The sequence below is a fragment of the Gadus morhua genome, chromosome 11, assembly GCF_902167405.1.
Source record: "Gadus morhua chromosome 11, gadMor3.0, whole genome shotgun sequence".
In the NCBI taxonomy this organism is placed as follows: Eukaryota; Metazoa; Chordata; class Actinopteri; order Gadiformes; family Gadidae; genus Gadus; species Gadus morhua.
Window position 1 is genome coordinate 3,053,424 of NC_044058.1, and position 144,179 is coordinate 3,197,602.

The 144,179-nt window shown below is 42.5% G+C and overlaps 1 protein-coding gene across 1 annotated transcript; it reads left to right on the plus strand.

Annotated features, from left to right (window-relative positions):
* The first annotated feature begins 50,971 nt into the window (after positions 1-50,971).
* On the plus strand, positions 50,972-120,045 carry ankrd28b (ankyrin repeat domain 28b). Its single transcript, XM_030370066.1, has 28 exons — positions 50,972-51,356; positions 65,872-65,955; positions 68,258-68,336; positions 68,823-68,893; positions 68,970-69,170; positions 70,235-70,322; positions 77,000-77,142; positions 99,832-100,044; positions 106,376-106,454; positions 106,577-106,691; positions 107,295-107,377; positions 107,652-107,715; positions 111,501-111,569; positions 113,350-113,490; positions 113,632-113,743; positions 113,831-113,857; positions 115,596-115,670; positions 115,756-115,957; positions 116,051-116,138; positions 116,216-116,333; positions 116,502-116,721; positions 117,073-117,160; positions 117,269-117,352; positions 117,455-117,600; positions 117,727-117,809; positions 117,912-117,994; positions 118,131-118,222; positions 118,690-120,045. Exons 1-28 carry the CDS (start codon positions 51,330-51,332, stop codon positions 118,974-118,976), a joined length of 3,162 nt encoding a protein of 1,053 aa, XP_030225926.1. The 5' UTR covers positions 50,972-51,329; the 3' UTR covers positions 118,977-120,045.
* Positions 120,046-144,179: the final 24,134 nt, after the last annotated feature.

Here is a 144,179-nt window from a genome sequence, read left to right on the forward strand (position 1 = left end):
GTTTAGTTTGACGGCATATATTAATCAAAAGTTGTTTCTTTAAACAGTAAAAAAATAAAATAACCATATACTTTATAAATCACATAAATCACATAAACGACATAACCTTGGGCCCAAGTAGGAAATAAAAGAGAATAAAAGAAAATGTAACCCGGGATTGTAATTGTCTCGTGTGTGGTAATTGTTCCGTGATGGATTCTCGCACGATATGCAGAATAGTAGTGGCCGTGCAGATCCTACCACTCAGTCAATAACTCACAACCGGTCCAAAGAATTTCAAATTTTCCTCTCAGTGGATCCTGGTTCAATGGTAGCTCACCATCTTTGGACGGGATCGGTCAGTGTGGAATCAATCAAACGTCAAAAGGAAAAAACCTGACCAAAGGTTAAATAACTTGCTGCGGGCCCTCCCGCAGCATCAAAACGGCGCCCGCATGGCGGCGCGAGACAACGAAAGTATTTTCACAAGAGAACTGCGTCGCTCTGACGGTTCTCTGACGGTATCTGCGTTCGGTTATCTGACTGAAGGAATAGCACAGTGGCTTGTTCTGGCTCGGAGCATAAACACATGCGTTCCTCTCCTTCTCATCTCCCTAAGCAACTCACCGTACTCTCACGCGACCAACTCCTCTCGCAAACAGTTCACACTTCAAAATAAAAGTAACTTATATTGAACTTCAATCGAAAACCAACGTAACGTAACCTCATACACTTGAAGCTAAATAGTTAGATCAATACACAATTTTAACCAAGTATATGCCTTCAAAAGCCCTCCAATAAATGCTTTAGTAGCCCTTATATTGACAGGGTTACACACTTCTCTATGAGGTTCCTATCATCGTATTAGCCTCTTTGCCTGTTACCTGAGCGTTTCACACTTTATCTACCCAGAGCTCTCACTGCAGAAGGTGTCCAACCAGTTGTTGAACACATTCCTACAAACACACAGTTTATGTACAGTAAATACTGTACATAAACATGAATGCACACTAACACCTGAACCAAATGCAAGCACACACACACACACACACACACACACACACACACACACACACACACACACACACACACACACACACACACACACACACACACACCATTCAAATACAACATATCGGAAAATATTGCAATATTAAAACTTAGAAATACATTCAGCATATTTCCTTGCATTCATAAATAATACAATTTCCAACAGGTAGCTTGGGGACTTCCCCCTGGTTACTGAGCACTGATGGTTGGGCAAACCACTGCATAAACACAACAAATCACACAATCAACTGCAAGATGACAAGATAACCAAGGCACTTGAGAATCAGAGTTGTATCTCACTTACTACTGAACTAAAAAATCAAATGACTAATTTATAACACAATCCGTCAAATATATTTGATTGATGGGCTTACTTTGTTATCCGGGCAGGTATATTGTAATTAGGGGTGGGAATTGATACGTTTTTATCAATATCAATGCCATTGTTGATTCTGCCCATCGATCCAATTCCTTATCAATTCTCTTACCGATTCCTGAGTAGTTCATTGAGTGGCAAAAAAAGAGTTCTACAGTCTTCTGCACCAAAAGTAACCATTTTATTTCCTAAATACTAACACAAGAACAAGAAACAAGAAAATATAGTCTAAATAAGTTAGACTGACAATAAATAAGTAATAAAAAAAATACTTTTATATACATATTTTAGATGTAATAACTGTAAGCTTAACTAAGCTTAAACCAAACGTCATTAAATTAAAGTTAAACACTTTTCTAGGAAGGGTTATAAAAAGTAAACAAAATAGTGAACATACGTACATCCCCTTTAATTAAATAGGCATGAAATGCATGCCTTCATAACATCTTTTAGATAAATTTTATTTACTGAGCGTCAACAATTCTTATGCAAGAATATAAGCATATCTGCCTTTTCTGGGAGTGAAAGGGGTAACTTGAGCCGATGTCGAGGGGCCAGCTGCCTGAGAGCGATCATCTAAAATGCATGAAATTTGTATAGGTCGGCATTATTAATAAAAACTAGAACTGCAAGCAGTTATGCAGGGGTCCAAGAACTGTGCATTTCGCCGGCACAACGCGAAGCATGTGTTCAAAACGCTACCGTGAACCTGTGGATATAAAGGTTTTGACTGTGGGAGGTTCGGTGTGGGAGTTATATCCCCAAACGCGTTTTCAGAACATTTCTTTGGCCAGTTAGGAGATGAACAATTCCCTCGTTTATGGCGGCCCCTAATGGCGAAATTTTGTCGAAGATATGCAAGATATCCAAATTTTTTATCGAACGACATTAAAGCTATACTGTACGATGTGAGAGAGCTAGCATGATTTGAAATTAGCTTCTCTTCGGAGTTCCGTTGAACTCCTCCCCCACCCTTCAGGACTCCCTGCCCCCACCCTTCGACACAGAGCCGTGCACGAGCGCTGCTGCTGCTTACGGCTTACTTCAACGGCAACCATTGCGTCACCTTTCAGGCCATTCAACTCCCTCAGCTGTCGCCATCGCTGAAAAGCTAATCCAATATTTATTCTCGTTTTTCCTCGAGCAGTCTCCAACTTCTTTTTTGTTGCTGCCTTTTCAGTTTCTGTCTTTCTTTTTCTTGCCTTTTTAAAAGGATGAACCGGGGCAAGTAACGGTGGCAGTGGTAACTTCTGTTTTTTTTCTTCCATCGTGTTGACGTTGTAGGCTCACTAGGTCTAGTCCACCGTCATGAACTACTATGACAACAACACTTTCTTTGCCCTCCGTGAACGCGCTCAGTTCGGCTCAGTCTCGTACACAGAGGGGAGAGAACGCGCAGGCTTGGATTGGTTCTTTAGATTCGGGTACAATGTCTCCGATTGGTAAGCATTTTAACAGGTTTATAGCCGATACAGATTTCGTTTTTTTTCGCTTCTTTTTCATTGCCCATAAGTTATTTATTGCTGTCAGGATGTAAAAACCAATTTCAACAACATATTAAAAAGTGCATATCACTGGAAATCGTACAGTATGCCTTTAAGGTTAGCACCAACATGCGTGTTAAATTTGGACTCGATCCGATGTGTAATTCTGGGTTTTTGGTGATTTTTGATTTATTAGCTAACGTAGCTAATAAACAAATATTCAAAACGCTACTGTTCCGTCGTCGAAGGTCGGATCAAAAAAAGTGTTCGATAATTTCTTTGCGTGTGCGTCTGAAGATGTCGTGTGCAAAGAATGGTGTCGATTGGTCAAGAAATGTGGGAGGAGTAGGGAAAAAGCAGTTTAGCGGTTTTCGCGAAATGGGCGTGGCCTATGCCAAAAGATGCATTAGACTACAGTGAATCTGTGTGTCTAACGTTTTGGACTGTGGGAGGTTCGGTGTGGGAGTTATAGCCCCAAACACGTATTCCTTGGTATAGCGCCACCTAGGGACCGGCGTGTCTGGATTTTGTTATCTGAGTAGCGGTGCCGGACCTGGATCTAGTCATGCAATTGGCGTGTGCGCACCATTTACGGTTTGGGCTGTGGTCCCACTTTCACGGGGGGTAGTATAACTAGAACTGCAAGCAGTTATGCAGGGGTCCAAGAAATGTGCATTTCGCCGGCACAACGCGAAGCATGTGTTAAAAACGCTACCGTGAACCTGTGGATACAAAGGATTTGACTGTGGGAGGAGTAGCGAGAAGTCATTGTAGCGTTTCTCGCGATTGGTTTGCTTTACCAGAGCCCGGTTGGCCAGTATGTTTCCAGAAAACGCCTTGGATGGACCTGGAATTGCACCCCCGAATGGCGTAATTTTTCAAAGAGAACTTTCCTAGCGGCGAAATATTCCGAATTTTGTAGTGAACGCCATTTAGGGTAACGCCGACATGTGTGTACAATTTGAACTCGATCCGATGTCTAATTTTTGATTTTTTTGAACCAAATGCAAGCACACACACACACACACACACACACACACACACACACACACACACACACACACACACACACACACACACACACACACACACACACACACACACACACACACACACCATTCAAATACAACATATCGGAAAATATTGCAATATTAAAACTTAGAAATACATTCAGCATATTTCCTTGCATTCATAAATAATACAATTTCCAACAGGTAGCTTGGGGACTTCCCCCTGGTTACTGAGCACTGATGGTTGGGCAAACCACTGCATAAACACAACAAATCACACAATCAACTGCAAGATGACAAGATAACCAAGGCACTTGAGAATCAGAGTTGTATCTCACTTACTACTGAACTAAAAAATCAAATGACTAATTTATAACACAATCCGTCAAATATATTTGATTGATGGGCTTACTTTGTTATCCGGGCAGGTATATTGTAATTAGGGGTGGGAATTGATACGTTTTTATCAATATCAATGCCATTGTTGATTCTGCCCATCGATCCAATTCCTTATCAATTCTCTTACCGATTCCTGAGTAGTTCATTGAGTGGCAAAAAAAGAGTTCTACAGTCTTCTGCACCAAAAGTAACCATTTTATTTCCTAAATACTAACACAAGAACAAGAAACAAGAAAATATAGTCTAAATAAGTTAGACTGACAATAAATAAGTAATAAAAAAAATACTTTTATATACATATTTTAGATGTAATAACTGTAAGCTTAACTAAGCTTAAACCAAACGTCATTAAATTAAAGTTAAACACTTTTCTAGGAAGGGTTATAAAAAGTAAACAAAATAGTGAACATACGTACATCCCCTTTAATTAAATAGGCATGAAATGCATGCCTTCATAACATCTTTTAGATAAATTTTATTTACTGAGCGTCAACAATTCTTATGCAAGAATATAAGCATATCTGCCTTTTCTGGGAGTGAAAGGGGTAACTTGAGCCGATGTCGAGGGGCCAGCTGCCTGAGAGCGATCATCTAAAATGCATGAAATTTGTATAGGTCGGCATTATTAATAAAAACTAGAACTGCAAGCAGTTATGCAGGGGTCCAAGAACTGTGCATTTCGCCGGCACAACGCGAAGCATGTGTTCAAAACGCTACCGTGAACCTGTGGATATAAAGGTTTTGACTGTGGGAGGTTCGGTGTGGGAGTTATATCCCCAAACGCGTTTTCAGAACATTTCTTTGGCCAGTTAGGAGATGAACAATTCCCTCGTTTATGGCGGCCCCTAATGGCGAAATTTTGTCGAAGATATGCAAGATATCCAAATTTTTTATCGAACGACATTAAAGCTATACTGTACGATGTGAGAGAGCTAGCATGATTTGAAATTAGCTTCTCTTCGGAGTTCCGTTGAACTCCTCCCCCACCCTTCAGGACTCCCTGCCCCCACCCTTCGACACAGAGCCGTGCACGAGCGCTGCTGCTGCTTACGGCTTACTTCAACGGCAACCATTGCGTCACCTTTCAGGCCATTCAACTCCCTCAGCTGTCGCCATCGCTGAAAAGCTAATCCAATATTTATTCTCGTTTTTCCTCGAGCAGTCTCCAACTTCTTTTTTGTTGCTGCCTTTTCAGTTTCTGTCTTTCTTTTTCTTGCCTTTTTAAAAGGATGAACCGGGGCAAGTAACGGTGGCAGTGGTAACTTCTGTTTTTTTTCTTCCATCGTGTTGACGTTGTAGGCTCACTAGGTCTAGTCCACCGTCATGAACTACTATGACAACAACACTTTCTTTGCCCTCCGTGAACGCGCTCAGTTCGGCTCAGTCTCGTACACAGAGGGGAGAGAACGCGCAGGCTTGGATTGGTTCTTTAGATTCGGGTACAATGTCTCCGATTGGTAAGCATTTTAACAGGTTTATAGCCGATACAGATTTCGTTTTTTTTCGCTTCTTTTTCATTGCCCATAAGTTATTTATTGCTGTCAGGATGTAAAAACCAATTTCAACAACATATTAAAAAGTGCATATCACTGGAAATCGTACAGTATGCCTTTAAGGTTAGCACCAACATGCGTGTTAAATTTGGACTCGATCCGATGTGTAATTCTGGGTTTTTGGTGATTTTTGATTTATTAGCTAACGTAGCTAATAAACAAATATTCAAAACGCTACTGTTCCGTCGTCGAAGGTCGGATCAAAAAAAGTGTTCGATAATTTCTTTGCGTGTGCGTCTGAAGATGTCGTGTGCAAAGAATGGTGTCGATTGGTCAAGAAATGTGGGAGGAGTAGGGAAAAAGCAGTTTAGCGGTTTTCGCGAAATGGGCGTGGCCTATGCCAAAAGATGCATTAGACTACAGTGAATCTGTGTGTCTAACGTTTTGGACTGTGGGAGGTTCGGTGTGGGAGTTATAGCCCCAAACACGTATTCCTTGGTATAGCGCCACCTAGGGACCGGCGTGTCTGGATTTTGTTATCTGAGTAGCGGTGCCGGACCTGGATCTAGTCATGCAATTGGCGTGTGCGCACCATTTACGGTTTGGGCTGTGGTCCCACTTTCACGGGGGGTAGTATAACTAGAACTGCAAGCAGTTATGCAGGGGTCCAAGAAATGTGCATTTCGCCGGCACAACGCGAAGCATGTGTTAAAAACGCTACCGTGAACCTGTGGATACAAAGGATTTGACTGTGGGAGGAGTAGCGAGAAGTCATTGTAGCGTTTCTCGCGATTGGTTTGCTTTACCAGAGCCCGGTTGGCCAGTATGTTTCCAGAAAACGCCTTGGATGGACCTGGAATTGCACCCCCGAATGGCGTAATTTTTCAAAGAGAACTTTCCTAGCGGCGAAATATTCCGAATTTTGTAGTGAACGCCATTTAGGGTAACGCCGACATGTGTGTACAATTTGAACTCGATCCGATGTCTAATTTTTGATTTTTTTGGATTTTTTATTTTCCACGTCTAATTTAGCTAATAAACCAATATTCAAAACGCTACCGTTTCGTCGTCGAAGGTCGGATCAAAAAAGTGTATACAATTCCTTTGGGTGTGCGTCTGAAGATGTCGTGTGCAAAGTTTGGTGTCGATTGGTCAAGAAAGTTTTTGCGGTTTTCGCGATTTAGCGAAAAATATTCATAGACGCAAATGGGCGTGGCCTAGGCCAAAAGATGCAGCAGACTCCAGTGCATCTGTGTGTACAAGTTTTTGGACTCTGGAAGGTTCGGTGTGGGAGTTATAGCCCCAAACGCGTATTCCTTGGTATAGCGCCACCCAGGGACCGGCGTGTCTGGATTTGGTTATCTGAGTAGCGGTGCCGGACCTGGATCTAGTCATGTAATTGCCGGACCTGGATCTAGTCATGTAATTGGCGCGTGTGCACCATTTACGGTTTGGGCTGTGGTACCACTTCTAAGGCGTACGAAATAATAATAATCCTTACAAAAACAATAGGGATCCAACCTGTTGGCTTGGACCCCTAATAATAGGAAGAAAAATCCTTACAAAAACAATAGGGATCCAACCTGTTGGCTTGGACCCCTAATAAATATAGCTGCGAGCAGCAATGTGGGTGTCAAGCATAATCGGACTCGGTAGGCTAATTCTGCCGGATGGACGCAATCGGCCAGGGGGCTACATGACGACCGCCTCGGAAATCGGCAATACCGACAGCCGGTGGGATGAGTAAATGGGAAAAGGACCCCACCTAGAGGTAAGGGCGCAATACAGTCTGCCTGACAGAACAAATGTCACAAATACATAGGGGTATTCGGAACAATATCTCTAAAAGAGACACAATGTAAACAAGCATCCGTTCTGGAGGTGGTTCGTGAAGCATCTAATCCAGAGGGAATTGCAGTTTATATAGTAGGTGGGCGGAATGGTACATTTAGTCATTGTTGCATTATACATTAAGTACCGCTTGACGCCACACGAGTGCAGTGTCTGCCCATTAATGAGCGCCACACGAGTGCAGTGTCTACCCATTAATGAGCAACGTCAAGTTTGATTGGCTGTCACGGCCAAACGGTTTTGAATTTGAGAAAGCTGTTTAATACATTTGTTCAGCTTGGTTGGAAGATCATATATGCAAAGTTTCATGAAGATTGGACATAATTTGTGGCCTGTGGGAATTTACAACTAATTTTGACAACTTTCAACATGGCGGCCAAGTTCTGATGTTACAATGAGAAATAATTTATAAGCTATATAAGGAGGTCTGGCAGTATCCTCAGACATTAGAAATAAGTTTGAAATGTACTCATGTGAAGAGAGAGGAGTTAAAACACGTCTTTATTAATTATAGCGCCCCCTAGAGGTCAATGGTCACCAAATTCATTAAGCGTCCCCATGATGATGTTATTGGTCTATGTTTCAAGTTTGGTTATGATTTGTCAAAGGGATGCTGAGAAATTGCCGTGTTTCCGGTTTGGCGGCTTCGCGGTCGAATATCATTGGCTGTCGCGGATATTTCTGCGAGAAATTATATACTAGCTATACGGGGAGGTCTGATAGTATCACTAGACATTGAAAATAAGTTTTAAATGTACTCATGTGAAGAGAGAGGAGTCAAAACACATCGACATTAATAACAGCGCCCCCTAGAGGTCAAATCTCACCAAATTTATTCAGTGTCACCTTTCTGGGGTCATGGGTCTATGTACCAAGGTTGGTTATGATATGTCAAAGGGCTGCTGAGATATAGGCTTACATCCGGTTTGGCGGCTATGCCGCCAAATTTGATTTGCTGTAGCGGGCAAACGGTTTTGAATCAATCGATCAATTCGATGTTTTGTATCAAGCATGGCCAGAAGATCATGTGTGCCAAGTTTCGAGATGATTGGACAAGATTTGTGATAGAAGTAGCATTTTGAGGGTTTTTGACATAAACCAAGATGGCGGACATATACGTCATGGCGCAATGACGTCATAGGGTGTGTTGAACTGGGCTTGGTTCAAGGAATCCAATGATACCTGGTTTGTGAATATTGGTCGAATAGGTCGAAAGTTATGAACATGAATGCATGTCCAACTTTGACCTGTTGGTGGCGCTAGGGCTGTTGGGCTAGCGACCTGAGATTGGCTTAATGGGCTAATGGGGCTGTCCTGAACCATTGTGCCAAATTTTACAACTTTTCGCCAAGCGGTTCTATGGGCTGCCATTGACTCCAATGGCAGCATAATAATAATAATAATAATAAGAAGAATTCGTACGAAAACAATAGGTTGTCTCGCAACATAGTTGCTTGACACCCAATAATATGCCAAGTTTCATGAAGATTGGACATAATATGTGGCCTGTGGAAATTTACAACTGATTTTGACAACTTTCAACATGGCGGCCAAGTTCTGATGTTGCAATGAGAAATAATTTTAAAGCTATATAAGGAGGTCTGGCAGTATCCTCAGACATTAAAAATAAGTTTGAAATGTACTCATGTGAAGAGAGAGGAGTTAAAACACGTCTTCATTAATTATAGCGCCCCCTAGAGGTCAATGGTCACCAAATTCATTAAGTGTCCCCAAGATGATGTTATGGGTCTATGTAACAAGTTTGGTTATGATATGTCAAAGGGATGCTGAGATATTGGCGTGCTTCCGGTTTGGCGGATTCGCGGTCGAATATCATTGGCTGTCGCGGATATTTCTGCAAGAAATAATATACTAGCTATACAGGGAGGTCTAATAGTATCACTAGACATTGAAAATAAGTTTTAAATGTACTCATGTGAAGAGAAAGGAGTCAAAACACATCAACATTAATAACAGCGCCACCTAGCGGTCAAAGGTCACCAAATTCATCCAGTGTAACCTTTATGGGGTCATGGGTCTATGTACCAAGGTTGGTTATGATATGTCCAAGGGCTGCTGAGATATGGGCTTACATCCGGTTTGGCGGCTTGGCCGCCAAATTTGATTGGCTCTAGCGGGCAAACGGTTTTGAAGTTGAAAGGTCTATCAGATGTTTTGCATCAAGCATGGCAAGAAGATAATTTGTGCCAAGTTTCGAGATGATTGGACAAGATTTGTGATAGAAGTAGCACTTTGAAGGTTTTTGACATAAACCAAGATGGCGGAAATATACGTCATGGCGCAATGACGTCATAGGGTTTTTTGAACTGGGCTTGGTTCAAGGAATCCAATGATACCTGGTTTGTGAATATTGGTCCAATAGGTCGAAAGTTATGAACATGAATGCATGTCCAACTTTGACCTGTTGGTGGCGCTAGAGCTGTTGGGCTAGCGACCTGAGATTGGCTTAATGGGCTAATGGGGCTGTCCTGAACAAGTGTGCCAAATTTCACAACTTTTCGCCAAGCGGTTCTATGGGCTGCCATTGACTTCCACGTAGGTAAAATAATAATAATAAATATAGCTGCGAGCAGCAATGTGGGTGTCAAGCATAATGGGACTCGGTAAGCTAATTTTGCCGGGCGGACGTAATCGGCCAGGGGGCTACATGACGACCGTCTCGGAAATCGGCAATACCGACAGCCGGTGGGATGAGGAAATGGGAAAAGGACCCCACCTAGAGGTAAGGGCGCAATACAGTCTGCCTGACAGAACAAATGTCACAAATACATAGGGGTATTCGGAACAATATTCCTAAAAGAGACACAATGTAAACAAGCACCCGTTCTGGAGGTGGTTCGTGAAGCATCTAATCCATCGGGAATTGAAGTTTATATTGTAAATCGGCGTAATGGTAAATATAGTCATTGTTGTAGTATACATTAAGTACCGCTTGTCGCCACACGAGTGCAGTGTCTACCCATTAATGAGCGTCGTCAAGTTTGATTGGCTGTCACGGCCAAACGGTTTTGAATTTGAGAAAGCGGTTTGATACATTTGTTCAGCTTGGTCGGAAGATCATTTTTGCCAAGTTCTATGAAGATTGGACATTGTAGTGTTCTCGTGCAGTGTGTTGTAACCCTGACTTAACACAGAGTTAAACCGTAGCCAATGAAGACAGAGTCGTAGTAAGGTTGACCATTTACTGTCACAATTCCTCATGAACAGACGGTGAAAACTGCAAATAAAAGAATACAAAAATACTGAATGTACATTTGACTAAACAGCATGTTGTACATAGTTGTAAATAATAATATGAACTGTCTAACACTGCATGAAGACATTCTGATGCCAATTGCATTGATTTTAGTTTGTACACAATTGCTAACCAAAACGTTTTTAACAACACATCAAACATTATTTTTAAATAAATCCACTCTAATATATTATCTTAAACATGTCTTGCATTGATTAAACAAACTTACGGCATTGCCTCTTAGATGCTTTCATGTGGATGCTAGCGGATTACAATCAGAAGATGCACATGTCTGCCATTCCTTCTACAGAGGTAAGATTTTTAACAGGAAATTACGTCACAGGAAGTGACTAAACCGGAAGTGAAATAATAACAAACCTAAAACGGCAAAATAATATGAATTTATACATTGGCTTATTTTAACTGTAAAGTAATTATTCACATCCGTTTTTACATATACATATTTAAGAAATCAATGTAAGAATATTAAATGAGTGCCAGGAGAGACAACACAGACATAATTTGTGGCCTGTGGAAATTTTCAACTGATTTTGACAACTTGCAACATGGCGGCCAAGTTCTGATGCAATGAGAAATAATTCATAAGCTACATAAGGAGGTCTGGCAGTATCCTCAGACATTAAAAATAAGTTTGAAATGTACTCATGTGAAGAGAGAGGAGTTAAAACACGTCTTCATTAATTATAGCTTCCCCTATAGGTCAATGGTCACCAAATTCATTGAGTGTCCCCCTGATGATGTTATGGGTCTATGTATCAAGTTTGGTTATGATATGTCAAAGGGATGCTGAGATATTGGCGTGTTTCCGGTTTGGCGGGTTCGCGGTCGAATATCATTGGCTGTCGCGGATATTTCTGCAAGAAATAATATACTAGCTATACGGGGAGGTCTAATAGTATCACTAGACATTGAAAATAAGTTTTAAATGGACTCATGTGAAGAGAAAGGAGTCAAAACACATCGACATTAATAACAGCGCCACCTAGAGGTCAAAGGTCACCAAATTCATCCAGTGTAACCTTTATGGGGTCATGGGTCTATGTACCAAGGTTGGTTATGATATGTCAAAGAACTGCTGAGATATGGGCTTACTTCCGGTTTGGCCGCTGCGCTGCAAAATTTGATTGGCTTTAGCGGGCAAACGGTTTTGAATTTGACAAATCTATTCGATGTTTTTCATCAAGGATGGCCAGAAGATCATGTGTGCCAAGTTTCGAGATGATTGGACAAGATTTGTGATAGGAGTAGCATTTTGAAGGTTTTTGACATAAACCAAGATGGCGGACATATACGTCATGGCGCAATGACGTCATAGGATGTGTTGAACTGGGCTTGGTTCAAGGAATCCAATGATACCTGGTTTGTGAAAATTGGTCGAATAGGTCAAAAGTTATGAACATGAATGCATGCCCAACTTTGACCTGTTGGTGGCGCTAGAGCTGTTGGGCTAGCGACCTTAGATTGGCTTAATGGGCTAATGGGGCAGTCCTGAACAAGTGTGCCAAATTTCACAACTTTTCGCCAAGCGGTTCTATGGGCTGCCATTGACTCCAATGGCAGCATAATAATAATAATAATAATAAGAATTCGTACAATAACAATAGGTTGTCTCGCAACATAGTTGCTTGACACCCAAATATAGCTGCGAGCAGCAATGTGGGTGTCAAGCATAATCGGACTCGGTAGGCTAATTCTGCCGGATGGACGCAATTGGCCTGGGGGCTACATGACGACCGCCTCGGAAATCGGCAATACCGACAGCCGGTGGGATGAGTAAATGGGAAAAAGGACCCCACCTAGAGGTAAGGGCGCAATGCAGTCTGCCTGACAGAACAAATGTCACAAATACATAGGGGTATTCGGAACAATATCCCTAAAAGAGACACCATGTAAACAAGCATCCCTTCTGGAGGTGGTTCGTGAAGCATCTGATCCAGTGGGAATTGCAGTTTATATTTTAAGTGGGCGGAATGGTAAATATAGTCATTGTTGCATTATACATTAAGTACCGCTTATCGCCACACGAGTGCAGTGTCTACCCATTAATGAGCGCCGTCAAGTTTGATTGCCTGTCACGGCCAAACGGTTTTGAATTTGAGAAAGCTGTTTAACACATTAGTTCAGCTTGGTCTGAAGATCATATATGCAGAGTTTCATGAAGATTGGACATAATTTGTGGCCTGTGGGAATTTACAACTGATTTTGACAACTTTCAACATGGCGGCCAAGTTCTGATGTTGCAATGAGAAATAATTTATATGCTATATGAGTAGGTCTGACAGTATCATCAGACATTGAAAATAAGTTTGAAATGTACTCATGTGAAGAGAGAGGAGTTAAAACACGTCTTCATTAATTATAGCGCCCCCTAGCGGTCAATGGTCACCAAATTCTTTGAGTGTCCCCATGATTATGTTATGGGTCAATGTATCAAGTTTGGTTATGATATGTCAAAGGGCTGCAGAGATATTGGCATGTTTCCGGTTTTCCGGCTTCGCGCTCGAATATCATTGGCTGTCGCGGATATTTCTGCAAGACGTAATATATGAGCTATATGGGGAGGTCTGATAGTATCACCAGACATTGAAAATAAGTTTTAAATGTACTCATGTGAAGAGAGAGGAGTCAAAACACATCGACATTAATAACAGCGCCACCTAGAGGTCAAGGGTCACCAAATTCATTCAGTGTCACCGTGATGCGGTCATGGGTCTCTCTACCAAGGTTGGTTATGATAGGTCAAAGGGCTTCTGAGATATGGGCTTACTTCCGGTTTGGCAACTTGGCGGTTAAATTTGATTGGCTTTAGCGGACAAACGGTTTTGAATTTGACAAATCTATTCGATGTTTTTTATCAAGCATGGCCAGAAGATCATGTGTGTCAAGATTCGAGATGATTGGACAAGATTTGTGATAGAAGTAGCATTTTAAAGGTTTTTGACATAAACCAAGATGGCGGAAATATACGTAATGGCACAATGACGTCATAGGGTGTGTTGAACTGGGCTTGGTTCAAGAAATCCAATGATACCTGGTTTGTGAATATTGGTCGAATAGCTCGAAAGTTATGAACATGAATGCATGCCCAAATTTGACCTGTTGGTGGCGCTAGAGCTGTTGGGCTAGCGACCTGAGATTGGCTTAATGGGCTAATGGGGCTGTCCTGAACCAGTGTGCCAAATTTCACAACTTTTCGCCAAGCGGTTCTATGGGCTACCATTGACTCCAATGGCAGCATAATAATAATAATAATAATAAGAATTCGTACAATAACAATAGGTTGTCTCGCAACATAGTTGCTTGACACCCAAATATAGCTGCGAGCAGCAATGTGGGTGTCAAGCATAATCGGACTCGGTAGGCTAATTCTGCCGGATGGACGCAATTGGCCTGGGGGCTACATGACGACCGCCTCGGAAATCGGCAATACCGACAGCCGGTGGGATGAGTAAATGGGAAAAAGGACCCCACCTAGAGGTAAGGGCGCAATGCAGTCTGCCTGACAGAACAAATGTCACAAATACATAGGGGTATTCGGAACAATATCCCTAAAAGAGACACCATGTAAACAAGCATCCCTTCTGGAGGTGGTTCGTGAAGCATCTGATCCAGTGGGAATTGCAGTTTATATTTTAAGTGGGCGGAATGGTAAATATAGTCATTGTTGCATTATACATTAAGTACCGCTTATCGCCACACGAGTGCAGTGTCTACCCATTAATGAGCGCCGTCAAGTTTGATTGCCTGTCACGGCCAAACGGTTTTGAATTTGAGAAAGCTGTTTAACACATTAGTTCAGCTTGGTCTGAAGATCATATATGCAGAGTTTCATGAAGATTGGACATAATTTGTGGCCTGTGGGAATTTACAACTGATTTTGACAACTTTCAACATGGCGGCCAAGTTCTGATGTTGCAATGAGAAATAATTTATATGCTATATGAGTAGGTCTGACAGTATCATCAGACATTGAAAATAAGTTTGAAATGTACTCATGTGAAGAGAGAGGAGTTAAAACACGTCTTCATTAATTATAGCGCCCCCTAGCGGTCAATGGTCACCAAATTCTTTGAGTGTCCCCATGATTATGTTATGGGTCAATGTATCAAGTTTGGTTATGATATGTCAAAGGGCTGCAGAGATATTGGCATGTTTCCGGTTTTCCGGCTTCGCGCTCGAATATCATTGGCTGTCGCGGATATTTCTGCAAGACGTAATATATGAGCTATATGGGGAGGTCTGATAGTATCACCAGACATTGAAAATAAGTTTTAAATGTACTCATGTGAAGAGAGAGGAGTCAAAACACATCGACATTAATAACAGCGCCACCTAGAGGTCAAGGGTCACCAAATTCATTCAGTGTCACCGTGATGCGGTCATGGGTCTCTCTACCAAGGTTGGTTATGATAGGTCAAAGGGCTTCTGAGATATGGGCTTACTTCCGGTTTGGCAACTTGGCGGTTAAATTTGATTGGCTTTAGCGGACAAACGGTTTTGAATTTGACAAATCTATTCGATGTTTTTTATCAAGCATGGCCAGAAGATCATGTGTGTCAAGATTCGAGATGATTGGACAAGATTTGTGATAGAAGTAGCATTTTAAAGGTTTTTGACATAAACCAAGATGGCGGAAATATACGTAATGGCACAATGACGTCATAGGGTGTGTTGAACTGGGCTTGGTTCAAGAAATCCAATGATACCTGGTTTGTGAATATTGGTCGAATAGCTCGAAAGTTATGAACATGAATGCATGCCCAAATTTGACCTGTTGGTGGCGCTAGAGCTGTTGGGCTAGCGACCTGAGATTGGCTTAATGGGCTAATGGGGCTGTCCTGAACCAGTGTGCCAAATTTCACAACTTTTCGCCAAGCGGTTCTATGGGCTACCATTGACTCCAATGGCAGCATAATAATAATAATAATAATAAGAATTCGTACAATAACAATAGGTTGTCTCGCAACATAGTTGCTTGACACCCAAATATAGCTGCGAGCAGCAATGTGGGTGTCAAGCATAATGGGACTCGGTAAGCTAATGCTGCCGGGCGGACGTAATCGGCCAGGGGGCTAAATGACGACCGGCTCGGAAATCGGCAATACCGACAGCCGGTGGGATGAGTAAATGGAAAAAGGACCCCACCTAGAGGTAAGGGCGCAGTAAAGTCTGCCTGACAGAACATGTCACAAATACATAGGGGTATTCGGAACAATATCCCTAAAAGAGACACAATGTAAACAAGCATCCGTTCTGGAGGTGGTTCCTGAAGCATCTAATCCAGTGGGAATTGCAGTTTATATTGTAAGATGGCGGAATGGTAAATATAGTAATTGTTGCATTATACATTAAGTACCGCTTGTCGCCACACGAGTGCAGTGTCTACCCATTAATGAGCGCCACACGAGTGCAGTGTCTACCCTTTAATGAGCGCCGTCAAGTTTGATTGGCTCTCACGGCCAAACGGTTTTGAATTTGAGAAAGCTGTTTAATACATTTGTTCAGCTTGGTCTGAAGATCATATATGCCAAGATCCATGAAGATTGGACAAAATTTGTGGCCCGTGGAAATTTACAACTGATTTTGACAACTTTCAACATGGTGGCCAAGTTCTGATGTTGCCATGAGAAATAATTTATAAGCTACATAACGAGGTCTGGCAGTATCCTCAGATATTAGAAATAAGTTTGAAATGTACTCATGTGAAGAGAGAGGAGTTAAAACACGTCTTCATTCATTATAGCGCCCCCTAGAGGTCAATGGTCACCAAATTCATTAAGCGTCCCCATGATGATGTTATGGGTCTATGTTTCAAGTTTGGTTATGATTTGTCGAAGGGATGCTGAGATATTGCTGTGTTTCCGGTTTGGCGTCTTCGCGGTCGAATATCATTGGCTGTCGCGGATATTTCTGCGAGAAATAATATACTAGCTACACGGGGAGGTCAAATAGTATCACGAGACATTGAAAATAAGTTTTAAATGTACTCATGAGAAGAGAGAGGAGTCAAAACACATCGACTATAATAACAGCGCCCCCTAGAGGTCAAATATCACCAAATTCATTCAGAGTAACCTTTATGGGGTCATTGGTCTATCTACCAAGGTTGGTTATGATATGTCAAAGGGCTGCTGAGATATGGGCTCACATCCGGTTTGGCGGCTTTGCCGCCAAATTTGATTGGCTCTAGCGGACAAACGGTTTTGAATTTGAAAGGTCTATCAGATGTTTTGCATCAAGCATGGCCGGATGATCATGTGTGCCAAGTTTCGAGATGATTGGACAAGATTTGTGATAGAGGTTGCACTTTGAAGGTTTTTGACATAAACCAAGATGGCGGAAATAGACGTCATGGCGCAATGACGTCATAGAGTTTGTTGAACTGGGCTTGGTTCAAGGAATCCAATGATACCTGGTTTGTGAATATTGGTCGAATAGGTCGAAAGTTATGAACATGAATGCATGTCCAACTTTGACCTGTTGGTGGCGCTAGAGCTGTTGGGCTAGCGACCTGAGATTGGCTTAATGGGCTAATGGGGCTGTCCTGAACCAGTGTGCCAAATTTCACAACTTTTCGCCAAGCGGTTCTATGGGCTGCCATTGACTCCCATGTCAGGTAAATAATAATAATAAATATAGCTGCGAGCAGCAATGTGGGTGTCAAGCATAATGGGACTCGGTAAGCTAATTACGCCGGGCGGACGTAATCGGCTAGGTGGCTACATGACGACCGTCTCGGTAATCGGCAATACTGACAGCCGGTGGGATGAGCATTATGTGGGAAAATGACCCCACCTAGAGGTAAGGGCGCAATACAGTCTGCCTGACAGAACAAATGTCACAAATACATAGGGGTATTCGGAACAATATCCCTAAAAGAGACACAATGTAAACAAGCATCCGTTCTGGAGGCTGTTCGTGAAGCATCTAATCCAGTGGGAATTGCAGTTTATATAGTAGGTGGGCGGAAAGGTAAATATAGTCATTGTTGCATTATACATGAAGTACCGCTTGTCGCCACACGAGTGCAGTGTCTACCCATTAATGAGCGCCACACGAGTGCAGTGTCTACCCATTAATGAGCAACGTCAAGTTTGATTGGCTGTCACGGCCAAACGGTTTAGAATTTGAGAAAGCTGTTTAATACATTTGTTCATCTTGGTCTGAAGATCATATATGCCAAGTTCCATGAAGATTGGACATAATTTGTGGCCTGTGGAAATTTACAACTGATTTTGACAACTTTCAACATGGCGGCCAAGTTCTGATGTTGCAATGAGAAATAATTTTAAAGCTATATAAGGAGGTCTGGCAGTATCCCCAGACATTAAAAATAAGTTTGAAATGTACTCATGTGAAGAGAGAGGAGTTAAAACACGTCTTCATTAATTATAGCGCCCCCTAGAGGTCAATGGTCACCAAATTCAGTGAGTGTCCCCATGAGGATGTTATGGGTCTATATATCAAGTTTGGTTATGATATGTCAAAGGGCTGCTGAGATATTGGCGTGTTTCCGGTTTGGCGGCTTCACGGTCGAATATCATTGGCTGTCGCGGATATTTCTGCAAGAAATAATATACTAGCTATACGGGGAGGTCGAATAGTATCACTAGACATTGAAAATAAGTTTTAAATGTACTCATGTGAAGAGAAAGGAGTCAAAACACATCGACATTAATAACAGCGCCACCTAGCGGTCAAAGGTCACCAATTTAATCCAGTGTAACCTTTATGGGGTCATGGGTCTATGTACCAAGGTTGGTTATGATATGTCCAAGGGCTGCTGAGATATGGGCTTACATCCGGTTTGGCGGCTTGGCCGCCAAATTTGATTGGCTCTAGCGGGCAAACGGTTCTGAATTTGAAAGGTCCATCAAATGTTTTGCATCAAGCATTGCCAGATGATCATGTGTGCCAAGTTTCGAGATGATTGGACAAGATTTGTGATATAGGTAGCACTTTGAAGGTTTTTGACATAAACCAAGATGGCGGAAATATACGTCATGGCACAATGACGTCATAGGGTGTGTTGAACTGGGCTTGGTTCAAGAAATCCAATGATACCTGGTTTGTGAATATTGGTCAAATAGGTCGAAAGTTATGAACATGAATGCATGTCCAACTTTGACCTGTTGGTGGCGCTAGAGCTGTTGGGCTAGCGACCTGAGATTGGCTCAATAAGCTAATGGGGCTGTCCTGAACCAGTATGCCAAATTTCACAACTTTTCACCAAGCGGTTCTATGGGCTGCCCTTGACTCCAATGGCAGCATAATAATAATAATAATAATAAATATAGCTGCGAGCAGCAATGTGGGTGTCAAGCATAATGGGACTCGGTAAGCTAATTACGCCGGGCGGACGTAATCGGCTAGGTGGCTACATGACGACCGTCTCGGTAATCGGCAATACTGACAGCCGGTGGGATGAGCATTATGTGGGAAAATGACCCCACCTAGAGGTAAGGGCGCAATACAGTCTGCCTGACAGAACAAATGTCACTAATACATAGGGGTATTCGGAACAATATCCCTAAAAGAGACACAATGTAAACAAGCATCCGTTCTGGAGGCTGTTCGTGAAGCATCTAATCCAGTGGGAATTGCAGTTTATATAGTAGGTGGGCGGAAAGGTAAATATAGTCATTGTTGCATTATACATGAAGTACCGCTTGTCGCCACACGAGTGCAGTTTCTACCCATTAATGAGCGCCACACGAGTGCAGTGTCTACCCATTAATGAGCAACGTCAAGTTTGATTGGCTGTCACGGCCAAACGGTTTAGAATTTGAGAAAGCTGTTTAATATATTTGTTCATCTTGGTCTGAAGATCATATATGCCAAGTTCCATGAAGATTGGACATAATTTGTGGCCTGTGGAAATTTACAACTGATTTTGACAACTTTCAACATGGCGGCCAAGTTCTGATGTTGCAATGAGAAATAATTTTAAAGCTATATAAGGAGGTCTGGCAGTATCCTCAGACATTAAAAATAAGTTTGAAATGTACTCATGTGAAGAGAGAGGAGTTAAAACACGTCTTCATTAATTATAGCGCCCCCTAGAGGTCAATGGTCACCAAATTCAGTGAGTGTCCCCATGATGATGTTATGGGTCTATATATCAAGTTTGGTTATGATATGTCAAAGGGCTGCTGAGATATTGGCGTGTTTCCGGTTTGGCGGCTTCACGGTCGAATATCATTGGCTGTCGCGGATATTTCTGCAAGAAATAATATACTAGCTACACGGGGAGGTCTAATAGTATCACTAGACATTGAAAATAAGTTTTAAATGGACTCATGTGAAGAGAGAGGAGTCAAAACACATCGACCATAATTACAGCGCCCCCTAGAGGTCAAATGTCACCAAATTCATTCAGTGTAACCTTTATGGGGTCATGGGTCTAGGTACCAAGGTTGGTTATGATATGTCAAAGGGCTGCTGAGATATGGGCTTACATCCGATTTGGCGGCTTCGCCGCCAAATTTGATTGGCTCTAGCGGGCAAACGGTTTTGAATTTGAAAGGTCCATCAGATGTTTTGCATCAAACATCGCCTGTTGATCATGTGTGCCAAGTTTCGAGATGATTGGACAAGATTTGTGATAGAAGTAGCACTTTGAAGGTTTTTGACATAAACCAAGATGGCGGACATATACGTCATGGCGCAATGACGTCATGGCGTGTGTTGAACTGGGCTTGGTTCAAGGAATCCAATGATACCTGGTATGTGAAAATTGGTCGAATAGGTCGAAAGTTATGAACATGAATGCATGCCCAACTTTGACCTGTTGGTGGCGCTAGAGCTGTTGGGCTAGCGACCTGAGATTGGCCTAATGGGCTAATGGGGCTGTCCTGAACAAGTGTGCCAAATTTCACAACTTTTCGCCAAGCGGTTCTATGGGCTGCCATTGACTCCAATGGCAGCATAATAATAATAATAATAATAATAATAATAAGAAGAAGAATTCGTACGAAAACAATAGGTTGTCTCGCAACATAGTTGCTTGACACCCAAATATAGCTGCGAGCAGCAATGTGGGTGTCAAGCATAATCGGACTCGGTAGGCTAATTCTGCCGGATGGACGCAATCGGCCAGGGGGCTACATGACGACCGCCTCGGAAATCGGCAATACCGACAGCCTGTGGGATGAGTAAATGGGAAAAGGACCCCACCTAGAGGTAAGGGCGCAATGCAGTCTGCCTGACAGAACAAATGTCACAAATACGTAGGGGAATTCGGAACAATACCCCTAAAAGAGACACAATGTAAAGAAGCATCCGTTCTGGAGGTTGTTCGTGAAGCATCTAATCCAGTGGGAATTGCAGTTTATATTGTTGGTGGGCGGAATGGTGAATATAGTCATTGTTGCATTATACATTAAGTACCGCTTGTCGCCACACGAGTGCAGTGTCTACCCATTAATGAGCGCCGTCAAGTTTGGTTGGCTGTCACGGCCAAACGGTTTTGAATTTGAGAAAGCTGTTTAATACATTTGTTGAACTTGGTCTGAAGATCATATTTGCCAAGTTTCATGAAGATTGGACGTAATTTGTGGCCTGTGGAAATTTACAACTGATTTTGACAACTTTCAACACGGTGGCCCAGTTCTGATGTTGCCATGAGAAATAATTCATAAGCTATGTGAGGAGGACTGACAGTATCATCACACATTGAAAATAAGTTTGAAATCTACTCATGTGATGAGAGAGGAGTTAAAACACGTCTTCATTAATTATAGCGCCCCCTAGAGGTCAATGGTCACCAAATTCAGTAGGTGTCCCCATGATGATGTTATGGGTCTATATATCAAGTTTGGTTATGATATGTCAAAGGGCTGCTGAGATATTGGCGTGTTTCCGGTTTGGGGGGTTCGCGGTCGAATATCATTGGCTGTCGCGGTTATTTCTGCAAGAAGTAATATATGAGCTATATGGGGAGGTCTGAAAGTATCACTAGACATTGAAAATAAGTTTTAAATACACTCATGTGAAGAGAGAGGAGTCAAAACACATCGACATTAATAACAGCGCCCCGTAGAGGTCAAAGGTCACCAAATTCATTCAGTGCAACCTTTATGGGGTCATGGGTCTATATACCAAGGTTGGTTATGATATGTCAAAGGGCTGCTGAGATATAGGCTTACATCCGGTTTGGCGGCTTCGCCGCCAAATTTGATAGGCTGTAGCGGGCAAACAGTTTTGAATTTGACAAATCAATTTGATGTTTTGTATCAAGCATGGCCATAAGATCATGTGTGCCAAGTTTCGAGATGATTGGACAAGATTTGTGATAGAAGTAGCATTTTGATGGTTTTTGACATAAACCAAGATGGCGGAAATATACGTCATGGCGCAATGACGTCATAGGGTTTGTTGAACTGGGCTTGGTTCAAGGATTCCAACGATACCTGGTTTGTGAATATTGGTCAAATAGGTCGAAAGTTATGAACATGAATGCATGTCCAATTTTGACCTGTTGGTGGCGCTAGAGCTGTGGGGCTAGCGTCCTGAGATTGGGTTAATGGGCTAATGGGGCTGTCTTGAACCAGTGTGCCAGATTTCACAACTTTTCACCAAGCGGTTCTATGGGCTGCCATTGACTCCAATGGCAGCATAATAATAATAATAATAAATATAGCTGCGAGCAGCAATGTGGGTGTCAAGCATAATGGGACTCGGTAAGCTAATTTTGCCGGGCGGACGTAATCGGCCAGGGGGCTACATGACGACCGTCTCGGAAATCGGCAATACCGACAGCCGGTGGGATGAGGAAATGGGAAAAGGACCCCACCTAGAGGTAAGGGCGCAATACAGTCTGCCTGACAGAACAAATGTCACAAATACATAGGGGTATTCGGAACAATATTCCTAAAAGAGACACAATGTAAACAAGCACCCGTTCTGGAGGTGGTTCGTGAAGCATCTAATCCATCGGGAATTGAAGTTTATATTGTAAATCGGCGTAATGGTAAATATAGTCATTGTTGTAGTATACATTAAGTACCGCTTGTCGCCACACGAGTGCAGTGTCTACCCATTAATGAGCGTCGTCAAGTTTGATTGGCTGTCACGGCCAAACGGTTTTGAATTTGAGAAAGCGGTTTGATACATTTGTTCAGCTTGGTCGGAAGATCATTTTTGCCAAGTTCTATGAAGATTGGACATTGTAGTGTTCTCGTGCAGTGTGTTGTAACCCTGACTTAACACAGAGTTAAACCGTAGCCAATGAAGACAGAGTCGTAGTAAGGTTGACCATTTACTGTCACAATTCCTCATGAACAGACGGTGAAAACTGCAAATAAAAGAATACAAAAATACTGAATGTACATTTGACTAAACAGCATGTTGTACATAGTTGTAAATAATAATATGAACTGTCTAACACTGCATGAAGACATTCTGATGCCAATTGCATTGATTTTAGTTTGTACACAATTGCTAACCAAAACGTTTTTAACAACACATCAAACATTATTTTTAAATAAATCCACTCTAATATATTATCTTAAACATGTCTTGCATTGATTAAACAAACTTACGGCATTGCCTCTTAGATGCTTTCATGTGGATGCTAGCGGATTACAATCAGAAGATGCACATGTCTGCCATTCCTTCTACAGAGGTAAGATTTTTAACAGGAAATTACGTCACAGGAAGTGACTAAACCGGAAGTGAAATAATAACAAACCTAAAACGGCAAAATAATATGAATTTATACATTGGCTTATTTTAACTGTAAAGTAATTATTCACATCCGTTTTTACATATACATATTTAAGAAATCAATGTAAGAATATTAAATGAGTGCCAGGAGAGACAACACAGACATAATTTGTGGCCTGTGGAAATTTTCAACTGATTTTGACAACTTGCAACATGGCGGCCAAGTTCTGATGCAATGAGAAATAATTCATAAGCTACATAAGGAGGTCTGGCAGTATCCTCAGACATTAAAAATAAGTTTGAAATGTACTCATGTGAAGAGAGAGGAGTTAAAACACGTCTTCATTAATTATAGCTTCCCCTATAGGTCAATGGTCACCAAATTCATTGAGTGTCCCCCTGATGATGTTATGGGTCTATGTATCAAGTTTGGTTATGATATGTCAAAGGGATGCTGAGATATTGGCGTGTTTCCGGTTTGGCGGGTTCGCGGTCGAATATCATTGGCTGTCGCGGATATTTCTGCAAGAAATAATATACTAGCTATACGGGGAGGTCTAATAGTATCACTAGACATTGAAAATAAGTTTTAAATGGACTCATGTGAAGAGAAAGGAGTCAAAACACATCGACATTAATAACAGCGCCACCTAGAGGTCAAAGGTCACCAAATTCATCCAGTGTAACCTTTATGGGGTCATGGGTCTATGTACCAAGGTTGGTTATGATATGTCAAAGAACTGCTGAGATATGGGCTTACTTCCGGTTTGGCCGCTGCGCTGCAAAATTTGATTGGCTTTAGCGGGCAAACGGTTTTGAATTTGACAAATCTATTCGATGTTTTTCATCAAGGATGGCCAGAAGATCATGTGTGCCAAGTTTCGAGATGATTGGACAAGATTTGTGATAGGAGTAGCATTTTGAAGGTTTTTGACATAAACCAAGATGGCGGACATATACGTCATGGCGCAATGACGTCATAGGATGTGTTGAACTGGGCTTGGTTCAAGGAATCCAATGATACCTGGTTTGTGAAAATTGGTCGAATAGGTCAAAAGTTATGAACATGAATGCATGCCCAACTTTGACCTGTTGGTGGCGCTAGAGCTGTTGGGCTAGCGACCTTAGATTGGCTTAATGGGCTAATGGGGCAGTCCTGAACAAGTGTGCCAAATTTCACAACTTTTCGCCAAGCGGTTCTATGGGCTGCCATTGACTCCAATGGCAGCATAATAATAATAATAAATATAGCTGCGAGCAGCAATGTGGGTGTCAAGCATAATCGGACTCGGTAGGCTAATTCTGCCGGATGGACGCAATCGGCCAGGGGGCTACATGACGACCGCCTCGGAAATCGGCAATACCGACAGCCGGTGGGATGAGTAAATGGGAAAAGGACCCCACCTAGAGGTAAGGGCGCAATACAGTCTGCCTGACAGAACAAATGTCACAAATACATAGGGGTATTCGGAACAATATCTCTAAAAGAGACACAATGTAAACAAGCATCCGTTCTGGAGGTGGTTCGTGAAGCATCTAATCCAGAGGGAATTGCAGTTTATATAGTAGGTGGGCGGAATGGTAAATTTAGTCATTGTTGCATTATACATTAAGTACCGCTTGACGCCACACGAGTGCAGTGTCTGCCCATTAATGAGCGCCACACGAGTGCAGTGTCTACCCATTAATGAGCAACGTCAAGTTTGATTGGCTGTCACGGCCAAACGGTTTTGAATTTGAGAAAGCTGTTTAATACATTTGTTCAGCTTGGTCGGAAGATCATATATGCAAAGTTTCATGAAGATTGGACATAATTTGTGGCCTGTGGGAATTTACAACTAATTTTGACAACTTTCAACATGGCGGCCAAGTTCTGATGTTACAATGAGAAATAATTTATAAGCTATATAAGGAGGTCTGGCAGTATCCTCAGACATTAGAAATAAGTTTGAAATGTACTCATGTGAAGAGAGAGGAGTTAAAACACGTCTTCATTAATTATAGCGCCCCCTAGAGGTCAATGGTCACCAAATTCATTAAGCGTCCCCATGATGATGTTATGGGTCTATGTTTCAAGTTTGGTTATGATATGTCAAAGGGCTGCCGAGATATTGGCGTGTTTCCGGTTTGGGGGGTTTGTGGTCAAATATCATTGGGTGCCGCGGTTATTTCCGCAAGAAGTAATATACTAGCTATACGGGGAGGTCTGATAGTATCACTAGACATTGAAAATAAGTTTTAAATGTACTCATGTGAAGAGAGAGGAGTCAAAACACATCGACATTAATAACAGCGCCCCCTAGAGGTCAAATCTCACCAAATTTATTCAGTGTCACCTTTCTGGGGTCATGGGTCTATGTACCAAGGTTGGTTATGATATGTCAAAGGGCTGCTGAGATATGGGCTTACATCCGGTTTGGCGGCTACGCCGCCAAATTTGATTTGCTGTAGCGGGCAAACGGTTTTGAATCAATCGATCAATTCGATGTTTTGTATCAAGCATGGCCAGAAGATCATGTGTGCCAAGTTTCGAGATGATTGGACAAGATTTGTGATAGAAGTAGTATTTTGAGGGTTTTTGACATAAACCAAGATGGCGGACATATACGTCATGGCGCAATGACGTCATAGGGTGTGTTGAACTGGGCTTGGTTCAAGGAATCCAATGATACCTGGTTTGTGAATATTGGTCGAATAAGTCGAAAGTTATGAACATGAATGCATGTCCAACTTTGACCTGTTGGTGGCGCTAGAGCTGTTGGGCTAGCGACCTGAGATTGGCTTAATGGGCTAATGGGGCTGTCCTGAACCATTGTGCCAAATTTCACAACTTTTCGCCAAGCGGTTCTATGGGCTGCCATTGACTCCAATGGCAGCATAATAATAATAATAATAATAAGAATTCGTACGAAAACAATAGGTTGTCTCGCAACATAGTTGCTTGACACCCAATAAATATAGCTGCGAGCAGCAATGTGGGTGTCAAGCATAATCGGACTCGGTAGGCTAATTCTGCCGGATGGACGCAATCGGCCAGGGGGCTACATGACGACCGCCTCGGATATCGGCAATACCGACAGCCGGTGGGATGAGTAAATGGGAAAAGGACCCCACCTAGAGGTAAGGGCGCAATGCAGTCTGCCTGACAGAACAAATGTCACAAATACGTAGGGGTATTCGGAACAATATCCCTCAAAGAGACACAATCTAAAGAAGCATCCGTTCTGGAGGTTGTTCGTGAAGCATCTAATCCAGTGGGAATTGCAGTTTATATTGTAGGTGGGCGCAATGGTGAACATAGTCATTGTTGCATTACACATTAAGTACCGCTTATCGCCACACGAGTGCAGTGTCTACCCATTAATGAGCGCCGTCACGTTTGATTGCCTGTCACGGCCAAACGGTTTTGAATTTGAGAAATCTGTTTAACACATTTGTTCAGCTTGGTCGGAAGATCATATATGCCAAGTTTCATGAAGATTGGACATAATTTGTGGCCTGTGGACATTTTCAACTGATTTTGACAACTTTCAACATGGCGGCCAAGTTCTGATGTTGCAATGAGAAATAATTCATAAGCTACATAAGGAGGTCTGGCAGTATCCTCAGACATTAAAAATAAGTTTGAAATGTACTCATGTGAAGAGAGAGAAGTTAAAACACTTCTTCATTAATTATAGCGCCCCCTAGAGGTCAATGGTCACCAAATTCATTGAGTGTCCCCCTGATGATGTTATGGGTCTATGTATCAAGTTTGGTTATGATATGTCAAAGGGCTGCCGAGATATTGGCGTGTTTCCGGTTTGCCGGCTTCGCGGTCGAATATCATTAGCTGTCGCGGATATTTCTGCAAGAAATAATATATTAGCTATACGGGGAGGTCTGATAGTATCACTAGTCATTGAAAATAAGTTTTAAATGTACTCATGTGAAGAGAGAGGAGTCAAAACACATCGACATTAATAACAGCGCCCCCTAGAGGTCAAATCTCAGCAGATTCATTCAGTGTCACCTTTATGGGGTCATGGGTCTATGTACCAAGGTTGGTTATGATGTCACAAATACATAGGGGTATTCGGAACAATATCCCTAAAAGAGACACAATGTAAACAAGCATCCGTTCTGGAGGTGGTTCCTGAAGCATCTAATCCAGTGGGAATTGCAGTTTATATTGTAAGATGGCGGAATGGTAAATATAGTAATTGTTGCATTATACATTAAGTACCGCTTGTCGCCACACGAGTGCAGTGTCTACCCATTAATGAGCGCCACACGAGTGCAGTGTCTACCCTTTAATGAGCGCCGTCAAGTTTGATTGGCTCTCACGGCCAAACGGTTTTGAATTTGAGAAAGCGGTTTGATACATTTGTTCAGCTTGGTCGGAAGATCATTTTTGCCAAGTTCTATGAAGATTGGACATTGTAGTGTTCTCGTGCAGTGTGTTGTAACCCTGACTTAACACAGAGTTAAACCGTAGCCAATGAAGACAGAGTCGTAGTAAGGTTGACCATTTACTGTCACAATTCCTCATGAACAGACGGTGAAAACTGCAAATAAAAGAATACAAAAATACTGAATGTACATTTGACTAAACAGCATGTTGTACATAGTTGTAAATAATAATATGAACTGTCTAACACTGCATGAAGACATTCTGATGCCAATTGCATTGATTTTAGTTTGTACACAATTGCTAACCAAAACGTTTTTAACAACACATCAAACATTATTTTTAAATAAATCCACTCTAATATATTATCTTAAACATGTCTTGCATTGATTAAACAAACTTACGGCATTGCCTCTTAGATGCTTTCATGTGGATGCTAGCGGATTACAATCAGAAGATGCACATGTCTGCCATTCCTTCTACAGAGGTAAGATTTTTAACAGGAAATTACGTCACAGGAAGTGACTAAACCGGAAGTGAAATAATAACAAACCTAAAACGGCAAAATAATATGAATTTATACATTGGCTTATTTTAACTGTAAAGTAATTATTCACATCCGTTTTTACATATACATATTTAAGAAATCAATGTAAGAATATTAAATGAGTGCCAGGAGAGACAACACAGACATAATTTGTGGCCTGTGGAAATTTTCAACTGATTTTGACAACTTGCAACATGGCGGCCAAGTTCTGATGCAATGAGAAATAATTCATAAGCTACATAAGGAGGTCTGGCAGTATCCTCAGACATTAAAAATAAGTTTGAAATGTACTCATGTGAAGAGAGAGGAGTTAAAACACGTCTTCATTAATTATAGCTTCCCCTATAGGTCAATGGTCACCAAATTCATTGAGTGTCCCCCTGATGATGTTATGGGTCTATGTATCAAGTTTGGTTATGATATGTCAAAGGGATGCTGAGATATTGGCGTGTTTCCGGTTTGGCGGGTTCGCGGTCGAATATCATTGGCTGTCGCGGATATTTCTGCAAGAAATAATATACTAGCTATACGGGGAGGTCTAATAGTATCACTAGACATTGAAAATAAGTTTTAAATGGACTCATGTGAAGAGAAAGGAGTCAAAACACATCGACATTAATAACAGCGCCACCTAGAGGTCAAAGGTCACCAAATTCATCCAGTGTAACCTTTATGGGGTCATGGGTCTATGTACCAAGGTTGGTTATGATGTCACAAATACATAGGGGTATTCGGAACAATATCCCTAAAAGAGACACAATGTAAACAAGCATCCGTTCTGGAGGTGGTTCCTGAAGCATCTAATCCAGTGGGAATTGCAGTTTATATTGTAAGATGGCGGAATGGTAAATATAGTAATTGTTGCATTATACATTAAGTACCGCTTGTCGCCACACGAGTGCAGTGTCTACCCATTAATGAGCGCCACACGAGTGCAGTGTCTACCCTTTAATGAGCGCCGTCAAGTTTGATTGGCTCTCACGGCCAAACGGTTTTGAATTTGAGAAAGCGGTTTGATACATTTGTTCAGCTTGGTCGGAAGATCATTTTTGCCAAGTTCTATGAAGATTGGACATTGTAGTGTTCTCGTGCAGTGTGTTGTAACCCTGACTTAACACAGAGTTAAACCGTAGCCAATGAAGACAGAGTCGTAGTAAGGTTGACCATTTACTGTCACAATTCCTCATGAACAGACGGTGAAAACTGCAAATAAAAGAATACAAAAATACTGAATGTACATTTGACTAAACAGCATGTTGTACATAGTTGTAAATAATAATATGAACTGTCTAACACTGCATGAAGACATTCTGATGCCAATTGCATTGATTTTAGTTTGTACACAATTGCTAACCAAAACGTTTTTAACAACACATCAAACATTATTTTTAAATAAATCCACTCTAATATATTATCTTAAACATGTCTTGCATTGATTAAACAAACTTACGGCATTGCCTCTTAGATGCTTTCATGTGGATGCTAGCGGATTACAATCAGAAGATGCACATGTCTGCCATTCCTTCTACAGAGGTAAGATTTTTAACAGGAAATTACGTCACAGGAAGTGACTAAACCGGAAGTGAAATAATAACAAACCTAAAACGGCAAAATAATATGAATTTATACATTGGCTTATTTTAACTGTAAAGTAATTATTCACATCCGTTTTTACATATACATATTTAAGAAATCAATGTAAGAATATTAAATGAGTGCCAGGAGAGACAACACAGACATAATTTGTGGCCTGTGGAAATTTTCAACTGATTTTGACAACTTGCAACATGGCGGCCAAGTTCTGATGCAATGAGAAATAATTCATAAGCTACATAAGGAGGTCTGGCAGTATCCTCAGACATTAAAAATAAGTTTGAAATGTACTCATGTGAAGAGAGAGGAGTTAAAACACGTCTTCATTAATTATAGCTTCCCCTATAGGTCAATGGTCACCAAATTCATTGAGTGTCCCCCTGATGATGTTATGGGTCTATGTATCAAGTTTGGTTATGATATGTCAAAGGGATGCTGAGATATTGGCGTGTTTCCGGTTTGGCGGGTTCGCGGTCGAATATCATTGGCTGTCGCGGATATTTCTGCAAGAAATAATATACTAGCTATACGGGGAGGTCTAATAGTATCACTAGACATTGAAAATAAGTTTTAAATGGACTCATGTGAAGAGAAAGGAGTCAAAACACATCGACATTAATAACAGCGCCACCTAGAGGTCAAAGGTCACCAAATTCATCCAGTGTAACCTTTATGGGGTCATGGGTCTATGTACCAAGGTTGGTTATGATATGTCAAAGAACTGCTGAGATATGGGCTTACTTCCGGTTTGGCCGCTGCGCTGCAAAATTTGATTGGCTTTAGCGGGCAAACGGTTTTGAATTTGACAAATCTATTCGATGTTTTTCATCAAGGATGGCCAGAAGATCATGTGTGCCAAGTTTCGAGATGATTGGACAAGATTTGTGATAGGAGTAGCATTTTGAAGGTTTTTGACATAAACCAAGATGGCGGACATATACGTCATGGCGCAATGACGTCATAGGATGTGTTGAACTGGGCTTGGTTCAAGGAATCCAATGATACCTGGTTTGTGAAAATTGGTCGAATAGGTCAAAAGTTATGAACATGAATGCATGCCCAACTTTGACCTGTTGGTGGCGCTAGAGCTGTTGGGCTAGCGACCTTAGATTGGCTTAATGGGCTAATGGGGCAGTCCTGAACAAGTGTGCCAAATTTCACAACTTTTCGCCAAGCGGTTCTATGGGCTGCCATTGACTCCAATGGCAGCATAATAATAATAATAATAAATATAGCTGCGAGCAGCAATGTGGGTGTCAAGCATAATGGGACTCGGTAAGCTAATTTTGCCGGGCGGACGTAATCGGCCAGGGGGCTACATGACGACCGTCTCGGAAATCGGCAATACCGACAGCCGGTGGGATGAGGAAATGGGAAAAGGACCCCACCTAGAGGTAAGGGCGCAATACAGTCTGCCTGACAGAACAAATGTCACAAATACATAGGGGTATTCGGAACAATATTCCTAAAAGAGACACAATGTAAACAAGCACCCGTTCTGGAGGTGGTTCGTGAAGCATCTAATCCATCGGGAATTGAAGTTTATATTGTAAATCGGCGTAATGGTAAATATAGTCATTGTTGTAGTATACATTAAGTACCGCTTGTCGCCACACGAGTGCAGTGTCTACCCATTAATGAGCGTCGTCAAGTTTGATTGGCTGTCACGGCCAAACGGTTTTGAATTTGAGAAAGCGGTTTGATACATTTGTTCAGCTTGGTCGGAAGATCATTTTTGCCAAGTTCTATGAAGATTGGACATTGTAGTGTTCTCGTGCAGTGTGTTGTAACCCTGACTTAACACAGAGTTAAACCGTAGCCAATGAAGACAGAGTCGTAGTAAGGTTGACCATTTACTGTCACAATTCCTCATGAACAGACGGTGAAAACTGCAAATAAAAGAATACAAAAATACTGAATGTACATTTGACTAAACAGCATGTTGTACATAGTTGTAAATAATAATATGAACTGTCTAACACTGCATGAAGACATTCTGATGCCAATTGCATTGATTTTAGTTTGTACACAATTGCTAACCAAAACGTTTTTAACAACACATCAAACATTATTTTTAAATAAATCCACTCTAATATATTATCTTAAACATGTCTTGCATTGATTAAACAAACTTACGGCATTGCCTCTTAGATGCTTTCATGTGGATGCTAGCGGATTACAATCAGAAGATGCACATGTCTGCCATTCCTTCTACAGAGGTAAGATTTTTAACAGGAAATTACGTCACAGGAAGTGACTAAACCGGAAGTGAAATAATAACAAACCTAAAACGGCAAAATAATATGAATTTATACATTGGCTTATTTTAACTGTAAAGTAATTATTCACATCCGTTTTTACATATACATATTTAAGAAATCAATGTAAGAATATTAAATGAGTGCCAGGAGAGACAACACAGACATAATTTGTGGCCTGTGGAAATTTTCAACTGATTTTGACAACTTGCAACATGGCGGCCAAGTTCTGATGCAATGAGAAATAATTCATAAGCTACATAAGGAGGTCTGGCAGTATCCTCAGACATTAAAAATAAGTTTGAAATGTACTCATGTGAAGAGAGAGGAGTTAAAACACGTCTTCATTAATTATAGCTTCCCCTATAGGTCAATGGTCACCAAATTCATTGAGTGTCCCCCTGATGATGTTATGGGTCTATGTATCAAGTTTGGTTATGATATGTCAAAGGGATGCTGAGATATTGGCGTGTTTCCGGTTTGGCGGGTTCGCGGTCGAATATCATTGGCTGTCGCGGATATTTCTGCAAGAAATAATATACTAGCTATACGGGGAGGTCTAATAGTATCACTAGACATTGAAAATAAGTTTTAAATGGACTCATGTGAAGAGAAAGGAGTCAAAACACATCGACATTAATAACAGCGCCACCTAGAGGTCAAAGGTCACCAAATTCATCCAGTGTAACCTTTATGGGGTCATGGGTCTATGTACCAAGGTTGGTTATGATATGTCAAAGAACTGCTGAGATATGGGCTTACTTCCGGTTTGGCCGCTGCGCTGCAAAATTTGATTGGCTTTAGCGGGCAAACGGTTTTGAATTTGACAAATCTATTCGATGTTTTTCATCAAGGATGGCCAGAAGATCATGTGTGCCAAGTTTCGAGATGATTGGACAAGATTTGTGATAGGAGTAGCATTTTGAAGGTTTTTGACATAAACCAAGATGGCGGACATATACGTCATGGCGCAATGACGTCATAGGATGTGTTGAACTGGGCTTGGTTCAAGGAATCCAATGATACCTGGTTTGTGAAAATTGGTCGAATAGGTCAAAAGTTATGAACATGAATGCATGCCCAACTTTGACCTGTTGGTGGCGCTAGAGCTGTTGGGCTAGCGACCTTAGATTGGCTTAATGGGCTAATGGGGCAGTCCTGAACAAGTGTGCCAAATTTCACAACTTTTCGCCAAGCGGTTCTATGGGCTGCCATTGACTCCAATGGCAGCATAATAATAATAATAAATATAGCTGCGAGCAGCAATGTGGGTGTCAAGCATAATGGGACTCGGTAAGCTAATTTTGCCGGGCGGACGTAATCGGCCAGGGGGCTACATGACGACCGTCTCGGAAATCGGCAATACCGACAGCCGGTGGGATGAGGAAATGGGAAAAGGACCCCACCTAGAGGTAAGGGCGCAATACAGTCTGCCTGACAGAACAAATGTCACAAATACATAGGGGTATTCGGAACAATATTCCTAAAAGAGACACAATGTAAACAAGCACCCGTTCTGGAGGTGGTTCGTGAAGCATCTAATCCATCGGGAATTGAAGTTTATATTGTAAATCGGCGTAATGGTAAATATAGTCATTGTTGTAGTATACATTAAGTACCGCTTGTCGCCACACGAGTGCAGTGTCTACCCATTAATGAGCGTCGTCAAGTTTGATTGGCTGTCACGGCCAAACGGTTTTGAATTTGAGAAAGCGGTTTGATACATTTGTTCAGCTTGGTCGGAAGATCATTTTTGCCAAGTTCTATGAAGATTGGACATTGTAGTGTTCTCGTGCAGTGTGTTGTAACCCTGACTTAACACAGAGTTAAACCGTAGCCAATGAAGACAGAGTCGTAGTAAGGTTGACCATTTACTGTCACAATTCCTCATGAACAGACGGTGAAAACTGCAAATAAAAGAATACAAAAATACTGAATGTACATTTGACTAAACAGCATGTTGTACATAGTTGTAAATAATAATATGAACTGTCTAACACTGCATGAAGACATTCTGATGCCAATTGCATTGATTTTAGTTTGTACACAATTGCTAACCAAAACGTTTTTAACAACACATCAAACATTATTTTTAAATAAATCCACTCTAATATATTATCTTAAACATGTCTTGCATTGATTAAACAAACTTACGGCATTGCCTCTTAGATGCTTTCATGTGGATGCTAGCGGATTACAATCAGAAGATGCACATGTCTGCCATTCCTTCTACAGAGGTAAGATTTTTAACAGGAAATTACGTCACAGGAAGTGACTAAACCGGAAGTGAAATAATAACAAACCTAAAACGGCAAAATAATATGAATTTATACATTGGCTTATTTTAACTGTAAAGTAATTATTCACATCCGTTTTTACATATACATATTTAAGAAATCAATGTAAGAATATTAAATGAGTGCCAGGAGAGACAACACAGACATAATTTGTGGCCTGTGGAAATTTTCAACTGATTTTGACAACTTGCAACATGGCGGCCAAGTTCTGATGCAATGAGAAATAATTCATAAGCTACATAAGGAGGTCTGGCAGTATCCTCAGACATTAAAAATAAGTTTGAAATGTACTCATGTGAAGAGAGAGGAGTTAAAACACGTCTTCATTAATTATAGCGCCCCCTAGAGGTCAATGGTCACCAAATTCATTAAGCGTCCCCATGATGATGTTATGGGTCTATGTTTCAAGTTTGGTTATGATTTGTCAAAGGGATGCTGAGAAATTGCCGTGTTTCCGGTTTGGCGGCTTCGCGGTCGAATATCATTGGCTGTCGCGGATATTTCTGCGAGAAATAATATACTAGCTATACGGGGAGGTCTGATAGTATCACTAGACATTGAAAATAAGTTTTAAATGTACTCATGTGAAGAGAGAGGAGTCAAAACACATCGACATTGATAACAGCGCCCCCTAGGGGTCAAATCTCACCAAATTTATTCAGTGTCACCTTTATGGGGTCATGGGTCTATGTACCAAGGTTGGTTATGATATGTCAAAGGGCTGCTGAGATATGGGCTTACATCCGGTTTGGCGGCTACGCCGCCAAATTTGATTTGCTGTAGCGGGCAAACGGTTTTGAATTTGACAAATCTATTCGATGTTTTGTATCAAGCATGGCCAGAAGATCATGTGTGCCAAGTTTCGAGATGATTGGACAAGATTTGTGATAGAAGTAGCATTTTGAGGGTTTTTGACATAAACCAAGATGGCGGACATATACGTCATGGCGCAATGACGTCATAGGGTGTGTTGAACTGGGCTTGGTTCAAGGAATCCAATGATACCTGGTTTGTGAATATTGGTCGAATAGGTCGAAAGTTATGAACATGAATGCATGCCCAACTTTGACCTGTTGGTGGCGCTAGAGCTGTTGGGCTAGCGACCTGAGATTGGCTCAATAAGCTAATGGGGCTGTCCTGAACCAGTGTGCCAAATTTCACAACTTTTCACCAAGCGGTTCTATGGGCTGCCATTGACTCCAATGGCAGCATAATAATAATAATAAATATAGCTGCGAGCAGCAATGTGGGTGTCAAGCATAATGGGACTCGGTAAGCTAATTTTGCCGGGCGGACGTTATCGGCCAGGGGGCTACATGACGACCGTCTCGGAAATCGGCAATACCGACAGCCGGTGGGATGAGGAAATGGGAAAAGGACCCCACCTAGAGGTAAGGGCGCAATACAGTCTGCCTGACAGAACAAATGTCACAAATACATAGGGGTATTCGGAACAATATTCCTAAAAGAGACACAATGTAAACAAGCACCCGTTCTGGAGGTGGTTCGTGAAGCATCTAATCCATCGGGAATTGAAGTTTATATTGTAAATCGGCGTAATGGTAAATATAGTCATTGTTGTAGTATACATTAAGTACCGCTTGTCGCCACACGAGTGCAGTGTCTACCCATTAATGAGCGTCGTCAAGTTTGATTGGCTGTCACGGCCAAACGGTTTTGAATTTGAGAAAGCGGTTTGATACATTTGTTCAGCTTGGTCGGAAGATCATTTTTGCCAAGTTCTATGAAGATTGGACATTGTAGTGTTCTCGTGCAGTGTGTTGTAACCCTGACTTAACACAGAGTTAAACCGTAGCCAATGAAGACAGAGTCGTAGTAAGGTTGACCATTTACTGTCACAATTCCTCATGAACAGACGGTGAAAACTGCAAATAAAAGAATACAAAAATACTGAATGTACATTTGACTAAACAGCATGTTGTACATAGTTGTAAATAATAATATGAACTGTCTAACACTGCATGAAGACATTCTGATGCCAATTGCATTGATTTTAGTTTGTACACAATTGCTAACCAAAACGTTTTTAACAACACATCAAACATTATTTTTAAATAAATCCACTCTAATATATTATCTTAAACATGTCTTGCATTGATTAAACAAACTTACGGCATTGCCTCTTAGATGCTTTCATGTGGATGCTAGCGGATTACAATCAGAAGATGCACATGTCTGCCATTCCTTCTACAGAGGTAAGATTTTTAACAGGAAATTACGTCACAGGAAGTGACTAAACCGGAAGTGAAATAATAACAAACCTAAAACGGCAAAATAATATGAATTTATACATTGGCTTATTTTAACTGTAAAGTAATTATTCACATCCGTTTTTACATATACATCATTAAGAAATCAATGTAAGAATATTAAATGAGTGCCAGGAGAGACAACACAGACATAATTTGTGGCCTGTGGAAATTTTCAACTGATTTTGACAACTTGCAACATGGCGGCCAAGTTCTGATGCAATGAGAAATAATTCATAAGCTACATAAGGAGGTCTGGCAGTATCCTCAGACATTAAAAATAAGTTTGAAATGTACTCATGTGAAGAGAGAGGAGTTAAAACACGTCTTCATTAATTATAGCTTCCCCTATAGGTCAATGGTCACCAAATTCATTGAGTGTCCCCCTGATGATGTTATGGGTCTATGTATCAAGTTTGGTTATGATATGTCAAAGGGATGCTGAGATATTGGCGTGTTTCCGGTTTGGCGGGTTCGCGGTCGAATATCATTGGCTGTCGCGGATATTTCTGCAAGAAATAATATACTAGCTATACGGGGAGGTCTAATAGTATCACTAGACATTGAAAATAAGTTTTAAATGGACTCATGTGAAGAGAAAGGAGTCAAAACACATCGACATTAATAACAGCGCCACCTAGAGGTCAAAGGTCACCAAATTCATCCAGTGTAACCTTTATGGGGTCATGGGTCTATGTACCAAGGTTGGTTATGATATGTCAAAGAACTGCTGAGATATGGGCTTACTTCCGGTTTGGCCGCTGCGCTGCAAAATTTGATTGGCTTTAGCGGGCAAACGGTTTTGAATTTGACAAATCTATTCGATGTTTTTCATCAAGGATGGCCAGAAGATCATGTGTGCCAAGTTTCGAGATGATTGGACAAGATTTGTGATAGGAGTAGCATTTTGAAGGTTTTTGACATAAACCAAGATGGCGGACATATACGTCATGGCGCAATGACGTCATAGGATGTGTTGAACTGGGCTTGGTTCAAGGAATCCAATGATACCTGGTTTGTGAAAATTGGTCGAATAGGTCAAAAGTTATGAACATGAATGCATGCCCAACTTTGACCTGTTGGTGGCGCTAGAGCTGTTGGGCTAGCGACCTTAGATTGGCTTAATGGGCTAATGGGGCAGTCCTGAACAAGTGTGCCAAATTTCACAACTTTTCGCCAAGCGGTTCTATGGGCTGCCATTGACTCCAATGGCAGCATAATAATAATAATAATAATAAGAATTCGTACAATAACAATAGGTTGTCTCGCAACATAGTTGCTTGACACCCAATAATAAGAATTCGTACGAAAACAATAGGTTGTCTCGCAACATAGTTGCTTGACACCCAATAAGAATTCGTACAATAACAATAGGTTGTCTCGCAACATAGTTGCTTGACACCCAATAAATATAGCTGCGAGCAGCAATGTGGGTGTCAAGCATAATCGGACTCGGTAGGCTTATTCTGCCGGATGGACGCAATCGGCCAGGGGGCTACATGACGACCGCCTCGGAAATCGGCAATACCGACAGCCGGTGGGATGAGTAAATGGGAAAAGGACCCCACCTAGAGGTAAGGGGGCAATGCAGTCTGCCTGACAGAACAAATGTCACAAATACATAGGGGTATTCGGAACAATATCCCTAAAAGAGACACCATGTAAACAAGCATCCCTTCTGGAGGTGGTTCGTGAAGCATCTGATCCAGTGGGAATTGCAGTTTATATTTTAAGTGGGCGGAATGGTAAATATAGTCATTGTTGCATTATACATTAAGTACCGCTTATCGCCACACGAGTGCAGTGTCTACCCATTAATGAGCGCCGTCAAGTTTGATTGCCTGTCACGGCCAAACGGTTTTGAATTTGAGAAAGCTGTTTAACACATTAGTTCAGCTTGGTCTGAAGATCATATATGCAGAGTTTCATGAAGATTGGACATAATTTGTGGCCTGTGGGAATTTACAACTGATTTTGACAACTTTCAACATGGCGGCCAAGTTCTGATGTTGCAATGAGAAATAATTTATATGCTATATGAGTAGGTCTGACAGTATCATCAGTCATTGAAAATAAGTTTGAAATGTACTCATGTGAAGAGAGAGGAGTTAAAACACGTCTTCATTAATTATAGCGCCCCCTAGCGGTAAATGGTCACCAAATTCTTTGAGTGTCCCCATGATTATGGTATGGGTCAATGTATCTAGTTTGGTTATGATATGTCAAAGGGCTGCAGAGATATTGGCATGTTTCCGGTTTTCCGGCTTCGCGCTCGAATATCATTGGCTGTCGCGGATATTTCTGCAAGACGTAATATATGAGCTATATGGGGAGGTCTGATAGTATCACCAGACATTGAAAATAAGTTTTAAATGTACTCATGTGAAGAGAGAGGAGTCAAAACACATCGACATTAATAACAGCGCCACCTAGAGGTCAAGGGTCACCAAATTCATTCAGTGTCACCGTGATGCGGTCATGGGTCTCTCTACCAAGGTTGGTTATGATAGGTCAAAGGGCTTCTGAGATATGGGCTTACTTCCGGTTTGGCAACTTGGCGGTTAAATTTGATTGGCTTTAGCGGACAAACGGTTTTGAATTTGACAAATCTATTCGATGTTTTTTATCAAGCATGGCCAGAAGATCATGTGTGTCAAGATTCGAGATGATTGGACAAGATTTGTGATAGAAGTAGCATTTTGAAGGTTTTTGACATAAACCAAGATGGCGGAAATATACGTCATGGCACAATGACGTCATAGGGTGTGTTGAACTGGGCTTGGTTCAAGGAATCCAATGATACCTGGTTTGTGAAAATTGGTCGAATAGGTCAAAAGTTATGAACATGAATGCATGCCCAAATTTGACCTGTTGGTGGCGCTAGAGCTGTTGGGCTAGCGACCTTAGATTGGCTTAATGGGCTAATGGGGCAGTCCTGAACAAGTGTGCCAAATTTCACAACTTTTCGCCAAGCGGTTCTATGGGCTGCCATTGACTCCAATGGCAGCATAATAATAATAATAATAAATATAGCTGCGAGCAGCAATGTGGGTGTCAAGCATAATGGGACTCGGTAAGCTAATTACGCCGGGCGGACGTAATCGGCTAGGTGGCTACATGACGACCGTCTCGGTAATCGGCAATACTGACAGCCGGTGGGATGAGCATTATGTGGGAAAATGACCCCACCTAGAGGTAAGGGCGCAATACAGTCTGCCTGACAGAACAAATGTCACTAATACATAGGGGTATTCGGAACAATATCCCTAAAAGAGACACAATGTAAACAAGCATCCGTTCTGGAGGCTGTTCGTGAAGCATCTAATCCAGTGGGAATTGCAGTTTATATAGTAGGTGGGCGGAAAGGTAAATATAGTCATTGTTGCATTATACATGAAGTACCACTTGTCGCCACACGAGTGCAGTGTCTACCCATTAATGAGCGCCACACGAGTGCAGTGTCTACCCATTAATGAGCAACGTCAAGTTTGATTGGCTGTCACGGCCAAACGGTTTAGAATTTGAGAAAGCTGTTTAATACATTTGTTCAGCTTGGTCGGAAGATCATATATGCAAAGTTTCATGAAGATTGGACATAATTTGTGGCCTGTGGGAATTTACAACTAATTTTGACAACTTTCAACATGGCGGCCAAGTTCTGATGTTACAATGACAAATAATTTATAAGCTATATAAGGAGGTCTGGCAGTATCCTCAGACATTAGAAATAAGTTTGAAATGTACTTATGTGAAGAGAGAGGAGTTAAAACACGTCTTCATTAATTATAGCGCCCCCTAGAGGTCAATGGTCACCAAATTCATTAAGCGTCCCCATGATGATGTTATGGGTCTATGTTTCAAGTTTGGTTATGATTTGTCAAAGGGATGCTGAGAAATTGCCGTGTTTCCGGTTTGGCGGCTTCGCGGTCGAATATCATTGGCTGTCGCGGATATTTCTGCGAGAAATAATATACTAGCTATACGGGGAGGTCTGATAGTATCACTAGACATTGAAAATAAGTTTTAAATGTACTCATGTGAAGAGAGAGGAGTCAAAACACATCGACATTGATAACAGCGCCCCCTAGGGGTCAAATCTCACCAAATTTATTCAGTGTCACCTTTATGGGGTCATGGGTCTATGTACCAAGGTTGGTTATGATATGTCAAAGGGCTGCTGAGATATGGGCTTACATCCGGTTTGGCGGCTACGCCGCCAAATTTGATTTGCTGTAGCGGGCAAACGGTTTTGAATTTGACAAATCTATTCGATGTTTTGTATCAAGCATGGCCAGAAGATCATGTGTGCCAAGTTTCGAGATGATTGGACAAGATTTGTGATAGAAGTAGCATTTTGAGGGTTTTTGACATAAACCAAGATGGCGGACATATACGTCATGGCGCAATGACGTCATAGGGTGTGTTGAACTGGGCTTGGTTCAAGGAATCCAATGATACCTGGTTTGTGAATATTGGTCGAATAGGTCGAAAGTTATGAACATGAATGCATGCCCAACTTTGACCTGTTGGTGGCGCTAGAGCTGTTGGGCTAGCGACCTGAGATTGGCTCAATAAGCTAATGGGGCTGTCCTGAACCAGTGTGCCAAATTTCACAACTTTTCACCAAGCGGTTCTATGGGCTGCCATTGACTCCAATGGCAGCATAATAATAATAATAATAATAAGAATTCGTACGAAAACAATAGGTTGTCTCGCAACATAGTTGCTTGACACCCAATAAGAATTCGTACAATAACAATAGGTTGTCTCGCAACATAGTTGCTTGACACCCAATAAGAATTCGTACAATAACAATAGGTTGTCTCGCAACATAGTTGCTTGACACCCAATAAGAATTCGTACAATAACAATAGGTTGTCTCGCAACATAGTTGCTTGACACCCAATAATAATAACTAGAACTGCAAGCAGTTATGCAGGGGTCCAAGAAGTGTGCATTTCGCCGGCACAACGCGAAGCAAGTATTCAAAATGCTACCGTGAACAACATGTGGATATAAAGGTTTTGACTGTGGGAGCTTCGGTGTGGGAGTTATAGCCTAAAACACGTTTTCAGAACATTCCATTGGCCAAATAGGAGATAGACAATGTCGTCTTTTTTTGGCGCCGCCCTGTGGCGAAATTTTCCAAAGACAATTTTCCTTTTTCAAATAACTCCCGCCCACATTAATATTTCTTGGCCATATTTTCTATATAGACTCGGGATTGCCCCTTGATGGTTTCCCTCGGGTTTGAAGAACATTCCTCGGGCCAATTAAAAGATATACAATTTCCTCGTTTATTGCGCCCCCTAATGGCGAAAAATTACGTTTTTTTTATTGAACGCCATTAAGGGTAACACCGACATGTGTCTAAAATGTGGGCTAGATCCGATGTCTAATTTTGGTATTTTTTGAATTTTTGCGTTTCGGCGTAAAACGTAGCTAATAAACAAATATTCAAAACGCTACCGTTTCGTAGTCGAAGGTCGGATCAAAAAGTGTTTGAGTTTTTCTTTTCGTGTTCGTCTGACGATGTCGTGTGCAAAGTTTGGTGTCGATTGGTCAAGAAATGTGGGAGGAGTAGGGAAAAAACAGTTTTGCGGTTTTCGCGATTTTGCGAAAAAAAATTATAGACGCAAATGGGCGTGGCCTATGTCAAAAGATGCAGCAGACTCCAGTGAATATGTGGGTACAAGTTTTTGACTGTGGAAGGTTCGGTGTGGGAGTTATAGCCCCAAACGCGTATTCCTTGGTATAGCGCCACCTAGTGCGAAAAAAAATTATAGACGCAAATGGGCGTGGCCTATGTCAAAAGATGCAGCAGACTCCAGTGAATATGTGGGTACAAGTTTTTGACTGTGGAAGGTTCGGTGTGGGAGTTATAGCCCCAAACGCGTATTCCTTGGTATAGCGCCACCTAGTGGCCGGCCTGTCTGGATTTTGTCGTCTGCATAGTCCGAAGAGACCTGGATCTAGTCATGCAATTGGCGTGTCGGCACCATTTACGGTTTGGGCTGTGGGCACACTTTTAGGGAGGTAAGTATAAAAATAATAATCCTTACAAAAACAATAGGGATCCAACCTGTTGGCTTGGACCCCTAATAAGAATTCGTACAATAACAATAGGTTGTCTCGCAACATAGTTGCTTGACACCCAATAAGAATTCGTACGAAAACAATAGGTTGTCTCGCAACATAGTTGCTTGACACCCAATAATAATAAGAATTCGTAAGAAAACAATAGGTTGTCTCGCAACATAGTTGCTTGACACCCAATAATAATAATAATAAGAATTCGTAAGAAAACAATAGGTTGTCTCGCAACATAGTTGCTTGACACCCAATAATAAGAATTCGTACGAAAACAATAGGTTGTCTCGCAACATAGTTGCTTGACACCCAATTCGTACGAAAACAATAGGTTGTCTCGCAACATAGTTGCTTGACACCCAATTCGTAAGAAAACAATAGGTTGTCTCGCAACATAGTTGCTTGACACCCAATAATAATAGGAATTCATACAAAAACAATAGGTTGTCTCGCAACATAGTTGCTTGACACCCAATAATAGGAATTCATACAAAAACAATAGGTTGTCTCGCAACATAGTTGCTTGACACCCAATAATAATAGGAATTCGTACAATAACAATAGGTTGTCTCGCAACATAGTTGCTTGACACCCAATAATAGGAATTCATACAAAAACAATAGGTTGTCTCGCAACATAGTTGCTTGACACCCAATAATAGGAATTCATACAAAAACAATATGTTGTCTCGCAACATAGTTGCTTGACACCCAATAATAGGAATTCATACAAAAACAATAGGTTGTCTCGCAACATAGTTGCTTGACACCCAATAATAGGAATTCGTACAATAAAAATAGGTTGCCTCGCAACATAGTTGCTTGACACCCAATAATAGGAATTCGTACAATAACAATAGGTTGTCTCGCAACATAGTTGCTTGACACCCAATAATAGGAATTCATACAAAAACAATAGGTTGTCTCGCAACATAGTTGCTTGACACCCAATAATAGGAATTCGTACAATAACAATAGGTTGTCTCGCAACATAGTTGCTTGACACCCAATAAAAATCCTTACAAAAACAATAGGGATCCAACCTGTTGGCTTGGACCCCTAATAATAATAATAGGAAGAAAAATCCTTACAAAAACAATAGGGATCCAACCTGTTGGCTTGGACCCCTAATAATAAAAATCCTTACAAAAACAATAGGGATCCAACCTGTTGGCTTGGACCCCTAACTAACCTTGCATCGCATGAATCATCGAGGGACTACTTTCTCAGCAGAAGCGGAATTCTACTATGCGCTGGTTAGGTTTGTAACCGAATCACGACAGAAGAACGTAAACAGAGAAGCGTGGGACAGAAGCACAATTGAACGACTAGGCAACATGATGGTTCAGTGTGCTTGTAGGGCGGCAGTAGCTCAGGAGGTAGAGCGGGTTGGCTAGTAAGCTGAAGGTTGTTGGTTCGATCCCCGGCTCCTCCTAGCTGAGTGTCGAGGTGTCCTTGAGCAAGGCCCCTAACCCTGACTGTTAGCTCCCGACGAGCTGGCTGCGTCGGGAATGCGTGAATGGTGAATGTGAGGCAATATTGTAAAGCGCTTTGAGTGGCCAATGGTTCGAAAAGCGCTATATAAATGCAGTCCATTTACATTTTGCTTTTAGAAATTGTAGAAATAAACGGTACAGATGGGCACCACAAAGTTTCCACCAATTTCCAGTGCGAGATCCAGAAAGGACTCAACTGTGGCTTGTTGCTGCTGACTTTGACATCAAAACACCGGCTCGTACATGTACGGTTCATTGGATACAACACATTCCTCATAATCGTCTTCAAAAGCAGATGCATCGCTAACTCCTCCAAACGTGGCCATATCTTGTTAATTTAATACGCTTGTAGAATTCCTTCGTTCACTGTACTCTGCGTTTGTAGCAATGACAGCGGCAAGTAACCTAGGTATCAGTCCGCCGCTGCCGTAGCCTACGTACAGGAATATAAACACTGCTGCTGAGACCCCGCAATTCCCTCAAAATGCAATGCAATGCAAGGTTGGTTTTATTTCAAACATTATTCTATAAACAGACATTTAGATTTATAGTCTGTCGTTATAATTGATTTACCTCGGGTGTACTGTGGAGTGGGTAAGACTGTTTTTAATAGCAGGCTAGCATTAGCCGTTGACGTGCGCTAGCCTAGCATGAGCGACCTCTGCAACTAGAAGGACTGAATGAAATGTGTTGAAAACTGTCTCCAGTGATATAGAATACCAATGCTCACTTCGGAATCAGGCCCTATGTCCAAAATTCCGAACTACCCCTTTAACAACAAAGTATCGATATTTAGAGTTGAACAAATCGATATTTTATCGGCCAGCAAAGTATCGCGATATATTGCCGTATCGATTTTTTAGTGTGCACCATTTACGGTTTGGGCTGTAGTCCCACTTTCACGGGGGGAATAATAAGAAAAATCCTTACAAAAACAATAGGGATCCAACCTGTTGGCTTGGACCCCTAATAATAAGAAAAATCCTTACAAAAACAATAGGGTTCCAACCCGTTGGCTTGGACCCCTAATTAGGTGCGTTTCCATCAGGTGGTTGGAGCGGGTAACTATCCTAGTTCTGCCTGGAGGTGGCGCTGTAGGCAAAAAACGTATGCCGATACGTGTTTGTAATAAATGGTAGAAGTAGAAAAGCTGTAACAAATGTATCAAAAAGCGGTAAGTCTGCCAATGGAGAAGAGTAACAACAAACATGGAGAGAGGAATTCAGCAGCAATTGGTTTCCCTTGGGCAAGTCATAACTGTTCTTTCAGTGAAGTTATCATTGGCTATCTTAACTTCCATCCGGAGACGAAGAAATAGAGAAATTACAATGTACACAGCGGTAGCAAGGGAAATATGAGGACGACGTTGAGTGCCTCACGTATGGGAGAGCACAATCGGGTGATGACGTTACACGTTGATGTCGGCAGGGTTGCTATGGCTGGTCGTTATGCGGAAATCGGAAAGACCGTCAGTCCTGTGTGTTCAAAGTTCACTACGTCACAGCTGTTTCGAAAAGTGTGTTTCCATCTCCCATTTTGCGAATTTACTCTCTTTCGCATTTCTCGAAAACCACCTCAAGCGAGCGGATAAACTTTTTTGCAAATTAGAGGATTTTGATGCGAGTTTTGGTGTTTCCATCACCGTTTTACTGATTAGATACTTCAAATTTCGCATCAAATCAGGGGGATGGAAACGCAACTAGTTTCACGCATTTATGATCGCAATGCTTTTTATTCAACAAGCCACACCTCCTGTGTCCTAAAGTTCCAAATTCAGTGCCGTTTTAGTCAGCCAGCCAGCCGTTATAAGTTAATTATATTTAAATTATTATAGCCATGGAGCCTTTATTTTCTCTGAGTTATCATCACATCCTTTCTTGTTATATCGATTTAAATACACAGTGGAAAGGACAGAGAGGGAGCCATATAGAGAGACACTAATGAACTGCGGAGTCAAGTAGCCTAACTGACGGGCTTAAGATGTCACGCTGCGTCCTGCTACTATGTCCAACAGCCCCATCTAGTGGCCACTTGACGCCACTGTACCTCATTCTTCTGTCAAACCTGTCTTCAATCTATGGAAGCATATATGTAGCAAAATTCAAATGGCAATGCAATTTGGAATTACATTATGCATTTGACAATTCATTATGCAATTTTATAATGTAATTTGTAAATACGTTATTCAAAGTGTATTTTAATATGCAAAGTGACAATGCAATCCTCAATTAAATTTGCAAAAGTTATAACAATACAAATAGAATAACATTTTGTCAAATTCCTTGAGTTCCTTTATACAAATTGAAAAGCTATAGCGTCCCCGTGATTGCAATCCACTTCGCCACGCTCCGTGTGTTGCGATATTCAAATGACATTTCAATCCGCAAAACGAACGCTTTGCAAAAGATTTGGCAAAACGGAATCCAAAGAGGAATCCAAAGAGGAATCCAAAGAGGAATCCAAAGAGGAATACAAATAGGAATCCAAAGAGGAATACAAATAGGAATCCAAAGAGGAATACAAATAGGAATCCAAAGAGTCAATATGCAAAGTGGCAAACGTATCAGCCAATCAGCGTCTGGGCGGCAACTACGTCACTTGCTCGTAATTTCCTTGTTCCCTTCTAGTTCGTAGCCTATGGTCCATGGTCACCAATGGAGATTATTGATACGCTCCGAAGTTTGGCCGATGATGTGGAGAACAATCGTGTTGAAGACACAGATGCAGTAGATAGAGTGCGTGTTCTGGGAGATAGGATAGACGACTTATCCTCACTGGTACGTTTAGACGCCAGTGTGGTATACACAAAGATTTCCCAAGTGCTACAGGCACTGGGTGCAAAACATAGGGTCGGGAGACCCACCGTCTCCACCCACTCCTCACCTACAAAGCTCTCCACAACCTAGCCCCCAGTTACCTCTGCGACCTCCTCCAAGAATACACTCCCTCCCGCTCCCGCTCCCTCCGCTCAATCTCTGCTGGACTACTATGTATCCCCACATCACGACTCATTACGAATGGGTGCCCGGTCATTCAGCTGTTCAGCACCCAGGCTCTGGAACTCCCTCCCCCCACACATAAAACAGTCATACACCATTACAACCTTCAAGTCACCACTCACCTGTTCAAACTCGCACACAACGTCTAACTGATCACTGTCTTGATTGTTTGTTTGTTTTGTCTTGTTTTTGTTTTATTTATTTATTTATTTATTTATTATTATTATTTTTCCACAATGTGTTGTTTTAAACTATTTATGATAACTATGCTCTGTAAGGTGACCTTGGGTGTCTTGAAAGGCGCCCTTTAAATTAAATGTATTATTATTATTATTATTACCGTGGAGATATTTGGAGACAATAGAAAGTGACGTCCAGACGCTGATTGGCTGATACGTTTGCCACTTTGCATATTGACTTTTTGGATTCCTATTTGTATTCCTCTTTGGATTCCTATTTGGATTCCTCTTTGGATTCCGTTTTGGATTCCTATTTGTATTCCTCTTTGGATTCCGTTTTGGATTCCGTTTTGGATTCCGTTTTGCGGATTGAAATGTCATTTGAATATCGCAACACACGGAGCGTGGCGAAGTGGATTGCAATCACGGGGACGCTATAGCTTTTCAATTTGAATAAAGGAACTCAAAATAATTTGACAAAATGTTATTGTATTTTTATTGTTATAACTTTTGCAAATGTAATTGAGGATTGCATTGTCACTTTGCATATTAAAATACACTTTGAATAACGTATTTACAAATTACATTATGAAATTGCATAATGCATTGTCAATTGCATAACGTAATTACTTATTGAATTGCAAATTGCAAATTGCATTGCCATTTGAATTTTGCTACATATATGCTTCCATACGAACGCTTTGCCAAAAGATTTGGCAAAACGGAATCCAAAGAGGAATCCAAAGAGGAATCCAAAGAGGAATCCAAATAGGAATCCAAAGAGGAATACAAATAGGAATCCAAAGAGGAATACAAATAGGAATCCAAAAAGTCAATATGCAAAGTGGCAAACGTATCAGCCAATCAACGTCTGGGCTGCAACTACGTCACTTGCTCGTAATTTCCTTGTTCCCTTCTAGTTCGTAGCCTATGGTCCATGGTCACCAATGGAGATTATTGATACGCTCCGAAGTTTGGCCGATGATGTGGAGAACAATCGTGTTGAAGACACAGATGCAGTAGATAGAGTGCGTGTTCTGGGAGATAGGATAGACGACTTATCCTCACTGGTACGTTTTGACGCCAGTGTGGTATACGCAAGGATTTCCCAAGTGCTACAGATATTGGGTGCAAAACATAGGGTCGGGAGACCCACCGTCTCCACCCACTCCTCACCTACAAAGCTCTCCACCACCTAGCCCCCAGTTACCTCTGCGACCAACTCCAAGAATACACTCCCTCCCTTCCTCCGCTCAATCTCTGCTGGACTACCATGTATCCCCACATCACGACTCATTACGAATGGGTGCCCGGTCATTCAGCTGTTCAGCACCCAGTGTCTGGAACTCCCTCCCCCCACACATAAAACAGTCATACACCATTACAACCTTCAAGTCACAACTCACCTGTTCAAACTCGCACACAACGTCTAACTGATCACTGTCTTGATTGTTTGTTTGTTTTGTCTTGTTTTAGTTTTATTTATTTATTTATTTATTATTATTATTTTTCCACAATGTGTTGTTTTAAACTATTTATGATAACTTTATGCTCTGTAAGGTGACCTTGGGTGTCTTGAAAGGCGCCCTTTAAATGTATTATTATTATTACTACCGTGGAGATACCCTTGGAGACAATAGAAAGTGACGTCCAGACGCTGATTGGCTGATACGTTTGCCACTTTGCATATTGACTTTTTGGATTCCTATTTGTATTCCTCTTTGGATTCCTATTTGGATTCCTCTTTGGATTCCGTTTTGGATTCCTATTTGTATTCCTCTTTGGATTCCTATTTGGATTCCGTTTTGGATTCCGTTTTGCGGATTGAAATGTCATTTGAATATCGCAACACACGGAGCGTGGCGAAGTGGATTGCAATCACGGGGACGCTATAGCTTTGCAATTTGAATAAAGGAACTCAAAAGAATTTGACAAAATGTTATTGTATTTTTATTGTTATAACTTTTGCAAATGTAATTGAGGATTGCATTGTCACTTTGCATATTAAAATACACTTTGAATAACGTATTTACAAATTACATTATGAAATTGCATAATGCATTGTCAATTGCATAACGTAATAACTTATTGAATTGCAAATTGCAAATTGCATTGCCATTTTAATTTTGCTACATATATGCTTCCATATCAATCATCAATCTCTACTTCCTACTTCAGCCGGGGATCTCCATCCAGCCCGCGCCAGTTTGTCGTTTACAACTACCCAGTTCGTATCAGTCCTACCAGCATTCTCTAGACCCAGTTCAGTGTTCCCGTTCTCTTGATAACCCTCTCCCCTCTTCCCTAGTTCTCCGTCCGTCACTCGTCACCGAATCCCTCCCTGCCTGACTACCCGCCTGTCGCCAAACCCCTGCCTGCCTGACTACATGCCTGTCGCCGAGTCCTTGCCTGCCTGACTGACTCCCTGTTGCAGAACCCTCGCCTGCCTGACTACTGCTTGCTTCGCCCCATCTTGTCACCTACCCTGTCTCCCAATAAACCCTGTTTTACCTTTTACCCCGTCTCTGCCTCCCTGTGTCCAGCGCTTGGGTCCCCTCGACCTGTTCCCTAACATAAGGCCCATCAGCCCATCATTCTTTCGAACCTTCGTAAAAAATGTCTTGAGTTTTTCCCAAACATCCTCTTAACATGAACGCGCGTGCACTGCTCTAACAACTTTCATAGGCTTGTAACTAGTGGTGCCGAGATGATGCCTCTAGAAACGTCAAAGCCTCGCAGCCAGATGAACCATTAAAGTGGTTCGACCTCGAAGCTTCAAATTACGCTAGGGACACCTAGTGGTGAATGAAATTATGATGAAAGAAAGAGTTTCCTGTGATGATGTGATGTTTGCTCCGTACAACATCAAAACATTTGAGAATTAAAGTCATTTCAGTGATACGTGTGAGTCTGCCGTTCATAAATATCTCCCGAGCTCATGGTAGAAAACAAATAATTTGACAAAGATTTAAGTCATCCCGGGCAAAATCAAATGTCTTATGAACTAGGCCTACTAATAATTGTAATAATATAACTGCATGATGACTGAGAATGAGTGTGATTAATTACATAGCCATTAAAGTGATCTTGGAACAGGGTAGTGTCTTCTTTTTGTAAAATGTGCCAATTGTGAACCCATATCGCGGAACAGCCCGAGATGAAGCCTCAAACTTCACACGCTACGTAATTTCGCCTATGTGAATCCTACTCGATACGGAGCTTCCCTAGGGGGAGGAGCTGAGGTACTCGAAACACGCCCCGATGTCGACGCAAAGCATAGCATCACTACCAGAAGCCAGCCATAACCGCTGTTACTGAGCTATGTAAACCATCTGACCAATTGAATTGCCTCTCTCTCTGAGGCAGACTGTAATTGGACTGTGATGGCGTTGATGTTATCTGAGGTGGGCTGTGATTGGACCGTGACGTCGGTAACGTTATGGATCTCCGGCTGATAACTTCATGCCATCACCCAGGAAGCTAGCAGGAAAGCTAGGCTAACGTCACGCTAGGCCTCATTGTAACTATCAACAAACCCGCCGGATTCTCTATTAAAACACCGCTATTAAAAGGACAGCGGAGCCACGTTTATGATCCTGCATGAGGACAATCACAACTTGTAAAATATGGTGGTTGTCAAGATCCGAGACCAGGTAAGTTAGCACTTAATGCTACATTCAGCTACCGATGGCTGCTCTCTTCAGTTCAGCTGAACTACCACTGCAGACACAATATAACTTAGGAAAGATTCCGTGAATATCTATTATAGAAAGAGTCGTTAAGAGAAAATTGACGAACTTGTATATTGGCTTGTTAATTGGTTCTCATCCAAAGATGACGTTTCATGGGTTAAGTTGGGGCTACTATCGTCAGCTAACCAAGGCTAATGTTTGATGTTCGTCTCCACACACACACACACACACACACACACACACACACACACACACACACATATATATATATATATATATATATATATATATATATATATATATATATATATATATATATATATAAATTAATAATAATAGAGCTCTCTTTAGGATACTTAAACAGTGAATGTTAACTAACGTGAGCTGTCTCCAAATGACGATCGCAAGTCTGAAGATCTTCCACGATACTGGCATTATACCAATGACCATCTTATACATGAGTTATGTACTTGGATCTTTTTGAGCGTTATTGTGTTAAGTGCCAACTGAGTATGGTGACATGGTGGTATCCTTAATCTAGTTGGGCTATAAGCGGTGTCCATTCGTATCGGTGTTGCATGTGTTTTGCAGGGGATATTCTCCATGTTTATCCATTCCTCATTCCCTTTCCAGGGTACTGTCACCTTTTTGTTTTATAATTAATGCAGTGGCCAAACTGTTTTTTTATGGATCACTTCTCTTGAAAGTGAAGTGTGCCAAAAAAAATCAATATCATTATTTTGGTTTGTGCGCCATTAATTGTGATTTGTTTTTAAATATATATATATTTTTTTTTTAGTAGGTACAATTGGACAAGGATATGTATGTAACGTTAAGCATATTTGCTTGTGCAATTAGTTGTGCGAGTATATATATGCGTGATTGATGGTTGGCCTGTATTCAAGCGAGCTGGGTTGCCATGGATTGCCATGGAGCGGTCACCATGGTGATGTTTGAACGAGTCAGGATGAGGAACAATACAGCACATCAGACGGTCTTCTTGAAGCACTGCAAATATTCCACATTGATAATTTAGCACTTGGCTATTTGTGACATTTGTGTCTGACATTTATTCAGTGGATAGAGAAAACAATTGTTGATTGTAAACTCACTTTTACCATGCATATCGGCCTGTTAACCTCTTCTGTAAATGCGGCCTACAACCGTTTTCCCAAAGTAGGGCTTTGACACTAGTTCCTTCTGGCAGTACTAAACTGTAAATGACACAGTCAACAGTATTTTTTTGCACCGAAATTTATAAAAGGACAGTTAATTGTTGAGTCGATGCTTACCGAGAACAGTTTGTTCTCTCAACTCGCATGCTCATATTCAAGTGTCTGTATAGCATTGCTTACTGTTGCATCCTGTTGAACAAAGTAGGTCTAAATGTTTAGCCTTATAAGGTATCCTGTGTCTTCTGTATGGCACATTTTCTAAACAATCAAAAAGTTCTGGTGGATGTGGTAGGTGATTGATATTAGCAAACAAAATATTATTTATACAATAAATTTAGCTTATAAAATGCACTTTTAGAGCTGTTGAAATGGCCAACAGTTTGAAAATGATGTAGAGTAACTAAAAGCAGCTAAATAAATTTTAAATTTTCTGCATTGTGACTTAGACTTTATTGTTGCCATTATGGTGACCGAATTGAGTACAGCTGCTCAAACAGACATATTGTAGGTCACCCGTTTTTGCTGTTTTATAAACAATTAATTCATAAACTGTTCACTCCGTAGATAATGACTTTTAAATGATCATAACTACAATCCATGTAGAAATGTAAGGTCTTAGTAAAAACATGTGAAATTTATTTATGTTTGTCAGCCAAAAGAAAATTCCTAAAATGAGTTAAACTTAAAGAAACTGAAATGGTTGCATCTGAATGGATGTATTTTGTTACGACCACAGGAGAAGAACGGGTAGCTTCAGGGTGTGGCTGAATTATGGCTGAATAATGTCCAGATGCCTCAAGAAGAGCATTTTTTAAAGTAGCCTGTTGGACGGTTGCCTATTCAGCGAGAGTCAAACCAAGTTTATTTATATAGCCCCTTTATTGCCATTCTCAATTGGCTTTGCAGGGCCTCATTCAAATTGAATGACACCCGTCAATCTTAAGCCCTCTAATGGGCAATAAAAAAGCAACTTAACAAACGTGCATTCAAAATTACAAAGATGTTGGTACTAGGGGTGTGCACTAGGGATGCAAATTATTGAGTAATTCATTAATCAATAGTTGTTTCATCTTATCGATCGATGATCGATTAATTGATAAGCGGCAATTCTTCTGAGAAGCTGAATTTCCTTCTGAATGTGACACATCTCATCTCATCGTCATCCGCTTATCCGGGGTCTGGTCGCGGGGGGAGCAGCTCAAGCAGGGGGCCCCAGACTTCCCTTTCCCGGGCCACATTGACCAGCTCTGACGGGGGGATCCCGAGGCGTTCCCAGGCCAGTGTTGAGATATAATCTCTCCACCTAGTCCTGGGTCTTCCCCGAGGTCTCCTCCCCACTGGACGTGCCTGAAACACCTCCCAAGGGAGGCGCCCAGTCAGTGGGCATCCTTGCCAGATGCCCGAACCACCTCAGCTGACTCCTTTCTAAGTAAAGGAGCAGCGACACATTTGAATGTGACACATTTAGGTGGTAATTCAACGATGTTGTTTAGTTGTTGTACTTTAAAATACTTCCACATATTGTGCATTTGGCGTCTTTGTCGTCATTAACCAACTTAAAGTGGCTCCATACTGCACTCCGTTTTGCCGTCTTCATCGTGTCAGTGTCCCGCTTTTCGTTTGTCTTGTGCTGCTTCGCTTGTGTTCCCGCTTGTGTTCCCACGTGTGCGTCAAGTACGTCTGGCGTCAAGCGCGCCAAGCGCGCCCTCACGTGGACGGGTGGGGAATTACGGGTTAAAAACGCGATTAATTGCAAGTAATTTATTTTAATCGAGTAATCTCTTATCGACAATTAATCGATAATCGATTAATTGTTTGCATCCCTAGTGTGCACGTGTACACGTGTAACCGGTTAGTAAATCATAACCGTTGATAAAAAATAAAATAAAAAATCACCGCGCCATTGTTTCAATGGGAATCGCGACGGTCCGTACTTTCAACATGAAGTTTACATTTTTATAATTCGAAATTCATTCCAGCCTTTATATCACAGATACTGTAGGGTCTATAGCATATAACCGCGTTTTCTGGTTAGTTTAATGTAACAGTAAGCTGACAACATCCTAATTAACGCCGCAACCGCAAATTAACCTCACGGAGATAACCATGGCATCCGGTCAAACAAATGTGCTTTTTGCGATCATTCTGCTCGCGCATCCGCCGTTTTGATAAACAAATAATCTCCCTATAGCGCGACTGCGGTCCACTATTAAAATTCCTCTATTAACAAAAAAACGGTTAACCGTGTACACGAAAATAAAGGGGACGTGTAACCGTTTACAATTCTTTTGTAACCGTTCACACCCCTAGTTGGTACTTTGTCGGTTTATATTGATTAAATGTGATAGGCCACCCCCAGGGTTAGTTCACCATCCACCCCTCCAGACAAAGTCTGGAGGGAACAACGGCCTTGTTTGCTGTCAACCTTCACGGAAAAAGTAAAACTTCAACCTTTGCTTAATGGGTATTTTTAATTATTGCAGTCGGAGGCCAGCAATATTAAACTTCTGGTATAATTTTGAAAAATAAATAAAACCAGAAACATCCAGCTTGTACCCAATCAAAATCAATCTTTGTAAATGTGCTGTATGCGGAATTCTAAATCCATTTGTATTCATCAATCGTGTATTGAATGAGCCGGCCCTAGAGATTAGGGCTGCACGATTAAGGTCAAAATGATATCACGATTATTTTGATCAATAATGATATCCCGATTATTTTACCACGATTATTAATTTGATTGAAAAAATATTTTTTTTGAACTGTCGCATAAACTTAACACTGCTTTAACATCCGTGATCCATTCTGCTACATTCCTGCTAATGTACAAATCTTTGCATACATAACACCAGCTTAAATCAATAGGGCACAGATTTTACAATATTTTAAATTCTAAAAGATTTGTTAAACTTGTAAATAAGGTGTTTATTTATGTGACCTCCGAGGAGAAAAAATTAAATTACTTCACTTTATTCATTGTATCCATATGATGAGATGGGTTTAAATAAATCTCTTGATTTTGAGCTAAATAAAATGGTGCCCAAAATAAAGGTTTGCTAATATAAATATGCCATCACAGAATGCGACAGAATCAGAATAATTCAATGCAGGACTATGCTTCACATTACTGACAGGGTTTATTGGACACATATCTTTGGCCAAATGGTATGTGATTGCATTGTTGATTTCGGCGTGTCTTTGTGACCTGGATGGATACAGTGTCGCGCTGTACAGGCTCCCTTTTTTGGACGTCTGAGTTGACGCGGGATAATTCGCGTTAGAAGCCGATGCAACACTTTTAGCCTTCATGCATTGAAGTCGTACTCTGTTTTGTGGTGTGTTTTCAGGACCGTCCTAGACTTGATTTCAGGCTTCGCACCGCGGTTTGTGCTGGACTCATGCAGACAGCATGTGTGAAGGAGTATGGCAAGCCAACCCCGCCAGAAAACAACCTCATTCAGTCACGTATCACCAGTGTTGGGGTATGGAAGCATATATGTAGCAAAATTCAAATGGCAATGCAATTTGCAATTTGCAATTCAATATGTCATTATATTATGCAATTGACAATTCATAATGCAATTTTTATAATGTAATTTGTAAATACGTTATTCAAAGTGTATTTTAATATGCAAAGTGACAATGCAAGCCTCAATTAAATTTGCAAAAGTTATAACCGTAAAAATAGAATAACATTTTGTCAAATTCTTTGAGTTCCTTTATTCAAATTAGCGTCCCCGTGATTGCAATCCACTTCGCCACGCTCCGTGTGTTGCGATATTGAAATCCGCAAAACGAACGCTTTGCAAAAGATTTGGCAAAACGGAATCCAAAAAGTTTTCCAAAACGTTTTCCAAAAAGTCAATATGCAAAGTGGCAAACGTATCAGCCAATCAGCGTATGGGCGGGAATTACTACACTTCCTATTGCCTCCAAGGGTATCTCCACGGTGGGTCTCTGTTTACCACACTGGCGTCAAAACCTACCAGTGAGGATAAGTCGTCTATCCTATCTCCCAGAACACGCCCTCTATCAACTGCATCTGTGTCTTCAACACGATTGTTCTCCACATCATCGGCCAAACTTCGGAGCGTAATCTCCTCCATTGGTGACCATTGACCTGACTCATACGAACATTGTTTTTTTTTAAAATACATTATATTGACAATTAGCAATACAACAACAGCCAGGGGGTACAGAAATGGCAGACATACAAAATACAGACACAAAAAATACAGAATGCAGCATTAAATTAAATAAAAATATTATAAAGAGCACACACACTAAGTGTTTTAATAGCTGTCCCATTCCTATTGCCTGGTTTCATTCTCAAACACAACAAAAAGCGGTTTCTGATTCGAGTATTTACATTTATGAATATGCCATTTAGCTAATAAAATAATAAGGTTTATAATAAAATATTGGTTTGCTTGACTAGAGGTGTAATTGAAGAAACCAAACGACACATGTTCAATACAACAAACAATACATGTTCAATACAACAAACAATTCATGTTCAATACAAAAACAATACATGTTCAATACAAGACACATACTAACGTGTACAAGGAAATTACGAGCAAGTGACGTAGTTCCCGCCCAGACGCTGATTGGCTTATACGTTTGCCACTTTGCATATTGACTTTTTGGAAAACGTTTTGGATTCCGTTTTGCCAAATCTTTTGCAAAGCGTTCGTTTTGCGGATTGAAATGTTTATTTCGCAACACACGGAGCGTGGCGAAGTGGATTGCAATCACGGGGACGCTATAGCTTTTCAATTTGAATAAAGGAACTCAAATAATTTGACAATGTTATTCTATTTGTATTGTAACTTTTGCAAATTTAATTGAGGATTGCATTGTCACTTTGCATATTAAAATACACTTTGAATAAAGTATTGACAAATTACATTATAAAATTGCATAATGAATTGTCAATTGCATAATGTAATTGCAAATTGCATTGCCGTTTGAATTTTGCTACATATACGCTTCCATAGTTGGGGAGTAACGGAATACATGTACCGGCGTTACGTATTCAGAAGGTCTGGGTATTGTCAAGAATCTCACAATTTGATTCGATTTCGATTCATTAGGTCACGATTCCATTCGATAATGATTGAAATGCTTCAATATCGATTCGGTATCAAGTAGAAATACACAAGAAAGAGTAAAATAATGAAATAATTATTTATTTAATTTCATGCCTTAAAACAGCCTGGGTACAGGGCTGGAAATTGTAACATAACATCAGCACATCTTTGAATAATAATAACATAAGAACCAGGTGCCTTCATTTCTGGTAACAAATCAAACATTAGCACAATACCAATATAACTAAGGTGTACAAAAGTGAAAAAAAAGTGCTGTATTAAATGTAATGTAGGCCTTTGTAAACTTAAATCATGTATTTTTCTTTCTTCTGGCGGCTTAACGGAGCAGCTACTCATCCCGGTCGCCATGTTGATATGGTCAAGTGCGGCCCCCGTCCGTATTGCGCGAATCACACGAGGATGTTGCTCACCGCGCCCCACTGGCCAGGGGTTTGAATCGATTCAGAAAATTGCTGAATCGATATTGAATTGCAGGGAAAAGTATTGCAATGCATTGCTGAATCGATATTTTTACCCACCCCTACTATTCAGAATACAAATTATAGCTAACTGTATTCCGTTACAGTTACAATTTAAATAGTTGGTATTTAGAAAACATTGTTGAAATCAATGGATTACATGACGATACTTCTGTTTCAGCAGTTTATTCGTGCTTTCATACCAACAGCTTTTAGTGCGCACTAGGGATGGGCATTCGATTAAGTTGTCTTAGTCGATCGTCGGGAGAATTAACGATCAATTAGTCGATTAATCGTTAATATTTTACATAAAAAAATAAATAAAATAAATACAAATGCAGCGTGTTTACCTCATGGGATCTTTATTATTAGATTAACAACTCAGTTAAACCAGATCCGTTCAATAGTTATGCACATTCATGATTCGCTTCATGATTACATCGCCGTGTTCCAATATCCGTACTTACTTAGTCTAAGTTTGAGCACGTCGGGCGTTTCGATTCAGATCGGGCGAAAATAAGTGTACTGAAAACGGAAGTGTGTGGCGATGTACACTTTTCGTACTCAACGGAAGCCATCCTAGTTACGTAGCGGAAGAGGGCGGAGCCAGGCTGAGCCAAAGTCTGCGCATTTTCCACATAGCCTGCATTAATAGTCCTTTTGTAGTTTTTATAGCTTTTTATAGCTGCTAGCCGTAAAGAGTTCACCGTTCAAAGCGGTATGTTTATTGCGGGGGAGGAGCCGCAAATTTAAATATTGCCCCCGTGTGGTAAAATGTTTAATTGCACACTGCGTTAGTTTAGTCGATGAAAAATGTACGTAATCAACGAAATTCTTAAAGATCAATTAGTCGATCGTCGATTAATCATGTCCATCCCTAGTGCGCACTAAACGAGTTTGAGTTCCCTTGTTCGGTACGTTTGTGTTGGTGTGAATGCAACCACCCCACTTCGATGTGAACTAAATCAACCGACGAGACCTCCCTGAACAGCTGGTCTCGGTTTGCTTCCAAACCAACCTTGGTACGGTTCGCTTGAGATGTGAAAGGGAACGCACCTTGGCCCAATCCAGTTCTACAAAGCATATGCCTCTTTGGACGTAACAGGCACCCGGTCAGCCGTGCTTATTATGGGAATTATTGTTTGATTAGCGGTAACTCCAAGACTAGCAGCAAATTGTCAGACCGTCGGGGAATTTGGACAGACACCCACATAAAACGTACAATGTTCTCTCTCTCTCTCTCTCTCTCTCTCTCTCTCTCTCTCTCTCTCTCTCTCTCTCTCTCTCTCTCTCTCTCTCTCTCTCTCTCTCTCTCTCTCTCTCTCTCTCTCTCTCTCTCTCTCTCTCTCTCTCTCTCTCTCTCTCTCTCTCTCTCTCTCTCTCTCTCTCTCTCTCTCTCTCTCTCTCTCTCTCTCTTCCCCCCCCATCTATATATAGGCAACACCAATGCACTTAGCTCAGTGAAATAGATGCAATAGCATATCTTTGGCATGAACATAGTTGCATAACTTTATAGTCTTTGTTCCACTACAGCAAATTATATAAAATAGTTCACTTTCAGGGAGACTTGGGCCCAACACATTCAGACAGTTCGAACAGAAGAACACACCAGAATAGGCCTGTTTAGTAAGCAGGATTTGATGCCGCATTCCTACACTTATAAAATGCAATTCAATGTAAGTATTCAGAATACAATACTTGAGTGGTGAAACGGAATACGTTACATATTACATTTTTGGGCATGTATTCTGTCACTGGATACATTTTAAAAGTAAACTGAGTTTTCTACGCCGTAATGCGCAAAAAATGGGCCACTTTTTACGCCGCAATGAAGTCCTTCAAGAGCGCACGTAAAAAAACGCTGTTTTGAGCATCAAACTGCACGTAAAATACGCGCGTTTGTGCACATCACAATGCACGTAAAATACGGCGTCTCTCTAGTATGCAAATAATCTCCGCCCTTCTTTTCTCTCAGCCAATGCATTTGAAGTGTTTTCGCCCAATCTCTGATCAAGACAAGTAGACCAAATCAGTTCAGCATAGATCTTCTTGTGACAATTTCTCCTCTCATTTCTGTTGTTAGTTGTAGCGTCATATATATAAATGAGTGAATCCGAAATGAACCGTGTGGTCACCGTGGCCGGAACGATAGCGACACTTGCTCTGTAAACTGGAGGTTGTCGGATCGAATCCAGCTATTGTCAGATTTGCGCTTTGGTCAGATTGTCACGCTTTTATGATCACAATGCTTTTTAGTCAGCAAGCCAGACCTCCTGTGTCATAAGTTCCAAATTCAGTGCCAAATCAGTTCAGCACAGATCAGATCTCCTTTGTGACAAAGTTTGCCAAACTTTTATTTTCTTGTTTAATATTTTTATCTCATTGTTAGGGAATCGAGAACCGGTAACGAGTCAAACGATTCCTTGGAATCATTAGCAAGCCTGCTTAACGATTCCGCTTATCGGTTCTGATTGCGGCAAATGCGTTGTGACGTCACATACGCACTGCTTTGATTTGGTTCAGAACGCAGCAAACATGTCGCCGCCGAGGAAGAATCGCATGGTGCGTTCACACCAAACGCGACGGGGCGACAAGATCCCATACAAAGTGAACGTAGAGACGCGTATAAGGGCGAATTTTTCGCGGGAGAAAACCGGCGACAAGATTTTGTCGTGATGACAGCTAATCAGCGTTCAACACTGAGTGACATGTGTAACGTAACAGCCAATCAGCGTTCAGCCGTCAAACTCAGTGCAGTGCAGTCCGGGGTGAACTGCGGCATGGAGGAGAAAGTGATTGTTACAGTTTGCGACTCCCGGAGCTCTATATATAATGGCATATAATATATTATAATTGTATATATAATATCACAGCCAACAGCTCTGTCGCCTCCGGATGGCCGTAGCGTGGGGAGCTCTCATTTCTTCTCGGGGTTTCTCGGGGTTTGTTTACCGGCATTGCTATGGTTTCCGGTCTTGTGTGTTCCAACGGTTTATTAGGTAGGCCCATCTAATAAATCTCTGTCTAATCAATGCTTCATTTTGTTTATGTCAGTTGAATTTTGTTACAAGTTGAATGCAAATGAGCACTGTCAGCATTCCAAAAGGCACAAGCTCTTACTTGGCTGTTTTCAGTCTGTGTTTTTAGTTGTATGGCACATATTGATGGCATTTGGGCTTAAAAAGCCAAACATATATTTTTTCGTCTAGACCAATTGATTTGAAAATGTACAATATCCTAATACTAGAAGCACTTCTGATCAGATATTACAGAGATTTAATACAAACAAACGCATTTATACTTATTTTCTCACCCAATGAGAATCGATAAGAGAATCGATAAGGAATTGAATCGATAAGCGGCATCGGAATCGTGAAATTCTTATCAATTCCCATCCCTACTCATTGTTGATTTTTACTGGTTTAGTCCTAGAAAATTGAAAGGGAATATTATTGCAGTGGGGAGAGCTCCCACCCATTACATGGACCCTTCGCATTTTTTTTTTAATCTGTCATGCACGTTGCTATATTGTGATTTATTTGTTTTGACATAAAACCACTGACTGCTGTGTTAGTAAACAAGACGGCAGTAACCTGTGTGTACTTTGTTTTAATTTCTGTTGTCGTTTTGACGGTATTTAATCTCCCCTTCCTAAATTGTTAGGATATATAGACATATTTTGGCTACATCGTTTTTATTTGTTTGCTCAGGTAAGCCTTCTTGTAGAATCAGGATGTGAGGAAACACTGCTAAGATCCTTATAATGCTTCACCTACCTGCCATTATTCCAGTGACTTATTACACCTGGGTATTAGTGAAATGAAGGCTACTTTATTTCCATTTTCCAAAGATATTTACCGCCACATGAAGTTCGACATCGTCACACCCAAACCTATAACAAGCACAGCTCTTTTGCTGCATTTATATCGATATAAAATGAAAGGATGTGATGATAACTCCAGGAAAATAAAGGCTCCATGGCTATAATAATTTAAATATAATTAACTTATAAGGCGTGTAACGAGACACCAAGAGGATCTGGCTGGTTGACTAAAAAGGTACTGAATTTGGAATTTATGACACAGGAGGTCTGGCTTGCTGTCTAAAAAGCATTGCGATCATCAAAGCGTGACAATCTGACAAAAGAGCAAATCTGCCAATAGCTGGATTCGATCCGACAACCTCCAGCTTACAGAGCAAGTGTCGCTATCGTTCCGGCCACGGTGACCACACGGTTAATTTCGGATTCACTCATATTTATATATACGCTACAACTAACAGAAATGAGAGGCGAAATTGTCACGAGTAGATCTGTGCTAAACTGATTTGGTCTGCTTGTCTTGATCAGCGATTGGGCGCAAACACTTCAAATGCATTGGCTGAGAGAAAAGAAGGGCGGGGATTATTAGCATACTAGAGAGACGCTGTTTTTTATGCGCGTTGTGATATGCACAAACGGGCGTATTTTACGTGCGGTTTGATGCTCAAAACTGTGTTTTTTACACACACACTTTGAGGACTTCATTGCGGCGTAAAAAGCGGCGCAGTTTTTGCACATTACGGTGTAAAAAAGGCGTTTTTTTTTTCACCTTTTACAGCATTTTTTACGGCATAATGAAAGTGATGTGACTGAACAAGGTCATTTTCTGGCGGGGTTGGCTTGCCATAAAGGAGGGCTTGGTTTGCTTTGCAGCGGAGCCAAAGCGTATACTGCATTGGGCGGGTCACGCTTTATTTTTGTATGCAATTTATTTTGCGGAACATGCCTTTATTTATTGTTTTTATACCTTGAGGACTTGAGGTCACATACATTTTATAGTGGGAAGTACTCGATTATGGGAAAAATCATAATCACGATTATTTTGGTCAATATTGAAATCACCATTATTTAAACGATTATTTTTTAGTTTAAAAACATGTATTTATTCAGCATCTCTCTCCGAATCCTTTTTTTGTAACTGAGAACTTTGAAATTTCAGACAGATACGTATCCAGCTGTTCTGCCCTTTCTATAGAACATTTAAAAAAATAAAATCGAAAAACTCTTATGTTAATCGTTTGAGGCTTAAATCGAAATCGTGATCAAAATTCGATTAATCGCCCAGCCCTAGTGGGAGCCAATATCGTCATTGTGATAAAAATTTGATTTAATGGTGCAGCCCTACTAGAGACCATACCGATCACATGATCTCACATTCTGTTTTGCTACACAGATCAGTCTGGACCTCTAGCCCCCAAAATCGATTTCCTGAAATTACATTGTAATCAGGGCTGGCCAATCAGCGACTGCGTCGTAGTTGATGTTGTAATCGGGCCAATCAGGGACTGCCGTCTTCAAAACGTTCAGAGGTTCGGAAGCTCTTGCATGTCTTTACTAAAACCTTCCAGTCTTCTGAAATAAGAGTGTTCAGAAAACGCCCCTCAGAAGTTCGTAGGCTATGACATAAAACCGGAAAAACTGATGGTTCGTGAGACTAGACTTCATAACAAGTATGGATGCCCAGGAGGCCTCTTTGCTGTATTCACAGAACAGATGAATCAGTTATTAGAACTGCTTGCGATGGTTGAACATGAGCGAGTATTTATCAGGTTTTGTTAATAATTGTAAGCATTAATATACCGCGATAAAATGTTAGGATGGGTGTTAAGTTCGCCTCTTGGTGTTTGCTACAAGTTCACATTAGTCTATCTATGTAATGAGAAATAGGCAGCCATTGTTGTGACGTGAAATCTGAGGTCTTGGGTAGCTTTACTTCCTCACGAAAACTCAGACCCAACAGAATGTTCAAAGCACTATCCTCCGAGCTTAAGGACCGAAACTCCCGGAAACTCGGAGCGTTATGAAGACGGCGTGAGTCCTAGTTGATGATGTAATCGGGCCAATCAGGGAGGGACTGAGTCGTAATTATTGATGTAATTTGACAAATCAGGGACTGAGTCATAGTTGATGACGTAAAGTACAGGCCGCCGCTTGCAAAATTATAAAGGCGTCACCCTAAGCCAGGGGTTCTCAAAGTTTTGACAGCTGAGGGCCAATTAATGAACCCAAAATTTGACTGAGGGCCGCCAAAGGAAAAATAAATTGGCGGGAATCGCCGTCAGCATCCCAGTGCTGAAAAAAAGACAGACACCTGTGAGGTTCCCTGTCAAATGACGTAATCTGACGTAACGAACTAATCAAACGAACGAATCGTTATAGTGAACTGAACTGAAAGAACTGATTCCCGGAAAATAATCATTTTGCCCATCCCTAGTGGTAACGTTAATATTAGAATAGGGGTGCAACGGATCACAAAACCCACGGTTCGGATCGTGTCACGGTTTTTGAGTCACGGGTCGGATCATTTTCTTATTTGATGTGACATCAAATAAGATCTTCAAATGTGCAAAAACAAAATAAAGTGAAAAATTTGGTAATAATCCCGATTCCTTTTAATCATAGTAAATATTTAAAATAGTGTACATAAAATAAATACTTATAAAAAATTATTTAAACAAAATAAAGTGCAATCTGAGGCATTATTCCTTATTTTTAACATGGATAGTAAATAAAATAAAAAACTCCAAAGGAAGCACATCGGTGTGTCAACCACTATTTCATCCTAGACAAACCAGAAAAGGGGGCTCAACGTGCTAAATACCGGAATTGTCCTAAACATGCGCTTATCACGTGAACGCCCGACTGTTTTCAGCCGATCCGCGGATCACTTGCGTCCTGAACCGTGAGGGTTGATCCGTACGGATCATGGGTAACCTGTGAACCGTTGCTTGGTGCACCACTATATTAGAGTAAACAGATATAAATGCAGTATACACTAGTGGTGTGTTTCGGCAGAAATGAAACGTGCATAGATATAAAACAAGAGCACCGAAACATATTTATGAACCATACACCATAAACCATAGTATGATTTATGGTGACTGCTAGACCGTCACTGCAGGTCATTTTCTCCCGATTCCACTGAACTGATGAGCATCAATGTCCATTCAGCATGTGTCTGAAAAAAGTCTAGTTGACATCTAGCCCTTTCTATCTGAAGGTTTGGTTTTGTGACCATCAAATCATTGGGTTTTTATTACTTATTTAATAAATTAATACTTAAGTAATGAATGTCTCTTCAACTAAACTCAAACATCTTTAACTTTAACCGTTATACGTAAACATGAAATATTTCCCCCTTCTCAGTCTTGAAAACCTACAATCCTTGTCCCTGAAATCCTTTTTGCTTTAGCAGTAAATGTCCCAACACAAATAGCCCAAGGATTAGTGGTGGCCAAGCGCTGGGCTATGTTGGCGCATCACATGTTTGGTGCAGAATGTCAGTTGTTGCTCTCCTGTTTCGGTAAGGAGTGGAAGAAGAACATTTTGAGACCTAGGTTCAGTTGTTGCTCGCATGCTGCCTATCAATAACTTATGACGTGGCAAACCCTTCTATAAGGGTAAGCAGGCCCCGCCTTTTCTCATTCCAATGTCTCAAAAAAGCTACAGGCGGAAAAACAATTGAAGTTCCGTGAATAAACTGTGTACTCTTCCTGCTAAATTTGGTGGATGTGGATAGTTTGATTTGATTATTTCACAGTGCGCAGTGCTAGACCAGAACATAACCAGATGCATTTCACAATAGAACCCAGGAAAGCTATACCATTATATTCTATTGTTTTACGTGTTTGGTTAGCATGTGATGAATGGTAATTCATATTTAACATAATTTCATTGTTTCTTTTGCAGCCTGCTTTGCTGAAAGCTATTTTCAATGTGGACCCTGATGAAGTACGCTCACTCATATTTAAGAAAGAAGATGTAAATACACAGGTAATCTCATCTTAATCTTCCTTTCTGCCATCTTGTTGCTCTTACTATTTGCAGCACATGCTTTATCCAAATTGGATAAATAGGATATTTTAGAAGCATGCCATTGGTGAGCAGGTGGGAGGTAGGGCATCCTTCTCATCAATTACAGGTCAACTGTGGCTGTTCGGATAGGTTTGTACTTGACTCAGAATCACCACTCTGTTTGCCCTGCTTTGCGCCATTGTATCAAGTATACCGCTTAAGCTTGCTTTATTAAGAAGATTGAATATCTAATAAATTTCCACATTTAACTTTGTTTGGCGAATCAATAAGATAAGATAAGATAGTCCTTTATTAATCCCCCTTGGGAGAAATTCACAGGTGACCAGCAGTTCAGTTGGAAAAGAGAAGTGCGACAAACAGTATATATATACAATAAATTTACTAATTTTATATAAAATTATAGTAAAAAACTATTTGAATAAGATAAAATAAATAATGCAGGATGGATCCAACTACAGTTCATGATTTATAGTCAATGATGCAATCGTGCACTATTTTTTTTTTTATATTTTCTGTCCGTCAGTTGTGTATTTAATGCAAGTTGAAGGCTGTCATTATGTATTTCTTTACTGTTGAAAGCGGGGCTGTTTTAACATGCTGTACTGTACCAGGGATGGGTCAGATTATCCAATCATTAGATTATTTGTTCACGAGGGGGAAGTCGATTTTTGACATTTGGACCGTTAGCATTGTTTCCCATGTAAATAAACAAGAATTAACGGACGGCGCTAATGCTGGACCTCGAAGGACATTATCCCGCTTATACCGTGGTCATTTGCCAAAGAAAATAAATTAAGACCATTCATTTATATTTTCATGTGTTTTACAATCCAAATATAATGGTTTTCACATAGTAACGCCTGAGGGTTTGACTTATACCTGGAGCAATCATTACCCTCCTGTAAGGTTCTTATGCAACGGAAACGTTGTTCACTCCTCCAGTAAATAGGGCGGACCTTAGCCACGACTTGGCAACGGGAGGTATTTTAGTCCGCTCAGCTATGAGCCAGAGAACTAACGTTATGCATTGTACATATTTAATTAGAAATTTGTCCCAGCCTTTATACCACAGATGCCAACATTTTTTCATCAGCCATAACCGATACGCCGATACCGATTTTCTGGAGCCGATAATACCCTGGAAATCCAGAGTTCTCGCGAGAGCACAATTTGAATTTGCTCAGCGAGTCACGCTGGGAACAAGCAATATACTTGTGTATATTCTTGGCCTCCTCTGGCCCAGAAGAACATTAATCAATCACATCGATGTATCAATATATGCAGGCCAAAAGCGTTGCTGTTTTACCGACCGGATAGGGCGAGTGTCTTATCTATATCCTTGAATATCCTTGTATTCTTCAGATTGGTGTTATCCAATGTGTGTTATCAGTGATATTTTCAAATGCATGCTTGGTGCCGCCCCTCAAGTTGGGCCATTTTCATTACTCGTTGCCAGACCCAACAGCTTTCTAGATGTGGGTCTGGATTTCCAGGCTAAGCCTCTCTCAATTTACATCATAAAAATGACACAATGAAAAAAATATCGGCCGATACGATACATGTAAAAAAAACTCATATCGGCCGATATATCGGTCGATCAGTAGTCTATAGCATTTAACAGCATTGTCTGATTACAGTTTAATTCATATTTCACAATTTACCAGGTCTCGTTTTGAAGAACGAATCACCGCGACATTCGTTTCAATGGGAATCGCGACAGTCTATACTTTCAACATAAAGTGTACATATTTATAATAGGAAATTCGTCCCAGCCTTTATACCACAGATACTATAGGGTCTATAGCATATAACGGCATATAATTTACCAGCTCTCGTTTTGAAAGCTGAAAAGACAATTTGACTGGAACTACTTAGCAGGTAGTTGTTTTTTTGCGTTTAAGATATCAATTAATTTCTTGCCAAAGATCCATGGCTGCCTTTGTGAATGTCGGCACACATCGAATAATCAATAATTCGTTCATACCAACCACTGATTATTCGAGCATGAACAATTTGAGCTATTCACATCCCTATACTGTCCCCAAACTCCACTTACCTGTGTTAGATTCCATCTATGGTTGTCCTATTTCAAGAAGATTATAGGATTACAGGATTAATAGCATATAACTTGACATTTACAGTATTTGAGTTGAATTTCTACACAAAACCTTAGTTAATTTACTGCATTTCTAGGTCAAACTCGGGCAGTTTTGTTTTGAATGAATAAGGGCAACGTATCATTGTGTTCCTTCCATGTCAGGACAATGAGAAGCGAACCCCTCTGCATGCTGCTGCCTATCTGGGAGATGCTGAAATCGTAGAGCTGCTGATACTGTCAGGTAGGGTTTAACATACAGAATGACACTGCAGTCTAGCACTGCTATGGAGCTATATCAGAATATAATTGTTGCATTTTCATTATTCACTATTACGTTTTGTATGTGTACTCAACATAAACCTAATGACAATATAAATTATTCCTTTAAGAACTTTCTAAGCATTAGGAATGTAATGAGAAATACAATGTTTAAGATCAATCAATTCTAAAGCAATAAAATATGATGGATTTTGGTAGTCTTTTATATAGAAAAGGACTCAAACATTGCCTAAAATCTAATCAACAGTGCACACAGGAATATTTTTTAACTGGTTTACTACTTGCTCATATTGCCTTTGCTCTGTTGCCTTTTTATGTTCCTTATTGAAAATTGCTTGTATTTCTTTGACTTCTTTATATTTGTATTTCTTTATTTTAATTGCCCTATCTTTTCAAAAGCTGCCTGCCTAAATAAATAAATATCAATAATAAGACATGTGTTCTGTAGGAGCTCGGGTGAATGCCAAAGACAACAAGTGGTTGACTCCTCTACACCGGGCCGTGGCGTCCTGCAGTGAGGTACATGCAGCACTATCACAATCCTTTCCTCATCATAGGTTACATTATCCCAACCACACATGGTCTGTGCCAACAGGAGGCTGTCCAGGTGCTGCTGAAACACTCGGCGGACGTCAACGCCCGTGACAAAAACTGGCAGACGCCGCTGCACATCGCCGCGGCCAACAAGGCAGTCCGCTGTGCTGAGGCGCTGGTCCCCCTGCTCAGCAACGTGAACGTTTCAGACCGGGCCGGGCGCACGGCGCTGCACCACGCTGCCTTCAGTGGACATCTGGAGGTGTGTTACCTACCACCTTAAGGTTGACTCTGGTCTTCACTCTCCAGTTGTTTTTTTTCAATATTGTTTGAAACTGCAAGCATTGCACGTTCCAAAAACAATGATTGTAATTCTAGGGGTTATGCAGTGATGCAACTATCTGTATATTTATAGTGCAATTGGGTGGGGTTTAACCTGGAAAATGTAATGTCTAAAATGTATTTTATTCTCGGTAGGTAGATAGATATCTATATCGGTGGTGGCTGATGGTTTTTAAAGTGAGGGAGGAAGGACTGCGTGCTTGGTTGCCATCGGCCTGCTTACACTATATGTATGTATGTATGTATGTATGTATATATGTATATATGTATATATGTATATATATTTTATAGTGGTGGGGCGTTAACGGCTGCGTTAACGCAAAACTTGTATCGCTCGATAAAAAAAATATCGCCTTTAATCTATTTTCAAACACTTCGTTGTTCGGACCCATCACGTGACTGAACTAACCAATAGAAGCTAGAATTTAGACTGAGGTAAACGTGAGGGAATCAGAGAGGCAGATTCAACAGAATATCCTGACTGTGTTAAATATGTAATAATTGTGTAACATAAATATGTAAATGATTAACTGACTAAAAATTGTAAGTACATTTCTAGCAAATTAACTCCAATATAAATTATATTAATTTATTCTACAACTTTCAAATATTTAACTTCTAAACCGTACATTATTATGGATTATTACACGGCTCTTCTCAATGATGTAGACTGCTCCATTCACTTGCATGGGCCTTCCCAACGTTCAGCTGTCAATTATTTTTGTTTATGCTCCTTTCACTTGCATGGGCACTTCACAACTTCCGGCGGTGAATTATATTTGATAATTCACCATTGCCCAGTATAATTGGCCGCTGTCAGGGTAAACAAACAGATTTTTTGCCGTTTGCCATTTTAATCTAGAAAAATAATCTATGCCCACCAGGCCACCACTAATATATATATATAAATAAAAAAAGTGTGTGTAACATTTATTTTGGATTTATAGTCACCACTGTGGTCTCATTGTGTTTCTGTTTGTGTAGATGGTGAGGCTGCTGCTGTCCAGAGGAGCAAACATCAATGCATTTGACAAGAAGGACCGCCGCGCCATCCACTGGGCAGCTTACATGGGTAATGAAGACTAATCCTTTATATTTAGCCAACAAAACTAGTCCAATGGACAAAAGTCCATTTGGACTTTTGTCCCTGTTGCTACAACGGGTTTTAGAGAGTTTAGAGGAGTTCAATTTGTCTGTAGATTTTAAATACTGTTGTGAAACTGACCCTAAAGCTGCTTTTGTTAAGATTTGAGTTGTAAGACAGAGGGTGGTACAAATCAGAAGAGACGAACAGTAATAAAATAAACACTGTAATAATGTGATGGACAGGCGATATGGATTTTCTGAACGAAGCAGGGGAGACCTGCCATGATGGTTAGGTTTTATCGTGTGTGTGTGTGTGTTATATTTTTTATTTTATTCTTAATATTTATTTATTTGTATGTATATCTGGAGTTCGTGACAAAAATAATTTCCCTCTGGGATTATTAAAGTATCTATCTATCTATCTATCTATGGAGCAGAGCCGAGTTGTGAGCAGTCTCAAATCGATATGGTCTCCGACAGATGCAAGCGCCTTAATCTGTTATCGCCGGAAGAATGGCAAACTGCGATATTCTTGAACGTTTCCTTGTATTTTAGACTTCCAAGGGACGTCACCAACGGGTGCAAAGCAATATGACCCTTGATGCAATTGGATAGGTCTACAACCAATGGGAGCAACGAAACGGGTGACGAAGCACTGAGTGCAGAAAAACATATTGATTCTCAAGTAAAGCGTTGGTTCGTCTTTTAGTAAAAAAATATACCGCCAGTTTATTTAACTACATCAGGAACAGCCGTCTTTGTTAATGTCTCTATGGAGCTGCTCGTTATTATCACGCTTGTGATTGGTCGGTCTATCTCATACCGGGAAGAAATTGTTTTGTATGAGAAGGGAGACCTTTACTGCAGAGGGCTATAGCATTTCCAAAAAATCTGTCATATTATTTGTTCTCTCATGCCTTCACACGGCAAGCAAAAGGGACCAATATCCGAAGTTGGTGGCTAGATGCCACTTTATTCTACAATAAAAAATATTAAAATTGGCACATCAAAATTGTCAACGCGGCTGGGAGAATGTTTTAAAAGTAAGATACCTTGTGCTAAAATACAAAACCGTAAAAAATTGCCTTTAAAATATCCTTATTAACAACACACCAATGAAACAACAAAACGGTTCTGAATGGGTCAATTTAAGAAAAAGCAATTTCCTTAGAGGTTGTGGTAAAACATTTTTATTTTACTTGGGAAGTTAACCGTTACAATCTGAAATGTGAATGTGAAACCCCCAGTCTGGTGCGTGTGGATATATGAGCTCCATCAGGGGACGGAGGGGTGTCTTAGTGTATAGTATGAACCCCCACCAGCTCCTTAGAGTCCTTGTAGCGCTTTTCCACCAAATGGTGCAGATATGTCCAGTACGACTAGGTGTAGTACAGTTAGGTGCAGCACAGTTAGGTGCAGCTCAGTTACGGCTCGCTTTTCCACTGGTGACAGTACCCTTATCAGGGCTCCAGAGTGCGCCTAATTTGGGCGCACATGCGCCTAGAATTCAGAGTAGTGCGACCAAATATTTTATTTCGGCGCACCGGTGCGACTGAAAATGTATCTGGTATAATTATTAGTTATTTTTTTTACAGAGCAGTCTATTCATAATATTGTAATGACCACGGGAGAGGCAGTGAATGAAGTATTGCTTAGACAGCGATTTATTAGATACCTAATAAACCGTTGGAACACGCAAGACCGGTAACAATAGCAACGCCGGTAAACAAACCCGCAAAGCCCAATCCAGGGGCCTGTACTACGAAGCTCGATTAGAGGGTTAGCGAGGTATGTTGAGCTGAAAGCCTGGGTTAGCTGTACCATGAAAGTCGATCTCTTTAAGCGTCGCTGTATCACCATGGTGACTTACGCTCGCAACCAAACCTGGTCGGGAGCAGCTTTTCAGCGAGTCTACCCGGAGATCGGCTACTTATACCGGCGTGCGCAGCTTCCTAGCCCCTCCTCCGATAATGGCGTCACCATTTGTGGGTGTTCCCATGGACCTCGGCGCACTTATCGTACAGGCGTCTCTCCGGAGACGGAGGTTTTTTTTGTACAAAACCGATCCCTTGGCATTGTCTGACGATATTCTTTATGAGAGATACAGATTCGGCATTTATTTAAGGCATTTATTTAATGGTCCAAGTATTATTAATCAGTGGCGTAAATATCGACGGTGCAACCGGTGCAGCTGCCCGCACCCCCCCCCCCCCGTCAACAACTCAGCGCAAGGCAGGCACGGCCCAACGCCCCCCCCCCCCCCCCCCCCCCCCCCCCCCTCAACAACTCAAAACTTAGGTGGACCATAAATATGTGCTGGTGCACCCAAATAAAAAATTTAGGCGCACCAGTGCACCCAAGGAAAAAGTTAGTCTGGAGCCCTGCTTATGGTAGGGCGGGGTTTAAGCTGGATGGCCACAGCAGCTATGTAAGCATCATGACATCATAGCCGCCCGACAGTATAGCCTGCTAATAAATCCAATGAAAAAGAAGAATGCGACACATTAAACGAAGAGCAACAATTTTCTTCAATATATGAGGCTTTCCCTGTCGACCTTCTGTCGACCAATCATCGAATGGCGTGCAGTGTTTCCCCCAGAAAATGTCTTAGTCAAGGTGGTCAGGGAGCGGGGGGTCTCCGTTTCAATTCCATTCAAAAAGCCTTATGGCCCGACCATTGTTGTAACAGTATTACTGATGCATTATTGATCTTTATTTTTTACACCTGATGGAAGTATGTTTTCTTTCCCTACGAGAGTTTTCTACCTCCCCTCCCACATGTGTTTGTGATGTTTTTGATGTGTTGCTTATGTGTTGAGGTGTTTTTTTTGCTAATCCCTACACTGTGCCCCCCTTAAAGGAGCATAGTTTGGGGTATTGACTTTTTTTTTCCCTCGTCACCCTCTTGTTTAGCTTTTTTTAACTTTTCTTATATAACGCGGGCCGCATGTTTCTTGTCTAACAAGCGCCTGACAGTCTCTCCATCCTGTCTCCCCACACTGTCTTTTATGTTTCTTGGACGGAATGTAACTGGTAATTCCGTTGCTCTGTAACATGTGCAATGACAATAAAGTACTATCTACTTTGTTAATACACAATAATTAAAAAAAAAAAAAATATATATATATATATATATATATATATGCATATGCAATAGATCACCACAGGCTGTGGTATGTGCTCATTATATCACTGTTAAGGGGCGTTGTCCGGCCCCGACGCGCAGCAGAGGGCCGCGACCCCCTTCACAGTGGTATAATGAGCACATACCACTGACTGAAGTGATCTATTGCTTTTATACAACGGTTACTATTATGGCAAAACGGAAGTCATAGACGCACTACATTTAGAAAGAAACCAAGAAAGTCAAAGTAGCCGTTTTATTAAAGAATACAAAAAAGTAGTCCCTCCTGGCTGCCTTCAAAATGCATGACGGTCACTATGCAACACACTTTAGCGTCCCTCCGAGAGAAGGCTCCGATAGAGCGGTTCGCCGGCAATTTATCCTATGGAGCAGTTCACTCGCCGTGTGCCTAAGCTTTCGTTATTCTCTCCATCGCCTTGCTCACTCCCGGAGTAACAACATTTACAGCCTGTCCATCATTCAACATATTTTTTACTTTGTAACTGTTTCTACTTCCAGGCGCGGAGTGATATGAAAACTTTCACAAAATGATCGGGCGTCATAGCAGTTATGTATACGCTCATTATACAACAGTTAGGAACCAATCAGATCGCTGGATTCAGGCCCCCCGTTGTATAAATATATATATACAGCGCCCTCCATAATTATTGGCACCCCTGGTTAAGATGTGTTCTTTAGCTTCTAATAAATTCATTTTTTTTCTAAATAATATAGGACCACAATGAAAGAAAGTGTGAAATCCAGCCTTTAATTCAAGTGCATTTATTCAGTAGGAAAAAAATCGCACATTAAGAAATAATTATTTAACATCAAATCATGTCTGCCACAATTATTATCACCCCTGGTGTTAATACTTTGTACAACCCCCCTTTGCCAACAAAACCGCACCTAATCTTCTCCTATAATGTTTCACAAGATGGGAGAAAACAGAAAGAGGGATCTTCGACCATTCCTCTTTGCACATTCTCTCTAAATCATCCAGCGACCTTGATCCTCTCTTCTGCACTCTCCTCTTCAGCTCACCCCACAGGTTTTCAATTGGGTTGAGGTCTGGGGACTGAGATGGCCAAGGGAGGAGCTTGATTCTGTGTCTGGTGAACTATTTCTTGGTAGATTTGGCCGTATGTTTAGGGTCATTATATTGCTGAAACGCAGTGACGACCCATCTTCAGCTTTCGGGAAGAGGCCACCAGATTTTGATTTAAAATGTCCTGGTATTTCATTCGTTCATGATGCCATGCACCCTAATAAGGTTCCCAGGGCCTTTGGAAGAGAAACAGCCCCACAGCATCACCGATCCTCTCCCCTACTTCACAGTGGGCATGAGGTGCTTTTCTGCATACTCCTCTTTTGTGTTCCGCCAGACCCACTTAGAGTGTTTGTTGCCAAAAAGTTCTATCTTTGTCTCATCTGACCAAAGCACACGGTCCCAGTTGAAGTTCATGTACCGCTTAGCGAACTCCAGGCGTTCATGATTTTGAGTGAGAAAAGGTTTTTTCCTTGCATGCCTCGCAAACAGCCTGTTGGCATGTAGATAGCGCCTGATGGTTGTTTTGGAGACTTTGTGACCCCAAGATGCTACCATTCCTTGCAATTCTGCGAAAGTGAGCTTTGGAGATTTTTTTATTTCTCTTACCATCCTCCTCACTGTGCGTGGTGGCAACATGAACTTGCGTCCTCGTCCAGGCTTGTTTACCACTGTTCCAGTTGTTTTAAACTTCTTGACGATTCCTCTGACGGTAGATATGGGCAGGTGTAGGCGAGTGGCTATTTTCTTGTAGCCATTGCCTGATTTGTGAAGGTCGACACACATCTGCCTTACTTGAACGGTGTGTTCCGTTGTCTTTCCCATGTTGAAGAGAAATGGCCTCTGTGGCACGTCATATTTATACCCCAGGAAACAGGAAGTTATGAATTACTAATTAAATGTTCCTGCATACTCTGATCAACTTTGTAAACTACTGTAGAAATTACAGAAATACTTTAGTTACATTTATTTCCTAGGAATTGTTAGGGGTGCCAATGATTGTGAACAGGTGATTTTATGAAGAATAATCATTTCTTAGTAAGGGATTTCTTTTTTCACTTACAATTCACTTGAGCTGAAGGTTACATTTTTCTACAATTTTCAGTGTGAGTATGCTTCTGCAATAAAAAGTGAATTAAGTGAATTGACTTTTAACACATCTTAACCAGGGGTGCCAATAATTATGGTGGGCGCTGTGTCTATATATATATATTTTTTTAAATATATATTGGTAGTCAAGGCGGGGCTCTATTGTTGTTAAGGCCTTAACAACCCAGGACTGGGGGAAACACTGGCGTGTGTAGCTCAACCCTTTCGGCACCCTTTCAGACCCCTTGGAACCACAACGAAGGTGTAGGACTAACCGAGGCTAAGACCAGACCCCGCCCACTTTTGGAGGTGGAAACGTGTACCGCACCGCTCGGTGGCAACGTGCCATTAGTGTATAGTATGAACCAGATCCCTTGTGTCCTTATGGCGCATTTCCACCGGAGGGTACAGTCCAGTAGTGAGGGTGCAATGTAGCCCAGCTCAGTTACGGCTCGCGTTTCCACCGCCGACAGTACCCTTATGGTAGGGCGGGGTTTAAGACGTATGTCAATAGCCGTGGCAGCTAAGTAAGCATTGTGACCTTATAGCAACCTAACGCAGTGTAGCCTGCTAATAAATCCAAGGAAAAGAAGAATGCGCACATTGAACAAGAGCAACAATTTAGGACATCTAAGAAGGGCGTCAAACTTTAGCACAACATTTTCTTCAATAAACTAAGCCTTCTCCGTTGTCCAGAAATACCTTGCGGGTACTGTGTTTGTTTGTTATTATTCCCCTGTCGCACGGAAGTGACGATTCTGTCAGACGGCATGTGTAGATCGAACTTGCCAGCACCCTTTCAGGCGTCTCAGTACCCCAATACTGGGGGAATACTGGGGGACGAGTACAGCTCAATACGGCTCAGTCCGGATCACGCCACCGCCAAAAGTGTGCGTGATCCAGACTGAGCCATATTCGTCGCACAGTGCTCCTCCGTCTTTGTTCATTGTGCGCGTTCTTCTTTTTCCTTGGTTTTATTAGCAGGCTACACTGTGTCGGGCTGCTATGAGATCCCGATGCTTACGTAGCTGCCGCGGCTATCACCTTACGGCTTAAACCCCGCCCTACCCTTAGGTACTGTCAGCGGTGGAAAGGCGAGCTGTAACTGAGCTGGACTATTCTGCGACCTCACTACTGTACTGCATACCCGCCGGTGGAATAGCGCCATTAGTGTATAGTATGAACCAGCTCCCTAATGTCCTTAGTGTTTAGTATGAACCCCCATCGTTAGTTCTTTGTCAACCGAGACTCTTCTGTTAATGGTTAATCAACATTTATGGGTTAGCCATTCAACATGATTTAAATTGTTGAATAAATATATTTGACATTTGGATTTCAAAGCGCATTGAAATTTTGATGACTAATGTGTGTAATTATTCACTGTCAAACTTTGATCTTCTAGGTCACATTGAGGTGGTGAAGCTGCTGGCCTCCCATGGAGCAGAGGTGGCCTGCAAGGATAAGAAGTCATACACACCACTGCATGCCGCCGCATCCAGCGGTATGATCAGCGTGGTCAAATATCTCCTCGACATGGGGGTGGATGTGAGTGTCTGTGTGTCTGTCTCAATAACAGGCAAGGGCGTCAGTTTGTTTTTAGAAGTGGTGGGGACAATAACCATAAGCTTGAGTGTGGTCTGAAAAGTGCTGGGTACCCTTATGTAAGCTATTCATCCATTCAACCATCCATTCAATATGCTGTACAGTGTATTGTCAGGTGTTGAAATTATTTGAATAATGGTTCGGAAAATTAGTATTTGAAGCTTAAATCAGTATTCGGAGCTTCGTTATTTTTTTTTTTCACGTACGTGACTTTACCAGAGCGAGGGAGGGAGGCAAACTATAAGCGTCAGCGACAGCAAGCAGAGAAGCGAGAGAGGTGGAGGAAGAATAGATATCTTGTTTCCCTTTACTTTATAACACAACATTAGCGGGATCTCTGGAGGAAAAGTAATACTTAAAACCTTAGCTTAGTTGTTTGTTTACGTTCGCTGTACAGCGCCGCGCCAATCAACTGTGACTGGCTTCCTGCAGAGCGTGAGCGTCTTGGGAATACCCGGTCAATATAATCGATATAATATGGACACATAAGACAATCAATATTCGGTATTTGTTAAGGATTTATTGTACAAATTCCCTGAAAGGACGCACGTTCCAGGATGAATTGAAATGCTCCCGTAAGGGCTGAGAACAGCTGTTTTGGAACGGAGCAACAGCTGTTCGCTTTCACGGGGAAAAACGAAGGAACTTCAACCTACTTAGGCCTACTAATTAACGTTCAAAAGCTATTAAATCTTCAACAAAATATGCAGATACTGTCAAAATCGGTTCCAGGGAGTATATAAGGATTATTAATGTTGTTTTTGATGGTGTTTTTTTCTGGAACGAGTAGGCCTATTCGAATATTCGCTCGTAAAAACCAATGAGTATTCGAAGCCTGAAAAATGGCATTCGGGCCAGCCCTATGAAGATCCTATTCGAACAATAAAAGTTAAAAACCACAGTTTGTGTTTTGGCTTGTTTTGCAAAACGGCGTTGGAAACACCAGGGTATTGGCTCGGATATGTAGGCCTAATACTAATACACACAGGACAAAGAACAGTGTTGGCAATTTAACACTTATCTTGACGTAAACAAAGTTTACCAGACAAACAATGCCAGACTGTAAAGGGGGTACAAAATGAAACGAGGTACTGAGCATCAGCCTTTTGAAGAAGAGCAAGGGCTGCTGGTAGCATATGTTATGCTGCATTAAAAAAAGAAGAAAAATACAAGCACCCAGAGGAGAATTGCATCTGCCAAATCCTGACCACCAGTAAACACTTGCGAAGGACCAATGTAGACTTCACTCGTTACAACATCATAAGAAAATTGTCCGCAAATAAAATCCCCTTCAGTTTAGGATAATCACACAGGTTATGCGAGAACATATTTATGTCAGGATAGGCCTACCGGGCTCCAAGTCGTCACATATCTCAATCAGACAAAACCAACTATAACCACATTGGCATAGCAATCGCACCGTGTGTAGCTGCTACTAGCTGCAATCTATATATACTATGCATACTAACTGGAGCACCAACCAGAATCGGATCACAATCGCTCAGGACCGTGGGTAACCTTTGGCCAGGTCATCACGATTCACGAGCAAACAGAACCAGCAGCAAAGTTTACGTAAACCAATTTCTTACCTTATGTGGACCTCCACATGCAGGCTAGATGACGTATCCATATCGATATCCAGTGTCACAAACATGCTTTTTATAGGAAGCAAAAGGACCGGCTATTTTCTGAATAAAAATGTCAATTTTGGCTGTCTGTCTTGAAACTTCTCCAGTGCGTTCACACCAAACGCAACGGGACGACAAGATCCCATACAAAGTGAACGTATAGACGCGTATCGGGCGAATTTTTTTGATTTGTCGCGCCACACTTTCGCCGTGCACAGGCGAGCGCGTTCACGAGGATTTGTGGCGCGACAAATTTAAACTTTGACACGAATTTCGCGTGATGACAGCCAATCAGCGTTCAACAGCGTGGCCACTGAGTGACGTGTGTAACGTAACAGCCAATCAGCGTTCAACCGTCAAACTCAGCGCAGTGCAGTCCGGGGTGTACTGCAGCATGGAGGAGAAAGTGATTGTTGCCGTTTGCGACTCTCGGAGCTCCTCTATATATAATAGTATATAATATAATATAATTGTATATATAATATCACGGCCAAAAGCTCTGTGTGCCTCCGGATGGCCGTAGCGCGGGGAGCTCATAGGGATTGGGCTTCTCGGGAGTCGGGGTTTGTTTACCGGCGTTGCTATGGGTTCCGGTCTTGTGTGTTCCAACGGTTTATTAGGTAGGCCTATCTAATAAATGATGTCTTCGAGCGCGCCTATTGCATGATTTTAGACTCGACGATTTTGGTTGAGTATGTGGGGATTTTTTCAGTCGCAATTGGTTTGCACATTTTTAAAACCGGTGGGGCCAAAATTCGTATTTCAAATAGTGGGGGGGGACATGTCCCCCCCGTAATCGACGCCTATGATAACAGGAGGCAGCAAACCAATACGCCAATTATCATAATTATGGTCAGCATTCAGGCAACATTTCAGAAGAGAAGAATATCCAGCGGCCAAACTTTAGTCGTTGTTGTTCAAAATGAAACAATCTGGAGGAATGCCGTGACGCGACTCGAGGGACAAAACATTACGTTACAGGACAAAAATAATAATAAATGAACGACGGGACTCAATAGTGGTATCAATAAGCCCAAACGTTAATGATTTTCGGGTTTTGAAAAAAGTGGAACCGGCTCCTTGATAGAACCGGGTTCCGATACCTATCCCAAACCATGAGTGTGAGTTAGATTACAGGAGAACACAGAGCGATGAAGCAATTGTGAAGGAAATGAATTTTTTGTTGCAGGTGCAATAGTGCGACCTATGAAAAATATTACTCACACCCTTAAATATTTTGGTCGCACTCTGGAGCCCTGACTGGTGAAAAAATGAAAAATCAATTGGTAATATGATGATTATTTATCGGGCTAGAGGCTAGCTACTTCTTACTTATCTGATGTAGTTCCGGAAGAAGCTAAATGCCAACGTAAAAAATCGACACAAACGATAAGTCATGTGAAAGACTCAAAAGGAGTCCAAGGGTACAAGTAAGGGATAATCACAGAGAGGCAGGCCAATAAACAGTTTGATATGCCCGGCTCGTGGACGGCTTACAGGTAACCTTCAACGAGCCGGCATATCAAACTGTTTATTGCCCTGCCTTGAGGTGATTATCCCGTTTATTCTACTTCTTCCTTGCCAACATAATAAAACAATTCAAATGCTTTAATAATTATGCTTTGTCTCATTCAAATTAAATATTATAAATATACATGCAGAGTATACATGCTTATTAAATGTATACTCTGTTTGAGTTCAACTCCCTCAAAAAGTATTCCACTTTAATTACGATCGATCAAACATGTTTTGGACACCTCAAAGGGCATTATCCCGCTTATACCATGGTCACTTGCCAAAGAAAAGAAATTAAGATGATTCATTTATATTTTCATGCGTTTTACAATCCAAATACAAAGTTTTTCACATGCCATAATTTAGTTTACCTAGTAACGCCTGCGGGTTTGAGTAAACCTGGAACAATCATTACCCTCCTGTAAGGCTTAGGCCCCGTCCACACGAAGCCGAAACGGGAGAAACCGTTACGGTTTCGATCTATCCGGTTTCGAAGTATCTCCGTAAAGACGAAGCCAAGCGAAACCGGATAGATCTGTAGAAACGTTGTCGTAAACATTCCAGGCCCATAAGGGGCGCTGCTTCTGGTACACAAATCCAGAAGAAGAAGAGGCGAGCATGCGCATAAAGGCTGCCCCCCTAACCACTAACAACACAAACAAACAGCTCTTCTACGATGGCGAACTAGATTCTCAATAAATAATGGCTTAGCAATCCAACAAGGGACATGATATGCTGCAGAACGATTACAAGCTTGTAGTCCGCCATCATCTTTTTTGTTGTGATTTCTGAGACTCCGCGGGCTTAAGAGCCATTGGCTAGGAGGTCGAGTGGTGGGGCGATGACGTCATGGTTTGCGGTTTCAGTCGGTTTCAGGCGTCCACACGAAACCAAAACGAAACCGGATAGATTTGAAACCACCTCCGAGGGTGGTTTCAGAAGTTTGCGGTTTCGGTCAGCGGATTCGCCGGCTTCGTGTGGACGGAAGGCCGAACCGTACAAGACCTTTGCGGTTTCGCCATGAAATCGGCTTTGTGTGGACGGGGCCTTATTCAACGGAAACGTTCACTCCTCCAGTAAATAGTACAGACCATAGCTACGACTTGGCAACGGGAGGTGTTCTAGTCCGCTGGGGTTTAAGCCAGAGAGCTAACGTTATGGATTGTACATATTTATCATTTCAAAATCGTCCCAGCTTTTATACCACAGATACTCTAGGCGGGTCTATAGCATATAACCGCGTTGTCTGATTACAGTTTAATTCACTTTTCATAATTTACCAGCTCTCGTTTTGAAGAATAATCACTGCGCCATTTGTTTCAATGGGAATCGCGACGGTCTATACTTTCAACATAAAGTGTACATATTTATAATATGAAATTCATTCCAGCCTTTATACCACAGATACTATAGGGTCTATAGCATACAACCGCGTTTTCTGATTACAGTTTAATGCATTTTTCACAATTTACCAGCTCTCGTTTTGAAGGCTGAACAGACAATTTGACTGGAACTACTTAGCAGGTGTCCATATATCAGGGATTAATGGACACCCTGCAGCCAATCAGAATCAAGTATTCCAAAGAATACAAGTCGCATATTGATGTACTATTTGATGACGCTGTGCTCAGTCAGCCGCAAGTAGAACCTGTCGGGTTAATGACCTCCTCCCAGCCAATCAGAATCGAGCATTCTTAAATGAAGTAGAATAAGCCTTATTATTTTGTGAACTTCTCGATTAACTAGATGTGAATGAAAAACGTAAATGACACTTTTCTTGATCTCTCACACACGCAAACCAAAATCGATCAGCTTTAACAGCTCAGCTATTTAATATTTGATCTCAAATGTATTCAAACTTGATCACATTAGGTATTTGTTATCTCTTTACTATATTTGTTTACAACTATTTAAAAAAATGTAAATGCTTGAATATATACATTGTTTACTCCATTTAGACTTAATATTAGATATTAATAGTAATAAATATTTTTTTTATCGCACGATAAAAGTTTCGCGTTAACGCAGCCGTTAACGACGATAACGGCCCACCACTAGTTTTGTAATGAATTAACCCCTGCCGTACCTTCGTCTGCACGTATGCTTGCGATTGGAAACCTGGGGGCTGATAAATGTAAATGAAGTGCAAGTCGGTGCCACACAGCAGTGGCTGCTTGTGAATGTTGGCCGCTTGATTGAGCTGATCGGTGGTTTGCTCTGTCCAAATTGTGGTGGGTCAGGGCTTGTTATCAACATAGATCCCCAGAATTATGGCTACTGCAGTAGTTTATTACACGAGTGCCGTCTGTGAGGGGGATAAGAAGTACCGTAGGGGCGTGTACACGTCAACGCGACTTCAGGAGTCCCGATATGTTGCGTTTGACGTGAATGTGCGAATGGTCCTGTTGGCGCATGAGCTAGGCATGGGGTATGCAGCACTGAAAAAGATCAGCAAGGTGAAAGGGCAGGGATCCCCTTCTTCTTCGAACTTATCAGAGGCATGACGGGTACGGATAAAGGGTTGTGTCAGAAAAGTTGAAGCAGCCTGTAGAATTTCTAGTGACAGATATCCTAATGAGCGTTTCTGTTGCCACCTTGTGACCTAATTATATGACATTACTGTACAAGTATTTGTCTTGTATGGTTGGAAAAAGGATGGATTTATAAGAATTTAATAAAGTTATGTCTCATTCATTATGTTGTGTTGGTCAATTTTACTTTTACAGTTAAGATTTCTATTCAGTGGCAAAAAAAAGAAAATAAATCCTCTAATCAATTGAGCATATAGCAGGACATGGAAGTGAATTATTTTCCATCTAATAGGATTACTTTAAGACAAAATTGGTTCACTGGGCAAACCTAGGCCCAGACTTGCACATAGGGAGGGAGGTGGGGGGAGAGGGGGGCACACACGCATGCACGCGCGCGCACGTACACACGTCTGCCTTGCGCTGCTTGGATAAAAGTAGGCTATTCGTTAAGCAACCATACCATTTTGCATAGTGTAAAATAAGGGACAGCTGAAGTTTATTCATTTTAATCAATTTATTACTTTCAGCTTATGTAACAAGCTGCCCCGGTGACTCTTCTTGACCTAATCCCTGGTCCTATCTAAAAAACAATTGGAAGTTTTTGCCACAAGTGAAAGAAATGTGACCTGTATCAATAAAACCCAACCAAATGAACAGTTATTGATACAAATGACATTTCATTTTAGCAGCGGAAATTGAGAGGTCTGGAGTCTTTAAACCGGAGCAGGTCAGGCAGGCCTATGCTGATGTGAATCCAGAAGTGGCAGAGTTGCTGAGGGAGGATGCAGATGATTAACATCAGTGTATCTTTCGATGGCACCTGGCAGAAAAGAGGATTCACATCCCACTATGGCAGCGGTTCTCAAAAGTGTGGGGCACGCCCCACCGGTTGGGAATAGAGACGTGACGGGTGGGGCATGACAAACGGGAGGAAATTTGACTAGCCGTGTTTACATAGAAATTTCTGATCCTATTAGATTTCTAATTGGAATAGATCTATTCCTGTCATGCAATCCGAATGTACTTTATGTATGCCATTTACAAAAGTGGTAAGCGTACATACGGTTCGCCCTGTCTGGAAAATAAGCCCAGACGGGGCGAGGCAAGACACCTCCGCTTCATGTCGGGGTCAGGTTCGCCCTGAAGGGTATTATTTTCGATAATGACCGGCGACGTTCTATACATTATCCCGCTTGTTACACGGCTCCTTGCCAAAATGAAACAATATCTTCACACAGTGTGTCTTTCAAAATGACCATTCGTAGTGTTGATCCGCAGAGAAATAGTCCGCAAAAGACGTTGACGTTGCTTAGCAACCGGACACGCTGGGGTTAAGTGACCATACTACTTGCAGATTAATAACAAAGAAGTGAATCAGGCAAAAAATCCAATTTCCTTGACAGCGGTCAATTTTTGTGTGCATAAAAGTACAGACTGACAAATTGCGAACTACTGCAGCTGCTGTTGCCATCTCTCTAAGTTAAAAAGTAGCCGCACCCACCCCAAACCAATCGGAATAAGTGTATACATGTCAATTATAGCGGACTACACCACCTCTTCTATTACGCATGGAATTGTATTCTGATCAGAGAATTGTATTCCGATTGACGCGTATATATGATCATTCTTTTTTTCCCGATTGAGCTGTTCTTCCACTTCTAATCGGATCAGAAGTGTCCATGTAAATCTCTATATTGAACTTGCTGTTATTTGATATAAAGATATAATTTAGATACAACATGATGTTACTTCAATAAATTTGTTTTTTTGTCAGGGGTGTGCCCTCAAAAAAGCATGAGGGATAGGTAACGGAGGAAGAGATTAAATGCTGGAGGGAAAAGGACGACTGTGCATAGAATTCTATGGGCTCTAGTAAGGCTATGGAGCAGGAGGCAGCAAAGAGGATGTGGGCCAGGTCCATAAGTTGCCACCAGCTGAGGTACACTCAGATGCTGTTAGATGGGGATTGTGCAGGATTCAGGTAGGTGGTGTCCCTCAACCCATACCCAGAACATGAAGTTAATAAATTAGTGTATTAACCATGCGCATAAGCGCATGGGCACAGCCCTTCGGAAATTAAGTGCTGAGCGCAAATTGGGGGGGAAGGGTCTTGGGGAAATTGTAGAACGGCCAAAAAATGTAAAACTTTGCACACTGTTACAGGGGGGCAATTCTAAATAACCAGGCTTCAATTGACTGCATGAAGAATGAAATATAGGTGGTTCTCCTCCACATCATGTCAACAGATGAGGTCCCCTTGCACAACAGGTGCAACCCTTCCTGGTGTTGGTAGAGGAGAGCGGAGGAAAATGGAGAAACACCACAGAGCCACAGGCTCCATGCAGGGAACTTTCTATCCAAGGAGTTGGGGCAGAAGCTTCTCCCTGTGTACCACTGGATGTCAAGCGACGGCTTGCTACAGCACATGCAGCATGGTGGCACTCAAAATGCGAATGAGTGCCTCAATTCTGTGACATGGGCCCGTTGTCCCAAAACGTTGTTTGTTGGGAAGAGTAGAGTGGAGGCAGCAGCAAGTATGGCCATCACAACCTTCAATGAGGGGGCCTCTGCCATGCTGGCTGTGATAGAGAAGTTGTGGGTTAAGAGCACAGTGTTTACTGTCAATCGAATGAAAAGTTGATGACATGGTCAGAATATCAAAAGCTAATAGTGTCCATTCCGCCAGTGCAAAGCGGAAACGTAAAAGTGTAAGGCAAGGCAAGGCAAGGCAGGTTTATTTGTATAGCCCATTTCATACAACAAGGCAACTCAATGTGCTTCACAAGTCCAAAAAAATAAAATAAAAAAGGATGGTCCTTGCATACAAAATAGAAGTTACAAAAGCAATAATAGTAGCAAGTAGATAAGAATAATAAGAGTTAAAATTAAAATGTAGTAATGTAAGTAAAAACATACAATCATGGAGAACATGTTAATTAAAAGCATCTCTGAACAATTTAGTTTTTAGTTTAGTTTTAAAGGTAGCAACAGTGGGGGCTGTTTTAATGTCCAGAGGTAGTTGGTTCCACAAACGGACCGCATAGTTACTAAAAGCAGCCTCACCCTGCTTGGTACGGGCAGAGGGTTGAACCAGCATAAGAAGCTCTCCAGATCTAAGAGATCTGGAGAGCACTGGTAAGCACAGCCAAAAAAGTGAAAAGACACCAGCAGGAGATAGAGGAGGGCCCTACATATGGTGCCGTCATGGAGATGTAGACACATTATTTCGGGGGAACTATGTTGTGTGATTGAAAGGCTACTTTATAACATATTTAATTCATTTTTTCACATTTTTGTCCAGCTTAAACCGTGAAAATATCTTATGAATTATGGACACTGTCACATCTGTGTTGGTGGAATTTAAAAGAGATTCTGCCATTCTGCAACAAGTTATGGAGGTTTATTCTCTGCTGGGGTCACCGCGTATCCAAATCCACCGGAACGCAGTTACGCCAGAGCGGACCTTCTGAAGCTTCAACACGCTTGCAAGACAATTGACTTATCACCCGAACAACTGGATTTTATACCAAAAAATCGGATAAAGAAGACAATACGGAGGAAAAGAGCGAGAGGAGGAATTAGGAACAGGTATAGGAGACGAGGAAGTAAGCTACCATTACCTGCTGTCACCTTGTCAAATGTGCGATCACTGCGTAGTAAGTTTATTCGGTTTCACTGAAACATGACTAACTGAAGACATTGCAGTATGCTTAGATGGCTTCACATTCATACGCTTTGACCGGGACACAGAAAGAATAGGGAAATCAATCGGGGGCGGTCTATGTATGGCTGTAAATGACAGATGTGCAACGAATTTCAAAGTGCGTGAGAGGCACTGCTCACGCCACTACGAAATCATGATGGTGTCGTTTCGTTCCCACTATCTTCCCCATGAATTTCAACGACTGACTGTAATTAGGGGTCCAAGCCAACAGGTTGGATCCCTATTGTTTTTGTAGTGTTTATTATTCTTCCCGCCTTGAAAGTGGGACCACAGCCCAAACCGTAAATGGTGCGGACACGCCAATAGCAGGACTCGATCCAGGTCCGCCACCTCTACTCGGACGACAAAATCCAGACCTGCCGGTCCCTAGGTGGAGCTATATCAAGGAAAACGTGTTTGGGGCTATAACTTCCACACAGAACCTCCCACAGTCCAAAACGTTATACCCACAGATTCACTGGAGTCTGCTGCATCTTTTGGCATATTTTTCGCAAAATCGCGAAAACCGCTAAACTGCTTTTTCCCTACTCCTCGCACATTTCTTGTCCAATTCACACCAAACTTTGCACACAACATCGTCAGACGCACACAAAAAACACTTCTTCGATCCGACCGTCGACGACGAAACGGTAGCGTTTTGAATATTTGTTTATTGGCTACGTTACACGTGGAAAATCAAAAATCCAAAATTAGACATAGGATCGAGTTCAAATTTTGCACACATGTCGGCGCTACCCTTATTGGCGTTCGATAAAAAATTCGGAAAATTTCGCCACGAGGAAAATTCTCTTTGGAAAATTTCTCCAAAAGGGGGCGCCAAAAACAACGACATTGTGTATCTTTATACTTCCTTCCCTAAAAGTGGGTCCACACCCCAAACCGTAAATGGTGCAGACATGTCAATAGCATGACTATATCCAGGTCCGTGAGGTCTACGCAGACGACAAAATCCAGACATGCCGGTCACTAGGTGGCGCTATACCAAGGAAAAACGCGTTTGGGGCTATAACTCCCACACCGAACCTCTCAGTCAAAACCTTTATATCCACAGGTTCACGGTAGCGTTTTGAATACATGCTTTGCGTTGTGCCGGCGAAATGCACATCGCTTGGACCCCTGGATAACTGCTTGCAGTTCTAGTTCTTGTTTATGTCCCTGGGCCTGACAACGCGCTAGCAGCAGAGCGCATTTTAGAAGGCTACAACAATGCCGTCTCCAGGGCAACTGGTTGGAATAACGGAATTAAAGAAAAAATAGCTTTTTTTTCAAGGAGACAAACAATGTGTCAAAGACCTCACAAGGGAGCTGAAGCAGAAGACCAAGCCTGCCAAGATCAAATAGAAGGACAAAATGGAGAAGAAGTTCACCAGTGGAGATGTGAGGGATGCCTGGAAGAGTCTGAACACCATGATTGGCAGAACTCGGGTCGGCTTAGCTCAGGAGGTAGAGCAGTTGTATTGTAACCTAAGGTTGCTAGTTCGATCCCCAGCTCCTCCTAGCGAGTGTTGATGTGTCCCTGAGCAAGACACTTACTGCTCCTGACGAGCTGGCTGTCGCATTGCATGGTTGACTCTGCCGTCGGTGTGTCATTGTGTGTATAACCGTTGTAAGTCGCTTTGGATAAAAGCGTCTGCTAAATGCCCTAATTGTAATTCTAACTCATAATGCTGCCGAAATAAAATGCCCAGACCCTGTTGCCTTTGCTGAAGAACTAAACACCTTTTATGCCGGATTCAATAGCACTGATGCTGTGGAGGATGGGGTCACATACAACTACCCCTCTGAAGCCATCTGTGTAGAGAAGAGGGTTGTTTTCCATCTTTACCCGTCTCCAGTCTACAAAAGCTCCCGGACCAGACAGGCTGAATGGACGGCTATTGAAGGAGTGTGCGACCCAGCTAGGATGCCAGCTTTGTTCCCAGGGCAAGGAAGGAGACTACCATCATTCCTGTTCCTAAAAAGCCTCATGCCAAAGCCCTGAACGATTTCCGACCTGTGGCACTCACCTCTATCTTCTGCAAATGTATGGAGAGAGTTGTTGCAGAGGAACTCACCACCATGGTTGGAGAAAGTCTGGATCCGTTGCAGTTGCAGACACTGTGAAAAGGCACCTTGACTCCCAACCCTCCTTTGTCAGGATTCTATTCATGGATTTTACATCGGCCATCAACACAGTAAATATCAACACACTTCTACATCACCTTCAGCAGCTACAATTCAACCCAACACTGATGCTCTGGATTAAGGAGTTCTTAAGGAACAGACCCCAGCATGCGAGAGTGCATTGTGTGACATCTACCAACACCATTTTAAATACAGGAGTCCCACAGGGATGTGTCTTCCCTTTTCTATAGACACAAATGAGATCACCTGCAAGATCAATGGACTAAAACTATTTAAATATGCTGATGACATGGTGTTGGTGGCCAACCTGACAGACGAGCACACCCTGTCCACTTACAGGCATTACAGTATGTCAGCACCATGGCCCTGTGGTTCAAGGAGAGCTCACTGCAACTAAACATCAGCAAGCCCAAAGAACTGTGTTGCCATAGATGCTGGGCACCCAAAACCCCACATCCACTTTCCACACCTTTTAAGACTGGAGGGGCAAGTGGTTGAACAGGTTAAACATTTCAAGTACCTTGGCACCCAGATTGACCACCGCCTGTCCTTCACCCAGCACGCAGACGGAGTTTACAAAAAAGCCCAACAACGCATGTGTCTCCTGAGGAAGCTGAAAGGGTTTGATGTCAGAAAGGACATTTTATTAACGGTTTATCAGACACTGATCGAATCCGTCACCCCCTCAAAACTACATCTTGGTACAGCTTCCTAACAAGCAGATGCAAGGAAAAACTGAGTAGGATAATTAGGCAGGCAAGAAAGATAACCAGCATCCAACAAAAACAGCTTTCAGACTTGCACACTCAAGCAGTGGAAAGGAAGACCAGTTCCATTCTCCTGGATTCATCCCAATGCCTCCACGGCTGTTGAGCTGCTTCCATCAGAGCTAACCCTAACCCACAATTTCATAGAAAAGCCAAACGTCCACAGTCTCAACCCATTTTGCCTATATGACTATTTGGTTATTGTATAACTACCATACGGCTATCATTAGGTAGACACCATTAAAGGTGCACATTTTGAGATCTGTACTCTTTTAAGAAATCCCTTAATTCTGTTGTGAAATGTGTGCTTTTAAGAAACACAACATTGATCAGCACCTGAAATTCATCAGGCAATCAACATTCCGGCTCATTAGTTTCCAAGAATCTGACTGCCAAGATACAGTGTGGCATTAAGGGGAACTTCTTCGTTAACCATTTTTCCTTCATAATTAACTACAAATGTTTAATTTCCCCAGAATTTCAAAGATTTTTCAGATGTATGCTTTTAAGAAAGCCCTTAATTCTAGGGATGGGCATGAGTAGTAAATTCCAAACTCGAGTGATCGAAGGACTTCCTCGAGGATCAATCGAGTACTCGTTAAATCAAATCTATTTTTAGAATGCAACGCATCTGCAGCAGGAATAGGCCTGATGATGAACGGCAATATTACCAACCAAACATCTAATGCTTATTCTCCATCAAAACAGTCAGAGTTATCAGAGTATTCATTATTTATTTTTGCAAATGTTCAAAACACATTTTCCTTAGAAAAATAAATATGCGTCTCACAATTTAAATCACGTCGAACCAAGGCCTGTAACAGTTTAAAAAAAACGAAACAAGTAGCCTGACCATTGCAAATAAATGCTTAAAGCTGCAAATAAGACGGCAGCAAATGGACTATGGAAATACTCAGCGTTGTGATCTTCTCTACACGCCCGGGATTACGGGGCCTGCCCGTAATTCCGTCTCAATGTTCTGAAATATTTCCCATTAGATCGACATGCCACTATTCCGACGATTCAATGTTCCGAAAACGAAACCCATTGGTCCGAAGGTCCGTTAGTCCGACTTTTCAAAAAGGAGGCGCATTAGGCCGACGGTTCAATATGCCGAATAGGAAAAAGAGTTTTATACCTCGCTCGCTCCTTCTCTCACGCTCACTGTGTGTGTGTGTGTGTGCCCATGTTGAGAATTATTACACCTCCGCTCTCTGTCCATGGTGCTGCAACACCGTGTCGAAATGAAGTGAAGCGTTGTCTTTTTGCCCTCCAAAATTCATCGTGAACTTGATATGTAGGCTTAGGTTGTATTTTGGAGACAGAGACAGAGAGAGAGTGAGAGAGAGGGGGAGCGAGCGAGGTATAAAACTATTTTTCCTATTTGGCATATTGAACCGTCGGCCTAATGCGCCTCCTTTTCGAAAAGTCGGACTAACGGACCTTCGGACCAATGGGTTTCGTTTTCGGAACATTGAACCGTCGGAATAGTGGCATGTCGATCTAATGGGAAATATTTCGGGACATTGAGACGTCGGAACAATGAGGCGTCGGAATTACGGCATGGCACCGGGATTACACCTGCGTCTTGCGGCGGTGAAAATAGCCGACACACTTTCACTTTCACCGTTGCTGCGGGTCTGCTTTCCCGAACTCACCGTTGTTTCAGGAGCATATGTTGCCGCATAGTACTTTCTGGTAGCTCGATTTCGCTTGGCATATTTTACATTTCACCTTCTGATCTCCTATTTCTTTAAAGTATTTCAATTCTTCGCTGCGGTTTGCTTTAACCGCCATCTCTTAACTTTTTGAATTCTGGCGTGCCTGCACACGGCACGGAACGCGCCATGGAAATGGATGCATTTAATTTTCTTTGTGCCCACGTCATGCGTTAGTGGCGCCGACAGAAAATCGATACATTTGCTTCAGTGTGTATATGCAAACTCGAGTTTGCCTGTCTACCAACCGAGTTCATTTGTAACGAGGAGTACTCGAGTAATCGATTCCTCACGCCCATCCCTACTTAATTCACTTGAGAAATGTGTGCTTGGAGTTTTCTGGATGTTGTGTGCTTATCAATAGACATTTTGACCATGTGAATGAGGCTGCAGTTCAGCAGCTGGTTGCACCAGCAGAACGTAAGGTCCTACTTAGGCTACGTTGAACGTAAATCACCCAAACGTTCGACTTTACACTCTGCTAAAAAAAATAGCAGTTGCACCAAGCAGATAGTTTCAACATAACACTAAGTTATAACTTATCTTTTACACCTCCCCTCTAGCTGGTGTAAGTTCCATACTAACGATATAGAACCGTTAAAAGAAGAAAGCGTAAAAAGATTTCAACACTAAGGCAGGGTAAAGATGGCTATTCGTTTTGAGCTATGGGAAGAGGAGTTTCAACGTGGTTTGCGCCGGGAACGGATTGTCCGTGACCGTATCGATCCATTTCTTTATTATGATGATGTTGAATTATATGCGCGATTTCGGTTTTGCCGGGCGGAATATTATATTTATTTATTTATTATAAAATCCGCCATCAAATAGCTTAACCTCAAGCCTATACCGTCCAAGCAAATTTTAGAGAATAAATGACTGAAACTGTTTTGTTTGCCCTCTCATTTGGGTGCTAACGCGTCTTCACTCTGATAAGGTAGAAACTTGCCGGTATTTCCTGTTTACATTGTTAGCTGTCAATGATTGGCTTGAAATTATCTAAACGTCATTAAAACTTGACGTACAATTTATGCACTACTAGTAACGTTACAACTTAAGTTATGGTGGTGCAACCAACATTTAGAACACCTTTAGTTTGACACTAGCTACGTCGAGCGTAGGGTTAAGGCAGACTTTACGATCGGCTTTACATTCTGCTGGTGCAACCGACTGCAGGTTTATAAGTGGCTCAATTGGATAATGCCTTGTACAGGTGATCCTTAGGTTGAGAATTCGAATCGCTATTAGAGCATTATGAACAAGTGGAACATGACATTCGACCATTGCTCTGCAGCTCACCTGAAAGCTGAGGAACAGTATTGCATCAAGTGGAACATCTTTCCTTCATGATTATGTTATATTTATATATCTTCCATTAGTGTGTTCTTGACTTTTAATTTTGCTCGGACCCCGTTAATCACCGCTTGTGGTTATTTATTAGGGGTCCAAGCCAACAGGTTGGATCCCTATTGTTTTTGTAAGGATTATTATACTTCCTTCATTAGGGTTCCAAGCCAACAGGTTGGAACCCTATTGTTTTTGTAAGGATTATTAGGGGTCCAAGCCAACAGGTTGGATCCCTGCCAACAGGTTGGATCCCTATTGTTTTTGTAGTGTTTTTTCCTATACTTACCTCCCTAGAAGTGGGACCACAGCCCAAACCGTAAATGGCGCTATACCAAGGAATACGCGTTTTGGGCTATAACTCCCACACCGAATCTTCCACAGTCCAAAATGTTAGACACACAGATTCACTGGAGTCTGCTGCATCTTTTGGCATAGGCCACGCCCATTTGCGTCTGTTAAATTTTTTCGCGAAAACCGCTAAACTGCCTTTTCCCCACTCCTCCCACATTTCTTGCCCGATCGACACCAAACTTTGCACACGACATCTTCAGACACACAAAAATAAATCGTCCAACTATTTTGACTCGACCGTCGATGACGAAACGGTAGCGTTTCGAATATTTGTTTATTAGCTACGTTACACTTGGAAAATCATAAATCCCAAAAAAAAAAAAATTTGACATCGGATCGAGTTCAAATAAGAAAACGCGTTTGGGGCTATTACTCCCACACCGAACCTCCCATAGTCCAAAACGTTACACCAACAGATGCACTGGAGTCTTCTGCATCTTTTGGCATAGGCCACGCCCATTTGCGTCTCTAATTTTCTTTCGCAAAATCGCGAAAAACGCTAAACTGCCTTTTCACTACTCCTCCCACATTTCCTCCCCAATCGACACAAAACTTTGCACACGACATCTTCAGACGCACACCAAAAATGAAATATGAAAACCTTTTGGATCCGACCGTCGACGACGAAACAGTAGCGTTTTGAATATTTGTTTATTGGCTACGTTACACGTGGAAAATAAAAAATCCCCAAAAATCCAAAATTAGACATCAGATCGAGTCCAAATTTTACACACATGTTGGTGCTACCCTTAATGGCGTTCGATAAAAAATTCGGAATATTTTGCCACGAGGAAAACTCTCTTTGGAAAATTACGCCACAAGGCGGCGCCATAAACGAGTAAATTGTGTATCTCCTAATTGGCCAAAGGAATGTTCTGAAAACGCGTTTGGGGATATATCTCCCACACCGAACCTCCCACAGTCAAAACCTTTGTATCCACAGGTTCACGGTAGCGTTTAGAACACATGCTACGCGTTGTGCCGGCGAAATGCACATTCCTTGGACCCCTGCATAACTGCTTGCAGTTCTAGTATTTAATTATTATCTGTAATTTCTTTTTTTTTTTCTTTTTTTTTTAATATGTTTATTGAAGTTTTCAGTTTTTAGAACAGACAGTGCATACAAACACATATAACATACAGAACAAAGCACATCAAAATTAGCAGCCGCAGTCCATGGTCAAAACATAAATATTAAGTAAAAGGATCAGAAGTTTTGTCAAGTGAATGTCAGAGTACAATAAAAAAGAAAAATACACATATCCATACATATGCATAGTAAAGCACTATAGAGCAGCCTACCCATTAGAGAATCTTGGTACAGGGTCCCAAATCTTTTCAAACACATCTCCTCTATCATCGTTATGGTATCTCAGTCGCTCCAAATGCAGTGTGTTAGACATTTCTCTAACCACAGGTCGTATGTAGGCACAGAGTCCAACTTCCACACACGTAATGTCAATTTCTTGGCAAGCACCATCCCAAATTCAATAGCCTTCTTCTCGTATTTATTAATAAAAGACAAGGGACTTGTAGCTCCCAGAATTGCCACAAGTGGGTCAGGTTCCAAACGTTTCCCAAAAGCCTCAGAGAAGCATTGAAAAGAGTTTGCTACATAACCAAAATGAGTGTGCTAAATTACCTATCATGGACTTACATTGATTACAGACAGGTGAGAATTAGGGTATAATTTGTTTAGCTTCTCCAGGGAATAATAAAGTCTGTGGACTGTTTTAAACTGTATAAGATTGTGTCTAACATAAACTGAACATCTGTGAACATTCCGCAAACATTCATCCCAAATATCATCACTCGGTTCCAAATTTAACTCATCTGCCCATGCCTGCTTACGCTCCTCGTACCCAGCACAGCTCCCTTATGAAGAATTTTGTAAAAGAAGGAAACCGCCCCGCGAGTAGCCGGGTCAAATTTATTCATTGTCTCAAGAGTTTCGTGCTTATTCAGGCTCTGATAGTTCGTTACATTTTTACGAATAAAGTCTCTAATTTGTAAATATCTGAAAAAGCTTGAGGTAGAAATATTATGAGCAGTTTGTAGCTGTCTAAATGTGGCAAAACTTCCTTCAATATACAAATCATTTATGTCAACAATACCCTTTTGTTTCCAGTCAAAGAAAGCTGCATCGTTAATGCCTGGTATAAAAGAGTGATTATTACAAATGGGAGTGTCGGTATACATTTTTGGAGCCTTAATATAAGATTTTATCTGCTCCCATATGCGTATAGTGCGATGAATTACAAGGCTGTTATATAGCATGACTTCTTGACTGTGGTGGGGGTATTAAGCAGTGCCAGCAAGGAAGACTTTTTGCAAAACAGCCGTTCTACGCGTAGCCACACTGGGCATGAATCTGAAATAGAGGGGGGGCCCCTTCTCCACCAAGCAAGCATAGACAGATGAGTAGCCCAATAGTACATTTTAAAATTTGGTAAAGCAAAGCCACCAACATTCTTTGCTTTACATAAATGTTTTTTAGAAATTCTAACGGCTTTGTAGTTCCAGATAAATGATACAATAATGGAATCTAGTTGCTTAAAGTAAGACTGAGCAATAAAGCAAGGAATGGATTGAAAAACATGGAGGAAACGCGGCAGTACAATCATCTTAATAGCATTAATCTTCCCTACGAGAGAAATAGGAAGTGTCTTCCAGAAATTAATTCCCTGCTTAAGCTGTTCAATTTTGCTGTTCCAGTTCTTTCGTAAGAGGTCCTCAGATTTTTTCGTAACAATAACACCAAGATATGAAAAATGCTCATAAGCCTTTTTAAAGGGAGTGGACAATAAATACGTCATATTAACCTCCTTGGACACTGGCATTAACTCACTTTTGTCCCAGTTAACAGAGAATCCAGAGAGTTTGCCGAAACTGCTAATTAGAGTCAAGAGGGCAGGTATTGATGTTTCAGGACGAGATATAAACAAAATAATGTAATCTGCATACAACGAGAGATGATGTTCTTGCTCATGTATCTCAACGGGGGATATTATTGACTTTGTCTGACACTGGCAGCAAGCGGCTCAATAATTATTGAAAATAAAAAAGGGGAGATAGGGCACCCCTGACGGGTCCCACGATTGATTGCAAAAGGGCATGAAATGTTTTGATTGGTGATAACAGAGGCAGTTGGGTGTGAATAAATGATCTCAATCCACTTCATAAAGGAGGGTCCAAAACCAAATTTTCAAGTGTGATCAACATATAAGGCCACTCCACCTGATCAAACGCACGTTGTGCGTCCAGAGAGATTACTACAGCCTCCTCTGTGTGCTCCGTGTACAACACATGAAATAAACGACGCAAGTTAAAATACATATGTTTCCCTGGCATGAAACCTGATTGGTCCGGATGAATAATGGAACATATGTGCTCCTTTAATCTGTTAGCTAAGACTTTACCCAGGATTTTGGTTTCTATAGGCAACAGTGAAATGGGGCGGTATGATGAGACCAAGTTAGGGTCACGGCCTGGCTTGGGTATAAGTGAAATGTTGGCTATATATAAGGTGGGAGGTAACCTTGAGTTCAACTTTGAGTGATTAAGCATACGTAATAAGAGAGGCGATAATTTAGAGCTAATTTTTTTGAAAAATTCTATACTGAAGCCATCTGGCCCAGCTGCCTTATTGTTGGGAAGGGAGGAGATCACTTCCATTATTTCTTTTGAATTAATTTCTTTATCTAGTGAAAGAGATAATTCTGCTGATAGTTTAGGTAGGTCCAGATTTTCAAAAAATGTTTCCATCTCGTCAGGATCAGGTTCGCCTTGTGACTGATAGACACGTTCATAAAAACCAGCAAAACATTTAATAATTTTTTCAGGGTCTGTCCAGAGAGTGCCATCATCTGACTTAATAGAGCTCTGGAAGCCTGAGTTTGCCTTAATTGACGGGATTATTTGGACTATGCACCCCATTTTAAATGTACAATTATTTCATAGAATCAACTACTGTTTGAATGCAAGAGTAAACAACCAAACAACAGGTACTGATCACCCATTGTTGATGAAGGCCATCGGTAGCACTAGTAGAGCACACGCCTGCAAGGCAGCTGTTCCATGGGTCCAATACCATCAGGTACCTAATCTGGTAAGAAGACAGAGCTCCTCTATGGTCTACTACTAAGCAATGGTGTACTTCTTCCAGCAGAGCATGCACTGTTCTTGGGCAGACATGGTGTGGTTGGAACGGAGCTGACTTTGTTGGCTGTAATGGGCTGGACTACATTTAAGCTATTTCCAGCTGACAAATGCAAACTGTCAGTTTGCCAAAAAGGAACTAGTTTGCAGGTATGTTATTTCACGGGAGCTACATGAGCCTTGGAGCAGTGAAATAAGCCATGCATTTAAGACAGTTAGTTTAACAACATTTCTTGTCTTTAATGCTTCAAATTATTTTAAGAACCTCACTATGATTTGCCAAAAACAAACTAATTTAAACTGTATCAACACGCCAAAACACGTGATTGAATGAATATTGCTAAATAAAAGTCTGCACGTTTTTTTCATAAATGTTCATTATTTGTGTTTAAAGGTCCCATGGCATGCTACTTTATGGATGCTTTTATACAGGTGTTAGTAAGCCCCTAATACAGTACTTGACGACGCAAAAAAAAAATTCAGCCTCAGTGCAGAATTAAAGCCACTACGAAGCCAGTCCCACTATGAGCTTTCCACAAACGTGCCGTTTTTTAGAGGCGGATCAAGGTGGAGGGTGTGGGGGTGGCCCTGAGCAGCTTGCGGCCACGGTACCATGCGCTCGTGTTTACAGTGGATGTATCGCAATGGCGAGGCGCACACAGCTTTTGGCTGTGTTCTGTAAATATTCTAGAAGACTCCGGGTGCTCTGGCGGGAGTCCTGGAGCTTATATCTAAATAATAACATATTATGCATAGATATCATATAATATATATTATCCCGGCGAAAAGATGTGTGCGCCTCCAGACGATATTATGAATCTCAATCGACTGTCGGGTTCTCCGACGTCTCTGGTTCTTCCACATCAATCTGAAGTAGACTGAACCGCGACATGGAGGAGAAAGGGATTGTTGCCTGCGATTGTTGACCGCGATTGTCTCCTGCTGGAGCCCTGCTGCCTGCTGCTGAGGCACCATGGTGCGTTCCAGGCAACCCCTAACCCGTGTTTTCACAACCTTCTACCCGTGAGAATGCCCTGGTACGGCAGACAAACCCGCAATTCACCACCCGTGAACTCGTACCAGACCGATTCACTCCCAGCTCCAGCTTGTAACTTTCGAGCTAAAAAGTGTCCCTGGAACGCAGCATAAGGTGTAGACAAATGCTTGTCTTTATTTGAAGCACAATTATGTATACAAATAAAAATAAAGTGTTTCAAGTTTTTCACTGAGCTGAAATGGAACATTTCAATCTAAAGAATTTAGTAAAATAAAACATTTCCAAATAAAAGGGCTTGTGCGGGTAATTCAGACTCTCTGAATAACTACTCAGTAGTAGGGAAGGTTGGAACAGTAGGCTTAGTTTATTTTGAATGAAAAAACATTCTATGTTTTTACCTCCCTTGATTTTCCCCCTCTTTAGTCGCGTTTATTTTCTTTATACGTTTTAGTTACTCTGGCGCTCAGGTCGTTCACATTTTTTTTTTAAAACACAAGCAGTGAACAGGACCAGATGCAAAGAACCGACCGAGCTATTTCTCTTATTGTCTTAGACCACGATATGATCCTACCATGAGTAGGGATTGGGATCATTAATATTTATTGATATAGATGACATTTTCGATACTCATTAACGATCCGAGTCTTTATCGATACCACTATCAATACTTTTCTATTAATTGTTGGAAATACGAAGCATTTTTAGTGATGAGGAAAATATTTAGGAAATCAAGTTGCATTTTAAATTAAATATGTAATTCTTAATAAATATTGACATCAGTATTTTAAGTTATATAAACTAAAATGATTAGAGCACTATACAACTGTATTAGTAATACAGAAACATGAGTAATACAGTATTACTCATGTTTCTCACCAAAAAATCAATTTACTGTTTCTTTGTTATATTTGAAAGCATCATGATAACCTAACAGTCGTTTTACTGAGCCAACCTCAACAAATCATCATGCAGCACATCTGAAACGTTATTTACTATTTAAGATAACTAGCTTGTATGCTATAGATTACATCACCGATTTCACTATTGGATTACTATTTTTAACTGACGGGACTAGCGACAATGTCTGTGTGCGATTACCGCTCGTAGCGTGAGTGGATGATTAAGACGGGCCCGCCTGTGGTGCGACAGGAGGAGACGGAGGCTTTTCAACTCAGACGGTCGAAGGTACTGCATTTGGTCTTTATTTGATGCACAATGCTAATGTGCGTGGCCATTGAAGTTGTGTTCCCCCCTTTACAATAAATGATTTTCGCCCTTTTTGCCTGTTCAGCCATCCTCGCGAGCAAGGTTAACTGCCAGACTTCACTTGTTTTGCTTGTAATACCTGTTTGCTTACAATTCCATTCGAAAACATTGGTGGTCATGCTGCAGTGATTGGATTGATTTTGCCTAAATGAAAGTTTTTGTTTTCCATTATTTTCTTCTCAGGAAGCACCAGAATACTTATTTGACATGTTATATCCTATGGATTAGAAAGCCCCCAGACCCTCAGGTGTTGGGTTTACAAACGTCAACATTTTCTCCTCCGGAGAGTTGGCCGGTCTGAAATAAAATGTACTTACAGAGTGGAAATCCATAAATAAGTTACCTTTTGAAAGGGAACCCCCTGGTGTGTGTGTGTGTGTGTTTGTTGTTGTGAACAGTGGTGACAGTGTGTGTGTGGTGGTGTTGTGAGCAGTGGTGACCGTGTGTGTATGTGGTGGTGGTGTTGTACAGTGGTGCCCGTGCTGACCGTGTGTCTGTGGTTCTAACAGATCAATGAGCCCAACGTGTATGGCAACACGTCGCTGCACGTGGCGTGCTACAACGGACAGGATGTGGTGGTGAACGAGTTCATTGAGAACGGCGCCAACGTTAACCAGGTGAACGAGAAGGGCTTTGCGCCGCTCCACTTCACTGCCGCGTCACGCCACGGGGCCCTCTGCCTGGAGCTGTTGGTCTGCAACGGTGCAGAGGTCAACATCAAGGTGAGCAGGACCACTAGCCCCTTGGCTGTGGTTCCTTAATGACGGCTATTAGCTTCCTACATTGAAGTCCATCGGTCCACAGGCGAATAAGAATCATAACAATAAAAGTTTGTTTGTTTGTTCGTTCTTTCTTTCTTTCCTCCTTCCTCAATTTTTCACCTAGAGACTCCATTCAAATTTTTAAATTATCTTTTTTTTTAAACATGGGAGTCATATTAGTACTTCTGGTGTAGGTGTCGTATTGACTTGGCTACCAGATCGACTCGGAGGTTTCATTCATTCCCATGTTATTCCCAAGTATTAACGATCTCAGTGTTTCCCCCAGTAAATGTCTTAGTCAAGGTGGTCAAGGAGCGGGGGGGGGGGGGCTTGATGTCACGACCATTGTTGTGACATCAAGAAAAAGCTTGACCAAAAAGCTTGATGTCACGACCATTGTTGTGAACGCCGATGCATTATTGATCTTTATTTTTACACCTGATGGAAGTATGTTTTCTTTCCCTACGAGAGTTTTCTACTTTGTTAATGCATAATAATTAAAAAAAATTAAAAAAAAAAAAAAAAATTGATAATTTTTTTTATTTATTTTATATACATTGGTAGTCAAGGCGGGGCCCTATTGTTGATAAGGCGGCCGCCTTAACAACACAGTGCTGGGGGAAACACTGGATCTCCTTTAGTTTTCTAATCTATGAATAATAATTATTATATAATTAGGGGTCCAAGCCAACGGGTTGGATCCCTATTGTTTTTGTAGTTAGGGGTCCAAGCCAACAGGTTGGATCCCTATTGTTTTTGTAGCGATTGTTTTTATTAGGGGTCCAAGCCAACAGGTTGGATCCCTATTGTTTTTGTAAGGATTTGTAGGGGTCCAAGCCAACAGGTTGGATCCCAATTGTTTTTGTAAGGATTGTTTTTATTAGGGGTCCAAGCCAACAGGTTGGATCCCTATTGTTTTTGTAAGGATTTTTCTTATTAGGGGTCCAAGCCAACAGGTTGGATCCCTATTGTTAGGGGTCCAAGCCAACAGGTTGGATACCTATTGTTTTTGTAAGGATTTTTAGGGGTCCAAGCCAACGGGTTTGAACCCTATTGTTTTTGTAAGGATTTTTCTTATTAGGGGTCCAAGCCAACAGGTTGGAACCCTATTGTTTTTGTAAAGATTTTTATTATTTACCCCCTAAAAGTTGGTCCACAGCCCAAACCGTAAATGGTGCCGACACGCCAATTGCATGACTAGATCCAGGTCCGGCACCGCTACTCAGACGACAAAATCCAGACACGCCGGTCACTAGGTGGCGCTATACCAAGGAAAGACGCGTTTGGGGCTATAACTCCCACACCGAACCTCCCACAGTCCCGTTATACCCACAGATGCACTGGAGTCTGCTGCATCTTTTGGCATAGGCCACGCCCATTTGCGTCTATAATTTCTTGTCTTTAACGGCAAAATCGCGAAAACCGCTAAACTGCCTTTTCCCTACTCCTCCCACATTTTTTTGACCAATCAACACCAAACTGTGCGCACAACATCTTCAGACGCACACAAAAAAATAAATTTGAACACTTTTTTTGATCCGACCTTCGACGAAACGGTAGCGTTTTGAATATTGGTTTATTAGCTAAATTAGACGTGGAAAATCAAAAATCAAAAAAAATCAAAAATTAGACATCGGATCGAGTTCAAATTTTACACGCATGTCGGCGTTACCCTGATTGGCGTTCAGTAAAAAATTCGGAATATTTCGCCGCTAGGAAAATTCTCTTGGGAAAATTACGCCATTCGGGGGCGCAATTCCAGGTCCATCCAAGCCGTTTTCTGAATGGACCTGGAAACATACTGGCCAACGGGGCTCTGGTAAAGCAAACCAATCGCTAGAAACGCTACACTGACTTCTCGCTACTCCTCCCACAGTCAAATCCTTTGTATCCACAGGTTCACGGTAGCGTTTTGAACACATGCTTCGCGTTGTGCCAGCGAAATGCACATTTCTTGGACCCCTGCATAACTGCTTGCAGTTCTAGTTAGGGGTCCAAGCCAACGGGTTGGAACCCTATTGTTAGGGGTCCAAGCCAACAGGTTGGATCCCTATTGTTTTTGTAAGGATTTTTATTCTTACCCCCCTAAAAGTGTGCCCACAGCCCAAACCGTAAATGGTGCAGACATGCCAATTGCATGACTAGATCCAGGTCTCTTCGGACTACGCAGACGACAAATTCCAGACACGCCGGTCACTAGGTGGCGCTATACCAAGGAATACGCGTTTGGGGATATAACTCCCACACCGAAACTCCCACAGTCCAAAACGTTATACCAACAGATGCACTGGAGTCTGCTGCATCTTTTGGCATAGGCCACGCCCATTTGCGTCGATAAACATTTTCGGCAAAATCACGAAAACCGCTAAACTGCCTTATCGCTACTCCTCCCACATTTCTCGCCCGATCGACACCAAACTTTGCACACGACATCTTCAGACGACGAAACGGTAGCGGTTTGAATATTGGTTTATGAGCTAAATTAGACGTGGAAAATCAAAAATCAAAGGAAATCCAAAATTAGACATTGCAACGAGTCCAAATTTTACACACATGTTGGTGCTAACCTTAATGTCGTTCGATAAAAAATTCGGAAAATTTCGCCATTAGGGGGCGCAATAAACAAGGAAATTGTATATCTTCTACAAAATTTCGCCACGAAAACGCTACACTGACTTCTCGCTACTCCTACCACAGTCAAATCCTTTGTATCCACAGGTTCAGGGTAGCGTTTTGAACACATGCTTCGCGTTGTGCCGGCGAAATGCACATTTCTTGTCGCGTTGTGCCGGCGAAATGCACATCACTTGGACCCCTGCATAACTGCTTGCAGTTCTAGTTATAATAATAATCTAATGTACAAATTATTGTTGCATATACTTGGTTTATAGATTAAAGAAGAGTGGGTTAACTCCATTCACTGAACGGGGCGATCCACTTTATTTCCAGCGCTCCCAACAGAGTCAAAACAGCGACCCACACGCAGACACTTCCGTTCTCCTCCTGCAGAATAAGAGTCCCTAACAGGAACTGGGTTACATATGCATTCATCAGTGCTTTTAGACGTGTTTCCAATGGCTTTGTTTGTGCGAAAGAACAGGCTTCGTTCAATGAAATCAAAACCAAAACGGTTTGAGCCTTCTTTTTAAGTCCATGATTGAGCCCCGTTTATAAACAACCCTTCTTGGTTTTGTCCGTTGGCTTGTGTCGATACGTCATCTGTAAGCGCAGGACCCCGAGTCGATCTGGCAGCCGAGTCAATCCGGTACCCAAACCGGCTTCGTTTTCAGTTGGTCTCATTGATGTACGTTGACGCTGGAGCGTGAGGACGTTTTTTCCCGCTGATCGGGCTACTTTTGGAGGACGTTCAGGCAGTGTTGCCAGATTGGGCTTTTTTTCCCGCTCTATTGGGCTACTTTTAATCACAACGGCTCGCTATTCTCTTAAAGACACACACACACACACACACACACACACACACACACACACACACCAGCAATGCAGGGCAATACATTTGACCTTTTACATTTTTAGCAATGCTTTGCGCTTTTCATTCAGCTGTCACTTTATTTGTTTCCAACCATTTACTTTTTCTTAAATGGTGTGCATGTTTACATTATTACTCCATTTAGACTATTCAACTTTGGTCCAAATCCCTTCACTTGATTTAAGCCATTTAACCTTTCTTTTTGTCTGAATTAGTGATCAATCGATATATCAGCCGGCCGATATTATTGGCTGATATTTGCGTTTTTACGTGTATCGGTATCACCAAATACTTGTTGGTTTAATACATTTTCTTAATAGGCCTACACTTTCCATTATGGGCAAGTATGTTATGCTATTGAGCAAGTAAAACATAACAGCCACTTGCGCTTCGGGCAAGTGGCTTAGAGAGCTTAAAGTCAAGGCCAGACAATTGTTATTGTGTTTAAGTACATGTAATTGAAGAGGACTAAGGTTTTTTTTAAGTCCACATGTATTGTTGACATTGTCTGTGTCCTGTGGGGTATTCCACGAACTGAGGTTTAACAAACACAGAGTTAACGCTGAACTCTAGGTTGATTGACCCTGTGCCAACTAAACCAGAGCTGTTGGTTCCACAGCACGGGTTATGCAATAGTTCAATCAACACGGGGTTGGTTAACAAAGGGTTGTGCGCGTCCACGCCAAACCTATAAAGACGTGATGTATGGATCATGGAAACCATGATCGAAATGGCGAAACTTGCCGCTTATTTGAATTAAATGGAACTCCAGGTTCTCCTAGAGAGCTATGACGAGGAGAAGGACATATCACAAGGAAGGGGAACTCTAAAGCCCCTGCAACCGAGAGAACCAAAGCCTGGCAGCGGATCACTGACCGCGTAAATGTGTAAGATGTCAAAAGCATGATCCTTAATATTTGAGCCATGAATCTATTCAAATCCAAGTTAACCATTCTTAATGTTCCTACCACATAACCCTTTTCTTCTAAAAAAATATGTTCTCCGATGGCTCCCAAGCGGTCAGCGGATCAAGTAAAAATGAAGTATAAAAACATCATACAAACTGTTAAGCTTTTCCCACCATTGTATTGGTATATTTTGTCAGTCCAGCATTTAAATTGTCATACCATATTTATCACTCCTGCATTTATATATGGCCTTTTTTTAATTCTGGCACCTGGAGGTACCTCCTCAGAGAGTCAGGGGCCATGTGAGGGTACCCCACTGGTTGAATGTAGGTTTTTCGGTTTTTCTTGTATTTTAGATTTTGTTTGTTTTCGAAGTAACACATGCAAACCGTGTGCGTGCCACGGCGCAAATGTTCCAAATGTTTTTTTGGTAACTGGGTAGAAAACCTAAAAGTGACAATTCATCAACTTCACAGATCAAGATGGATTAGTGCTTGTAATGGAGCCGCCGGCTACGATCGAACATTCTCCAGTGGATGTAAGTCCGTTAGGACTATTTTGTACTTTCTGTTGTAAGCGCCTCTCGGCAAACTCTTTGTATGTTAGGAGGCCGATGAAAATCTTGGTCCGCACGTGGATGGGGTTGGCTATGTAAGGCTGGAGAAGGCTATTTAAATATATTAAAGATTTACGCGAGAATCTATATCTCTCCAGCAAAAAGTCATCCGGATATGCCAAGATGTCGGGCCGTGGTCTTATTAATTGCTCCCGGTGGATTGCAAGAATAATTTGCGCTCCGATATCGTCAAAAGGGCCTGCCATTGTGAACACATGAAATCTGCGGTGAACGCGGGTTTAAATACCCAAAACCGGGTTATGTTCCAAACTTAACCTGCGCAAAACTTGCTCCGACCAGGTTTGTTTCAGAGCATATGTTTCTATAGTAACTAACATACCGTGTTCATTTTGGAACGGAAAACCTAGGGTTACCGCAAACCCTGGGTTAACTTGCCCGGTTATGTGATAAAACCGGCTTTGTGGAATACCCCTCAGATATAAATCAGCCATAATTTTTCTTCAGCTCATATCAATCCATTATTCCAAACAATTGTTTAGCAGCTCCAATAGCTGTATATTTGTTTTGTCCCAACGAATCATACAGTTGGGTGTGCATACAGGGTGCCTTGTCCAGGACGTTTTCTCCATTTGAGCAGGTTTTTATTCTGCGTCTACAAGCGAAGCGATTCTGAGCGAAGATCGTTGCTGCATTTTAGGCAGTGTGATAATTCTGAATGCCGAGCAACGTTTCAATAAGTCGCAGGAGTACGTGTAGACGTACTGTACGTGTAGGAGGCTGTGTTTTTAACGGATTGTAGACTTGGTGTTCGCTCCTGAATCAGAATGAGGTGCTCAGTTCCCGGTTGTATGGATTTACGTAAACGAGGACCTAAACATAATTGCAACATTTTTCCTGCTTAGCCATGTTTCTGCAACCAGTGGGTCAAAGCAAATTGTTCCAAAATTTACTACCATGCTCATGACAAGGACAAGTCTGTTTTTGAGCATTCGCAGTGGCGTGTAAACACAGAATCCAAACTTGTTGATTAGTTTGTGTGTGGGAGAGGGCAGTTTGTTTGCACTTCAAAACAAAGATCCAGCTATGGGAGCTGCCCAACACTCGTTGGTGATACAGTGGAGGTTAACGGCTCACCAACTGCCTAACGTCAGAATATGGCAAAAGCGTTGAGCTTAACCCAAACCACGCCTCAGTAACATTTCCACATGGCCTATCTCAACACCTACCCTGGGGTCTTCACATACTGGCCAAATCCTTAAAGGCATTTGAAAATAATATCAGTTGGTAGCTCACTTGTGACTTCCTTCTCCACCAATGCAGAGTAAAGATGGAAAGACTCCTCTCCATATGACGGCCATCCACGGGCGGTTCTCGAGGTCTCAGGCGGTCATAAAGAACGGTAAAGATTATTAGCTGTTCATTCCCCTCCATCAGTGTTTTATTATCTTAATCCAGAAATTCAGTGCATTAAACCACCTTGTTGAGTTGCAACTTTCAATTCGGCTCACTCTCTTCCTCTAGGGGCGGAAATCGACTGTGAAGATAAGAATGGGAACACTCCGCTGCACATTGCGGCTCGATACGGACACGAGCTGCTGATCAGCACGCTCATCACCAATGGCGCTGACACCGCCAAGTGAGTGTGCCATGCCCTGGCTCCCAGGTGGGCCGGGCCCTCGTTTCTGTTTGTATTGCAGTATAACATGTTTGATGACTTGTAGAAAAAAATACCTGGTCTTTCATATAGAAGCTTGCTTAGTTAGCATATACTGTAAGAGCACTTAATGATGTGTTTAACCTATTTTAATATGTACAATAATGCATACAAATGCCAAAATGCACAGCGATCTTTTTAGGATGTCTGTCTAGGATGTACATTTTACATATAAATGCTTCTGCAGGGTCTTGTCTCAGCCCTTGACGAAGTCCACTGTCAGTTGGTCTACAGCTAACTATGGCTTCCATCGATTTCTATTTATCTGGCTCTCCCTTCACTTTACTTCCTAAAAGAGAGGAATTCCAGCCTGTTGGATGGGTTGACACTTGGCCTTCCTTTGTTGTACGCCAGCTTAATTTAGCTACTTTTACCAGACCTGAGATGGATTAAATGTCCTCAATCCACAATATTGGTGCATTGGTACCGCTGCAATACAACAGATAAAACCTTTTTTTTGTGCGATTTTCTTTTAGCTCAAGTATGTTCCTATGAATGTGAGTTTAATTTTAGTGTTTTTTTCAGACGAGGTGTTCACGGGATGTTCCCTTTGCATCTGGCAGCTCTTAGTGGATTCTCTGACTGCTGCCGGAAGCTCCTCTCATCAGGTATGCTATGCTTTATTACACTTTTATCTACTGGCTTCACTCCCAACAAACATAATATTGCATGTAATAAAGTCAACAATCAAAATGTCCTACAGTATGCTTATGTTCTTTTGTCATTTATTTGTTTCCAGGTTCTTTAAACCCAATTATGTCAACCCATTATAAATAGGTGGAAACATCTCATCCTATATATATTTTAGTATCTGATGTACACAGTGGTGTGAAATAAATAATGTGGTTCATATGCGGCTAACTATCATATATTCTGTTGAAGGCTTTGATATCGACACTCCAGACAACTTTGGGAGGACCTGTTTACACGCTGCAGCAGCTGGGGGGTAAGGACACTTGCACTCCAAAGTCCTCATCTCGCCTACTTCCTTTATTTAGGGGTCCAAGCCAACAGGTTGAATCCCTATTGTTTTTGTAGCGATTTTTTTTATTAGGGGTCCAAGCCAACAGGTTGGATCCCTATTGTTTTTGTAGCGATTTTTTTTATTAGGGGTCCAAGCCAACAGGTTGGATCCCTATTGTTTTTGTAAGGATTATTAGGGGTCCAAGCCAACAGGTTGGATCCCTATTGTTTTTGTAAGGATTTTTTTAGGGCTCCAAGCCAACAGGTTGGATCCCCATTGTTTTTGTAAGGATTATTATTTTTAGGGGTCCAAGCCAACAGGTTGGATCCCTATTGTTTTTGTAAATAGGGGTCCAAGCCAACAGGTTGGATCCCTATTGTTTTTGTAAATAGGGGTCCAAGCCAACAGGTTGGATCCCTATTGTTTTTGTAAGGATTGTTAGGGGTCCAAGCCAACAGGTTGGATCCCTATTGTTTTTGTAAGGATTATTATACTTAGAGGCTTGAAAGTGGGACTACAGCCCAAACCGTAAATGGTGCACACGCGCCAATTACATGACTAGAACCAGGTCCGGCACCGCTACTCAGATAACCAAATCCAGACATGCCGGCCACTAGGTGGCGCTATACCAAGGAGAAACACGTTTGGGGCTATAGCTCCCACAACGAACCTCCCACAGTCAAAAACTTGTACCCACATATTCACTGGAGTCTGCTGCATCTTTTGGCATAGGCCACGCCCATTTGCGTCCATAATTTTTTTTGCAAAATCGCGAAAACCGCAAAACTGTATTTTCGCTACTCCTCCCACATTTCTTGACCAATCAACACCAAACTTTGCACACGACATCTTCAGACGCACACGAAAAGAAAAACTCAAACACTTTTTTGATCCGACCTTCAACGACGAAACGGTAGCGTTTTGAATATTGGTTTATTAGCTAAATTTGACGTGGAAAATCAAAAATCCCAAAAAATCCAAAATTAGACATTGGATCGAGTCCACATTTTACACACATGTCGGGGCTAGCCTTAATGTCGTTCGATAAAAAATTCGGAAAATTTCACCATTAGGGGGCGCAATAAACGAGGAAATTGTGTATCTTCTACAAAATTTCGCCGCGAAAATGCCACACTGACTTCTCGCTACTCCTACCACAGTCAAATCCTTTGTATCCACAGGTTCAGGGTAGCGTTTTGAACACATGCTTCGGGTTGTGCCGGCGAAACGCACATTTCTTGTCGCGTTGTGCCGGCGAAATGCACACTTCTTGGACCCCTGCATAACTGCTTGCAGTTCTAGTTATTATTATTCCCAAGTAGAAGTGGTACCACAGCCCAAACCGTAAATGGTGCACACACGCCAATTACATGACTAGATCCAGGTCCGTGAGGTGACGGCAGACGACTATATCCAGACATGCCGGCCACTAGGTGGCGCTATACCAAGGAGAAACACGTTTGGGGCTATAGCTCCCACACCGAACCTCCCACAGTCAAAAACTTGTACCCACATATTCACTGGAGTCTGCTGCATCTTTTGGCATAGGCCACGCCCATTTGCGTCCATAATTTTTTTTGCAAAATCGCGAAAACCGCAAAACTGTATTTTCGCTACTCCTCCCACATTTCTTGACCAATCAACACCAAACTTTGCACACGACATCTTCAGACGCACACGAAAAGAAAAACTCCAACACTTTTTTGATCCGACCTTCAACGACGAAACGGTAGCGTTTTGAATATTGGTTTATTAGCTAAATTTGACGTGGAAAATCAAAAATCCCAAAAAATCCAAAATTAGACATTGGATCGAGTCCACATTTTACACACATGTCGGGGCTAGCCTTAATGTCGTTCGATAAAAAATTCGGAAAATTTCACCATTAGGGGGCGCAATAAACGAGGAAATTGTGTATCTTCTACAAAATTTCGCCGCGAAAATGCCACACTGACTTCTCGCTACTCCTACCACAGTCAAATCCTTTGTATCCACAGGTTCAGGGTAGCGTTTTGAACACATGCTTCGGGTTGTGCCGGCGAAACGCACATTTCTTGTCGCGTTGTGCCGGCGAAATGCACACTTCTTGGACCCCTGCATAACTGCTTGCAGTTCTAGTTATTATTATTCCCAAGTAGAAGTGGTACCACAGCCCAAACCGTAAATGGTGCACACACGCCAATTACATGACTAGATCCAGGTCCGTGAGGTGACGGCAGACGACTATATCCAGACATGCCGGCCACTAGGTGGCGCTATACCAAGGAGAAACACGTTTGGGGCTATAGCTCCCACACCGAACCTCCCACAGTCAAAAACTTGTACCCACATATTCACTGGAGTCTTCTGCATCTTTTGGCATAGGCCACGCCCATTTGCGTCAATAATTTTTTTTCGCAAAATCGACACCAAACTTTGCACACGACATCTTCAGACGCACACGCAAAGAAATTATAGACACTTTTTTGATCCGACCTTCGACGACGAAACGGTAGCGTTTTGAATATTTGTTTATTAGCTAAATTAGACGTGGAAAATCAAAAATCCAGAATTAGACATCGGATCAAGTCCAAATTTTAGACACATGTCGGTGCTACCCTTAATGGCGTTCAATAAAAAAATCGGAATATTTCGCCATTAGGGGGCGCAATAAACGAGGAAATTGTATATCTTCTACAAAATTTCGCCGCGAAAACGCTACACTGACCTTTCGCTACTCCTACCACAGTCAAATCCTTTGTATCCACAGGTTAAGGGTAGCATTTTGAACACATGCTTCGCGTTGTGCCGGCGAAACGCACATTTCTTGTCGCGTTGTGCCGGCGAAATGCACACTTCTTGGACCCCTGCATAACTGCTTGCAGTTCTAGTTATACTACCTCCCCGTGAAAGAGGAACCACAGCCCAAACCGTAAATGGTGCACACGCGCCAATTGCATGACTAGATCCAGAATCGGCACCGCTACTCAGATAACAAAATCCAGACACGCCGGTCCCTAGGTGGCGCTATACCAAGGAATACGCGTTTGGGGCTATAACTCCCACACCGAACCTCCCACAGTCAAAAACTTGTACCCACATATTCAGTGGAGTCTGCTGCATCTTTTGGCCTAGGCCACGCCTATTTGCGTCTATAATTTTTTTTCGCATAATCGCGAAAACCGCTAAACTGTTTTTTCGCTACTCCTCCCACATTTCTTGACCAATCAACACCAATCTTTGCGCACGTCATCTTCAGACGCACAAAAATTATTTAAAAAAAAAAAAAAAAAATACATCCGAACACTTTTCTGATCCGACCTTCGCCGACGAAACGGTAGCGTTTTGAATATTGTTTTTTTAGCTAAATTAGGCGTGGAAAATTAAAAATAAAAAAAAATAAAAGATTAGACATCGGATCGACTCCAAATTTTACACACATGTTGGTGCTAACCTTAATGTTGTTCGATAAAAAAATCGGAAAATTTAGCCATTAGGGGGCGCAATAAACGAGGAAATTGTATATCTTCTACAAAATTTCGCCATTAGGGGCCGCCATAAACGAGGGAATTGTTAATCTCCTAACTCTCCTGAAGGAATGTTCTGAAAACACGTTTGGGGACATAACTCCCACACCGAACCTCCGACAGTCAAAAGCTTTATATCCACAGGTTCACGGTAGCGTTTTGAACACATGCTTCGCGTTGTGCCGGCGAAATGCACATTTCTTGGACCCCTGCATAACTGCTTGCAGTTCTAGTTATGCTTATTGTTCTCATGCCTTCCAGGAACTTGGAATGTCTCAACCTCCTCCTGAACACTGGAGCAGACTTCAACAGAAAGGACTCCTTTGGCAGGTCGGTACCATTGCCAAGTGCTTTTTTCTTCTCAGATCTTTCAAGTTTTCTTTTAACAGTTTGGTTAAATTAATATTTAATTATTTAACATTTATAATAACATTCTATTTACATGGGGTGTAACGTTTCACCGATACGTATCGATGCACCGACTTAAACGTTGCAAATCGGTTGCGTGAACCTTTAGCCTGATATCATACCGGTTCAATACAGATCAGAAAAATGGAATTTAAGGATGAGGGCGGCTCCCTGTTTGTGTATGTTTTTGCACGTGCGTTTCCGTGTCACACGAGCAGGCAAGTCGCGAATCTGAAATCAAACTTGTGGAAGTCCTTTGGGTTTTGTAAGAAGGAGGGAAATTTGACAAAAGCCTCGCTATTTGTAAGTTGTATAAGACAGCTATCAAGTTTATAAATAAACAAATAAATAGATATGTAGTTCTACATTTGTCTTCCATTTTTTCCCCAAACCATTAAGAAACAAATATAAAAACCTAACATTTCTTGGTCCCTGTACCATCTATCTATTTGAAAGTAGGCAATGGCTCTTTTATAGAAGGCTTATTTTAATTAATAGAAAATGAATGTATTAACATTAAACAAATATTAACCAGCTTATCATGTTGAATCATATCTCATCAAATCGCACCGGATCGTTCGATATTAAAATGCATCGTCCCTGTATCGTAGCACATGTATCTAGTATCGGATTGTCCTGTAAAGGAGAGATGCACACCCCTAGTATTTACAATTCAATGTAGCTTGCTTTGGAAAGAAGCATTGGCTAAATAATTAAGTATCAAATTAATGATTTGTTAAAGGTCCCATGGCATGCTATTTTAGTGATTCTTGAATATAGATATTAGTGGGTCCCTAACACAGTATTTGAAGACGTTACCGGAATTCAGCCATGGTGCAGAATTACAGCTACTACGAGCCAGTCGCACATTGAGCTTCACCCAAACGCTCAGTTTCGGTGTCTGTAGCTTTAATGCTAATGAGGAGGAGAGAGGCAGGTCAAGGAGGAGGGTGGGGCTGTGGCCCTGAGCAGCTTGCGGCCATGGTACCATGCGCTCTGTTTACAGTGGATGTATCACAATGGAAAGGCGCACACAGCCTTTGGCCGTGTTCTATAAATATTAAAACACTAGAATATAGAATATATAACACTAGGGAGTCCTGGAGCTCTATATCTAAATAATATCATATAATCTATATTATCTCGGCCAAAGATGTGTGTGCCTCGAGACGATATTTTGAATCTCAAACGACACTGCGTCTGGTTCTCAGACGTCTCTGGTTCTCCCACTTCCACATCAATCTGAATTAGACTGAAATGCGACATGGAGGTGGAAGGGATTGTTGCCCGCTATTGTTGACTTTGAATCTCTCCCGCCGGAGCCTCGCTGCCCGCATTCGAGGGACCACTGCCTCGGCAGCGGGGCTCAAGCGGGAGACAATCGCGGGCAACAATCCCTTTCTCCTCCATGTTCATGTATTTCAGGGAGTCAAAGCCAAAGTTCCATTCCCCCAATTCCTTCTCAGCCATGGCTGAGATAACCCTCACTACAGTCTTGTGGTGGAAATACCAGAGACTGCATAAAACCAACAGCAGAAAGGTTATCCAAATAACACAGAAGTGTACAGCACCTGCATTACAGTGTGTGTATTCACACACACACATGTGGCGCTCGCACGGTCGTAGCTGATTGGGTAAAGCAGAGAAAGGGGAGGTAACATTTCCCCTTATGACAATTTTCGTTGCATCTTGTTTTACCTAGAACGCCGCTGCACTACGCTGCCGCTAACTGTAACTACCAGTGTCTGTTTGCCCTGGTGGGCTCCGGGGCCAGCGTCAACGACCTGGATGATAGGGGCTGCACACCGCTGCACTACGCCGCCGCCTCCGACACAGACGGGAAGTAAGAACAACCTGTTGACATTTCAAGTTAATAATGCTGTGGCCTTGTTGGAGTATCCAAGTCCCTTCCAGTTGATATAACTCTACAGTTGCATTGACTTTTGCCTTTTCTTTTACTAAAGTGTATCTCTTGTTTGAACAGGTGCCTTGAGTACTTGCTGCGAAACGATGCCAATCCAGGGATCAGGGATAATCAGGGGTACAATACGGTGCACTATGCCTCTGCATACGGACATCGCCTCTGTTTGGAGCTGGTGAGGCTTTGTGAGGCTTTTATTGCATTGTCCATATTGTCCCATTCCGTAGTCATGTCTAATGGGTTGATCCCTTATCCTTCACAGATCGCTAGCGAAACGCCTCTAGATGTGGTGAGTGTCTGTTATTGAATTACGCAAGTAACACACTCGTGTGTATTAGAGCTATAACACTTCAGTTGAGTCTTGGTCCAGTTATATGTAAATATTATATATAAATAAATTAGAGGCTGACAATAATAGATTTTAGGGGACAATGCCGACACCGATATTAGGGAGTAAAACATTCCCCATAACGATATATCGGCCGATTTTTAAAATCGAGATCTATTAGCCGTTATTTGATGTATATATCGTGGTATCCTGGGGCTGGACTAGCAATGCTTCGAGCCACAGCAACATCAAAGTAAAACCATGAGCTAAAGGGACCAATGACCTGTAGTATGGGGAGCAGCATCAACCTTCCCACAGAACATCATAATAATAATCATAATAATAATAATAATGCATTTTTTTATGGGCGCCTTTCTTGACACTCAAGTTCACCTTACAAAATCCAACATTCATAAGAGCAAGCAAAAAACAACAACAAAATAATAAAAATGTTCAAGAGGAAAGAGTGGGGTCATTCTAGTCACAAGAATGCAACTGACTTTAAGGGATTAGGCTTGTCTGAATAGATGAGATTTGAAAGTGATAATGGAACTGGAGTGTTGGATGTCATGAGACATAGAATTCCAGAGGTGGGGGGCTGAGCGACTGAATGCTGTTGACCTCATGGTAACCAGGCGAGCAAGATGATGTAAAACTGTAATGTGTGTGTGTGCGTTTGTCTTTTTAAATGAGAAAACCAGCAGTAATGTTTAAAATGTATTTAAATCCTTCATCTTCAACTGCCGACTAAAGGGCTGATTATGGATCACGCAACGACATGACCACGCACTTGTTTCGACGTAGTCTTGAACCTTTATGGTTCTGTGTCGGGTTTACCTGTCACTATGCATATCCGTGGTAAAGAGAGAACAAATAGTTGGTCTTTGTCTGTGCATTATATTACTCTACAACTGGTCTACCACTAGAAGTTTTGATTATGGTATGGATTCTAGCAACCTGAAAGCTGAATATGACTCAAACAATGGGCAACAAAAACAGAAGATGGGCTAGTTGGTCGTCGTTCAAATTCAAAAAGACTTTATTTGTCCCCAGGGGGCAATTGAGGGCACATAGCAGCAGCATTACAACGGACAGGGCCATGTCCAAACAAAAAACAAACAAAAACAAAAACACAGCATTGCTACCTGGCAGACAATACACACAAGCACAGATGTCTACAAATACACACATTTATATAGATATGTATAAAATATGCAAAGTCGTTGTCTATTATGGTCATTACATTCGAAGTCTATATGACCGAATACAAAACGTCTCCACTTTTTACAGATTACTAGTGAGTGAGAAAAAAGAAAATGTAGTAGTTAGCGGACCCATCACCTTAAACAGCTCATGTTTGGAACAAGGATGAGGATCGTTCACTAGCCCTCTGCGCTTGCCATTCTCTACCTTTATGTTGTTCTCTTATCACTCAGCGTAACAATCACTGATGTTATTGATAATCTTCTTTTGTTGCTGGCTGCTTTTATAGTGCATTTGTTTAGAATAATTATATTCCAAAATATGCGAAAATCAGGCATCCTCTTTTTCATTATCCCTTTACAATCTGAACTGCGTGCGCACCAAATCATATATTTTTTTAAAGAGATTTTTACTGTATGCTGAGGCCTTATGACTCCAGCCAGCATCTTGATGTGGTTAGAAGGTTTTGACTTTTCTTTTTCTGTGGCTTGTTCAGTTAATGGAAACCTCAGGGACGGACATCATCAACGACTCGGATGTCAGAGCTCCCATCAGCCCGCTGCACCTCGCCGTAAGGACACCCAAAAACCCTTGAGAGAAAAGGCCTGTGATAACCAACAGATACAGTGTGAGTTCATTGTTTTGATCTCTTCCAGGCCTACCACGGCCACCACCAGGCTATGGAGGTGCTGGTGCAGTCCCTGCTGGACCTGGATGTGAGGAACGGCCAGGGGCGCACGCCTCTGGACCTGGCCGCATTCAAGGGCCACGTGGAGTGTGTGGATGTCCTGATCAACCAGGGAGCCTCCATCCTGGTTAAGGACTACACCCTAAAGAGGACGCCCATCCACGCCGCAGGTCATAAGACACTTCTTTTTCTTTCAGTAGCCTTGTGTCACATGAGTTGTGGAGACCTTTTTGAACAACGTTACTTATCTTCTCCACCCTCAGCCACCAACGGTCATTCAGAATGTTTGCGTTTGCTGATCGGAAATGCTGATCTTCCCAGTGCCCCTGACATTCAGGATGGGAATGGACAGTAAGTAAAGCGGTTGAACTCCAGGAACAATCTGCAGTGTTTGAAACCAGACATTTGACATTTGTTGTGATTCTCAGGACCCCTCTGATGCTGTCTGTGCTGAGCGGACACACGGACTGCGTCTATTCCATGTTGAATAAGGGTGCAAGTGTAGAAGCCAAAGACAAGTGGGGTCGGACAGCTCTTCACAGAGGAGTGAGTAAGACTTCATATACATTCTTTCAAATATCTGATATCAGCGAAAATGTCCCCGCCTAACCTTCTGAAGGCCTCTGATACATGAGTGGGTTGAAGGTTAATCTGCCTGTGATTGATCCCCCTGACGGGGAAACCCCTTGTTAATTGGACCCCGACGTTTGTCAGGCGGTGACGGGACATGAGGAGTGTGTGGAGGCCCTGCTGCAGCACAGCGCCAACTTTCTGGTCCGTGACTGCAAGGGGCGGACCCCCATGCACCTGGCTGCAGCCTGTGGACACATCGGTGTGCTGGGGGGCCTGCTGCACGCCGCCCAGTCTGTAGAGAAACTTCCTGTCCTCACAGACAACAAGGGCTACACCCCTTTGCACTGGGCCTGTTACAACGGTACGCAGCATCTTTCACACTGATTGGTTAACCTGTTTTTTATCGCAGCTTACCTTGTTTTATGTGCTTGACTGAATAATCTAAATCCTACTAACTGTGGTTCCTACTCACTTTTCTACAGCTACACTGCACTCTGTCAAGTTTTCTTTTACAACTTGCTGTGGCTCATTTTGTAGTTACTGTAATGGTTTTCACATTCCGGAATTGTTCTCAGCCTCACAAGCCGCTTTTGAAAAACGCATCTGCTTAATTTCATAAATGTAAATGATGTACCCCGACAAATCTTTACTTGGAAGATTCGAATGATGTCACAACCATGCCCCATGTGTTTAAATGCCCTCAATACCTCAGGTCACGACACATGCGTGGAGCTACTGCTGGAACAGGAGGTGTTTCACAAGACAGAGGGCAACTTGTTCAGTCCCCTCCACTGTGCTGTGTAAGAGCCTTCCATCCTCCTCCTCATCACAGCTTAAGGGAAGGGACATGAGTGTGCCGTTTGAATCTTGATTATGCTGATATTAATGTTTTATTTTTTCTTGTTCAGTATCCATGACAACGAAGGAGCTGCAGAGATGCTAATAGACACAATTGGGCCAGGAATTGTGAATGCAGCAGACACCAAAAACAGGTACGCTATTAATCATCTTGCCTTAGCATTGCAGTTCTGTGCTGGAAACGTTCATTTTTGCATCAATTGAACTAGAGCAATTGATGGTTTTGTGTTGGACAGGACGCCACTGCACGCAGCCGCCTTCACGGACCACGTGGAGTGTCTCCAGCTGCTGCTCAGCCACAACGCACAGGTCAACAGCACCGACTCCACTGGGAAGACCTCGCTCATGATGGCAGCAGAGAATGGCCAGACCAATGCTGTCGGTACGGCCACCCCCCTCCAAACAAACCATATGCAATATATCAAGTAATTATATTGCTATGTAAATTGTCTACGAAAGCCCTTTCAACGTGTATGGAAAATGTATTCTCGTTTATGTTCTTGTACAGAGCTGTTGGTTAGCAGCGCAAAAGCGGATCTCACGTTGCAGGACGCGGTGAAGAATACTGCGCTTCATCTAGCCTGCAGTAAGGTCTGTACTGCCACAACATTATGCTGGTCTTAGATTTTTAGGGACATTATTCTTTGTATAGTATTACATTCCTATCAACATATTTATCTCTATCCTTTTTAGGGACATGAAACCAGTGCCTTGTTGATATTGGAGAAGGCTACAGACAGAAACCTCATCAATGCGACAAACTCAGCCTTACAAACGTATGTTTTGCATCTCCTGATGCATCAATCGGCTCCGTGACTATGAATGCTTTTAATTCATGTCCTCTGAGGCTGTAGATGAATGTCTATACAGAACTGATCAATGATTATTATTGTCATTATTTAATCTCTGAAGGCCTCTTCATGTGGCTGCAAAGAACGGTCTCACAGTGGTGGTCCAAGAGCTGTTGGCAAAGGGAGCCAGTGTGCTGGCCGTTGATGAGAATGGTGAGCTCCTGGATTCAACTTCCTCCACTTATTCTACATGGTTACTATTCAAAACGGACATCCCCATTTTAAATTAATCTTCTAGTGCCAGGGCTAGTACTTATTAATTAATAAGTACAAATGGGTGGTGAACAAACTCCATTGAAATAGCTATGAAATCATGAGAAATTTTGTAAAACAACTAAGATATTGTTTTGTGAAACCCACCTGTTATAGGCTATGAATGATACACTTTTTAATCTATAATGTATCACAATTTGATGTTTTTAATTTTGTTACACTAATAAACCTTAGAAATGTCACTTTAGTTCACTGTAATGAACCTTATTGGAAAAGTATAAAATTGGATTTGCGTAGTGTTATTCATATTGTAATAAAGCCATATATTGGGATAATGGTGATATGAGAAGTGCTTACCACTCATAAAGTAACCAACTTCCCTTCCCCTTGTCTGTGGTCATCTGCAGGTTACACCCCAGCCTTGGCGTGTGCCCCCAACAAGGATGTGGCCGACTGCCTTGCTCTCATCCTGGCTACCATGATGCCTGTGTTCCCCTGCACCCAGGCCCCAAGCCTGCCCTTCAGTGCAATCAACCACTACACCACGACCAGCCCCTCCAAGAGCATCACCTTCGACAGCCTGCCGGCGCTGCAGGACGAGCACAGCTCCTACTGCAGCTTTAACAACATCAGCCACCTCGACGGCTCCTACAAGGACGAGGAGCTCAACGACTCCGACTCCGAGACCTACTGAGGGACCAGGAGCAGGACGCACCCCCCCCACTCTTATACACCACGCGTACACGTACAGAAACACACACGCTGTGTCTTAAAAATCACCACTCCAGCTTGGACAGAGATCGAACAGACGAGCCAAACAGGAGCCTTAAGTGTCCCCTCAGAGACAGACGGAGGGGGAGATATGGCGATCAAGCGAGAGGGGGGGGTAGAGATGTTTCATACGTCCCAAACCCCCCCCCCCCCCTGACCTCATTCAGCACAAGGTGTCTTTCACAGCAGATTGTGGACTGGAACAGTGAACTGCTGCCCCAGCAGCCCACCGAGACCTTCAGCGCTATTTACTGACTGCGTTGACAGGGTGTTCAGCTTATCTTTACATGGCAATAAACAAAAGAGTTGAAGAGGGAGTGTAGCACTGAGTAGAAAACTGAGAGGGACCAAACAAAATGTTGACACATTTTGAAGCCGGTTTTAACTGTGTAAATTGGGCTTGGACATTGATGGGGTTATTCGGATACATAAATTGAAGGCCACATTTCAAATTGTCATAGCGATAAGCGGCTGAACAGGGCATACTACAGGAGGCCGGGGGGGGGATGACTTATTTTAAACACCAGAGTTTTAATGTACCAATTTTAATTTCTTTAAACTCCTAGCCTCAAGGAACATAGTATTGGTTAAACAAAGTAATTATAAAAATGAGATGTGCAAGAAGGTTGTTTTTAAGTTGATCATGTGATGAATAAATTATTTGTGTTCTATAAGTTCTATTTATGTCATTTTGTGCCTTCATTTTTTGCTAAAACCAATGGCTGGGTTTGTAGGGGCAGTTGTGACAGAAATCAATGACGTACAGAACCTAGGTAAGTGGTGTATTTGTTCTTAAAGCACTGACACAATACTAAGGGTGTCGTTATGGCATGCCTTGCTTTCTGAAGATAAACACTGTAAACCAGTGTTTGAACAGCATTTGTATATCTTCTCTTCGACATATGTTAATCGATGTACTGGACAGGTTTTGCTTGTTCTAACGAAAAATAACAAGCATCTGATATTATCGACTATTAAAAACTTCTGTTTGATCCTTTGAAGATTCATTTGAACTGGAAATCTGCTCCGATCTATTTGCTAGTTTCATCTAAATATAAGAAATTATTTTCCAAGCTTTTCTTAAAAGATTAAACGAGCATGTTCATAAAACAATGACTGTGAATTCAATGCTCCAATGGATTATTTTGAGTACCTGAGATTGCTGTCTATTTTATGAGTAATAAATGCATAATGATATTTAACAAGAAACTCATTGATTTTTTTTTCCTGAATATTAAAACCTTTAGTCTAGACAAAAAGAAAGTCTCTTGGTTGTTTACATTTTTGCTAATTAATTAAACTTGTATACCTCAATTCCATGACATCTATGTGGCTGATATCAAATATAGTTTTCAGTTCTATAATGAAAACTAGAACTGCGAGCAGTTATCCAGGGGTCCAAGCGATGTGCATTTCGCCGGCACAACGCGAAGCATGTATTCAAAACGCTACCGTGAACAACCTGTGGATATAAAGGTTTGGACTGAGAGGTTCGGTGTGGGAGTTTCGGCCCCAAACGCGTTTTCTTCTACCGTTTCGTTGTCGACGGTTCGATCAAAACGGTTTTACTGATTTGCAACGCGAAACATATATTCAAAATGCAACCGTTTCGTCAACGATGGTCGGATAAAAATAGTTTTGCTGATTTCTTGTCGGGTGCGTCTGAAGGTGTCGTGTACAAAGTTTGGTGTCAATTGGGCAAGAAATGTGGGAGGAGTAGCGAAGAGTCAGTTAAGCTGTTTTCGCAAAAAGTGATTCTAGCGCTCTGAAAAGCATTTTGCACGCATAAATACAAGAAATGTTGATATCGCTGTCAATTTCAATGCAAACGTGTTACTCAGCTTACCAAAGGGTTATAGGGGCAGCATACTCCACCATCTGGAAGTGGAATAGCCTTCATTCGTTTTGAGCAAAATCAACAATGTAAGGTCAAAAACACATTGTCGGTCAAAAAGTGATTCTAGCGCTCTGAAAAGCATTTTGCACACATAAAAACCAGAAATGTTGATATTTCTGTACATTTCAGAAAAACAAGTCAAAAACACATTGTTGGTCAAAAGTGACTGAAAAGCATTTTGCACACATAGAAACCAGAAATGTTGATATTTCTGTTAAGTTCAGAAAAACAAGTCAAAAACACATTGTTGGTCAAAAAGTGATTCTAGCGCTCTGAAAAGCATTTTGCACGCATAAAAACCCCGAAATATTGATATTTCTGTTCATTTCAGAAAAACAAGTCACAAACACAATGTTGGTCAAAAAGTTATTCTAGCGCTCTGAAAAGCATTTTGCATGCATAAAAACCAGAAATGTTGATATTTCTGTTCATTTCAGAAAAACAAGTCAAAAACACATTGTTGGTCAAAAAGTGATTCTAGCGCTCTGAAATGCATTTTGCACACATAAATACAAGAAATGTTGATATCTCTGTCAATTTCAATGCAAACGTGTAACTCAGCTTACCAAAGGGTTTTAGGGCCATACTCCACCATTTGGAAGTGGAATACATTAATTTTGAGCAAAATCAAAAATGTAAGGTCAAAAACACATTGTTGGTCAAAAAGTGATTCTAGCGCTCTGAAAAGCATTTTGCACGCATAAAAACAAGAAATGTTGATATCTCTGTCAATTTCAATGCAAACTTGTTACTATGCTTACCAAAGGGTTATAGGGCCATACTCCACCATCTGGAAGTGGAATAGCCTACATTAGTTTTGAGCAAAATCAACAATGTAAGGTCAAAAACACATTGTCAGTCAAAAAGTGATTCTAGCGCTCTGAAAAGCATTTTGCACACATAAAAACCAGAAATGTTGATATTTCTGTACATTTCAGAAAAACAAGTCGAAAACACATTGTTGGTCAAAAAGTGATTCTAGCTCTCTGAAATGCATTTTGCACGCATAAAAACAAGAAACGTTGATATCTCTGTCAATTTCAATGCAAACTTGTTACTATGCTTACCAAAGGGTTATAGGGCCATACTCCACCATCTGGAAGTGGAATAGCCTACATTCGTTTTGAGCAAAATCAACAATGTAAGGTCAAAAACACATTGTCGGTCAAAAAGTGATTCTAGCGCTCTGAAATGCATTTTGCACTCATAAATACAAGAAATGTTGATAGCTCTGTCAATTTCAATGCAAACTTGTTACTATGCTTACCAAAGGGTTATAGGGCCATACTCCACCATCTGGAAGTGGGATAGCCTACATTCGTTTTGAGCAAAATCAACAATGTAAGGTCAAAATCACATTGTCGGTCAAAAAGTGATTCTAGCGCCCTGAAATGCATTTTGCACTCATAAATACAAGAAATGTTGATATCTCTGTCAATTTCAATGCAAACGTGTAACTCAGCTTACCAAAGGGTTATAGGGGCATACTCCACTATTTGGAAGTGGAATACATTAGTTTTGAGCAAAGTCAACAATGTAAGGTCAAAAACACATTGTCGGTCAAAGAGTGATTCTAGCGCTCTGAAAAGCATTTTGCACACATAAAAACCAGAAATGTTGATATTTCTGTACATTTTAGAAAAACAAGTCAAAAGCACATTGTTGGTGAAAAGTCATTCTAGCGCTCTGAAATGCATTTTGCACACATAAATACAAGAAATGTTGATATCGCTGTCAATTTCAATGCAAACGTGTTACTCAGCTTACCAAAGGGTTATAGGGGCATACTCCACTATTTGGAAGTGGAATACATTAGTTTTGAGCAAAATCAACATGCAAGGTCAAAAACACATTGTCGGTCAAAAAGTGATTCTAGCGCTCTGAAAAGCATTTTGCACACATAAAAACCAGAAATGTTGATATTTCTGCTCATTTCAGAAAAACAAGTCAAAAACACATTGTTGGTCAAAAAGGGATTCTAGCGCTCTGAAATGCATTTTGCACGCATAAAAACCTGAAATGTTTATATTTCTGTTCATTTCAGAAAAACAAGTCGAAAACACATTGTTGGTCAAAAAGTGATTCTAGCGCTCTGAAAGGCATTTTGCACGCATCAAAACAAGCAAAATCAACAATGTAAGGTCAAAAACTCATTGTTGGTCAAAAAGTGATTCTAGCGCTCTGAAAAGCATTTTGCACACATAAAAACCTGAAATGTTGATATTTCTGTTAATTTCAGAAAAACAAGTCAAAAACACATTGTTGGTCAAAAAGTTATTCTAGCGCTCTGAAATGCATTTTGCACACATAAATACAAGAAATGTTGGTATCTCTGTCAATTTCAATGCAAACGCGTTACTTCGCTTACCAAAGGGTCATAGGTCCATAATCCACCAATTGGAAGTGGAATACTTTAGTTTTGAGCAACATGAACAATGTAAGGTCAAAAACACATTGTTGGTCAAAAAGTGAATCTAGCGCTCTGAAAAGCGTTTTGAACGCATAAAAACAAGAAATGTTGATATCTCTGTCAATTTCAATGCCAACGGGTTACTAAGCTTACCAATGGGTTATAGGGCCATACTCCACCATTTGGAAGTGGAATACATTCGTTTTGAGCAAAATCAACAATGTAAGGTCAAAAACACATTGTTGGTCAAAAAGTGATTCTAGCGCTCTGAAAGGCATTTTGCACGCACCAAAACAAGAAATGTTGATACCTCTGTCAATTTCAATGCAAACGTGTTACTAAGCTTACCAAAGGGTTACAGGGCCATACTCCACCATGTGGAAGAGGAATACATTAGTTTTGAGCAAAATCAACACTGTAAGGTCAAAAACACATTGTTGGTCAAAAAGTGATTCTAGCGCTCTGAAAAGCATTTTGCACGCATAAAAACCAGAAATGTTGATATTTCGGGTAATTTCAGGAAAACAAGTCAAAAACACATTGTTGGTCAAAAAGTTATTCTAGAGCTCTGAAAAGCATTTTGCACGCATAAAAACTTGACTTGTTTCCTGAAATTATCCGAAATATCAACATTTCTGGTTTTTATGCGTGCAAAATGCTTTTCAGAGCGCTAACATAACTAATGTTCTAATATTTTTTTCAGGGCCCGTCATTCACGGGCCCTCAGAATTGTCCTAACTTTTCGCCCCCTAATGGCGCCTCTGACCTTTTGTGTAATAAAAGCTGGTTAAAATACATGAAAAAGTACTTGTCCCCATTTTTTATTTCATAATGATAATATGTAATGATTTTTCACCGCCGCATTGAAAATGTCCCAGATTTTCATTTCAGAAATCTGGTCACCTTAGTGTACATGGACGGCCGCGGACAACGCTAACAGATTTAATTAAATAATTATATTCAAGGAGCAAGGGGCAAGAAGTGTGTTTTTTATGGGACTGTAGATAGAAGGTATCCACTCCCATCTAGATCTAATGTTGTACCGTTTGGAGACATATTACAGCGGTTTTTATTGTTAAACAGTGAGGGGACGAAGTGCTCACTATCGTGTTTGCAGAGTTCTTCAAGGAAAGTGGTCAAATCCGGATATCTTTTTAAGTTACATGATTTGTTAACGTATTTCGGTATGGTAACTATGGAGCAAAAGGAGGGGAAGCGTGTCTAACACGTGTGAGAGAAATAACGTGAGCTACTTCGAGCCACAGGCAAAAGCCCATGTCTCTCCGCGGGTGTACCTAAGATCTCTGTCCTCTTCACCTCGAATCCCCCGCTAGAGGCCATCAAGTGGGCGTGGCCGATGTAGTGGGCGTGGCCGGGGTGACGCAATGGCTCCGCCCCTGTCTAAAGGTGCTGCCATCTGTGGCTAAAGTAGTTATTGCAGCTTAAGTGTTCGATCCTGCTTCCTAGTGGCTATGTGAGGGTAATGCAGCTTGTGTGTTCGATCCTGCTTCCTAATGGCTATGTGAGGGTAATGCAGCTTGTGTGTTCGATCCTGCTTCCTATTGGCTATGTGGGAGCAGCTTATGTACTTAAAATACGTAACAATCCCTCCTTGGTCAGCTGAGATGACCATATAAGATTTTAAGTCATGAACCCAATTTACCACACCAAAAACATAGTCAAAGTATAATAAATCATCAACACCACCGACCGAAGTGGAAAAAAATCCATATTGGAGATAAACCACAACGTGTTTCCATAATACTGAAACGGCATTTGCCTTGGTGGGTCTCATAGGTAATACAAGTCATTATAAACAATACAACAATAAACATATATCCTGGTTATCATACAATCATATGGTCAAACAGCACACAAACAAAAGTATCCATAGAAATCTTAAGTTAATACTTTTTGGTTATGTGTAACAAGGTCATAAAATGTTCAACATCTGCAAAAGTTGTACAAAAAAAAAGAGTACAAAATTAGTAGTCATATTAAAAATTTAAAAAATTCAAGATTATTGATAGGCTAGCATGGATATGGGTGGTTCAGGTGATCTTCGTGTATTGGTGCGCTGTTGCATGTGGGTGATTTTGGACATTGTTATAATCGCAGCCATTGTTTCTTCTGTCGCCATCGGGGCCTGTAATTCATGAACCCAAGGCTCGTCCCTCCTTGTCAAGGGCTCAGCTCACAGAGAGGTTACTTTCACATCATGGGAGCCTCCTTCAGGCGTTCAATCGTCGTCGTGTCAGCAACAGGAAACCTGTAAACAACTTTCTCAAAGAAAATCAACAGTCCCATTATCAATGCAGTGATACAGTATTAACGGGTTGCACTCGCAACCAAGCAACACTACACAATAACAAACATATGGTTGTTTAAAAATGTGTTATTCAAGTAAATCCGGGATATTGATAATCTTATATACAGGTGCTTCCACTAGAATAGTATAGGTGTTGACTATTCTTCATATTACAGGTGGATAGGGTCGGGCCCCTCAGGTGATGTATCGTCCACTTTCACCGGATCATATCTGATCCCCATGTAAGGCTGAATGGCACTTGGCGCTTCTGTAGCGCCCACTGCTGTGGTGATCAGCCGATGCAGTAGCCCTCGTGCGCAGGGGATACAACGGCAGCCGGCGACAATTAACGCGGTTACTGCCATTATTCCCGCGACGGGCACTGACTGGATCATGCCTTTCCACCTCCAAAACATATTCTCCATCCATCCTGTGAAAGGGTCATTAATGCCGGAGTTCTCTGCCAATTCGAACCTGAGGGATTGTAATCATGCCAGCGCCCTGGTCACCAACCCATCCGGAGCTGTGTTATTGGGGATAAAAGTACAACATGTTGTGCCTATCATCGCATACACCCCTCCTTGCTCTGTCAATAACATATCCATACCTTATCTATTCCTTTAACCTTATCTGGTAAACTGAACGAACTGTTGCTGATTATGATACATGTAAATTATCGACACAATATATATATATATATTATTTTTTTTATATGGTGGACAACCCAAACAGAACCGATTCAAATCCTGCTGTTATTTGATTTCCTCATGTGACTGTTACTCCTTGCTCGGCGGACGTAGTTTGTAGGCTCCGGGTGTGTCTGCATCTGGCTCTGGAACTTTGGGCCCTATTTTAGCGGTCTGAAACGCAAGTGGGAAGCGCAAAGCGCAAGTAGCTTTGTGGGCGGTTCTACGGCGCTATCGCTATTTTACAGGCGGATAAATGACGCTTGCGCCACGGCGCAAGCGTCTAGAATAGAATAAGAATAGAATAGCCGCGGCGCAAGCATCTAGAATAGAATAAGAATAGTCTAGAATAGAATAAGAGTTTTAACAAATCATACAACGGGGGTTGGTCTGAAGCAGCCTAATTACCCGTAGGTGTGGTTTGGGCGTAACGTGCAACAAACCAATGAGAGTGCCAGCTCCCATCCCCTTTAAGAGCCATGAGCGCATTTGAATCGGACGAGTTGATATTTTGACAGCGCGTCTGCAGTCTCCGATGAGACAGATGCACATGAATTTCAAACTGCAAATGGCTTAGTTTATTGCCAAATAATATGGCCTAATTCACACATGGAATAAGGGGGTTTCTTCCACAACTTCAGAAATACTGAGTCCTCAAATAAATTTCGGCAAAGAAAACGTATGATAGGCTATAACATATGATATGCGGTAACTGTGGTTCTATTTAATGATATACGCAATACATTATAAACATTGTTTCTTATCAGTATTGTATGCTATCCTAATATGCATGTGTCCCCGCGGTAATAGACATTGCCATTGATTGTATTATGCGTTACGTGTTTAGTTTGCCCAAGTGAAGGAGTTCAAGTACCTCGGGGTCTTGTTCGCGAGTGAGGGAACTATGGAGCGTGAGATTGGCCGGAGAATCGGAGCAGCGGGGGCGGTATTGCGTTCGCTTTACCGCACCGTTGTTACGAAAAGAGAGCTGAGCCGCAAGGCAAAGCTCTCGATCTACCGGTCGATCTTCGTTCCTATCCTCACCTATGGTCATGAGGGTTGGGTGTTGACCGAAAGGACGAGATCGCGGGTACAAGCGGCCGAGATGAGTTTTCTCAGAAGGGTGGCTGGCGTCTCCCTTAGGGATAGGGTGAGAAGCTCAGCCATCCGTGAGGAACTCGGATTAGAGCCGCTGCTCCTTTACTTAGAAAGGAGTCAGCTGAGGTGGTTCGGGCATCTGGTAACGATGCCCACTGGGCGCCTTCCTTGGGAGGTGTTTCAGGCACGTCCAGTGGGGAGGAGACCTCGGGGAAGACCCAGGACTAGGTGGAGAGATTATATCTCAACACTGGCCTGGGAACGCCTCGGGATCCCCCCGTCAGAGCTGGTAAATGTGGCCCGGGAAAGGGAAGTCTGGGGCCCCCTGCTTGAGCTGCTCCCCCCACGACCCGACCCCGGATAAGCGGACGAAGATGAGATGATGATGAGAGTGTTTAGTTTGCGTGTGTTTAAACAGAGCACACACGCGCGCCCGCATTCATTCATTCTTTTTAACACTCACTCGCGGTAAAACAATGTTTTTCACGATCAAATAGGCCTACTCATCAATCCTAAAAGTTATGGGCATGTAGGCCTACACGATGTCTGTGTCAAGAAAATATGTGTTTGCTGTACGGTGTTTGCAGATGCATTGATTTAAAAGTTCAACATATTACCGCTGCATCAGCTGTTCTTTCCCAAATAATTTACCAAGAATGTGCGGCTAGGTAGATGAGAGAAGCAAAGTGTATGCGCGAGGTGCACAAGCAATCCGTATGCATCGCATGCGCATGTATGCATGCGCCCTTAAAATAGCATCTGAACAACGCGCCACTGACTTTAAACCAGGTATTTCCTGGTCAGTAGCGCAATGGTATTCAGAGACGGCAAAATACTGTTTGCGCCAGAACACGCCTCCTCCTTCCGCCGAACCGCCCCTTGGGGCGCATGATCAATCCCTAATTTACCGGCGAGTGGCGCTAGTGGGAAAAGAACGCTCTGCGCCAGTTGTAAACTAGCAACGACACATGCGCCAGTGACTAAGTCACTTGCGCCGGATGCAAGATAGGGCCCTTTGTGTTTCTATTGTAGAAATACAGACTCATGTACAGCAGTTAGTTGTTCAAAAACATATTTCCTATAATTATATTTTTAATTGTTCTAATGGAAGTCCATTATGAGACCCTTGAAATGTAAGTGTAAGCATGAATCTAACCGTAAGCATTACGTGCAAAGTTAGCTGTGTCAGAGTGATACACGGTACTTATCTTGCTTCTTGAAACATTGGACCTGAAAATTGTATGTGTTTCAAATATGTTTGTATTATAATGGATAATGCCTCATTTGTATTCCTTCATCTAACCAATTCTATTTAGTGCTTTTACAGATTTTAAATTTTTGTTTTGAGCGACCAATTCCTTATTCTGAGCCGATTTCAACCTTGGCATGACAGTTCTATTTTAAAATGTTTGATTTACGGTATCCACTTTGATTTAATATTCACACTACATCCCTCCTTGCGCATTGCTTCAGCCATGCGCATTAAATGACAATCAATCCTAACAACGGTGTAGTGCAACCAAGTTGAAGGTCCATTCCTTAATCATCCCAAAAAAGATGAAAAAAGGGAAATAACAATGTTAAAATTTGCATGTTGAATATCACTTTTGTGTTAACCGTATCTGGTTCCAACAGTTACCTTCATTATACTACCCGATTGTCCTACACTAACTATGTATATTGGATAAGCTAATCTTCATTTATTCTACGTATTGCTCGCATTTGATGTTGTCCACACTTTGATTCACTCCTATGTACATCGCATACCACATCATACGTGCATACGCCTTATTCTCTGCACGACATCCTATTGCGCTACCTTTTGCATACCACATCAAACGTGCATATGCCTTAGCAAAGAGAAGTAAAGTAAAACTTAGTTTTATCGTTACTTATTTATAGCTATGCATGTCCCGGACATGTCCATTACTATTTCCAAAACAGTTTTTTTTTCAGAACACGCAGGAACGATCAGTCAGTCGACGTGGGCTTGGAGGCTCCCAAGGAGTGCCACAATCCAACGTCTGACACCAAGTCTATGGGGGAATTTTGAGCCAGGTCAATTAAAACTGTCTAAACTAGGTAGTATAAGAGTCATCCGAACTCACAACAATTATGCACATCTGGGAATTAAATATAGGGTCATATTCTAAAACAAAACAAAAACTGAACCTAAAAGAAAAATTCAGAAGTTATCTGTTGAAACAAATGTTATTGTAAGTCAATTATAATGAACTATTTTCTAATTATCTTATAGTTTCATATGTTGTATGCTTTCAATATCCCCTCGTGTATGCAACAGTCGAGTAACCTCCATTATCTTGGTGGCTCTGAAACACACGAGAGGACATTCACACATGGTATATGTATCCTCCATTTGTTTTTATTTTATATTTTTACTTATTTTCATTTTATTTTTTATCTTTATATACAAATTCGTAAGAAAAGTACGAACGACGATGCATCATAACATGCATCAACAGATCATAAAATAAGGATATTATTCAATAATCTGAGGCCTGAGATGGAATTTCTCCCTGCGGGGCCCTTCATTTTCTAAAAGGTCCGCAGAGAAGTCCGCTGAGTGGCCAGGAGTTCTTACACACTCAGAATGGGTTGTTGAGGGCAGCTGCCTCCCAACAAACCAAAAGCCTTTGTTAACCATATGGTAATTTAAGTCATCATTCCTTAAGATGTCATAAATATGGGGTTGGCCGTTCCTTATCACTTGCGTCTCTGCGCTTCCCTGGGGATCAAGGATAACAGGCCCAAACCAACACAAGATAACAAAGGAACAGAGTGAGAACTGATTGACCACTAACCTCAAAGGATTACATTTTAAACGACCCTCCAGAATAACAGGGTGAAAAGACCACATGGGAAGACACAAACATACAAAACTTAAATTCGTAACATTAACAAAATATCATAATATAAAAAATCGGCATTTTCAATATTAGGCAACACACTTCTGTTGTTGGTATGGTTGTTAGTCGGGGTCCAGTCGGGGACTCTTGGGGTTATGTTATGGCTGTGCATTTTGGTTGACCATTAAACTGGTTGTGATATATTGTAATAATCGAGTATCCACTGTCTACATAGCCCGTTGTGTCATGAAAAACGTAACACGTATATTGTCAATCACATTAGGATGAATTATGGATAACATTTTATCCTACTTATTTAATTTATTTGTAAATATCGCCAATTATTAACCATAGATTACGTGAAGACTTTTATTGAAATGTCTGTTCTTTTCATAATTTGTAAGGAAATATATATATTTTTTTATTTTGGTACTCGGACCTCGTCAGGTCTGTTGAACTATGCATTTCTACCGCTTGTCCTCAGGGTCCTCTATTGGGGGGGACTCTTCCGCTCTCCTACGAGGCAGGTTATCCCAGAACTCTTCTAATAAGAATCCCCAGGCCCGGATATTCCCCGGACTTCTGTGGACGAGCGGTATGCATGCTATGGACATTTAAAGGCTAACCGTTTATGTTGTGGAGTCTAGATAATTATTCCTATCTTAAGATCACCGTGTAACTCTTGTACAGGGATCTGCTTTGATGTAAGACCCCTGGTTCGGTTTCTTTTGGTAGGTCCTCTTTCGGTTCTGGAATTCGGCTTCCCTAATTATTGAATACAAGATAATGCATGCATATTGGTGGTACGATATTATATCTATTGCAATCGCTCCAATGGAAGCAATAGTTGACCTTTGAACATCTCACGCAGTGTTATTCAGCTTATTCGTATGTAGTAGCTGATTAGTGCAGAATTTTACCCATGTAGATTTAATGTTCGCAAAAAAATGTATTGTAATTGAAGTACAGCAGTAGAGCTAACTCCCTACTTGTGCACCGGTTAAAACCATGTGCACCATTTATTAATTAGACATATTATTTTAGCAGTTGAACCCTGTGTCTATTTAAACCATCCTGGTTCTCTAATATCAATGTGCATGACACAACCAGTGTCTATTTCACTCCTTTCTTGTTACACAAAACGCATGAAAATAGACAGAAGGGCTCAGCAACCTGGATAAACATAATGACTGTGAGTGTTACGGTACGGCCACACCAACCGCGTTACTCGCGTTAGGGGCGTCCAAACTCGGCATTTTTGCATAGGGAACCATTGGTATAGGCGCGTAGACGCGTTACATGCGTTGAAGCGTCGCGTTAGGGGCGTTAAGGCCTCTACATACCTCCGGATACGGACAGTTTCGTCCGGTCCCGGAGGTGTTTCGTCCTATCTATCTATCCATCTATCCATCCATCCATCCATCTATATATATATTGTGGCAGACGCCAGGGAGGGGTGGTGATTGAGGGGAGGTATGTGGCAGCATGCTGGCTCCACCCCCAAGCTTTACAAGGACTGCCTCCCTTAACGATGCAAGCCTGAGGTGCATTAGGCAGGAGTGCTTGGGGATAAAAGGGAGCATGCAACCACATGGAGGGGGCCTACTATGGAGTGCCTCTGCGTGAGCCTCTGCGAACTGTGTGTGGCCAAAGAGAGCAGGAAACCTGAACATTTACAGATTATTTGTGTACCGACCGCTTTGTGTGAGAACCCTCCCGGCGACGACCCCTGGACTACGGACTACAGACTACGGACTCTGGATTACCCTTTTCCCCACCCTGGTGACATTTATTCGTCTATTCTGAATAAACCACCTTATTGAACTGCTCTCGGTGTGTGTGTATCATTTGACTTGGTGGCGTGGAAACCCCACACCCACTGGCCCGCTACACGTGGTGGAGAATGCGTGCTTGTAGCCAAAACCAAGTCAAATAGATAGACCAACACAGGGACAATGATGGAAGCGTTGATGAAACAGCTAGTGGAAGTGAGCATGGCGCATCAGGCTACGACCCGGGAGCTGGTGGGAGCGCTAGCAGCCGGACATGGCGGCGTGGCTGCAGGCGCTACAGCTTCCCGTCCTGCCCCCAGCAGGTTTCTTTTAAAGCAGACAGAGACTGATGATATAGAGGCATACCTCAATACCTTTGAGAGGACGGCGGTTTGGGAGAATTGGGATCCAGCACAATGGGCCAGCCTACTCGCACCGTTCCTGTCGGGCACAGCACAGAAGGCGTATCAGGACCTGACGGACGAGCAGGCGTCTAACTACGAAGGGCTGAAGAAGGAAATACTACGCCGGTATGGATACACATTGATAAGTAGGTCACAAAGGTTTCATGATTGGACTTATGATGCAACGGCGTCGCCGCGCTCACAAATGCACGATCTAATTAGGTTGGCCAAAGGCTGGCTGACGGCTGCCCCACTGACGCTTACCGCCACAGAGAAGGTGGTCATGGACAAATTCTTGCGGTCCCTCCCATACAAGGCTAAAAAGTTAGCCGGCCAAGCTAACCCGCAGAGCGCAGATCAGTTGGTGGAGTTGGTGGAAGGTCACCAGGCGGCTGTGGAAGTCCTACGCAGTGGACGTCCACTGAGGGGTGAACCCAATCCTCGCCCAAAGGAGCAGGAGCGGGAGCGGATAAGGACAGAGGACCACGGCAGGATCCCGGCCAGGGAGACGCCAAGAGCCAGCCCCCCGAGACGTCGGCCCTTCCTGAACCCAGACAGCAGAAAGTGCTACGAGTGTGGCGAGCCTGGACACATCGCATGGACCTGTCCGAGTCGTGATGTCTCGATGCCGTCGGCATCAGCTGGTGAGTTAACAACCGGGCGTCCCTGCAGATTGCTGACGGTTTGCTGGGGTGAGGAAAGTGGTCCTTCCCCAGTCACTCCGGTGAAGGCCAACGGAAGGGACACGACAGCTATGTTGGATTCTGGGAGTATGGTGACCCTGATCCGACCGGACTTCGCCCGGTCCCCGAGCTTGAGGGACACTGTGGCAGTAACATGCATACACGGGGAGACTAAGAACTACCCCACTATCCTCCTTCACCTACAGACCACAAAGGGGCAATACACAGGACCAGTGGGAGTCGTCCCAAACCTGCCAGTGCCGGTTCTTATTGGGAGGGACTCCCCACTCTTCAGCCAACTGTGGGCCAGTTTGGCCGGAGAGGGGGGAGAGCGGGGGAACCTAAAGGAAAGAGGACACCGGAGAAGGGCGAGGGCCGATAAGAGGGAGGTCCGGATGTGTGGCCTACACGAGGTGGACCCACAGGGGTCAACTGAACCTCTATCGGGAAGTGACGCAGGGGACACAGGACAGGAGGCAGGGGAGGCGAGTATGGACAACTTGTTCCCGATGGACCATGAGGCAACGCCAGAGCCTGCCTCATTATCGGGACGGTTCGGAACAGCCCAACTGGAGGATCCCAACCTGACGAGTGCTCTCCAGCAGGTGACCGTGGTGGACGGGAAGGCCATCGAGGGGGTAGGTCTGATCACATACCCTCATTTTGCCATCAAGAACAAGTTGTTGTATCAGGTCATAAAGAGGAAGGATGAATGTGTGGAGTTGTTGTTGGTGCCCCGTCCCTTTGTTCAATCAGTCCTGCAGCTGGCACACTCCCACCTTCTTGGGGCTCATCTAGGGGTGGAGAAGACCCTGGACCGGATCAAGGCAAGATTCCACTGGCCGGGGGTGAAGAGGGCAGTGGAGTATTACTGCCGCAGTTGCCCGGAGTGCCAACAGGTGGCACCAAAACCACATTTCCGTGGCCCACTAATTCCCCTACCGATTATTTCAGTTCCTTTCAGCAGGATTGCCATGGACCTGGTGGGACCACTACCCAAGAGCAGCCGGGGGCACCAGTACATCCTGGTGATACTGGATTATGCCACTAGGTACCCCGAAGCCATTCCACTGCGCACCATGGCCTCAAAAGGGATTGCACGTGAGTTGGTCCTGATGTTCTCCCGGGTGGGCATTCCCGAGGAGATCTTGACAGACCAGGGAACCCCGTTCATGTCACGAATCATGAAAGACCTCTGCAAATTAATGCAAATAAAACAATTGCGCACCTCAGTTTATCACCCGCAGACCGATGGACTAGTGGAAAGGTTCAACCGCACCCTGAAGCAGATGCTGAAGAAGGTGATGGAGGCGGACGGACGGAATTGGGACCAGCTGCTTCCCTTTCTCATGTTCTCGATCAGAGAAGTGCCCCAATCGTCGACCGGCCACTCTCCATTTGAACTCCTCTATGGGAGACGACCCCGGGGGCTGCTGGACATAGCGAAGGAAGCCTGGGAACAGCAACCGTCGCCCCATCGAACCATGGTGGAACACGTGGGAGACATGAGGGACCGGATGGCCACCCTGTGGCCCCTGGTGCGGGAACACATGCAGGAGGCCCTGGTTGCCCAAGCACGGGTCTACAACAGCGAGACTTCCAGCCCGGAGATAAAGTGCTGGTACTTGTCCCCACAACAGAGTGTAAGTTTCTGGCCCGGTGGAACGGGCCATACGAAGTACTTCAAAAGGTAGGGGAGGTGAATTATAGAGTCCGACAGCCGGGACGAAGGAGGCCGACTCAAATTTACCATGTAAACCTGTTAAAGAAATGGAATGCACGGGATGTACTCTGCTCTGTTCCTCCAAAGGCTACCAGTCAAACCGGGCCTGCCAAGGTGCCCCTAGGGGAACAGCTGAGCCCGGCACAGAGGCAGGAGCTCATGGAGTTGGTCGACCAGAACCAGGATGTGTTCTCCAGTGAACCGGGCCACACCAATCTGGTACAGCACCACATCATCACTGAGCCCGGGAAAAAGGTGAAATTGAGACCCTACCGCATACCGGAGGCCAGGAGAGAGGCCGTCAGGACCGAGATAAAGACTATGTTGGAAGCGGGAGTCATTGAGGTGTCAAACAGTGAGTGGTGCAGCCCCATAGTGTTGGTGCCGAAACCCGATGGAACCATACGCTTCTGCAACGACTTTAGGAAGCTAAATGAGATATCTAAATTTGACGCCTACCCCATGTCCCGTATAGTTGAACTCATAGAACGGCTAGGGACAGCCCGGTATATCAGCACGCTCGACCTGACAAAGGGTTATTGGCAGGTACCCTTAGCTCCCGAGGCGCGGGAGAAAACCGCTTTTGCCACTCCTGACGGGCTGTTCCACTACAGGAAGCTACCCTTCGGGTTGCACGGGGCCCCGCCCACCTTCCAGAGGTTGATGGACCGGGTACTCCGTCCCCATCGGGGGTACGCGGCCGCCTATATTGACGATATAGTCATCCATGGGAGTGAGTGGGACACTCACGTGAAGCAGGTGAGCGCAGTGTTGCAGGCCTTACGGGAGGCGGGGCTGACGGCTAACCCAAAGAAGTGCCAGCTCGGTCTGCAGGAGGCGGAGTACCTGGGCTACACCATTGGGAGGGGGTGTGTGAAACCCCAGATGAAGAAGGTGGAGGCGATACAGGACTGGCCACGGCCCCTGACCAAGAAACAGGTACGCACGTTTGTGGGGCTTACCAGCTACTATCGGAGGTTTATTCCCCACTTTGCATCCGTAGCCAGCCCTCTGACAGATCTGACCAGGGCCCGGCTGCCCGCCCAAGTCACATGGACCGAGGAGACGGAGAAAGCCTTTCAGGACCTGAAGACCGCACTGTGTTCAGGACCCGTGCTGGTAACCCCGGACTTCACCAAGCCAATGGTGGTGCAGACGGATGCGTCGGAAACAGGGGTGGGGGCAGTGTTGTCACAATTACATGAAGGTGAGGAACACCAGATTATTTTTATCAGCCGGAAGTTGTTGCCGAGGGAACAAAAATACTCCACGGTGGAGAAGGAATGTCTGGCCATCAAGTGGGCCCTGCAAAACCCTGAAGTACTACCTGTTGGGGCGCCACTTCACCCTGGTCACAGATCATGCACCACTGGTTTGGATGTCGAGGAATAAGGACAGTAACGCCAGGGTCACCCGCTGGTTCCTATCATTACAACCTTTTGCCTTCTCGGTTGTTCACAGGTCCGGGGCAGCCCATGGGAATGCGGATGCCCTGTCCAGGAGGGATGCTCTGGGGAGCTGGACCGCCCCTCCCTCCCGGTCGGAGCTGAGGGGGAGGGTGTGTGGCAGACGCCAGGGAGGGGTGGTGATTGAGGGGAGGTATGTGGCAGCATGCTGGCTCCACCCCCAAGCTTTACAAGGACTGCCTCCCTTAACGATGCAAGCCTGAGGTGCATTAGGCAGGAGTGCTTGGGGATAAAAGGGAGCATGCAACCACATGGAGGGGGCCTACTATGGAGTGCCTCTGCGTGAGCCTCTGCGAACTGTGTGTGGCCAAAGAGAGCAGGAAACCTGAACATTTACAGATTATTTGTGTACCGACCGCTTTGTGTGAGAACTCTCCCGGCGACGACCCCTGGACTACGGACTACAGACTACGGACTCTGGATTACCCTTTTCCCCACCCTGGTGACATTTATTCGTCTATTCTGAATAAACCACCTTATTGAACTGCTCTCGGTGTGTGTGTATCATTTGACTTGGTGGCGTGGAAACCCCACACCCACTGGCCCGCTACAATATATATATATTGTATTTGTATATACTTATATTATACTATATACCTGACATTTTTATTTTATAGTTTATTGTTATTGTTCCCACGAAACACCTCCGGGACCGGACGAAACTGTCCGTATCCGGAGGTATGTAGAGGCCTTTAGGCGCGTCAGACGCACGTAATTACGCACGTAAACGCAGTAACGCGCCCAACGCACCAACGCCTGGAGTTCAGAAATGTGAACTTTCAACGCTCCAACGCGTGGCGCTTAGCCGCGATAGCCAATCAGCGTGGAGCTTGACCCGACGTCACTGGCAGAGAGTAGTGAGCTTGGACAGAAGCATACGGCCGACATCTTTCTTTATTCTGGGTGGAAATAGTAACATAGTTACGCTATTAAATGCGTTTATGGAAACATTTTTAGCGAGAAATGTGCATTTTACTTTCATAATGTTCGCTCGGTGAATGTGAAGGATGTTTGGTTTGATAGTTATGACGGAGAGGGAACGCTCCGTTCACTTGCATGGACAGAGTCTCTGGATGCTAAGCAACCTCAACGTCTTGGCGGACTATTTCTCTGCTGATCAACACTACGAATGCTGGAAACACACCAGACACACCATGTGAAGTTATTCAACCCGATTATTGTTATTTATATCAGAGATTATTTAATCAAACCCGATCTAAGCTCTATCACCCAAACACGGCGGCGTTTGGGTTTCCTACCTCGGACTCCAGCGCAGCCACGGCCGACAACTATCTTTACTCTGGGTGGAAATAGTAACATAGTTACGCCATTAAATGCGTTTATGGAAACATTTTTAGCGAGAAACGTGCATTTTACTTTCATAATGTTCACTCGGTGAATGTGAAGGATGTTTGGTTTGATAGTTATGACGAAGAGGGAACGCTCCGTTCACTTGCATGGACATGGACTCATCTAGCTGCGTTGGCGCGTTGACGCGTTGGAAGCGTTGAACCACCACACAATGATCAAGCGTCAGGTTAGGCGCGTTACTCGCGTGCATTGATCTTAGAATTAAGATCAATGCACAGAAGTAAAATGATGAGTGTTGGGCAACTGGAGTGCTTGTGTTGCCACTTCCTGAAGAGAAAAGAGAATATTTGTAGTGATGTAAACAATTAAAATGATGAATGCCGGGCATCCATCACTGATCGGGTTGCAAAGGCCTGACGAGAAAAGAGAACAAATTTAGTACAAATGCAAACATTTATAGATCGTTTAAACTATTAATGTTGGTGAATCAAAAAAAACGTTGATTACAACCTACACAAATTTTGCGTGTTCTGCCAATATCAACTAGGGACTGGCTCCCTGTATTTCAGCACCCAGACACACACAGACCCTCAAATATACAAACAAATATACTAAATTTACATTCTGGTCCCGACGCATGACCAGGTGTTTGGGGTGGGAGGGAGCAAGGGGAAGAAAGAACAATAAGAACTTCAATTTAACTGACAGAACTTCAATTTAACTGACAATAGGAAGGGGTTTAGCCTCCTTCTTCAATCAATATGAATAAGGGAGTGTGTGGAAGAGAGCGTTTGAAGGTACAGACTAGGGGCCCTATTTTAACGGTCTGAAACGCAAGTGGGAAAGCGCAAAGCGCAAGTAGCTTTGTGGGCGGTTCTACGGCGCTATCGCTATTTTACAGGCGGATAAATGACGCTTGCGCCGCGGCGCAAGTGTCAAAAGGGTTGGTCTGAACCAGCCTAATTACCCGTAGGTGTGGTTTGGGCGTAACGTGCAACAAACCAATGAGAGTGCCAGCTCCCATCCCCTTTAAGAGCCATGAGCGCATTTGAATCGGACGAGTTGATATTTAGACAGCGCGTCTGCAGTCTCCGATGAGACAGATGCACATGAATTTCAAACTGCAAATGGCTTAGTTTATTGCCAAATAATATGGCCTAATTCACATATGGAATAAGGGGGTTTCTTCCACAACTTCAGAAATACTGAGTCCTCAAATAAATGTCGGCAAAGAAAACGTATGATAGGCTATAACATATGATATGCGGTAACTGTGGTTCTATTTAATGATATACGCAATACATTATAAACATTGTTTCTTATCAGTATTGTATGCTATCCTAATATGCATGTGTCCCCGCGGTAATAGACATTGGTTGCCATTGATTGTATTATGCGTTACGTGTTTAGTTTGCCCAAGTGAAGGAGTTCAAGTACCTCGGGGTCTTGTTCGCGAGTGAGGGAACTATGGAGCGTGAGATTGGCCGGAGAATCGGAGCAGCGGGGGCGGTATTGCGTTCGCTTTACCGCACCGTTGTTACGAAAAGAGAGCTGAGCCGCAAGGCAAAGCTCTCGATCAACCGGTCAATCTTCGTTCCTATCCTCACCTATGGTCATGAGGGTTGGGTGATGACCGAAAGGACGAGATCACGGGTACAAGCGGCCGAGATGAGTTTTCTCAGAAGGGTGGCTGGCGTCTCCCTTAGGGATAGGGTGAGAAGCTCAGCCATCCGTGAGGAACTCGGATTAGAGCCGCTGCTCCTTTACTTAGAAAGGAGTCAGCTGAGGTGGTTCGAGCATCTGGTAAGGATGCCCACTGGGCGCCTCCCTTGGGAGGTGTTTAAGGCACGTCCAGTGGGGAGGAGACCTCGGGGAAGACCCAGGACTAGGTGGAGAGATTATATCTCAACACTGGCCTGGGAACGCCTCGGGATCCCCCCGTCAGAGCTGGTCAATGTAGCCCGGGAAAGGGAAGTCTGGGGCCCCCTGCTTGAGCTGCTCCCCCCGCGACCCGACCCCGGATAAGCGAACGAAGATGAGATGATGATGAGAGTGTTTAGTTTGCGTGTGTTTAAACAGAGCACACACGCGCGCCCACATTCATTCATTCTTTTTAACACTCACTCGCGGTAAAACAATGTTTTTCACGATCAAATAGGCCTACTCATCAATCCTAAAAGTTATGGGCATGTAGGCCTACACGATGTCTGTGTCAAGAAAATATGTGTTTGCTGTACGGTGTTTGCAGATGCATTGATTTAAAAGTACAACTTATTACCGCTGCATCAGCTGTTCTTTCCCAAATAATTTACCAAGAATGTGCGGCTAGGTAGATGAGAGAAGCAAAGTGTATGCGCGAGGTGCACAAGCAATCCGTATGCATCGCATGCGCATGTAGGCATGCGCCCTTAAAATAGCGTCTGAACAACGCGCCACTGACTTTAAACCAGGTATTTCCTGGTCAGTAGCGCAATGGTTTTCAGAAACGTCAAAATACTGTTTGCGCCAGAACACGCCTCCTCCTTCCGCCCAACCGCCCCTTGGGGCGCAAGATCATTCCCTAATTTACCGGCGAGTGGCGCAGGTGGCAAAAGAGCGCTCTGCGCCAGTTGTAAACTAGCAACGACACATGCGCCAGTGACTAAGTCACTTGCGCCGGATGCAAGATAGGGCCCTAGGTGTGTAGGGGTGGTCCTTTTTAAGTTGCAGGTCTGTGTGATCCGCAGGGAAATCAACAGGTCTTTGCCTATGAAGTTGATGGGGCATAGGGGGTGTATAGAAATGTATGAGATCCCTCTGATCCAGTATGAATGTTAAAGTCAAGAGGGGTTTTGAACGGCTGTTCAATGGGTTACCCTATTGTTTCAAGGCAAACTAGGGCTCGCCTGGTGGGGGCAGACAATTAAGGGGATTCTTGAGCTGGATGGGGGAAAACAGTAGTAGTTGGCTTCTTGGAAAGCAGGGGGTCGTCCAGTTTGGGACTGATATTAGTTATATTCTTGTGGTACAGGTGGAGATGCTGAGATGGAATTGGGAATACTCTCGTGTTAACGAGTAGGGGGCACTACCAAGAACTACAAATATGGCGGCGGGGCAAACTACCTACGTAACAGCCGATAAAAGAAACTTCTCTGAGTTCTATCTGTCCGGCTGAAATCTGTGGTACCTTATGGCATAAGGCTACCACTTAACCGCAATTTGCGCTCTCAGTACACTCTTTCTCCGCGCTGTGTGTACATTTATATATACACAGATAGCCCTATGAGATCCTCGGATGAAAAGGGGAACTACAAACAGAAGTTACCGTTGGTAAAAACAGCCACAGAGAGAGAGAGGTGTCGTGGGAGGGGTGGGGGGGGGGGTTTACGAGGAGGGTTTGGCGGGAGGAAGAGTGGTGGTCGGGGGTTCACTAAGATAGATGAAGAGGAGAGGAGGAGGAGATCCAAAAAGGGGGATCGGAGGGAGGGGAGAGGGGGGCGTTGGATTCACTACCAAGAACTACAAATATGGCTGCGGGGAAAACTACATACGCATCAGCCGATAACAGAAACTTCTCTGAGTTCTATCTGTCCGGCTGAAATTTGTGGTACCTTATGGCATAAGGCTACCACTTAACCGCAATTTGTGTTCTCAGTACACTCTGTCTGTGCGCTGTGTGTAAAAATAGCGACAGAGAGAGAGATGTGTCATGGGAAGGTTGGGGGGGGGTTTACTAGGAGGGTTAGGCGGGAGGAAGAGTGGTGGTGGGGGGGTTTCATTAAGATAGTGGAGGAGGAGAAGAGGAGAGAGACGGGGTTGGAGAGAGAGAGAGATGGAAGGCCAGTGAGGGGAGGGGGTGTTAGACTGGGCCTGGAAGGGGGGTGGTGGGGACTTTATGAGCGTAGGGGGTCACTGGGGACTCGTAAATTAATAATTTTCGTCTTTAATAACAAAATACCAACAGACTTGAATGTAAAATGTAAGCATGTAGTCTAGGGTGGTATTAGCGGATCGGCAGATAAGATGGTATTTATTCCGAACGTCCGCTATGGAGCTACTGCTTAGGAACACAGACCGTGCCGGCCTCAGGAAAGTTCAGAAGAATGGGAGAAGTGAAAGATAGTAAGGATTGGAACCCTCGTTAATATTCTATTGTGGCCCGATCTACACAGAGACTGATAGAGGAGGACTTCACCTCGCACCCAGAACCAAGAACAATCGTTAACGACGAGCACTCAAAACAACCCAAGAGTGGGGCATGAAAGACAAAGCCACTCTGTGGGGGGGGGGGGGGGGGGGGGGGGGGGGGGGCGGTGTATTCATGAGGAAGGGGGGAGGGAGGGCCTATCTTCAGACAGGCAGGCAGACAGACAGAGAGAGAGAAAGAGAGAGGAAGAGGAAGAGAGGAAGAAAGATGAAGAGAGTTACAAGATAGTATAACGTTAATTACTTTTCAATATCCCACGTAGGATTTGCGGCACAACAGTCTCGTATGTTGACCAAAAGATATACGCATGTACATCTACAAAGAGTATTCAAAGATATTTCCACATGTATATGTAACCCAGGCCGTGCGAGCTCACGCCACTCCACACCCGGACTCTGCGTTGTGTTTGGTGTAGGTGTTGGGGGGGGTGCGGAAGGAGGGACACACGGATGGTTTTCTTGATTTATGGCTCGGACCACGCCGCCCTTTATTTCTCTCATTCACAGCTCAAACGTTCAACCTTACGGCAGAGAAACAAACAACTGACATAAGTATAAAAAAGAAAAGAAAGAAGAGAAGGATTCACCTACGGCTAGCATTCTACCACAAAACATACGGATAAAACATAAGTACTTTACATTTACACAGAGCACCGTTTATGCAGCTTACCTTACGGCAGAGAAACAAACAACTGACAAAAATGGCGCTTGCGCGGGCGAATCCCTGCAACAAAACGGTGGCCTGTAAGGCCAAAAGGCCACAATCGCTAAACCGCTGAGGACCAACAACAACACAACAGCGCCATCCATGGTCGCGAAAAGGCAACTACCCTACATCCACCCTTTCTTTAATTGATGGCGTCTCAGTCATCATAACAAAATAAGCAAAATAAGGACCACCTATTAAACATAAACAAAGAGAACTGCCAAAATAAACATGTGAAGAATGAATAAGTGTGGTGTGCAGTGTTTAATGATGAAAATGTGTGCATGTACCCCCCCATTAAGGTGGGTGCTTTTGCTGTGTTAAGCTACATGTGTCCTGCTGCTCTTCTTGCTTTGGCTCTCTGCCACAACTTCCATCCTCTCTCTATCTTCTGCCGATCCTCCTCTGACTCCACGACTCGTAGCTCACAGGACAGCTTTTTGGGGGGACGTCGATTTCTCGGCGCGTTCCTCCTCGGAACATTGGGCCTGGGAGGCAGGCTGGTGCCCCTGGCTGTTAAATGTCCCTCCTCTCCTTCACTCACTCGTCCCGTCTCTGTATCCACTTCCTCCAGTTCTGTGTGTTCACACTGTCCATTTATTGTCCCAGCTACACACTTCTCCACATTGTCCTCCGGGTTATCCACTTCCAAGTCCTCCACTCTGTCTGACTCCTCTCCGGCTTGCTCTCCCATGTCCTCTGTATTCTCCATCTCCATGTTCTCTGTATCCTCCATGTTCTCCTCTGTGTCCGGTTCTACCTCTCCTCTTGTCATCCCACCAGCCCGATCGACTGGAAGAAACATACACAGTGTGAGGAGATTGCGATGGACCACTCTCTCTGTGTTGCCATTTTCTGAGCGCACCACATACACAGGAATGCTGGGCTGCTTCTTCACCACAATGTATGGCCGGGGCTCCCACTTGTCTCCCAGTTTCTGCCGCCCCTCCACATGACACACTTTAACCAGAACTCTGTCACCTGGGTTGAAGACTTGACTCTTTGCTCTCTGGTCGTAATATTTTTTCTGTTGTCCCTTGGCTTGGTGAGAGGTCTGATTGGCCTGGGCATAAGCTTGTGACAGACAGTCATGCAGAGTCTGGACATACTCACTATACTCACATGGCTCATTAGTGGTCTGCAGCCCGAAGATCAGGTCGACAGGGAGCCGGGGATGCCTGCCAAACATCAGGTAATACGGCGTGTAACCAGTAGAGTCATGGCGTGTGCAGTTGTAGGCGTGTGTCATTGCATCCACATATTCATGCCACCGCGGCTTCAGGTGAGGCTCCAGTGTCCCAAGCATGTTCATGAGGGTGCGGTTAAACCTTTCAGTGGTTCCGTTGCCCTGGGGGTGATAGGGGGTTGTGTGGGTCTTGGTGATGCCAGTACACTTACACAGCTCCTTCACAACAGCACTTTCAAAATTGCGCCCCTGGTCTGCATGCAATTTCGCAGGGAAACCAAACCGACAGAAGAAGTTTTTCCACAGCACTCTGGCAACAGTGTTGGCCTTCTGGTCTTTAGTGGGGTACGCCTGTGCGTAGCGTGAGAAGTGGTCAGTGACGATGAGAACATTTTCTATGCCGCCCTTTGACCTCTCCAGAGTC

Bases quoted from the DNA above. Each gene is read 5' to 3' on its own strand.
- ankrd28b (XM_030370066.1), top strand. From the start codon at position 51,330: ATGGTGGTTGTCAAGATCCGAGACCAG. The intron at 107,378-107,651 runs GTATGCTATGCT...ATTCTGTTGAAG, and splicing joins CCGGAAGCTCCTCTCATCAG to GCTTTGATATCGACACTCCA. The intron at 113,491-113,631 runs GTAAGAACAACC...TTGTTTGAACAG, and splicing joins GCCTCCGACACAGACGGGAA to GTGCCTTGAGTACTTGCTGC.